The sequence below is a fragment of the Rhinolophus sinicus genome, chromosome 16 (assembly GCF_057876585.1).
Source record: "Rhinolophus sinicus isolate RSI-liver-muscle chromosome 16, RSI-T2T, whole genome shotgun sequence".
Classification (NCBI taxonomy): domain Eukaryota; kingdom Metazoa; phylum Chordata; class Mammalia; order Chiroptera; family Rhinolophidae; genus Rhinolophus; species Rhinolophus sinicus.
The window spans coordinates 179453937-179598115 of NC_142516.1; positions in this window are offsets into that span (position 1 = coordinate 179453937).

Genomic DNA, 144179 nt, shown 5'->3' on the forward strand with positions numbered 1-144179 from the left:
TTTCTTTGTGACTAATAGTATTTTGCACACACACATACAGATAACTGGTTGAATAAATGGTATTACATTATAAATTGAAAATATTATATTTGCATTAAAAAGAATGAATACACCTATAAAATGGATAATAGAATGACCCGCAAAGCATATTATTGAAAATAAACAAACAAGCAATGAAGATGAATGTGAGGGTGTGCCACAGGTGTTAAAATGAAAGAGCAGAGGATATGTATATTTTCTCTATGCACGGGCACTGACTGTCTCTACAATGAAAATTGGGAGACTGATTACAGTGTCTGCCTTTTTAGGGGGAGGATGGGGCCAGAGTGTGAAGAAGGAGAACGATTTTTCTTTATATAGTCTTTGTGCTGTTTGAATGTTTTAACCGTGTACATATATTAAGAAAATAACATGCAGGTCATCAGTGCTTGCGATCCTTATAAACGAATGCTCCTCTGTGCGATATCAGGGTTTATCAACGTTTCCAAATGTCTTCTGATACTATAAGCCAATTGAAAATGCTAAAGATCAAGTCATACTTTTTTTTTTTCACAAAATACTATAGTCTTTATTTTTATAACATTTTTGTTCGAACAATCCTTGTAACTGAACAGCCACTTCCACATACATTACTGTAGTAATATAAATATAACCTTAAAAGTATAGCCTATAAGAACCATATTAATTTTGCCAAAATTTCTTGTCAGTGATTGATTTTTTTTCCATTCACTTTCAAGACAGATTTCTCTTAGGATTCAATATAGGAATTTGGATTCCAGTCCTATTTTGGACATCAGTCAGAAAGAAGGGAGATGATGAAAGAAAGAAGAAAAATGTAATAATGAATTTGAAAACTTAACTTGATTTTATTTTGATAATGTTTTCATTATCTTATTTATTACCTTTTGATTTTATTTTTATAATGTGTTCATTATCTTAATTTTTTATTACTAGCTGGTTCTTAAGGAATAATGATATGTTCTAAGAGGTAAATATACTTTTCAATGATGGACTTATTGAAAAACAAAGCCTAGTAATCCCTGTGTAACCTGTTACAAGCATTCTCCCGTATGCTGTTTTTAGGGAAGGAAAAAAGCACTTCTGAATTTGCGATTACTCCTGAGAGAAACTCATAGTCTCCGTGGCTGAGTCATGTTTGATCTCATTAGCCCTGTTGAAGTAGTTGCATTAGTTTCCAAGTGTTGTTGTACTAAATTACCACAAATATAGTGACTTAACACAAATTTATTTTCTTACCATTCTGGAGGTCAGACGTATAAAGTCAGTCTCACGACATGAAAGGCAAAGCTGCCACAGGGCTGGTCCCTTTTGGAGGCCCTGGAGGGGGATTCCTTTCCTTGCCTGTTTTTCTGCTTCTGCAAGTCAGAGGCATCCCTTAGCCTGATTTCTCACGTCACTTCAAACTCTCGGTTCAGTCCTCTTATCTGCTACTTTCTCTGACTTCTCCTGAAACCCTCTTATAAGAACTCTTGTGATTACATTGGGCCTGCTGGAATAATACAGAATAATGTGCATCTCAAAATCTTTAATTTAGTCACATCTACAAAGTTCTTTAGCCATAGAAGTTAACATTCACAGGTTCCAGGGATTAGGAAGTGGACATCTTTGGGGTGCCGCTGCTCCCTCCAGCACAGCAGCCTGAGTATAGGGTCTTGGAAAATGCCTGTACATAGGTGGGTACTTAGTATCTCTTCTCCTTGGATAGGAGACATGAGAAACTACAGCCCCCAATTTATTTTTAAAATGTAAGTTAATTCTGCTATTAGCTCATTATGCAATTCTGTCTTTCATCTTACCGTCTTAGAGAATTTATATCTTGAGAAGGCCGTAAAGGGTAAGAAACTGCCTAATTACCTTCTTAAGTCACAAGCACCATTTTTATGGTAATTTAAATCTCATAATGTATTTCTTTATAAATTCCATTGAATTTTCAACAAGATCCAAGTTGAATGCTTCCTATAGCTGCCAATTATACTAAATAAAGAACCTTGAAACAATGTAGCCATGTGGTCTTCTCAGCCCATGTTATGTCCAAGTGACTCCCGTCATGAGCAAGAACTAATTGTCACCCATTCTACATTATCAGAATGCTCAGAATTAGAAGGAAGAATTCAGATTATTTATTATCTCCCAATTATAAAGGAGGTTTTTCTGTAGCATGTGTTCATATGTTCCCAAATGTTGTGAAATATTAAAAAGCAATAACAATTTCTTACCTTGAAATAAAATTTGCAGATTAAAGAACTTTCATTTTATTATATAGATTAATTCAAAAAGATCCACGAAATAAGGGAGACCTTTTCATGTTTCTTAGAGATGCATATTTGTATGTTGATTTGGGACTAATTTGAAAGAGTGTTTTTAATGAATAAATTTTTTCCTGTGTATGCTTATGATTGAAACAAATATATTGTGTTTAAATTTGTCATCATTTTTTACAAATTTTAATAATACATTGATGTTTCCTTTGTTATCTATATATCTTATATGATCTCTGTCCTGTTTTATTATATCTTTGTTTTATGTTGTTTTGAATTTGGATTGTTACTATTTTTCTAGTCCATAGCAATATATGTATACATGATATGCAGTTATTATTTTTTTCTATTAGTGTTACAAGTAATCTCAAATATAATATTAAAGATATACTTAAAACTAATTTCCTCCAATTTAATGACAACTTTTAACATGTATATATGTGTATATATAGAGACACAAGTAAGTATACATGTATGTATTAAGATGTATATTTATTAAATTATTACTAAAACCAAAGGACACAGTAAGTTTTAAAAAATTGAAAACTATTAAAGAAATTTCATATAGAAATTTTGCTAAATGTAAAGCACTGTTAACTAAACTTTTTATATACATAATAAAGAAAGGAGAAAGATTAACTAATAATTACATAACTGTTACCATAAAATGGAAGTTATATCTAACCTACTCTATATTTTACCTTTAATACAATGAGTTTTTCTATAATTATGAAAGTTCAGTTTTAATAACTCCAATGACCATTGACTTGTAATCTTGAAAATATGAATGTATGTAAGAAGGAATTACTCATTAGAATGTTTGTTGAGTAAACCATTCTTCATTTAAATGTGTAAACTATGCTTAGGATTAACCTGCTGACTGTAGACACACTGGTTTAGTTCTGAAAACAGAACACAGATAATTGTAGAAAGAAATATATCTGAAATTGTTACTCTTTGCAAAATCCATTTTGGAATTAAAATAAACTTTATAACACAATGCAAAAATATCTTTCTTCTACACTACTGTAATTCTGTAATGATAATGAAAGAATTCTCACACTTGCTTTTTGTTCAAACTCCATCCCCGAGTCCCTGTTTCTCATATCCTCCATCCATCTCTCTGTTTATAGAAATGTAATTGTTAATATTAGTTGTGTGCTTTATTATTTTTACTGTGAGTATGTGACAGTGAAGAATGTACTATGACTACTAGTCCATTTTGGTGTCACTGACTTGACTGGTGCTAAGGTACCAACAGTTTTACCCATCGTTGATTTTATACCATCTGTGCAAATGTCTACATGATGAAAACAACAAATGTCTTGGTGTTTTTATGAAAATACTTTTAATACATGCCAATCGCCTCTCACCTCCAAAAGCGTCTTGAAGCTTCCCAGAAGACGATGGGCCGCACTTAGCACACTCAGTTTAAACTAAAGAGTATCCGATCCAAGTAAGATAAGTAGCCTAACCAATATATTATTTGGATTATATTTCTCTAAGTAGAATGTTTTTCTCCATCCATCTTCTGCAGAATTTCTCTTTGTTCAACTCTTAGAAGGTCGAACTCAAGTGGGTTTTGTATTCTGTAAATTTCTCTTTTTCCATAACGAGTTAATTCTAGGGACTAAATTTTGCAAACGGTAATAAAACTTTAGAATTGTTTTTAAACAAATGATTAGGCAGTGGTTTTAAAACTCAGAACACAGAGAAAATTCAGCTGCAGTTCTTTTGAGATCTTCCATTACCAAAGGAGTATCCTCATTACAACCTGTTTAACATGCTTACAGGAAGGTGGTTAGGTTATTGTGACAGATGGCATCTCAGAGATTCAGGAGCTATGTGGTGTTTTCTCCTTTGAGCCTGGCATTAAATTACACAGACTACCACTTTAAAGAACAAACTTTTATCTCACGGCATGCTTTGTCAAGGGTACAATTGGATGGTAAGGCTTAAACATCCACTTTGGTTGAAGAGTTATAGCTCAGCGTAATCCTTTAGAATGAAGCATCCATGTATATCCCATGAAGTTATTTTCTGATATGTAGTGCTCAAATACCCAGTCCTTTAGAAAGTATTTCAAAAAAGATTTTATTGTACTATGAGGTATAAAGACTAATGTATCATCTCCAGCCACTATTACTGTTTTTTGGCTTTTATGAATTTCTTCACAAATTTTTGATGTGGGTAATGTAGATAACTTTTAAAGTATTAGTTTTAATGTCAAAATACAGGAGGAGTCCATTTCTAATTGGAATTAATCAACTCAATTCAATAGCTATTGCCCACAGTCTATTGTGAAGAGAATAGATTCTATAGTTGAAATGGATGTTTTGCACTATGTCACATACATCTAATAAATACAACATCTGAAAAATTTAAATTGTGTGATTTAAAGTAGTGTAAATTATTTTCAACATTGTAAGAAAAAAATAATCTTTTATTAACAGAATCCCTGATGCCTCATTAGGAAAAAAAATAATTTAGAAAAAAATGTGGTTTTTATTTACAAAATTTTGAATGGATAGAGAAAATGTAACCTCTCCAGGCAATTCAAATTTATACTTCTATATGTTACAGATATGTGTATTTTGTAAAATAAATAAAAGTGTAATTAACTTATAAGCTTTAGATATACATAGTATCTCTACCTTAAATTGTGCTTGCTTTGGTAGAGCTCCTTAAACCCATTAACTTTAAATTTCTTTGCTTCCCAGACTGTCAAGCTGCTTAATGTTTGCTCACAAATATATTTTGAACACTTAACTATATTTAAGACTTTGTGCTAAGTAATCTCAGGTTACAAACCTGTATAAAAGCTGAAGTCTCCCCATTGTAGGAAGGTAAAGGAAATAGCATCATATATTACACCTTCACAGACTGTGCAAGGATTAAGAGGTTTTAGATTGTCTCCGTTATGGTATCCATGGTTGGACCTGATTTGTCTAGAAGTCAGAGTAAATTTAACTTTTTTCCCATGATAACTGATTCCAGGAACCCAGACCCAAGTCAGTCAGTAAATGGCAGTAATCAGTAAATGATTCCCAAGGGCATCAGGGTGGTTCAGTGCAGGTGTAACCCAGGATACGGTTTGATGGTAGGGAGAGGAAACACCCTAATCCCTCTGTGATATGAATGATGATGAATGCACTTGTGGTGGCTTGATGCTTGTGGCTATTTGTGAAGCCAGCGTAGCACTGCAGCTGACACACATGAAAGGCAGATCCTCCAAAATCCTAGAGTTAGAACCAAAGGATGAAAACAATGTATGAGCCTCGCATAGTATTGAATAATCAGAAACAAGTCAATGGATTCTTATTTTGTTTGTAGATTTTGTTTTCTAGTTGCACTAAAATGTAAAAAGACAAAAATACTTTGAGAGAATGAATTCAGGCAGAAGAAATGTAGTGGAAAAAGAGATCAAATGAGAGTTCTTATTTTCTAAGTCAGGGCTGCAAATTCAAATGCTTCAGGGCCAACTCAGGAAGTTAATGAAGCAAATCAGGCATAAGATGAAGCATTGTGGATGGTAATAATTTTTTGTTTCATTTTCACTTTTTATTTACTGTTGACATGTGTTAATGTAAATCCATTACTATTAGATGTTTGTACTTTCGAAATTTTAGAAGATTAAATAAGATATTGTGTGGAGGGTGCTTCTCACAGTGCCTTACAGACAAAACAATAAATAAGTGGTAACTGTTATTATTTATGAGAATAATGACAAGGTGTGCGGCATTCAGTAAATTTTAGCTTACCTCTTTTATTCTCAGTTTGTCGGAAATTATGACAAGAGGACAGGTGGATAAGGACTAGAAAACAGGGGAGTTACAGGTGCGTTAAAGGTGACTTTAGGAGACTAGGGACAGGTGAGGGTCCAGAATTGGAGTGACTGATACGGACATATGAATACAAAAATAGTAGCGAGAGAAAAGGAAGAGTGAAGTTAACAGTAAAACAAAAGAAAAAAAATACTGGTGGCCAAATATAGAACATTATTTGTTGGCCAATTATAGTAGTAATTAAAATCTATGTCTTCGAATGTAGACAGTTTAAATACAACCTCTATCATGTAATACCTGCACTACCTTAGCGAGTTAATTAACCTGTTTCAAATTTTTTATCTGCAATATTGAAATATTAATCTCAACTTTTTCATAGAGTTTGTATGAGATTGAAAGGAGTGCATATAAAACATGTAGTTTAGTGTCTGGCAGAAACTGGGTTCTCAATAAATATTACTAAATTTATTGTTATTTATTTAGTGAGGTGTAAGAAAACGACCAGTAAAGACACATGAGCAGAAACAAAGGAGGTGTATTTAAAAGAAAATCAAGACAACAGAATTCCAAAATGAAAGAAGGTGTTGATTTTTCAGAGGAAGAGAAAATTGATGGTTGCAGAAAATGTAAAGGATATAGAATACAGAGGGCAAATATTGTGTTTAATACGTCATCAGAAAGTTACAGGACATTTTCACTGAAGGTTCAATTCTCAGTTTGGAGGTGAAGGAAAAAGCACCTAGTAAGGGATTGAGTAATGTGGTGGTAGTAAATTTATATCCATAGAATGCAAACAATTATTGGAATTTAGTAGCAAAAACAAAGGGAAAATATATCAGATGAGCTTAATAAGGAAATGTTTTATTTTATTTTATTTTATTTTTAATATAAGGACACCAGAACATATTCTAACGTAGATAGGAGAGGTTTCAGTAGAGTTTCTGGAAAGAGAAAATGAATAATGATGTAAGTTCCAAAATGTGCAATGGCAGCAAAAGAAATATAGAGGTTACTCTTCATTAGGAATGAGAAAAACACCTCTTCCTTTAAAATAGAAATAATGGGAGAGGGAAAACATTTTAAAGAGATCAGAGCGTTTGGTGACAGCTATAAGCTGAGACTGTGGAGCTCGTATTTCATGAGACTAGTCTTAGTAAATTAGAACATTTGGCCTGTTTTTCAGCATAAGGGATGTGGTACATTTAAAGAATATAGGAAAAGTCTTGGAAGAGCTGCTTTGAAAATAAACAGTGCTGTTACCAAGAGAGATGAATAAAAGGATACAACACTGACAGCCCAACGGAAGTGTTGTGAATGACATTGACTCTATGTAGTCATGTTTAAGATTCTGCTCTAGAACTCACTGTTTCTGAAGTAGGTGTAGGAGACCAAGTGTTGGAAGTTCCCTAGTAGTTAGTACTGGTTTGGGGAAAATAGTGGAGTTTCAGACAAAATGATGTTCTTGAGGCTTCACAGTTGGCTGTGCTGAAATGATTGAATGCAGGATCCCTACAAACTAGAGCAGCACATGAACGCTAAGTACCTAGAAAGATAAGGAAGGGGTGTGCAAAAGAATTGGAAAATGGAAAAAGACCAACTGGCAGTTTAATGGTTGTGAGAAATACATAGAAATAACACATATTGGAAGACCTATGTTGCATTTTTCATTTAGTATTTATGGTAGAATGTTTGCAAAATGGCCCCAGTCTTCCATCACTGTTGCAATGTGACTTTACTTCTCAGTAAAAAGTTGAGTCTTGCCCTAGTCTTTGTATTTGAGCTGGCCTTGCTATTTGCATTAACCAGTTGGATGTAGTAAAAATGAAATAATGCCAGTTCTAAGATTATGTCTGAAGTAGCCATGGCTTCTTTCACTTTAGCTCTTGCTCCTGTGCCTTCACCATGATAACATGGCTTGACTGGCCTCTCTAAAGATGAGACATGTGGAACAGGATGGTCAGCCCAGTTGATCTAGTTGAGGCATAAGATATAGGACAAATGCCAGCCAAGATGAGCAAAGCTTCCCTGTCAACCCACAGCTGAACAAAGACACATGAATAGACCTTATAAAGACAATCTCAGGGCAGCAGAACCATCCAGCCTACCCGTAGATTCGGGACCAAAATAATGTTCATTTCAGTAGGTCTCTAGGTATTGTGGGTGCGTATTAAACAATATAATGTTGGTAATACATGGTGCAGTAGTTTTCTTTGATAGCTTAAATGTGGAGTATTTTTGCAGTGTATTTCATATGAAATACTTGCTTTCCTTTTCCTGCTAACACTATGGTGTGTCAGACTCCTTCTTAAGGTATGTCTCTTGGAATCTGGATAAGATATGATACAACCAGTTCAGGGTATAATGGAATCATCTCTTTCAGTGAATATAATACTATTGAGACTTCATTAGCCATTTGGCAGAAATTTCCTGCTATTGGGATTTTCATAGGGAAAAGGATAGGCTGACCTGAATCTCTCAGGTATGAACTGCTGTTCTTTAATTTCAGCTTTAACTAAAGAAACACATAAACATTAAGTTGAAAGTCTTCCCATGAGCTTTTAAATCAGTTATTGTATTTAGTCAGAAAGACCTGAGAAAAGTTTCAGTTCTAACACATACTCTTTGTAAAACCTTAGTCAAGTTAATTTATTTTTGAGCATCAGTTTTCTCAACTACAAAATTATTAAAGTATAGCTAGCCCAGTATCACACACAAAGTAAGCACTCAATATATGGTAAGTATAATTTTGTTAATGATACACCTCATAATTTTCAGTGATTTTGATATTACATTCCTAATTTAATTTTTCCAACACACACACATACATGCACACGCGCACACAATCAGCCTTTAAATATGTTTTAAAAGTTCAATGTTTACTGCTCTTTTTAAAATTTAGAATAAACCTATATTTGTTGTTTATTTATATTATTGTTATTGATTTATGTTCTTTATTATTCCAGAGAAGCAAGATTAAGAAGTTTCATAAAATAGCAAAAATCAGCAAAATAACAAAATAGAAACATGTTGCAAAGAGGCCACCAGGGTAGAGACACAAATAGATCTAGAAATGAGGCTAGGTCACAAAAAGTTTGATCACAGTTTGACTGTAACCTCTTCAATAGAAAATTAGAAGAGGAGATAGGATGAGATTTGTAAGGTATGTAATATAAAAGCAAACAATTTTTTTTTACCAAGTACCCCTTAAAGAGGACACTCTAACCTAATGAAAAAAATTCTCGGCTTCATCTTCTTCTGGTCAACACAGCTTTGAATTGCATAGTGCTGTTTCTTAAAGTGTCACTCAATATAGAACTAATGGACTTATACCAAGTCACAATTTAGTCACACTAGCTCCATGGGGCACGAATACAATAGACTTCAGGTAGACAGCTATCTGAGAGCTGATCAAAGGCATAGGTGTCCGCGTATGTAAATGAGTAGACTATATAACCTTCTGTCAGTCCTTCTTAAATATGATTTTATAAGCCAACTTTTGATATTGGGCAGTAGTGAGTTTAATATTATATGCCCTGACAAAATTCTAGAGTGCAGGCCATCTATATTGGCAGTTAAATATTATATGGTGAGCTTGTCATTAAGCCAAAATTGACATGGTATAACCCAAACTGGGGAAGCCACCAAAGACCTTCTAATTCCCAAAGCCTCCCCAATACTCTCAGGGTCAAATGGAGGGAGAACCTGCTGACCATAAGATTCTCCTTAGTCATTAGTTTTGGCTCCACATAATTCTTAAGTCGATAATAAATGAATTTTTACAGGTGCTCCTTGCCTTTGTCAGTTGTTTACAGAAAATAAAGACTGTAATCCTTCAGAATCATTTGAATATTAGTTCATAAAACAGAAAAAAAAGGTATATTTCTTATGCCCATGATCTTACTAATAAGTAATATTTTTTCCTTTCTCTCTTTTTTTATTACTTTTAGAGTCTTCTTTACCCCCATTTTCTCCATTGCTCTTTATTTAATCAAAGGGCCTTCTTACTGTGTTTCCCCGAAAATAAGACCTAGCTGGACCATAAGCTCTAATGCGTCTTTTGGAGCAAAAATTAATGTAAGACCCAGTATTATTTTACTATAATGTAAGACAGGGTATAATATATAATAATATGATATGATATGATATGATATGATATGATATGATATGATATGATATGATAATATAATACCGTCTTATATTACTTTTTGCTCCAGTAGATGCATTACAGCTGATGGTCCAGCTAAGTCTTATTTTGAGGGAAACACGGTATATTAAATGTCCGTGTGTATGTGGCCCCTCCAAGCTCTGCAGAACCAGTCCTTGCCTCTTAGAGCTTGTGTTGTCACACAGTGATGCTGGTAATAGATACAAATAAGGCGTACCGGCTACAGAAGGCAAATGTTAAACACCGCAGTGCTTTCAAGGACAGGCAAGCGGTCCTTCCTGCGTTACTGTTCTCTCTGAAATACACAACTTTTCTTCCTTTTACGTATCTGAGGTTTTGCATTCCCAGTGAAGATTGCTGAATTTCTCCATAACCTGTGCTTTGCATGAGATGTCTCCTAGACTTTTTAAAATCAGTTTAATCAATGCATTTTATGAGCTGGATTATTTTTACAGAATATTTATACATTTGTAACCCCTTAGTTCTGCTAGATCTAGGGCATAAGCAAAGGTTGCCGCTGCTGCTTCAGGCACAGCCCCATCACCCGAGCCGGATGGTTCATTCTTCTTGTGTTGAGTGGGAAAATCTTATTTAATAGTCCTTGGGGGTCGAAGAAATTGAGGCAATTTCATAACAAAAATCCTGGATGTGCGGTAGTTCAGGCTGTAAAATAGATTCCTGTGTACGATCTTTGGGAACTGCAGCTGCTCAGCTGCTTTTTGCACACACACTGATCCATCAGCAATTTTATAATGGCTATTCATTTGCGAAACATGACAACCAAATCCTCAAGTATTTAACAAGACAGGAGTTGTGGATGTACAGTAAACACATGTAAAATTAAAAAAAAACAAAAAGCAAATAAACAGCAGTTTATTTTTCCGTATTGAGAGCCTAATGCTCATAACATGTGAGTAGATCAAATCACTTGTCTGGTAGTCAGTCAGCTCATAGTTTATAAGGAAATATTGAATTGGTCATCACTGTTCTTAGGTGTATGAAGGTCACTGCTTAGAAATATAACAATACTACTCTTCCTATTTACCTAATGGGGTAATTAATATACATGAGGGCAAAATGCAAATAAAGTATGCTTAAGTTTTATTTTAGTTAAAGCATCATGAACATAAATTAGAGCAAAGTTTATTATTTTTACATTGTCATTCTGCTCTTCTCCCAAAGGCAGTGTCACATTACATTAAAATAAAGTCCATGTGGTAAAATATTCATTTTTCCATAATATATGGTCATCTTATAAATAGAATTTATCAGTTGCAAGTGACAAAAATCCATTGCAAACTGGTTGGAGAAAATCTATCTGTATCTATCTACCTATCTCCATGTATCTATCTATCTATCTATCTATCTATCTATCTATCTATCTATCTATCTATCCATCCATCCATCCATCTATCTATCATTATATTCTATCATCTGTTTATCATCTATGTATCTATTGTTACAAAACTGAACAGCTTCGCTTCTGGGACCTTAGCCTAGCCCCAGATTGCATTTACTGAGGATGGAATCAGAGCTGTTGTCAGAAGAATGGGGATATAGAAGCTAGACATATAAACAAGTGTCCACTGCATTGATGAAATTTGAAAAACTGAATAAAGTATTCCCACTGGTCTGTAGTGGCATAGAATCAAGTGTAGCGTAACAGCAACTAGCTGGACAGACTGCAGATTGGTGTTCATGGGCTAACACATATTTATTTTTATTGTCTCTAATCCCAGAAGAGAATTATGTTCTCGAAGGACCCTCAAGTATCTAGAGAATCCCTGTATTTGACTCTAATTAAAATTTAACCTTTTAGATAAGTTCTGTTAAAACGCAAATTTATTCTATAATCTCTAGAGATGTAGCATGTACAGTATATTATTAATGAGAGTAAACGAAATTTATGAAAAATGTCTGAATAATCAGGCAAGACTTCAATGTAAATGTATGCAAATTTGCTAAACACTGATGTAAAATCTGAGAAGTATCCTCAGGAATTTTCCTTTGTATTATGTTAATGGTCAAGATCAATGGAAACATGAAATGTATGCAGATTTATGGACTTTAATGTAAGTGCTGTCAATTTTTCAAGGCAAAATAACCTAATCCAAGCCATGCAGATTTGGATTTAATGTGTAGAAGTTGGGAGAAATTTGGGTATACTGAGTCTTTTTTAAGGGATGTGCTTATCAAGAAATACCATAAACTAAACTGAGTTATGGGAGATTTTAGGCTTTGAGTATAATTAGGGTGACACCATTCAAGTTTGCCCAAGATGGACCCAGCTTATACTCATTGTTCTGGTACTATATCTTGTCTGTTTCAAACTGTCCCAGAGTTGTTTTGTTTTGCAATTACATTTTAATAATAGTTGCATTAAATTAAGCATAAGATTGGTTTCTTTGACCCTGGTTTTACTTACTGTTTCTGCCATGGATTCTACTAATACTGTGGGAGATGCTTGTGAAATTAACAGCATTTCTAGTTTCAAATCTGAAACACACTCAGTGACACCTGACATTTCCTTTGCAGATAGAACATGGTTAACACCTCCCAATCACAGCAAGCTTGCAAGGTGCTGTCTATGAAAAGCCAGTGTCTCTCCACACAGGAAGATAGGAACACCTCACTCTTCCCTGTCTTCTGCTTTACTGCCTCTGGTGGCCACTTGGTCCAACAGCTTGTTGTACCTTGACCCATGCAGAGGGCTGCTGAGTGCATGAAGTCTCCAGGTCCCATTTAACAGGATAGGGATTAACCCTTGGAAATATGCTGGGTATACAGGGGGTGCCAAAAAAATGTATACGAGTAGACACTTTGATCAGTGTTGCTCAAATAGTAGTTCGCCATAATCAGAAGTGTCTGGACACTGATGGTAACCAATTTGAGCACCTCTTGTAATTGCAGAAGTCAAATGTGACTTGTATTGATCGTTTGTTATCGGTATATCTTGAATATTATGGTTTTAATAGTTTTTCCTTTTTTAAAACGTGTGCATTGTTTTTTGTCACCCTCTGTATATGTGGGAAATAGAAACTGAATAGTTTTGCTATAGAGAATATAAACAGCAGTATGAATGCTCTTACTAGAGTGAATTTTTAAATGAGTAGTGTGTATCTAAAGCTATTTATTTATTGTTTTTCAGAATTTTGCAATGTACTTTTTTGACAGAAATGGGCTCACAGAAGCAAAGTATATATTTAATAAAAAAATTAATGCCTTCCCTGTTGTCTATCTCATTCTGAAAGGAAATTTGAAGATGAATATATAACTTGAAAAACGTATTTGTCAACAGTTGCTATCCACTCTGGAGCCCCTAATCACACGAAAACCAGGAAATACAAATCTACTGCAGCAAGGTCATCATCTAGTTCAAAAGTTTGTAGTTATTTTAGGAAGCCTGTGCTCACTGATGGCTTAATACATAAAGGTGTAAAAGGTCTATTGGCATAGTCTAAAGCATGACTTTTTATTTGCATCCAATGACTTCTAAATGAATTCGCTTATTTTTATGTTAGAGCATTATTTACATAAAATAAAATTCACTCAGAAGCTGAACTTCCAAATTTACTAATTTTTATATCCTCAATTTTTTTTATGAACATAGAAAAAGTGCAGTGATAACTCTTAATGGATTGGCTACGTTAGCACATGAAAACCTTCATGACAGTTAGATGATGCCTAGTTTCGTGTGTGTCATCAGAAACCTTAAAGAACAAAGTAAATTAATTCTGGTAATGACACATTTTTCCCCCTTCCAGCTCTTGGAATGAAGGTAAAACTTTTGGTTGTTCCTTTTGTTTCAAGTGAAATAGCTGACATTACTATTAATGCTTTAAAAAAAATTATTTAAAAAGTTCGTCACTGAAAATAAATGTATGCGTTTATGTGATGAAAATACAAATACCAAGTCTGGTAAAATATAGCATAGGGTATAAATTGTCTTACTAACTTAAGAAGCCTCTGAGATATAAATGTTCTTAGAATTGCCTTTGATGCAAGAATTCAAAAAATTGTGATATGCCACGAATCAAATAAAAAGCTGTTAAAATTTACAATATTTTATATTTTAGTTGTATTTTTAAAATAAAATTTATTCAAAATATTCAACACATGAAGAACTAGAACCTTCAATTTAGAAACTTTAGTGAATTGCAGTTACTGAAATATCTTGCAAACTGGAAGACACTCAATCTTATTCCTATAAAAGCTGAAGTGGAAAAAATGCATTAAATTTTGCTAGTGCTGGTGGGGTGTAAAACTTAATTCTGAAAGTTTACATTATTATTTGTAATATCTTGACTTGTGGGAGAAATCTTTTGATGGAGCTTATATTTTTTAATTGTATATCTTTATATTCCTTGCTTAACGTGAAACAAAACTGATGAAGTCTATGAGTTGCATTATTTAAATTTAGAGAACATAAAGTTATCATAAATAGAAATAACTTATTTTATGTGCATTTTCTTATAATCAAATAAAAATATTTTGCATGGAGGCAGAGTAAATTATTTCAAAAAATTTTGGGCGAAGTATTTATACATTTCAATAGGAAAATATAAATAATTGAGAATATCCTTTTTACAGAATGATTTGATCTTACTAGATACCTCAGCACTTGTAGAGAGAATATTTACTTCATTAAAAATATTTTAAATATATGATCTAGACAGAAGAATCAGTTGAAGATGGAGGCAATTACAGATTTATTAATATAAAATACATCTTTGAGGGTGACTTATGAAAAAGGTTTAAAAATCATATTGAAGACAAATTATTCACAAAATACACTTAACATTTTAATACGAGGTCTGACAAATATGTTTGTGAACTCATCCTAGAAAAAGTGCTACATATCTCACTGCTGAATATCACTACGGTCACCTTCAAAGTACTCCCCTTGGGAAGCTATGCACTGATGCCAGCGCCTAGTCCACCCTTCAAAGCAATTTTGGAACTCTTTCTGGAATGGCCATCAGAGCTGTTGTATTATCCCTGATGTCCTGAATGTCATCAAAATGTCTTCCTTTGAATATTTCCATTATCTTCGGGTGAAGAAAAAGTCATTGGGGGCCAGATCAGGTGACTAGGGAGGGTGTTCCAATACAGTTGTTTATTGGCTAACAACTCCGTCACAGACAGTGCTGTGTGACCTGGTGCATTGTCATGATTCAAGAGCCATGAATTGTTGGCGAAAAGTTCAGGTCATTTTCATCTAACTTTTTCACGCAGCCTTTTTAGCCCTTCCAAATAGTAAACTTGGTTAACTGTTTGTCCAATTGGTACAATGTCATAATGAATAATCCCTCTCATATCAAAAAAGGTTAGCAACACCGTTACAACAAGCTCGCACACTTAATTGTCAGACCTCGTGGAGACAGACACATTACCACTATAACTTAAATTTCTATAAAACATAAATATGTACAAAAATTATTCTGCTAATATAATTTTTAAAATTCAAGAAAAACCACAGATTTTTTTTTGCTTAAAATACATGGATATATTTTATTTTTTAGAAATAAGTTTCTCTTTGAGAATAAAATAAAACAGTTTTATAGATCCACCAATATTCTTAAAAATCCATGAATGACTATTAACAAATTTATGGAGTTTTTTGTTTTGTTTTTTAAATGTATCTCTTGTGCTTACAGGTATTCTGGTTTGTTCTGCCAAAAAGCAACTTACAAAAAACGGTGTTTTCTATTGATTTATATAACACATACCAGTGCACATAGAGATTTCTACTCTGGCTTTATCTAGGATTAGATTTCAGAACGACTAGGTAAATGTCTATCAGACAGTTATCCAAAAAAAAAGCCTTCCCTCAATACATATATCATACTTTGTGGCTAATACCTGGAATAAAACTAGTCATGCTGCCAATTAAAAGAGAAATAGTTGATTAGGGAGAGGTGAACATCTTGAGAGAATTGATGAGGAAAATACAGATAGATTTCTGAAGAGCGTGCTTCAGTCTATTAGAGAGAGAACAGATAACGCAGAATGTTTGTGTGTGTGTGTGTGTGTGTGTGTTTGGTTGATGCAAAAAAGATTGCGGTTTAAAAGATTAAAAATAATTGCAATTACTTTTGCACCAACCTAATATATATATATATATATATATATATATATATATATATATATATATATAATTTTTTTCTAATTTGCAAGCTGGGCCTGAAGATACTTGAAGTATTGAGATCAGAGAATTAAAAAACCCAAGTTTAACTTGAACAAATATCTATCTTTGCATTGCACCTAATTTCCTAGAGGAGTCCTCCAAGTGACTTACTGACTCAGAGCTACCCGTGAAAATGTGAAAATGTCCCAGCCTAATTTTTGAAGCTAGTTATCAGGTCGAGCACTCATTTTCAAAATGTCATGGTTGAGCTGGATTTCCCACTCAGTTTCAGTTATATTTCTTCTTGTATATGTTTCCCCTTCAGGTGTCAGAACTTAATAGGCTTGAGAGAGATGTTTAAACAGGAAAGTGTTATGATGATGCTGGGGTATTAATACCGTTCTCCATAATGTATTGCAGTTTATTTCTGATTGTGGAAGAAGCTAAACAATTTTAAAGAAAAATACTTTTCATAACTTACCCTGAAATTCATTAAGTTTTTACTGATTTTTTAGTGTGTTTGTATCTCTATAGTATGAAGAGACCATATAATATCTGCAGGTATTGGTACTCATTTTTTCTGTCCATACTAATTATGAAATGAATCTCACTGAGGTGACAGCTGCACTATTTAGTTTTGAGTTACTAATTTAGTATTGGTAATTTGCATAATTTCTTTAGAAGAGTCTGGCAAAGCGATTTGTGTTCTGAAGATACAGTGTGTGAGCAGAACTTGCCCATTGAGTAGAAGGTTGATCATAGATGAAATGATTTGAGTCTTGCAAAGATTCCACTGCTAGAAACCCTTGACTTTGGATTCTAAAAGCATTTTAGCATTGATGATATTCTTTTTATGATGAGATTGGAAAGACCCAAAGCTGCAGGTGGGCTGGTGTTTTACCCTTTGGATCTCTTTGTCAGCTTATCAATGATGAGTACCTGATGGGGGAGACTTTTTTTTTTTTCACTGGGGAACAGTGTGTACTTCCAGGACTTTTTTGCAAGTCAAGTTGTTGTCTTTTCAATCTTAGTCGTGGGGGTGCCGTTCAGCTTCAAGTTGTCCTTTTAGTCTTCGATGTGGAGGGTGAAGCTCAGCTCCAGGTCTAGTTGCCGTTGTTAGTTGCAGGGAGCGCAGCCCACCATCCCTTGCGGGAGTCAAATCGGCAACCTTGTGGTTGAGAGCCCGCGCTCCAACCAACTGAGCCATCTGGGAGGCAGCTCAGCTCAAGGTGCTCTGTTCAATCTTAGTTGCAGGGGTCAGAGCCCACCATCCCTTGCGGGACTAGAGGAGTTCAACCAGCATCCTTGTGGTTGAGAGCCCACTGGCCCATGTGGGAATCGAACCAGCAGTCTTCGGAGTTAGGAGCACGAAACTCCAACTACCTGAGCCACCGGGCCGGCCCGGGGGAGACTTTTTTTTAAAGGTAATTCTGAACCTGAAAATTGTCCTCTTCCTGCGGAAGTCATTCTGTATAATTGCTTATCCTGGGAGAATGAATAGCAAAAAAGAGAATCCGTTTCCTGATATTTCTCAGGAGTAATGCATATTTTGAAGGGTACACATTAGCAGAGAATACCATTCTTAAAATGGAGTATTTTGTGTGATTATGCACAAACAGGAAAAAATGCATACCTTATGGCTTTAGAAACAATGGTGGCTATAAATTTAAAGTCTTACATGTAAGCTATTATCAACACTCTTCAGATGTTAGTTAATGGTGATTACGGGAAAATGAGTAAATAACATGAAAATAAAAGGATTAATAGGTAGGAACAGATAAAATCAGAACCAGGGTAAAAATATTTCTGAATAGAGACACTTCCTTTAGTCTCATTAGGCATAGTAAGTACGGTAATACTAGAATCATATTTTATTTGATCTCTATTGTGATATACATATGAATGTAGGTGTAAGACTATCTATCTATCTATCTATCTATCTATCTATCTATCTATCTATCTATTATAAACCTGAGGTATAATTTCTGTTCACACTTAAAGTGTACAATTTAAAGAGTTTTGGCAAATGCATACCCTACAGTATCATTTCTTCAATGAAACAACAAAATATATTCATCATCCTAAGATGTCCTCTAACTGTGGCATCAGGCAAATGGTGATTTCTTTTTTGACACTATTGATTAATTTGCACTTTCTGGGTTATATATTTATATTTCTGTGTGTGTGTGTATGTGTGTGTGTGGCTATCTATCATCTATTTACATACATAGAATAGATGGAATCATACAGTATATTCTCTTTGGGTATGGCTTCTCTCACTCTGAATGATTTGAAATTCATTTATTTTGTTGTACATATCAGTAGTTTCTGGACGTTGTCTAGTATTCATTGCCTGGATATATCTTACATATTATTTATCCATTCACCTATTGCTGTGTATTTGGGTTGTTTACCAATTTTTGGCTATTATGAATAAAACAGCTGTGAACATTGATGTACAAGTCTTAGGGTGGACATATGACAAATAACCCAATAAAAATGAGCAAAAGGTTTGAGTGGACACTTCACAAAAGATATATGAACGGCCAATAAGAACAGAAAAAATGCTCAATATAATTTGTCACTAGGAGAATGCAAGTAAAAACCTCAGGCAGATTCCTATATATACCAATAAGAGTGGCTAAAATTTTAAATAACTGAAAATACCAAGTTCTGGCAAATGTGATGGTGCTGGAATACTTAATCAGCTGCTGGTAAGAATGTAAAATTGTGTAACCACTTGGAAAATCATGTGAGAGTCTAAAATAATTGAAAATACATCTATCACACAACTCAGCTATATCTCACCTAGGTATTTTCTCAAGAGAAATAGAATTTTACTTTAAAAGCAGTATATTGAGCAAAAATCTGAGCTGTGCTATTCTGTGAATTTGGGCAGGTTGCTTAAGCATCTGAGTCTTAATTTTCTCACTGTTAAAAAATTAGAAATAATATATTTATAAAAGTTTTGTGTAACACCTAGAATATACCAATATTCAATAAATACTAGTTACTTTCCTCCATGTGTTAATTGTTTAGTTGGCTCTAAAACATTCCACCTGCAGTATAGATTAATTATTTCTAAATAATTTTATCCACTTGTCTAAAATTCAAACCTCTAAAAGAATTACTGAGCAGAAAAAATCTGAGCCAGGCAAATCTAACCATGGGTGATAGTACAGATTCTGTCGGATCAGATGAAGTGTTGATCATGCAGAATGTTGTCCAGCTCCTGTCCCATGGAAATGAGACACAGTAGGCCCAGGGAGATGGCAAAGCCACCAGCAGGCAAGTTCCGAGGCACCTACCAGGGCTAACCTCTGTCTCTAAGTTTTATGCTGTGCTTCGAAGCCAAGCATAATTCTTGGCTTTTGATTCTTCCTGGTTGACTCTCGTGACCTTTGTTAAGTACAAATTTGGAGACAGAATACATGCTCCGCTTTATTTATATTATCCATATTGAAAAATTCATATAACTCTCTTCATACTTGGTGGTAAATATATCAGCAATTGTTTATTTGACCACTGTATATGTATTGAGTAAACAATGGAGTAGCAAGGGAGTTTATTGAGTAACAAGAGAAAACAAGGGAGTACTTGTAAGAGGACCTCACGGGAACCTCAAGGAAACAGGTCAGGAGCATGTCAAACACATTACGCACTAAGCAGAGTGCTACAGAAGTTGAGTTAAAAGAATCTCTCCCTGGGGAAGGTATCGCTGATGAGGAGGTGTACAGAGAAGCAGCTAGGCATTTCAGACATGTGTTTGAGAGTGGTTTTACTAGCACGGGTAGGAGGTGGTAAAGCTTTAAGTCAAGCTAAGAGAGAAGATCTCAGCCTGGCTGAAGTGGAAACTTTACCTAATTGAGGAGTGTTAAAGTGTGGCAAGAGAAGCAGTGGCCAGGGGTGAAGCGGATGGCATTTATACCTCAGTGATAAGGAACTGTTGAACATTTTACTTGCGGCTGCAGCGTGATCAAAGATGTGTTTCAGAAAGACTAAATCTATAGGCAGGTTAAGACAGATGGAGCATCTGAGTAGCACAGACACCAGGAGAATATTTAGGTGACTTTTGTGATAATCTAGGATCACTGCTAATCTTTTAACTCAATACTTTTCACTCTATTCCTGTTCTGTGCCCTTTAGTAGTCCTAGCTTTGGAATAATCCTTATTCCCCTGATTTTACAATGAAACCTGGCTTACTGTGCAAAAGCTGACTTACCAAGAATGTGAGTTCAGACCTGTTCTACTTACAGAAACATCAGAAAATTAAGGACATGTTGTGTGTTTTAGAAAGAAGAAAATGTGTAAATACAGAGAATTACCAGCAGCTGTCATTTTAGAAGGAAGATGTTCCTCTGTGTTGTGTTGTGTCCCCTGAGGAGCAGTTGAAGGTCATGTTATTAAAAGTGCTGATGTATTATAATATTTGTGTCAGCTAATTAAAACTGTCATATCAAACATTTTCTATTTTGCCTGGTTACTTCTGATCTAGGAGAAAAGATTAGTTAATTTTATTTTCTATTTTGTAAACTTCTTCATTAGCCAAATTTTGTGCAGTGAGCAATTACTAATAATACTGTAAATAAAATACCTTAATTTTAAATGAAACCATAAATGTGGCATGCATAGTACACAATCTCACACATAGTAGTATTCAAAAAACATCAAATCCCTTTCCTACTCAGAGTATCAAATAGATGAATAAAGATATATCTTGTTATCAGTAAAAACATATTTGAATTGTCTAGAAAGCAGTTGTACTTAAATAGCTTACAGCCTTGGCTTCGAAGCACAGCATAAAACTTAGAGACAGAGGTTAGCCCTGGGCATGAAAAGCCTTCACAGAAGAAAGTTAAAATGACTCATTGATGCACTGGAGTCTAATTAAGCAAGTGAAGCATGAGGGTGATATCATCAAAAATTGTTCCAACGGTAGGGAAGCGATTATGGAAACTACTGCAATGGTCAAGTTCACTCATAATGAACACATGAATAGGAAACTGTGCATTAGCCACTGAAAGCAGAGTTTTATCTGGACCATATTTTTTTCAATGATAACAAGCAATCAGTGCTTACTCCAATTTGCTTTTTGGAGAAAAAGTGTAAGGTCAAGGTCTTAAATGACCATAAAACAAAACAAAACAACAACAACAACAAAAATCTGTCGGCAAATGCTTAGTCAAGGCCACACAGACGAATTGAAAGTATAAAAAAAAAAAAAAAATAGGTAATAACTTTGGCTTCACCTAGAACACATAGATAAACATAATGTAATTCAAGCAAAGTCATTATGGCATATTTGTCTTTAACTCTCACACACCTCTGACCTTTATGGCTTTCCTATTTTCTGTTTTGTCCTGGCCTGTCTCACTAATACACTAATGAAAAGCAATGTCTTTAGGAAAATATTGCTCCATTTATTCATGACTTTGTTATTCATTAACATATATTTATTGAGTTTTCTTTCAAAAAGTTTTTTGGAGTGCCTAATAACTGCCAGTTAGTGTTCTAATTGATAGAAATATCGTAAGTAATTAAGCTAGAAAAGTTTCCACACTCCTGAAACTGACATTCTAAAAGGGGAAACAGACAATAAGTAACACAATTGGGGTGGAGGATGCTCCTGCACAGTTGAGTCCCACTCTGAGAGGGATGTCAGGAAAATGCACTGCTGCTCCTGCTGGAACTCTGCTGCTGCTGTTAGGTGTGTTCCTTGGCTTTAGGCAAGGCTTCTGGGTAATCATGTCATTTTTTTCTCAGCTGCCTTAGTCTCCCCTCATTGCTCACTGGCTGTGGACTGCAAGCCTCCCTCCCTCTTCTCTGTCTCACTCAGAGACCTGGGGGGTTTTCCCAGCCTCTGCTGTGGACCAATCTCATCCTTCCATGTAGAGCCTCCAACAGACTGCCAGTCTCACCTAGGTGAGTGTTTCATACAGGTGCTGAGAGTGGCCCAATCAAACTAAGCCTTAGGGCCTTCCTCATCAGGCTAGACTGTCAAGTTTATTTTGCTATGTCGTAGGTTGGATGTAGAGACTGAAGTAGAGAATGTAAAGAGACCTTAGCTATCCTCTTGCTGTTTGAAAACCAGGAGGCTCAACATAATAAAGATGAAAATTTTTTCTAAGATAGTGTGGGGACAGAGCCAGGAGTGCAGTTTCCAGGCTCTCGGCCTCACATGGAAAGGTGCTGGCTCAGGTAGTAAATGGCCATCAACTGTGATTGGATGGCCATCAGCTGTAACCAGTGAGCCATTGGCCACTAATATAACTTCTGTGGCTACGCCAGCAGCAAATGGGGGCTAGCAAGAAGGTGGTGGCTGAGCCTGCAAGTGGTGCAGTGAGCGTTGCGAATAGTGTGGCTCCTGCTTCCTGTGTCTCCAACCCAGCCGCCAACAAGACTATAGTGGTATGACTCCCCTACTTATGGCTCCGTGGGTGTTCCTTTTTGGCCTCACCATGTCCTGTGTTCTTATGTGGGGAGCGGGAGCTGAGACCCAGCAGGCCGCCCCGTGTGACAGATAATCAGTACATTTAAAGGGATCTCAAATAAAAACAAGAGATTTCTAACTACAAAATCTGAGTGGAAACTTAGTAAGGAGAAATAAGCAAGAGTATCCATAAAATTTCTGAAAATGAAGAATAATGGTGAAAGATGTACTCTATATTATAACACATTATAAAATTATAATGCTTTTTAAAATCCTGCTATGTTGATGCATGGGTTAAGATTTCTGTAGAGATGATAAAATATATAAATATGTCCAAATACATTTAGAAATTAGTGAAAGATAAAAGTGGAGTTTCATTTTTGTAATAAATGCTATTTCAACGATTTTCTAGACACAGAAAACAAATAAATTTGAACTTTATTTCACTTTTGCTCCAGGAAGAATTCCATATGGGTCAAATATTTAAATATAAAGATAAAAATCACAAAAATCCTGGAAGAAGCCATGAAAGAATAATTTTTTAAAAAAAATCTCAAAATGGAGAAGGGTTTTCTTTGGCATGGTACAAAACTTGGAAATTATAAAAGAAAAATAAATAAAACAAAGACATATTTTTAAATATCCACAGCAAAATCAACATAAACATAGTCAAAAGACAAACATTAATTTGAAAAGTATTTGCAGCTCACATCACTTAGGACTAATATTCTAACACATGAAAAGCTTTTTTAACTAATGGAGAATAAATACTTGGCAAATAATAGCATATTATGAACCAACATGGACAAATGTCTTCACATAAAATTAATTATAAATGTTTACTCCTATAAAAGATGTACAAAATCAATTTTTAAAAAGCTATGCACATTAAAACTACAATTAGTTTTCACCTATTTTATTGGTATAAAAATACTGACCAGGATATAGAGAATTAGAAACTGTCATATATTGCACAAAACTTAGCCAATTAAGTTGTATAAATTCTCTTAAATACTTCTGCTTAGTCCTGGCACACTGTCCTAAATGACTCACACAGTTTTCTTACATATTTGAGTCTCCTGTTGGCCTTCCTAACCACTCTCCTTTATATTAAATCACTCCTTCCTCTGAACTCTTTATGAAACTTGAATACTGTAGTCTATTTTTAATTACATATGATATTCTCAAACTATACTGTAAGCATCATGAAGTTTGAGCCATATCTCATTATTTTAGGAAAGCCAGTGCCTCCACTTTCTATTTGTTAATAATAAAAGTATATGTAATGTGATTAGACTCTGCAGTTTTCACAGATTTCAAATGTTTTCTCATTTGGTACCATAATAGCCCCCAGGGCTGAGTATTACTATTGACTCTGTTCTACTGATAAATAATTGAATCAGGTTATGATCACATAGTGACCAGGCAGAGCCTATAGCATAAGGGCTTTGTGGTCAGAGGACCTAGATGAATGGATGGATGGATGGATGGGTGGATGGATGGATGGTTGGATGGATGGATGGTTGGATGGGTGGGTGGGTGGGTGGATGGATGGATGGATGGATGGATGGATGGATGGGTGGGTGGTTGGATGGATGGATGGATGGATGGATGGGTGGATGGGTGGATGGATAGATAGATGATAGATATCCTGGCTGTTCCATGTATTGGCCATGTGAGATTTAGTAATTTAGTTAATGTCTTTAAATTGATTTTCTTATCTATCAATGGAAATAACAATAATACTTCTCTCAGGGTTTCTGGGTAGAATAAAGAAGAAAATGAAAATAAAGCATTTGGCATGTAACCAGTCCTATAAATGTGCTTGGGCACTATGACTATTACTATTTTTCCCATAACATGACATTTCTTAACTACAGATTTATTTTTCTTTATAATGTTTCATTCTGATTCAGCCCCCTTGTAGGTAACAGATTCTGGTGGTGGATCATTTTTGGTGATAGACTGATGGCACATTCAATAACTGAAGTGTACTTAGTGCCAATACACTTTTTTCCATATATCCTTCCATTAAAGAACCAGTAACAATCAGATAAAATGGGAGTTGGCATTGAATGACTTTATTATTCATTATTACTCTAACATCAGCCCTTCACATCTGTTCTTTGTTGCATTGCATACAGTGCATGAATGATACTTTGTTTGATTAGTGTCTATTCTTTTTTTTCTAAGGCTTCATCAAAACATTTGTCTGATAGCAGTCTGAATTTCTCTCTCTTTTTGTTTTTGTATAAAATTTAATCTTGCTCATTCACACAGTTTAATTTTCTGAATTACCAGATCTTCTTGTCAAAAGTCTTAAACCCAGTGCAATAATAGATCATCAATTCCTATTGTGAAGAGACTGGATATATAAAGTCGCTTTAATTTAGATTTTTGTCGCTTTCTGTTGGTGTGAAAGAGAAAATTTATTTATCTTTTTTAGCTACTGAGTTATGGTTGATATATACACAAATGCTGGCAATAAAAATATTAAATGTGGAAATTTGCAGGCAAGGGATTATTTTATTTCACTAATATTTTCCCTTTTAATTATGAATAATGAAAACTAAAATTATACTCTGAACACAATAGTGTTAGCAATAATTTAGTTATAATTTAATATATAATGATAGTAATAATGTTTCTTTTTTTCAGAATGATTTTTCTCTTTATCTGGAAATGAAAATTAATAATTTCATATTCACAATGACTTATAAATTAGGTAGCTATAAACTCCCATAAGGGAAGAAAAGTTAATAAATGCATTTTGTTTTTGAATAACATACATATTGATATTTAACTAAGAGATAAGTTTTGCATCTTTCTTCAATCACAGATTAATAATTGAAATTCAGTCAGACCATTAGAAAGTGGATATCTCTAATGAAGGCATTTAAATTAAAATATATCTTCATACAAACAACTCTTCTGGGCCCAAAGGCAAACTTCTGAATGTCTGAGGCACCATGATAGAACCTGGTTCTAAGTTGTTGTTGTCACAGGACAGTAAATTGTATGCTTAAATTGAATTATATGAATACATTCATTCCTTCAACAGTTCTTTTCTGAGTATTTGCTCTAGAGCACTGCCCTAGGAGTACAGCACACTGTGGTGAAATGAAGTCTAGTTTAGTTAAAAACATCTATTTAGATTAAGAAAAAAAAAAACTGCCAACGTATTTCATGTATACTTTGTAGCTGTATCTTCTTAGCTATACTAGCTAAACTGATTCCCTGCTTGGTATAATTTAGCACTGAATTGAGTACATTACTTATATGAAAACTCCTCACAGCCCTCAGGTGGGCAGGATTGCTTTATGATTTAAATGAAAAACATGAAGTTTGGAGAGATTAGATAATATCGTCTATTTTACGTATTTAATTAGAAAAAAAAACTTGCAATTTGAATCCCAAGTCATTTCCCTGTGAAATTTTACAAATGCCTCCTTTTGCAATAGTTAGGATATAGCTAGGTAAAGGGGATTGTTATTTATTTGTTGTTTTCTGATGAGATATGAACAGGTTAGCAGGATCCATGCTTGAGTACCCTCTTCAGACTTGTATACAGAGCTGAATCTCCCTCACCTGGACGTCGCGGATTCTAACCCCGTCGTCCTCTCACTGCCCTTGCTGTGCCTCCCTTTTTGTTCTCGTGGCTCTCACTCCACTCTTCCTACTTTTTCTCCCAAAGATATGTCTTGAAGGATGTAATTTCCATCTTTGAAAGGTTGTTAGGCAAGTTGTAGAAGCTGTTTCCAGGCAACTTCCTTCTCTGATCTGTGAAGTAGAGCAGGCCAGTCCTGTTTGACTTTCAGAAAAACAACAAATCCTTTTTTTTTTTTTTTAAATATAAGTATATCCCATGAATTATAGTAAAAGAAAATGTATCTGAAATCTAAATTTCATTGGGCATATGGTATGTTATTTGAGAAGTATAGTTCTGTGGAATGTATGTACAAAAGTAGACAAACCTGTCGGGTAGGTTGTCAGATGGACATCAGCTTGTAGGAGGTTTCTGCTTGGTATCAAACCCTTACTGAAGTGGTAGCCTGTGGCCCTTCTGATGACCCCTGGAGAACTACCCTGGGCTTGTTCTGCGTGGCCCCATACAGAATGTCCCCTATTAAATCACATGTGTTAGTCAAATTGATCTTAAGAATGTGTGGAAATATTACTAACAAAGAAACCAGCAAGAAGACTGCATTGTGAGGTGACTTAACAAAGGTTTGTGGGGACAGAACTTAGGTACCCAGAAAGTAAGTTTGCATAAGTTGACAAGGACAGGCCCAGGCTGCTGGTTTATATTGCAGGACTGAAAATTATCCCACCTGTATTGTTACAACCTAGGTCACGACAACTTGGAGCCATTGCCTGAGGATGCCAGATGTGGATTATTAATTAGAAATAATAAGCAATGAACCTGTGGCTTTTAATCAAATGTAGTAAGCAACAAATAATAAGCAATGCATCTGTGACTGTTGATCAGACATACTGAGCAAGAAAATTCCATTCCTAATAGTGTCAGAGAGGGGCTAATTAGCACAGACGCCAGTTACAAATTTCTATTTCTCTCGTTCCTCTCCCCCCCGCGCCCCCCCAAGCAACTATCAGGGGATTCTCAAACATAATAAAAATGTCCAAGTCACATACTCTTGCTTATTCCTCAGTTTTGGGAAAACAGTTTTAATTTTCACTTGTGATCAGTGATACAAGTTGAAATATTTTTTGCCCTAAGCACCCTGGAATTGTACCCAAGTTGTAAGATACTGGGCAAAGACAGGTAGACAAGTTAGGCCTGGTTCTAACTTGTTTGTTACATAAGAGACAAAGGACTTAGGTCTTCAGGATGAGACCCACATGTGCGCTTCCTCACTTTTAATTTCTCTTTATCTCCTCTCTTAAAGCAATTCTTTCCCTTTAAGGACCTGCCCGTCTAGAGTTCTTGCTTCCAGTTCCAAGCATCAATTCTGTAGAGTCTCAAAATCCTTGTACATTCTTTTGGCCAGAAAATTTTACAAATGTTACAATGCTTTCTCCTCTGCATAGTTTTTGCAGCTCTAGTCTTGATGTGGAAAGGTGAGCTCCCTCTCTGAGGATAGTATCAGAGAGAAATATTGGTGAGAAAAGCATCAATAATATCTCTAACAGCCTCAGCAAACATCTGATTTGTCTCTTTTCTTTGAACATGAATGCTCTTTATACTCTGGTTTCATCTCTGAATAAGAGAAGTTTCTGTCAACAAACACAGTATTTCTTAATCAGGTTTCATATGAAACAGATTTTCTGAGAGGTGCAAATCCTGTAGATTCTGTTCTGTGCAAGCTGTTCACTAGCAGAGAAGGAAAGACAAAGAAGTCAGTTAATTTCCTTCAACGTGTTGCCTCTTTCTATTGCTGAGAGCCAGGGGAAATAGAAACACATTTTAGCTCTAATCATTTCATTTTGTTGTAATTGAAAAATGTTTTATTCTTTTTCACAAGGCAAGTGTGTAACACACTATTGATTCAAATTATGTGTTAACATGTGGGGACACTCTGGGGTTGGAATAGAGATAGTGGTAAGTTTGAATAATTTCTTGAGTAGGGGCAAAAATCTGAAGAGATGGGAAATTAAAAATAAAAGTCCAAGCTGTATAGCCACGATAATACATTTTTTGGTGCACAAGCTTTATAGTTTTCAGATTTTACTGACAACAAATAAAGTTGACTTAAAAATATTGTGACAAGATATCATTTTATTTATTTTATAGTAATCACTGTAATGTTAATACTATATGTTTACATTTGTAGTATGTAATAATTATAGAACTAGTTTTGCATCAGTAAATTCATGCTGAATGTTTACTATGTGAAGTGAAGTGAACGCTTTGACCATGTGTTCAGAAAAAAATAAAAATACCAGATTTATTATAGATTTTGAAATATCAGATTTATTATAGATTTTGAAATAAAAATATCAAGTTTATTATAGATTTTGAAATTAACTGATCACAGCACTTTATATCCTTGGCTGATGGCTTCCCTTCCCAGTAACCTTAAGTAAAGGAAGAACATATTAGATAAGATTCTTCAAGCGGCACCGATAGAACACGAGGCAGTACAGCCAAGCGATTACACATTTGGAAGCTGGTGTTAGAAGAGGGTTCAAGTCTCTGCTCTGTCATTATCTGTCTGAATCTTCCATATGTTACTGAACCTTTCTAAGCCTTTGTTTCTGCATATATAAAATGGAACGATACTAGGATTTCACAATGAATTAATACTGTATCATAGGATTGCAAGTGAGCGTTAAATAAAATAGTGTATTAAATGCTTCTATAATAGCCCAAATGTTATAAACACTGACTAAATATTAATTAAGTTTACTATTACAGATCTAAATTTATCTGGTGCGATTGCATATATGAAAATGCTTTTTCATCTTTAGTTTTACCTCATTCCAAGTAGTTTAAAAGTGTGCATTCTAAAGATTTACTTTGTAAGCATCAGTCTGGCTCCCTCATTGGGGGACTCCTGGATTCCCTCAAACCCCAATTTTCAGTCAGTTTTAAAGGCCCATCAACCTGTTCTTTTAAATAATTTCTGCGTTCAAATTAGTTCTTTTCTGTCACAAACTCATCATTGTTTGTCCATGTTTTTTGTTTATGTCTCAAACTGGGACTATCCATTACAACTCCCTGTGATGATGGAAAGTGCTGGATCTATATTGTCCAATATGCGAGCCACTACCCCCTATAGCTATTCAAATTTAAGTTAATTACATTCAATAAAATAAAATAAAAAGGCATTTCCTCAGTTATGCTAGCCACATTTTAAATACTCAATAATCACATGCATTATCTACCAAGTTGAATGGCACAGTGATAACTGGTACAACTGTCTCCAGTTTCTTTGTAATCAAATCCATTCCACAGAGTAGTCCTACTTTAATATTAACAATGAATAACTTTTGATCATACTGTTCTCATGCTCAAAATGTCTTTGGTAAAAAGCATACAATTAAAAATATATAATTACATGAAATAATGTTCACATTAGATAGTCAGTAGAAAATATCACTTTAGAATTAACAGTCTAAGTTCGAAAAGTGGTGGCCTGTGTCTTGTTTATATATTTGTATGTGTGTACAAAAATGCTGCTCATGTTAAGAATGATTATATTTGATTAAAAACTGATTTGCATTTATTCTCTGCATTTTCGGCCTTTCTAGGTTTTTCAAATATTTGAAAATAATTTTTATTTTTTGCTAGTGGTCATTTCATCTTCAGATTGTTTGTAGTTTTTATTAGCCGTTGGTGTAGTTTTCACGCGCCTCACTGATGTAGAGAATGTCTTTTAAAATGATGGCGTCTAGTAGCGAGCATGGTCCTACTGAGGTGAACTGGACAATACAAAACACCATTGATTTTTTTTTTTTCCTCAGAGATCCCCCTTGAAAGAACACTTCATGTATTTGGAAGACATATTTTGATAAGTAATATGAGATGGTGGTGCTGAGTGGTGCATATTTAAGTTAAAATGAGAGTGGCTAAACAGCTTTTAAAGGAGAGTAGTTCCTTCTAAATAAACAACTAGGATGTGGGTTGTAATGACGAGCAGGGGAAAGGAAGGAGAAGGGACATACGCTAAAATGGGGCTAATTAATTAATTTATTTAATATCTAATGAATTTATTTAGCAATATGTAAAAGACAAAGGCAATTGATAGAATATGTTAATGTTAGAAAGTAAAGGTGGTTAAGACTAAACTATATACATTGATAACAATGTCATGTCAAAGGAGTACACACACACATAAGTTTAAGAGATTCCCAACATATGTTTACTATTAATCAAAAATCACTTGGCTAAAGACACAAATAACATCAGTAAGAAGTATCCAAAAGCAGTAATAAGCTTTATAAGATAGTAACTATTACAGTAGATGCCAAAAGCTCACCAAACCAGGGTGGGGAACGGCACTGGAAAGGTCATAAATGAATACCTTGCCACATGTGTAGCTGAGAGAAACTCAGGTGTCTCCCACACCGCTGCTTGTTAGTTCCCAAGATTGCTGCTGCTGCTGCCGTTGTTGTTGTTGCTATAAGCTGCAAGATGCATACAAGTTTTCAAGGTGTAAACGATCTAAAGAATGTTATTGCTGTTTTGGTTGTTGTTGTTAGAAGTTAGGACGTCTTCTGATGTTGTAAGCTGCAAGCTGTATACAAGTTTTTAAGATGCTAACAAGTTCTCAAGAAGTCTAACCACGCACGGGGAACAACACTGGAGAGGCTGAGAACCAGCCAGACCTCACCAGGTTCACAGCTGGAAGTCAGGACGTCCCCTCGTGTTGTAAGCTGCATGTTGCTGGAAGTCCTCAAAATGTTAGAATGATGAGAAATTACCAATGACAAATGACCAAATAACGAAAAAATAATAATTACACTGCCAACTGAGATCTGTCTTATATATTTTCTCAAATGTACCTTAGAGCCAAGTTTCTTGTTCCTGCCTCCCCCTCCAGGAATGGCCAGTCCCGGGAGGGTCCGGCAGTTACTGATATAAATGTTGTCCATCTGGCCAAAGGGACAATTCATCCAGATAAACAACTAGGCCTGACAATGTGCCTGTCACGTCTTTCAGATATAACTTAGTTACTTAACTTCATCTGTTGATGTGGGCGAAACAGACAGAACAAAGAGGGAATTCTCTCAACCCTGACCAAGAATTTCTTTAACCCTAAGTTAACCATCACCTCACAGCACAGACAAAAGAGCAACATCATCTCCTATCTTCCCTGCTCGGGAGAATGAGACCAAAGGGGGAATTTACCCAACCCCTGATCACCACACAGAAATCACCTCACATGCAGGAACAGATAAAAGCTATTAGACAAAAGCTCACATCAACCAAGAAGACACATTTTTCTCAACATCTACCCTACATGCGTAAGTAATATTGAGGTAGAAGCTGTGGACACTACTGAAGGAACTTTGAATAGTCATAGGAGAAGACATTTAAAAAGGGGAGAGTACAGGGGTTATATAATTGAGAAGGGCAATTGTGAAATGATAACGATAGTAATGACAATAGTAATGAATGAGTTGGGTTTATTTATTATGCCTCATAAAGTGAGTTTTTAATTATCAGAAAATTTATTTATATTTTTTGACACTTCCCTTTCCCTCCAAAACATTAATTCTTTATACAATCATCAACCACTTCTGTAATGCTTATTTAGTATTTCATTAAGTGGCTTTTGGGGAATGAATCTCACAAATATGTTCACTGAACACAAAGTGAAAACAAAAACAGTTAATTAGTTATCGACACCTCACAATTAGACACTGCCTTTGTGAACAGAGCATAGAACTAAATTATTTGGGAACTAATTTATACATATATATAAGTTAGTATATATATATATATATATATATATATGTGATGTTATATATCATATATAGTATATATATCATATATATGATATATATATGATATATATATATATATATATATATATATATATATATATATATGTATGTATTATAGTACATCTTTGGATGTCAGACATCCAGTTTTCCTTCTGTGTGGTACACACTGATTTTGTTTGGATGCCTCCACTTCCTCAGAAAAACTTAAGGTAGGGTGACACCATCTCCAGCTCCAGGCACAAATCATAAGTGGTCTAAGATAATTATGGTCTAGTTCTACTTGTTTGTTGAGTAGGATGGGCTTTTGAGCTGATTCTGATCTACTTTGGTCTTCAGAGAAAGGATTCCTCTCCCTTGAGGAGACATTAAATATGTTTGTTTCTTTGTATAACTAAAAAATGCCTAGAACATCGTAAAGCTATGCCTGAAATTCCTCCTGTCAGTTTACCTGAGAACAGGTAGGGCAAAGGTCAAATGCTAAGGTTGCAGGACAAAGAAAAGAGATAGAAAGGACCTGAGACCTTGGGAACAACATTGAGCCATTCATCACAACAAGCCTGGTCTTGCCGACTCACAGATTTCATTCTAGTTTAAGCCAGGTTGAGTTGTGTTTTCAAGTGCATGTAACTGAAGATTTCTCCACTTTCCACTACTTGAAGTTACAGTCGCCTAAAACTGCTATCATTTAATTTATTTTGCCTGTTATAAAATCATAGTTCTATAACATTGTGTTGGTGACATCAGTTTTTGAATACAAATACATAAAGCACATAATTTAAAACATATTTGAGCCTAGTGTACTGAAATATTTTTCTGAATTTTGGCTCTTCCATTTAACGCATTAAATCATTTTAATTAGTTTTTTTTATTTAAAATTTTAAACATTTTGTTCAATTTCTGAAAAGGATCAGTTGGGAAAATATTAGTAAAAAACATGAAGACCTTTCATTATTATGTATCTATCAAATAGCATTCTAATATATTGCCTTCCAACTAATGTTTTCCCATATTATTCCAAGGAGATCAGTGAAAGAACTTCACTGAGGACAAGCATAGCTTTGCTGAAACCAACAAAGTTTGCCTATAAAATTCATCTAATTTGCCAGCCTAGCAACTCTGTCAAAAAGAAGTTATTCTTTGTGAGCCCACGCTGGCTCCTAATGATCATTGCTTTTTCTCCTAAATGTTCTAAAAACATATGTTTAATAACTTCTAGAATTTCACTAAGTATTTTCAGGTCATGCCAAGGGGTTTAGATTTTATCCTATGTACAAGGGTCTGTATTTTTATAGTTATTTTTATGAGTCTAATTGGCTCATTAAAATAAGTATCTTAAACATAAGGGTTATGCTTATTTATATGTCAATCTAAGTAGAAATGCATAAATCATATACTCAATACATATTAGGTAAATGAATGAAACAAACAAATGAAAGTAAAGTAAATATTTTGAGTAGGTAAATTAAATAATTAAGTATTTAATTAAGCATTAAACATTATTTCGACTGCACGAGAGATACAGGATAAAAAAGGCATGAATGCTATATTCAGGGAGTGTCCATTGAAATGTTTAGGTAAGAAAAGATGGAAACCTGAATTAAATGATGGTGGGGATCTAAAGGGAAAAATGGGAGGGGTAGAAGATAGATAGATGTGTGTGTATGTACGCACGTGCACGTGTGCCTGTATCTACATGACTGATTAGATCAGAGCAATGCAGAGATCTATAATGACATCCCAGTTCGGGCTTAGCTATCTTTATTTTTTAAGGTATTCAAATTTATAAAGCCCCTTAAATGACTAATGGTATAAGTAAATAGAGGGTATTCCTTTCTCATAAAATGGAATTGTGTGCGGCAGCTCTCTGGAGCACAGTCATTGAGGTCCCTATACGGACAGATATTTTCCTAATTTCTAATTTATAGCCATCAAGTTTGTCTCTAGGTTCCTTCCAGCTTGTGGGGGGGAGAAAAGAAAAGGAAAACAATAGGATGAAGGATCATGGTACTGAGCCATCTGTGTTAAGTAGAACATAATTCCTCTCCTATTACATCTGGTGGAACTCAGATAAGAGCAACAGATGTCATAGGAGAGGGCCGCAGCTAAGAGCAAGGGTGGCTGAAACATGCATTTTTAACTGTGTTCTAATAATGAGGAGAAGGGTATGAATTTAGGTGAGTACCTTCATTAACATGACCATAAGAATGGAAGGGGGATTTATCCAAGAAGGGGTAATGGGGCTATGAATTCATTTTGGAACCAAAACTTGAGATACTACTTAAATATTCACATATATCCACTAAGGGGACAGAAGTACAATGCCTGAGCTGATTGGAGTTGCAGATTTAGAAATCATTGGTTCATAGGTGCTTGAAGTTCTGACTAACAGGAGCTCTACCAAGAGGATATAAACTGAAATTAGACCCGACGAAAAGAGAAAAACAGAGGGAAGACGAAAAAGCTAATGGTTAAAACAGGTTAAATTAAAAAAAAAAAAAAAAAAAAAAAAAGTATATATATATATATATATATATATATATATATATATATAATTTTATTTTATTTATAATCATATATATATACCTGTATAGTCAGAAAAGAACTCTGAAAAGGAAAGGAAAATCCAGGAAAATGATATCATGACAGTCAGGAAACACAGGTGATAGATAACAGTGCTACAAATGAGAGTGGGCTTCCATCTCAAGGGCCATAGAGAGATTAGGTCAGATTGGCATCAAAATGTTTGGCAATGATGAGATATTTATGCACTTTAACAAGTCAGTTCCAATCATGTTATAAGGAAAAGTCAGATTAAAACCTTAATTATTAGACAAAGGTGATAGATTGCAGTCAAAAGGATGCGAGAAGGGACAAACACTTTTGTTTTTGATGTATTTAAAAACAATGCATCCTAAGCAATTTTTCATATTGAAAAATAAAAGGAATTACTAGAGATGAAAATAATTTAGACACAGATCGCAGGGTATGGAATTTCAAGGATGAGTAGAAGGGTTTTTCTTATGTAGGAAAAGAGGCCTCTCTGTAAGTAGTAGGAAGAATTAGTACTCTGAGATGTAACTTGTTGATTTTTTAAAGTTGGATTGACTTAAAATAGCTTGACTTGCGTTTTAAAATGAGTTAGAATTAGATATGATAGGTATACTAGTTATCTATGTCATTCATTCTTTTGTCAATAATCTCAGCCAATAGTCATGTATTCAGTGCTGACATGTTAGTAATGAGTTAAGTATTTTCAAATAAGGTCAAAAGAAATTTAAAAAGAAATTGCATAAGATATTTCAATTAACAATATATAGAGTTAGAGTTACAGTTGTGAGAGATATACATTAAACAGTGATGTAGAGATTAAGTGATGGGGATGTTGATATTAAGGTGGGTTTGATTATTATAGTTTCCTTAATATTTTTATTATTTTTAACAAGGTATATATTTACAATGTTTGCATTGGATTCAGGTTATTGAAAGTTTCAGCCACCCCAGATAAAGTCTGCTTTTATATTTATCCACTTCATTCAAATCCAATTATACTCACAGTAGTAAAGATAGAAAACTAGCTAATTGTTGGGTTTGAAATTTAGAAATTCCCACTCTTTATGGTTACCTGGAATAAACAACATAATGAGCTTGATTCTCTCCACCCCAGGGTGCATGGACTTAAACTTGGGGAGAAGAAAGAACTTTTAGAATCATAATAGGTTAGATATTTTTATAATCATCTTTTTAAGCCATATTTCCCAAAAGTTTGGTGGTTAGTGAAAGGAACAGGCAGAATGGCTTCCCGGGCACAGAGGGACTTTGGAAATGGTTCTTTCTCTCTGCCCCCTGCTAAAATCTGATTGAGAAGAGAATTGGGCTCCAGAAAAAGCCAATCTCAAAAATGGCTTTCTAAAATTAAAACAATGTTCAACTGGCATGGGGCACATGATGAAGATCATTATTAAATTGTATCATTATTTATGTTTCCAGCTTCCTATCTTTTTTCTACTGTCCCCACATATGCTGCACTTCACTTTCTATGCACATATATTAAAGAACATTGCAGTCATATGGACTCATAGATGCTGGAGCTCCTATGATTTAACTTCTCACCCCAAATGAAAATTGTATCTATAACATCCTTGTAACAGATGGCCATTCAACCTGAACGATGGCCAATCAAGTTTCTTCATTTACCTGCATAGCCTCAAAATAACATGGCGAAGGACTTGTACGTATAACTAGGAAATACCTCTGAGAAAGGAAAGAGGATTTAACTTTCTCCAAATTGTTTTAAAAGCAAACACAAACAGAACACAGTATTTCTAAGGAACACATATCCACTTGAGAGTTATGATTACTAAAGGAGCCTAGAGTTATAGTCTCCTAGTAAATTTACTGCCCAAGTAAATTTTGATTTCAGGATTGGTAGATTTCTAATATCCTAATTATGAAAATGATCCAAAATTGCAGTTTCAATTTACCAAATCAGGCAATCCTTTAGTATGCAGCTGTGAACTGAAATGTAATGGCAGGTAAGCCAGTGCAAAGATGGGCTCCCAGCACGGGCAGCAGAGAGCTCTTCCCTGTGACAGAAACCCACACTCATGACAACACAACATATATTTTAATTAGGCTAAAGTGATTCCAAACCTCTATCCAAAGACTTGGATTACACAATTTGAAGAATTCACAAAAACATTAATTTCTGGTTATTCTGAGAAAAAAAGTTACCAAAATGTGGTTCAATTTTATACAATATCAATATTTTAACCGACTGTTAAATATTAAACTTTTATTTGTTACAAATAAAACACGTAACCTGTGAACAAATTGCAAAACCTTATAGCTTAATGTGTTTTCATCACTTATGACTGATACTAAAATAAGAAGAAAATATAAAATATACAAGCAAAACTATGCATATGGTCTCATCAGATGCTTAGATATTTTATTTATAATCATTGATTTATATTCACAGTTAAAATATAACATGCATAAAATATTTACTTACATAGTTATATATTTATGGGATGAAATGAAAATAAGTTTGCAGTGTCTACTAAAATATCTTCTCTAATGATTATGGAACACATTACAATGGAAAAATTTAATGCAAAACTTATAACATAAAGCACAAAACTTTTTACCCCCATGTTTACTTGCATAAAAAAGAAACATTTTAGTCATAATAGGAAAGTGATAGAGACATTATTTTACTTATTAGTAGTTAATATTTCAAGGAAATAAAACTGCTTAAAAATGAATATGAAAACTAGGACAATTTGAAAGGGAAAATAGTTTTTCTTCTTAGTTGATAACAATCAGTGTGTTAATATATTCACTAAATAGATGCATAGAAATATATATGTGTGTATAATATATATTTATATATTAAAATATATGTAAATATGTGTCTTTGTGTATATCTACAGATAGAGACACACATACACACATATATATCTTAAAATTTTTTATAATTTCCAGGATATTTCTCCCTTTTACTAGACTCTTATAATATCTATATTCCTTAAAGCTTCTGTTCTATTCCATTTCCCCTTAACCCTCATTCTCTCCTCTACTTCTTCAAGGCCCCACCCCACCCCCACACTCCCTGCTAAAACACTGAATCTCTGGAGGGGTCGGTGCTACTTTGGGTTATCTTACATAATCAGAAAATCCTCTCTAAATATAGCTCCTCATTCATAACTTAGCTTTAAAATGACACTTTTTATGCTTGTAGAAATCAACTACCAGAAGACAAAATTAAAAGGTTATGAAATGATAAAAGGCTCTGTAAAGAAGTTGTGAAGAGAAACATACAGCCAACATAGAATATGAGACAGGACCAGATTGGAGAAAATGTGCTAAGAAGCTGAAGCTTCAAGGCCATTGAGTTTTGTACGGCATTCCAAAGGAAGAACAAATATATAATAAATTTAAGGGATGTTTAAATGGTATTCAAAAAAAGAAAGGAGAGAAAAGTACGCTTCCTGGAGCTATGATTGAATGTTGATAAGTGACAAAGAGAAGGTAAAAACACTCAAGTCTATTTTACTTGTCTTCTCTGTCATTATGACTGATCTAGGAACTAAAAGGATAAAATGAATGTTGTTGAGAGGGATTTAAGTTCAAAGTGGGTGAAAAGATTTTAATAGTCTCTCTCAATAAGTTCAGCTCTTCTGACTCAAATAAAATACCTCCCAGAACAATGAAGGAGTTGGTCCATGAGACAGACCACTGCAACTGATATTTGGAATGTTAAAGAGCTGAAAAAGGGCTAAAATACCAGTGAATATTTCTCCCACTAATAATAGTAATAATAATCATCACCATCATCGTCATAAAATAAGAGGAGGAGAGGAAGAAAAATAGACTGCTTTATAATCAGTTAGCTTAATATTGATCTCACCAAACCCAGAACCAATTTTTAAAGAATGGCTAATGAAAATAACAACTATTCAAAACCATCATAGAGTCACTGAGAATAAAATACGGCAAAATGACTTTTGCAATCTCCTTTCAGGGCAATGAGTAAGTCTTGATTGAGTGTACCTGGCAAAAATGAGGTGTTTTTCTTGTTTAATTTCTCCCTCTGGCAACCTAGTAAGCTTAAAGATCAGGGCAAATTTATGAATACAGTGTACCTAAACTTCAGATAAGTTCTTTTTTTTTTTTTTTTTTTTTTTTTTTCCCCATGTATTTTCATGATATCCTGGAATAAAGAATAACACATAAATTGTGTATGATGTGGGAAGTTAATCATTCTACGTAACAGATAATAAAAAGGGATTTGGACACAGCTACACTTAGCCATGCCAGGCTATGGTTAGTCTCAAGGCATTCCGAACAGTTAGAGTTGGGAGGAAGACGAGTCCCAACCTGAATGAAAAGGAGCAGGGCAGAGTCTAGAGAAGCAGAGACCAAGTGTCCACAGCACAGCTAATGCTCCATCTCAGAGTGAGACTCAGACACAGCACCTGCCGAAAGAGCATAATCTGGTGTCTTTTTGTTTCTTTGTTTTTAGTTGAATTCTCACATGTTTTTGATGAGGTAGAGAAGTGTCTTAAAGGTCTGGGTTTCTAAGAACCCATGACTTCAAAGAAAATTCAGATAGTCAGGTCACATGCCATGGTGTCCAAAGACTGGCAGCCTGTCATAATACAGGAAACTGTCAAAAAATGCTCTCAGTCAGTGAGGCTTCCAGAACTGGTATTGGGGATTGCAAATAATGGTAGATTTTGGGAATTCAAAAAGCCGCAAAGTGTCTTTAATTTGCCTAGGAAAGTAGCTATTTGGTTGGAAACATAGGTGTCTATTATATAAGGAAAGAGAGAATGGCAAGAACCGAAGGGAATTTTCTACTCACAGTAGTAGTAGAAACAATGGAAATAGGAGTAGGAGTGGCCGCAGCTTCCCAGTCTCACTACCCACAGGAACCTGGACTTCTTTCTAGTCAGGACTTTATACTCAGGGAAGAATATTTAGAATACTAATGAAAGTAACTACTAAAGGGGTGATTCAGGCCAGAGACCTAGTCGTTTGGACTGGACCAACGTGATGAAAAAGAAAAGTGCAATAGAATTTATTAGTTCATAAATTTGCAGCCATGCAGGAATCCAGCTCCCATCCTGATGTACAGGAGGGACACACAGGGATGGTATTATGGACCAAGCAGGTAAGAATTGGGCTGTGCTCTCTTGGCATATAGGTTTGCTTAATGTTACAGTCAGTTAGATGAGAAAGAATGGCAGGAGACATAGTTATGTATATTGTTTCTATTATGTTGTTTCAAATACTGGGAGCACCTGAAACCACAGGTGAAGAGCATCAGTGATTCTAACAGCAATGACTCTGGGAAAGTTCAGGCAGGTGTAGAAAGGATGGCTTTCAGCTCTACCACTTAGTAACTGTGTGACTTGAAGCAAGTTGACACTATTTTCAGCTACGTATACATCCTTAAATGTAAAAAAGGGAACAACAGTATTTATTTAACTTTAATGATAAAGTAAGGTCACATCACCTAGCACAGAGCTATCATTCCTTCAGATGGCAAGCTGCATGAAGCACAAAGACCGAATGCTTTTTTCCCCCAGTGTTACACAGTGTCTAGCACATTCTGAATAGGAATTGACATATTTGTCAAATTATGGAGCTCTCTGCTTTTCAAACTTGCTGATCAAATATTTACCTGAGATTGGAGAATGCATACTTAAATGTGCAGGTGACACATATTTGGCCCAAACACTAGGGTTTTGGAGAGGCAGCATTGTACAGCGGGAAGAACAGTCTTTGAGGTGTAAACAAACAGAAAACTGAGTGCTACTGTGTGTCTCCACCAAGAACTCGTCCTGTGAACTTGGAAGTTTGCTAAAATACTTGGAGCTTCAACTTTTTACTCTTTGGTAGTGAATTGTTCAGTGGGTTGGTGATTTAATTATGTAATTTTAAGTTATTTTCAAACCTGAGATTTTATGTTCCAAATTTTGTGTTTTCCTAGTTTTGACAAAAAAGAGAAAATTTGATTTTAACGAATTGCAATAATTCTAAAAAGGAAGGAATTTCTTCTCAGTGATAGGAACATGGCTCATAAGTATATGAAACTATATACATCACTAGCTAGATACATGCTGATGTGTATTTATTAGGCAGGCGTTGAAAATTTTGCTGGGAGGTATAATCTTACCACATCCCTTGGTTTTGTTACCTTTATATATATATTTATATTTAAGAACCTTAGAAGCCATTCAAATGTGAAATATTTGTATATGTTGTTAATATAACTGGGAATTTTGGAGAAACAAAATACAGTATAAGCTTTCTTATAAAAATAAATTGAAAATCTGATGCTGATTCATAGAAATCATGATAAGTTAAACACTTCTATATTCCTCTTCCTATGAAGTTGTCTAGTTGTTTTGAGGGTTTTTATCTATATTATGTCTGCATGCCTCAATATCTTACCTTTAAGACTGGTATCAGTTCCTCCATTGATTTACAACATTTTTTTCTGGCAAAAGAAGAGTCTTTGTTTACATAAAATTAAGTGGATCACATCAAAGTTATTGGAAACACTGAGAAAATTCTTGAGGAGCACAAAATTTTCTTAATCAGGTAAATCTAAAATATTGATTGGAAAATGCTTTGTTAAGTATGTACATTGACTATATTAAATAATAATAATTTTAAAAATCCCAGAAGCATTAAAACTACATTAACGACATGGCTTGAACTGACAAAGCTAGGTAATTTTAAGCTGACATGGAAATCAATTATTTATAGCAGTTCCTAACCATGAAGAACTAACTCCCTTTGAAATCCTGGTGACATTTTTTTGCTTTAAGCACTGTAGAATGCAGACGGTCAACAAGTTCTAGCAGTGCGTACAATCTACAAAGGGGACGGGTGTTTTATGTGTGTGGCCACAGTGGATTAATTAAAAGATGATGTTTCGTTATGAATTCAGAATTCCTCAAGCATTGATACTTTTACAAGGCATTGTTGACATTTGTATTAGAGAGAAATGCACATTTAAAAGTGGAGTCCTTTACACACTTTCTGTCTTCAGTCTCTTCCAGTTTGTCCAGCTGCCACTGTGAACATATCACTTCCCTGCTTCAGCCACTTGAAGGATCCTGATAGAGTCAAGGTTTCAGTGACTCTTCGTAAAATTGCGTTAATCAATTTTGAGCATCTGATCACAAAAATAGTCATAACAATTATAAATAATTACTCTTGAGAAATTATTTATTATTTTAATAATAACTATTAAAAGATAACTATTAATTTTGGTAGGCAAAATCACTATAAACATCAATAGCTAGCTTCTATGGAGTGATTGCTTTGTGCCAAGCATGTGGTTGAGTGGTTTACAGTCTTTCATTATATGAGGGATCCCATGTCAAATGGAAACCATCATGACTCACTAGAAACTTTCTTTTGCTGCATATTAAATTAATATAAGTTTTTAAAACACATGCATGGCTAATTAATCAGGTGTATAGTAAGTGCCTTTTATAGTTTAAAAGATTTACTAGATATTATATAAATGAGTTTACAATCTAATTGGTAAGAATAGACAAGCTAATGGAATAATTAAAAAATACTATGTATGTTAAAATGTACTTGACAATGTTTCTTTATTAAATGGAAAAAAAAAAGGTTATGTCTAAGAGTTTAGAGCCATAAACCTGAGATGTGACCAGTAGGCTGACAATATGCAGAGCTATCCCCTTATGCTGGTTTATGCCTGAAACAAGTAGTTTGGTTGGGAGAAACTTGATGTGTTTCTATTGCATTTGAAGACCTGAGTAAAAACAAACAAGCAAACAAACAAACAAATGAAATGCTTACAAACATTTCTTCATATCTTCAGCTGATCATTTTATTCATATTCAAGAATACTAATTTTTCAGAACTCTGGTTTATGATGACGAAGCACTGGTCTCTGGCAGGAGATAGTTGGAAGCCATGAAGACTAGGGAAACAGATTCGTTATCAGACTTGGCAATCTATCAAATTATTTACATTGGTATATATGTGGAAAGAAGAAACATCATTATTCTCTCCTCGTCTGTTACACATGCAGATACACACATAGTTACACACATGCCTACATAGAGAAATACCATGTTGGAGGAATAGTTAACTCATTCTTAGGAGTAAGTAAAAGGTAAGAGAACTTTAAATTATATTATGACTTAGCATGGCTATATAGCACTCTGAAGTTCATATAACATATTAAGTAAGCTTGAGATTTCAACATAGTATGCTTTCATAAACATTAACACGACTTGCCAGAGCAGAGCTATGTGAAAAGAGCAATGGACACTGTTATGGACGGAATGTTTAGTGTCCCCCTAAAATTTGTATGTTGAAGCCCTAAACCCCAATGTCATCTCATTTGGGATTCAGCCTTTGGGAGGAAATTAGGTTTAGATAATGTCATGAGGGTGGGGTTCTCATGATGGGATCAGTTCCCTTATAAAATGAGACAGCAGAGAGCTTGCTTCCTTTCCGCCATGTGAGGACACTGAGAAGACAGCTCTGTGCGAGGCAGGAAGAGAACGCTCACCCGAACTCCGGTATTCTGGTACCCTGATCTCAGACTGTCAGCTTCCAGAACTGTAAGAAAATGCATTTCTGGTGTTGGGGTCACCAGTCTGTGGTATTTTCTTCTGGCAGCCTGAGATAACTACTATCTTATTCAAAAGAAAGAAATAATAAGAGACAAACATGTAAGAACATTTATGACTTATTTTATATACATTGTAGACAAAAAAAGAGGCTGTGTGTAAAGTAAATCACATAAATTCCTAACTGGCCAGGTCATGATGGATAGTCATGCCCAGGCATGTAACTTTTTTGCAAAAGGTTTTATCTTTGCACTTAAGCCTTCCTTGTATATTGTTCTTGTGTAGCTACCGTGTTTCCCCGAAAATAAGACCTAGCGGGACAGTCAGCTCTAATGCGTCTTTTGGAGCAAAAATTAATATAAGACCTGGTCTTATTTTACTATAATATAAGACTGGGTATAATATAATATAATATAATATAATACAATATAATATAATATAATACCGGGTCTTATATAAATTTTTGTTCTAAAAGACACATTTGAGCTGATTGTCCCTCTAGGTCTTATTTTCGGGGAAACACGGTAGGTTAACACACCTATGAAATAATAGAAGTAATACTCTTCAAAGTGGGTGTTAACCCTCAAGAGGACACATAAACTTAGCTATCCTGTAACCCAATCCGCACCTTGCTTTTTTCCACCTCCATGTAATGTTCCTTACTTTCCCTCCTTAATTTCAAATGCATAAATGAAGCTGCAGATTGTTACTCACTGCGGCCTTTCAGGTCTTGCTCCCACTATGTCATCAGTTTGGCTCCCAAGTAAACTCTTAACAAAAACTCTCTATAGGTTTAGACGTTTCTCACATTGACAACATGCTCAATGAAGTAGAAAGTCTGTGAGTAAAGCTAAAAATAAGGAAAGTACGCATAATTAATATCATTGTGGGTTATTACTCTGCTAAAATCTTGCTATTAGAAAATTCAATGTAAACAAAAAATATATTTTGAAAGAATAATTCTGATATATATTTAAATCAAATGGCAATTGTGGGTAAAAATTCATGAGAAATTTCCAAATTAACACAAAGCCATCTGTATGGAAATATTGTAGGACATAAAGTCAGAACACTTATTAGAAATCTAGTTCTAGTAAACGGATGGCATCTAATAATTTTGTTATTTACCTTATTGACAATTTTATCTTACATGGGAAATCAAATGGGCAATTATTGGATTTCATTCAGATGAGGGAAGAAAATTGGTTGGGAACGTGAGTGTGATGGAAAGCTTTCAATTAAAGTGGTTGTGCCTATTTAGAAGTTAGAATGGTGAAGAACAGAATTGCTCAGGAGATTCAAAGACATACTCTTGACTTTAGGAAAGCTTAAAAAGGTAAATGTGAACCCATGATCTCATCTGTAACGCTAAAGTGTGCATGTGTCGAGAGTGTTGAAAGGTTCTGAAATAAATTCTGATGATACATGTCTGCATTATAGTAATACTGAAGAAAAGTAGGAGATAGCAAATGAATGCTGAATGATGGTTTGGGGAAATCTGCAGCAAGTTAAAAAATACAAGCATTTTCCAAAGATAAAAGAAAGGTCATGAAACCTGCCAAAAGGCAAAGGAAACCAATATTTTCTAAGAACAGAATCAAGGTACTTAAATTCAGACATCAGTTGAGTTAATGAGAAAAGTGCTAGAATCAGAGTAGAAGTTAAGAAGGTAATTGTTAACTCTTAGAGAAAGGTATGCTATTCATGGGTGGCAGAATGAAGGCTAAGTGCTCAATTCCCAAATGCTTGTCTTGTTCTGTAAAAGAGTTGGTTTTTACCAATTCTCTCCTAATAATCTTTTTCACACACCAATAATTTGAGATAGAAGTTAGTTGTCTGTGATTAGATTTCCCTAAGTTGTTAGAAACAAACATTGCAATGAGTACTCATATATAAAAATGATTTTTAAAGGAATCTTCCCAGTGGAGAGCGGAGGGAACAGAAAAGTGGTGCAGAAAAGGTGTTTCTAATTTTCTAGGGCTGCTATAACAAAGTACCACCAACAGGGGGGCTTAAACAGAAAAGTATTGTCTTCTAGTTTTGGAGAGTAGACATCTGAGATCAAGGTATTAGCAGGGTTATCTCTTGTTATCTTCTGACAACTGTGAGTGAGAATCTCCTGGGCTTTCTCCTAGCTCTTTGTGGTTTACTGGCAATCTTTGACTTCCCTTGGCTTGTAAAGGAATCACCTCATCTCTGCCTTCATCTTTAAATGGCATTGTCCCTCTGTGTGTGTGTGTGTGTCCAAATTCCCTCTTCTTGTAAGAGCACCAGTCATATTGGATTAAGGTCTGTACTAATTACCTCATTTTAACTGGCTTACCTCTGTAAAGAACCTATTTCAAAATAAGGTCACATTCTGAGGTAAAGCGGCTCAGAATGGTAGGCAGTAGGTAGGCATGAGCAACAGGAGGGGTGTGTGATAATGTAACCAGCGCTTTGCACCGCCCAGGTCCACTCCCCAAGGACTGCCCAGGCTTAACCTGGAGACTGATTTTGTGGTTAGAACATCCCAATAAGAGGAAAGTAAAATCCAACCAGAATTATCTGTGTTTTTGATGCCTGTGCAGAATATTAAAGCTTGCCCTTGGCCTAGCCTTAGCCTCATTATAATGTGGTTACAATAAATTAGCATTGTGGTATTAACCCTGTCCCCCCCCCCGCCCCCCCCCCACTTGCTTTCTGTGTGCATTATGGGTAAGGGCATTCACAGAAAGGAATGGGTTATATAACCTACACCTGTCAATCAGGTGACCCAAGTCTGTACATAGCAGGCAGGGCTGGCCCAGAGCCAACAATATAAAACTCAAACCCCAAACCCTTGGGGCCATTGTCTCTCTTGACCTTGACCTGTTTTAACTTCCCTTAGAAATTATCCTAGCAAACTTTCCTTACTCTATACCTTCCTGTTTGCTGCTCTGTAATTCTTTACTGCATCAGCAAAAGGACCAAGCTGCTTGTTTTTTGTTTTGTTTTTGTTTTTGAGGGACACAGTTCAACTCATAACAGGATAGGAGGCCAAGCAAGGAAATTATATCAATAAAATTAGAAATAGTATTTGTTAAAAAACAAAGTTCAACCAAGTAAATTTGAAGATCTAATTAAGTGATTCATGAATCGGGCAGTCTCCCATCTAGCAACTTGAGGGCACTCTGAAGAGCTGCACAAAATGGATGGTGCATATTGGCAGGAAGAGGGTGGGATGGAGAAATTAAGAGTGAAGTTTTTCAGGTAAGATCACCTCCCTTAGAAGAAGACAGGAGGTCTTATCAGGAAGGCTTTTTATAGGATGCAAGGTGGGGTAAGGAAGTTATTAGGGAAAGAAAAGAAAGGATTATTTTTGATCCAGGACACCTTTTCTTTTGGGGGAAGAAAACAGGAAGGGTTTTTATCATGCAGAAGGTCCAAGTGATAGATTACCTTTCTGGTCCTTGGCCAGAAAATTCCAGACTCCTTAATTATGTTTCTGTGAGAGGCTGAAACTGCAATTAGATCAGGTATTAAATCTATGTTTGGTATCATGGGTTTTCAGCATGAACAAAGCTATTTAGAGCCTGTGTTTTTCTGTTTAACATATTCTTGTACTTGTCTACATTAATCTATACAGGGTACAGTCTACCACTGTTAAGGACCTTACAAATAAAGGCAGTTGTTTAACCAGGAGGTTCACTCATAGAAGTAAATTAATTCAAATAAAATTAGAGAAAGGGTCCAGTTCTGGAATATTAATATAAAATGGCAAGAGTCACCACATTATTTCCATGTGCATTTCAGTTTTGATAAAATCTATTTATAAAACATACGTTGAGTTCATGTACTTAGAATAACGTTAGTAGTTAACGTTATCTTGAAGACATCACACATCACAGCGCATCCTCAGTATGTCGTTCTTCACTCTTACTGGGAAAAAAAACATAGAAGAGTAAAGAAATCTTTTTAACAAATGGTGGTAGAACAAATAGATATTCACATACAGAAAACAAAGAAAAAAGAAGAAAAAAAAAAAAAGACTCTAGACACAGACTTTACAGCCTTAGCAAAAATTAACTCAAAATGATCATCAATCTAAATGTAAATCACAAAACTATACAACTCCTAGAAGAAAACGTTGAAGACCTTGGGTATAATAATGACTTCATAGATAAAACACCAAAGGCATGATTTCTGAAAGAAATAATAAATAATAAGATGAACAATACAATTTAAAATTTCTGCCCTGCAAAAGACAATGTCAAGAGAATGAGGAGAGAGCCACAGAGTGGGAGAAAATAGTTGCAAAAGTCATATCTGATAAAGGACTGTTATTCAAAACATGGGGGGGGAGGAACTCTTAAAACTTAGCAATAAGAAAATAATCAACCTAATTTAAAAAATGTGCCAAAGGCATAAACATGCAGCTCAGCAAAGAAAATATGCTGATGACAAATAAGCACATGAAAAGATGCTCCGTATCATACATCATCAGGGAAACGCAAATGAAAACAATGAGAAACCGCTACATACCTGTTAGAACGGTCAAAATCTAAAACACTGACACCAGCAAATGCTGACAAGTACATGGAGCTACAGCAGTTCTCATACATTGCAGATGGAAGCACAAAATGGTGCAGCAATTTTGGAAGACAGTCTGGCAGTTTCTTACAAAACAAAACACACCCTTACCATATAATTCAGCAGTTGCTCCTTGTTATTTACCCAAAGGAGTTAAAAACTTATATCCACACCAAAATTTGTACACAGATATGTTTAGCAGCTTCATTCACAATTGCCCAAACTTGGAAGCAACCAAAATGCCCTTCAGTCTGTGTGTAGACAAACTGTGGCCCATCCCTGCAATGGAACATTATTCAGTGCTAAAAAGAAAGGAGCTATCAAACAATGAAAAGACATCAACGAAACTTAAATGTGTGTTACTAAGTGAAAGAAGCCAATCTGAAAAGGCTACATACTGTATAATTCTAAATACATGACAGTCTGGAAAAGGCAAAACTACAGTAAAAAGATAAGTGGTTGTCAGGGATGGGCTGGGACTATAAATAAGTGGAGCTCAGAGGATTTTTAGGGCAGTGGAAATTCTCTATGATACTGTAATGGGAGATACATGTCGTTACACATTTGTGCAAACAAACTGATGTATAAACTTTAGTGTAAAGTATGGACTTTGGCTGATTATGACGAGTCAGTGTAGGTTCATTAGTTGTGACAAACGTCCACTGTGGTGAGGCATATGGACAATGATAGTGGGGGAGACTGCATGTGGTGGGAGGCAGGGGTGTATGGGAATCTCTGCATCTTACCCTGAATTTTGCTGTGAACCTAAAGCGCTCTAAAAAAGTAAACTCTTAATAAGCAAACAAACTGCCCAGACTTTACACTTTAGGAACTAGGTGGCATAAAGACTCAACAGCTATTATTTGAAATTTGCTACATAATTAATATTTCTGTTGTTTGTTACTAGGAAGAACGACTGCATATGAGTGTATCCTTCCTATGTAAAAAGGACACGACTGGACGTGTATTTTATTATAACTTTAACTTTTTGCTTTCAGTAGTCTGTGAAATCTCAGTGATCTATACTGAAGTCTGCTAAGAGTAGAAGCTAAAAAGAGCATAAGGAATTAATTTTTTTAATTGTATTACGCACACTGAAGTCCATGGGGACCATTTTTAATGTCCCAGCACATGGCTCTCCAGAATTCCACTGTGAATGTCTGACTTTTCTCGTCACATCAGTCTCTCGCCTTTGAAGTCTGCTGTGTCTCATACTATTTGTTCTTTCAGCACGCCTTTAATGTAGTCTGTTTTATCTTCCACAATAACAACCATTGTGTTTTAGTTGTATAAATAGTCGATCTTTGAAATTATCCAGAATAAGTTTCTGCCTATCCCTTCCCCCACACCCTGCTTCTTTTGAATATTTTAAACCAATCACAGTGGATGCCGCAACCTTCCACTCAGAACCTTTTCAAAGCCTACATGTACTCTTACACTCCGACTTCTGGGCACAGTAACTGCAGTAGCTCAACAGTACTGCCCCTCACTGAGAATTGTCCTCGGCCACCGGGACCCCCATGCCCAGAGCTGCTCAGGCCCATGACGGGTTGATGCAGAGAAACAAAGATCCAGCCTCCATGCCTCACATTGGTACAAGTACAAAAATTATCTCAGATCCAAGCTCTGAATGATAACGACTAAGTTTTCAGTTGCAACTGCAGTGAAAGTCAACTTCTGCTGCTTCTCAGTCCAGCGATCCTCCTTTCCTGAGAGTTGCATCTCACACCCGCATTCCTCAGTGAATCTGCATGTGATTTTGTCGTCATTCTTACCTGGGACTATTCAGGCCTTCATGGAATTTCATGAACAAGTGATCGGCACATGGCTGCTCCTCACTGGCTTATTTAAAGCAGTACTTTTAAATGTTCCATTATATATCTGAACTGCTTTTTCTTTAAAAAAGTAATGGAATTACTTTATTAAAAATAAATAGATATGCATACTATTATATTATAGGCATCTGAGTGGGTCCGTAAATAAGAAAGTGATGAATGACGAGTGGTGCAGAGAACACAATTTATTTTAGAATTTGGGGTAGTGAACTAGGTTATAATTTCTCATTTTCTTAATGATATCATTAGTTAAAATGTTCATGTCTAGACACAGTATGACATCTGTAAGAGAGTGCGAAAAGGTGAGCAACTTGTGCAGTGCACGTTAGATAGAAATGTTAAGTGTTCGAGACCACCATTATTGTTACCAAATTTCAGAGGCATTTAGTGTGCCATGGATGTATATTCGGATTCCTGAGATTTAAGACTACCAAAGCTGTAATCATGCAATTTGCAAGCCTAAGAGTCCTGAATTCCTCTACAAAATCATTTAGCTATGAGCAAAATATATAAAATACTAGCATACTTGTTACAAAGACATTTTAGGTGTAATTAGTGTCATTAAATTTGAAGTGTTACCAAATCCTGTGTGACAGCTACTGGGGAGTTACTAGATACCAGTTCAGAAAAAACTACAGGTTGCCTTCAGGCACATAATTCCAGGCTCTGCAAAACCATAGTTGTAGCAAGAGATGAAACCTGGGTATTTTAAGGATAAAAGTTGTAATATTAAGGTTTTATGTGTTTTTTTCCCAATTGATTTAAGACTGATATATTTACTTTATAAGATAACTATCTGCTAAGTATTAATACCGCATTTTAGACCAGGAACCGTCCTTTGACAAAGCAACGTTTGTGGTTTTATAACTATCAGATTAAATTGTTAGAAGTCCGTGGCAATTGGACCTATAATGGCAACGTTAACACTGTTTTTTTTTGTGTGTGTGTGTTTTTTTTTTTCCAATAATGATGTGTGAGGGTAAGTCCACAGCAGGCAACCTGAGGAAAATAATATGAAGAATCATATTCATTTCCAAAAGCGTCTGAATGCCCTGCTGCTATCTATAAATCTGATTCTCTTTGTCAATAATGTAACTGATGGTAGTAAGCCCACACTGTGACTGAGGGTTTCAATCCACAGCTGACTTTAATTTGCTGGCTGATTAATTGGTTTGGGTGAAGTTAGGAAATTCAATCTCTTCTACCTTTATTAAATTGCAGGAGCACAGGGACCATGTCTAGTGTCGAGAGCAACCGTAGCACTGGGCCGAACTTGGGGAAACTGGGTCGTAGTCTTTCTCTGCTTTTGACTTGGTCCAACTGCCTGAAGGGTAAAAGAAAAAAGAAAACAAAAGTTTTTCTTCATTGAAATTCCTTTTAAAACCTGGAACTGGGCAAACTGAGCTAACTTTTCAGCACTGACGCTATATTTTTCTTTTGTACAGGCACAGAATGGTAAGAGGGTATTATTCAGGATGAAATAGCTGAGATGTTTAAAAGTTGAAATAGATTCTAATTGCTAAAAAACAAAAGAAACTTTATTGGGCAGCAATATCTCAAGTATATTAAGTAATTCCATATAGCAATTATATTAAAATGAGGGTAAGAAAGACATTTCTAATATCAGAGCAGACTGACCTTAATTGGTGGAGAAATTGTGTTCAATGAGATTCCCACCTGGGGAATGGAGTTGGGACTCACAGAGACCAGCCATTTTGTGTTGGTAACTGTGTGTAAATTCAGGAAATCAAGCAGTGATTCCATGTTGTCTATATCTGTACCATGGATATAGAAATCAGGGCAAGCCTACCAAAAGAGTGACGGGGTGAGATTATTGCACAGGAGGGACAGAAAGAACCTGGCTGCTGACTCCTTCCGCACTGCTGCTTCAGGCCTTAGAAGAACAGAAACAATTCCTGCCCTAGTATTCATTGATATCTTTGCATCATTCCAATAAATTACCACCCCCTTCTAGAGAATACTAAAGTAGCTCAAATGGGTTTCATTTACTTTCATTTCAGTTAAAGTTTTTATGGAACTGGGTCCGAGGGCAAATGGCATAATAGTCAAAGAAAAGGCTTGATGAACACCATCTTTATGGTACAAATAATGAGAAGTTTGAAAAGGACACCGTGTTAGGTGATCATAGAGGCAGAAGGAAAGTTAAGTGGGTGGGGAGGTCATGGAAGCTCTGGCAGTGCACTCTCCCCACCCCAATTTCTCCAGTGTCCCCAATTTATTTTTGATATAGAAATTTACTTTTCAATGCATGGGGGATTGTTACACAAATTCAGCTACAATGCATATCTCCTAGCAGTATTTTCACCACCAAATTTCTGACCTTAAGCCCCCTTAATAGAGAAACCTTTCAGATCATTATAGAGAAATGAAGGCAAAGAGTGCTTTTGCTTTGAAAGACAGCAAGTGATAACACTGTCAAATATTGTTGAAAGATCAGTAAACAAGGTTCTTGACAGCATTTCTTCAATTTAGCATCATGGGCGTGAGAGTAGTTTATACTGAGTGTCTCGGGATGTAGAGTCCTAGCTCAGGTTTGAAAAATTATGGATGAAAAAGTAAATGATCAGCGATTGGGAGGGGACAACACAACAACTTTGTAAAGGAGAGAGGTAGAAAGGGCAATAGATAAGAAGAAAATTTAGGAAGAATTATTATTATTATTTTATTTAGAAGAGAGTAGAGCAAGTCGAACTAAACTGTAAAGAAGCCAGTAGAGGAGAAAAGTTAAAGGTACCAAGGAGGGTGAGCATATCATAGAGAAAGGAAAGTTCCGAGATGGTCAGAAAGAATGGGGTTCAGCCACTATTGGGGGTTTCATGACTGTACCAGTTCTCTAATTCAGAGTGATAGATCAAAATCCAAGTTGGCTGTCTTTAAATTAATTGCTTTTCACCCTACTTAATTCCCATTTGGGGAAAGTTTACTTGATATCTCAACTTCCAGGCACCTCTTCTGGCATCACTTTTGTTATGAAAGCCCCCTTTGTATTCCCCTGTATTATGTCTGCCATGAGCCATAAAACAGCTAAGCTGATGAACGTTGTTATTAATAATTATTTTTAAATTATAATTTTATAGAAATTAAATATTTATCGATTACTTAAATGTTGCCACGTTTTAGTGTCCTATCTATGCAGTCCTTTAATGTTAGAGATACGTTTTGAAGTATACCAAGGCCATTGGGGGTGAAGCTGTTTGTGTCTAAGTGCAGGGTAAATCCTTGGCTTAGTTTCTTCAGAGATCTTAAGGTTGTCATTTATTTCTAGAGTTTACTTATATAATTCTGAGATAGAACTTGAGAGACTATCTTATGGTATTTAAACTACTACATGGAAATGAATTTATAACTAATACACATCTTCCTAGCTTTTTTTAAAACCAGGGTGTCACCAAATACATTATTATTCATTCGAAAAGAGTAAAAATTGTATTTCTGTATCAAGTAGGGTAGGATAAATTATGCTGCATTAACACGATATGCACAAATCTTAGTGACATATTATAATGAAAATGTTTCTTGCTCAATTGACGTGTTCATCGCAGTTCAACTCAGAGTTCTGCTCCACGTCTCTTCAATCCATGACCTAGGCTTGACCTAGCATGCCGCATCCAAAAAATGTGGCTTCATCTTGAAACTTATTAGTTTCCTAAGCAGAGGGAAAGAAAGCTCTGGGTGGTTTCTCACCAGCTATTATGTGCTCTGCCTCCTCACAGTTAACTTGCTGAAATGATCCTGTGCACCCTCTTCCCCTCTCGTTGCTCCCTGCAATCCAACCTGAAGGGACAAGGAAGTGCCTTGTGCCCAGACCTTGTGTCTGCAAAATGCAGAGCTGGAAATACTTGGCAAAAACACTAATGCTGAGTTTAGCAGATTGTTTTAACAATGAAAACACTGTTATTAAAATAGAAACTCAACCATTTTGAAATATCTCATGTCCCAAAAGGTAAATATATACATATAAACATGTATATATTTTTTGTATTTATGTGTATCTTAAATATACTCATATGTCATTAAGCATTTTCTTACATTAGGGGGCATATTTTGATATGGTCTGTTCTGTAATATTTCTTAACGTTTTCAAATTTATTTCTGTTCTTATTTATAACTTTTACAAATCTCATATTTGCTTTGATAAAATATTAAACTATTAAACCTGATTATTTTTAAAGATCTATAACTGAGTATGTTTATAAATACTAAGAATTATTAAGTGTATAGCGTGATTTTCTGTACCAGTTTGTTGATTGAACTAGTATGAGAGAATAGGTTGTGATTAGATGTTGGTGTCTTATTAACATGTATGATTGTTTCCTTTTCTTTTTTTTCCTTTAATTTATCTATGTATCTGGTGGTGAACCTGTGTCATGTTTAAGCTCTTTTTCTTTGTTTTATAATTGCTAGATACAATTGTTTTCCTTCTTGTTTTATCCTGTCCTATGAGTCACAATATAGGCTTTGGAGTATATTTAAAGAAATTTTAATACAATGTTCTATTGAGTTTTTAAGGAGATGAGTGAGTTGAAATATCTAAGTAAGGAAACCACGAATATACAGCCCTCACAGTGTTTATCAAGTCTAATCTGAATGTTCAAGTTATCTGAGGCAATACCTTTCTAACACCCAAATATATGTGTGCATATGTACAGACACAGGCGCGTGCACACACACAAACACACACACACACACACACACACACACTTCTAATTTCATGTTCAATGAATTGAAATATTTGATGAATTCAATAATATAGAATAGCATGTACATCTTTTCTGTGGGTATTTAAGAGCACTCTGTAATATGTGAAACAATTATGTTAACATATGCATTAGTATGTTTAGAGTAATTAGATGCTGTAGAAAAGAAAGGAGAGCTTCTCAGGTATGTTCATTCATTAGCTTTGCATTGATATATGATTAAAATCCCATTTTCTTCTATCTTTTAGCACTAATATATGTGGTTTATATACATTTAAGGAAAGTGTTTTAAAACGGAATTTGATATATATCGTCTGTAGAATGCTTTTGTGCAAAACTAGGGTACGTTATCAAGTAGTTTATACTGTTTGTATTTTAGTTAGTGTCTGCAAGAGGGATATTTGGTATGTGATATGATTATATATATTTTTATAACTATTTGGATTACTCCCAAAAGTATGTGTAGTGAATTTCCTTAAATTACCATTTATTCCAAAACTGCAGTAACAAATACAGAGGGTGCCAAATAATGTATATACATTTTAAGAAAGGAAAACTGTATTAAAATTGTAATAATATATACAGATAACAAAAGATGAATATGAGTCAGGTTTGACTTCTGCAATTACAAGAGGTGCTCAAAGTAGTTACCATCAGCATCCAGACACTTCTGATTACGGCGAACTACTGCTTGAGCAACATTGACCAAAGTATCCACTTGTATACAGTTTTTTTTGGTACCTCGGGTATATAAGATTATTGTTTTGTTTCATGATTATTAGTTAAGAGTTCCAAGGTCAGACATACCTAGAATTTAGCCCAGTCAAGTTGACAGGAAATTACTTAACCATTTTGAGGGCCACTTTCTATTCAAACATTTTTATTCAAACGTTTTACACAAAATTTCTTTAAATATATTCCAAAGCTTATATTGTGACTCACAGGACAGAATAAAACATTTGGGGAAGAGGGATAACAGAGTTGTTGGGAGGATCCAGTGTCATTATTGAGACAAAGTCTGTAAGCACAACGTCTGGTCTATAATAGGCTAACGTAAACATTAGCTCCCATTTTTACTACAAGAGAGAAATGACAAACAGCCTGATACAAAATACTTATTACAAATTTCTAAAAATGTCTAGAATTCTATACAAGTCACATTTGTATTCATAATGATTAGCCTGAAACTATGGAATATAGGAAAGTACTTTTTGAATCAACTGTCAGATAAATCTATATTCAGTATACTTCGTGTCCTCTTGTATTTTTCTATGTTGTAATTCTCAGTAAATATGTAACAATTGATTCCAATCCATGGCACACATACTAGAGTGGCTCCTGTGATTTAGTCAAAATAACAACAAAATCAGTGATGCTCAGCAAATGACTTAACATCTCCAATTTTTTTTCCTGAAAAATGAAGAAAATAATACATGCTGCATTAGGCAGGATTTATTTTAGGTACAAAAGACAGAATCCTAACTCCAAAGTAGCTTAAGTGAAGTGTTCTAGTAAAGATTTTGGGTAGCTGAACAAATCAGAAGGAAAAGTTGTTGGAACCAAGGGTTATCTACCACCCCAAAGGAAAGACACCACAGACACAAGACCATTTAAACTCTCTCCATTCATTCATTTCGTTATTACTTCTCTCTCTTTGGTTTATGCAGTTTCCTTCAAAGCAGGAGAAGACAATGGGCAACACAAATCTTGCATAGTCAGCCCCAAGTAAGGTCATACCGTATTTCCTGAAAATAAAGCCTAACTGGAAATTAAGCCCTAACATGATTTTTCAGGATGCTCGTAACATAAGTGATAACCCAAAAATAAGCCCCAGTTAAGATATTCAGCCAGACGGACGCATATAGTATGTCTGTTGCAGCACACGATGGATGTATTGAATTATAAAATAATATTAATATATAATTAAATATAAAGAAATGATACTATTAACATTAATCCTTAAAATAAATGATAATATAAAGTATAATTAAGTATTTGTAAATACACAAGCGGGAGACTTTGGACGAGAGATAAACACCTATGTAGACAGATAAACTCGAGACTTATTGCCAAATGACCAATCGGAGTACAGACACAACGCAGGAATAACGTGAGCACTTGGTAACAAACAGACGTGGTTGTGTCTCATAGGAATCTTCATAATTCAATATGTCGTGTGTGTGGTAATGGATGTACTTAATTCACTCGTATGAAATAAAGAAATGTTTTCTCAATTTTGGTGCTTGCAATTTTCCATCACTTTTGTGTGAACCATCATTCTTAGCTGTCATCATTTTTTTGCCACTCCTGTCTCATAAGTCTTCAATTAACACTTGATTTAATGGTAGTTTTAAAGGGAATAATATTTTGATCCCCGACAAGATAAGTGCAAAATGAAAGATCTATTCCGTCGAGTACAAGAAAGGAATGTGGAGGAGTCCTGGGGCAAGAATCTTACGGCTTTCTGCAAAGAGAAAAAGTTGGATCTCCGAATGATCCAAAAATGGCGAGCAGAGATAATCTCAGTCAACAGGTGGATGGGGGAAATGCTAAGAAGCGCAAGTGTGGATCCAGTCGGCAACCATTATTTCCTGAGCTGGAAGACATCATCTGTGAATGGATTGCTGACAGGAGAGCAAAGGCTTTGGCTGTGCGCAGGGCTTGTATTCAAGCATTTGCCCTTGCAATGGCACCATAGTTAGAAATCTCCCCAGAAGAATTCAAAGCATCACAACACTGGCTGAATGGCTTCCTTCGGTGATATGGACTGTCTCTAAGATCGACAATACTGTTCAAGTCGGAAGATACCAAGGTTATTAAACGTGCACTTGCATTCAAGTCCTTTGTTGATGGCATCGACTTTTCTAAATACCAGCTCTCCAACATGATTGCTATGGATGAAACTGCAGCGTTTATGGGCCAAGGATCTCAAATGACAATTGATCAGAGAGGTGCCTCGTCAATCTGCATTCCCTCCACTGGTTACAAAAGTGCACATGTTACCTGTAGTTTGGCAATTCGTCTGGATGGAAAGAAAGCCCAACCTCTAATCATCACTAAGGGCAAGAAAGATAAGGTTGAACGTGTTTCAGGCATTTATGTTCTTGAAACCGAAAAAACCTGGTGCACACAAGCTGTTACAAGGAAGTGGGTCAATTTAATGCTGCCACTTGTTTTGCAAGGTGGCCAAAGAGGTCTGCTAGTCTGGGTTTCAGCCAGCACTCAACGGTGCTAAAGAAATGAAGAACTTCCTTGTAGAAAGAAGAATAGATCAAATAATGATTCCCACAGGAATGACTGCTAATCTCCAGACTCTTGATATTACAGTAAAGAAGCCATTCAGGGACCATTTGCGCATGGAAATCAATGACTACATTGAAAATAGAATGGATTGAAATCAGCGTGGAAGCTTTGTGAAACCTAGCCTGCAAGAGGTTGTGATTTGAGTGAAGAATTCATGGGACAAAATCACTGAGAGCTGTGTTGCCAGTGCACTACGAGCAGGCTGCATGGATAAGACGTGCACATTTAAGGAGAGCTCTATTGCTGGACATGAGCGATTGGGGCCAATGGTTCTACAGGAGTAAATGGAGTCACAAGAAATTCAAGCTGGGTTTGGAGAGTAATAACGATGTTCCAGAAGAAGATGACATGATTGTATTTGAATAAATGTAGATTGTTGTACCTGAGTAAATGTAGAATGTTGTACATGAAAAAATAAGACATTCCCTGAAAATAAGCCCTAATGCGTCTTTGGGAGCAAAAATTAATATAAGACCCGGTCTTATTTTGGGGGAAATATGGTAATTGAGATTTCTCCCTATAAAGTGACAATGACATTCTCAGGGAATGATTCAGCCTGATTTGGGTTACTTGCCCACTGCTGGGCCAAATGCTATACAGTAGTACCTTGGTTTTCGAACTTCTCCGTTGACGAACCCTTCGGTTTACGAATGCTGTAAACCTGGAAGTAAATACTTCGGTTTTCAAACACGACTCAAAAGTTGAACATGTCACATGGCTTCTGCTGAGTGCAAGATCCTGAGGCCTAGCTGTCAGCTGTTTTCGAACGTTTCAGAACTCGAACGGTCTTCTGGAATGGATTACGTTAGAAAACTGAGGTACTGCTGTATTTATAAAGTGTTTACAATGGCACCTTGGTCCACCCAATATGACCCATACAGGTCATGGATCTTACCAACACTACCAACCCCCAAAGAAGCTCCATACCGTGAGACGTGGGATCTGGTTTCCCCAGCAGCTGTTCCAAGGGGCCAGGTAATCCAGAACTGTTTTAAGTTGGATAACGCCACCAACGCCACTGCTGATACTGGGAAGAGGTGGGAATCTTTGCCTAATGAGAAATAGAAAACGGCAGGTGGGAACCTGAAGATAGACACTTTCCCTTCCCTTCTTGTCTCTAAGTGACTACTAGGTTTTTAGTTAGTTAGTTTGTTTGTTTTTAATCCCTGTCTAGACCTATTCCTCATAGCCAAATGACCTTGACTGAAGCACTGGCCTGCTCGGTAACATATCACCTCCCACTTACTCCCATCCTCCTCTGACACACTAAACTTTGCCTTCACTCTTGCTGCTCTTAGCAATGAGGAATTATTTTTTATTCTTTGACACAGATTCTGTTTTCAATGGATCGCAAACTAAGACAAACACAGTAGATACTATATTATTTACTTATTTATTTTATTGTTTTTAATGCAAACTGCATGAGATCAAGTGGTTGTTGTTGTTTTGATGTTTTATTCACAATTGTATCTCTAGTGTTAAAACTTCCTGACATGTATCAGCTCCTCAACAAGTAGTTAAGTAATTAAATTCAAAATTAACAGACTTCATTAAGGTTACATGACCTCATGAGGGCTACTAGAAAAAGAAGTGCAAAAGGAAACTCTTCTTGGGGTGCGGTATAATGATGGCAGATAGGAAGCAGGTGCTGAATAATTTCCCACTAATAGTGGAAAAATAAGATTGAATCTGTATTGAATGTTAGCCATTAATTGAGCACCTACTTATGCCCGACAATGCAAGTTGCTGAAGTTTCGTGATAGCAAGACAGAATTTTTGCCTTCAAAAACATGTCCAGTGTGGGAAAGCATCACTTCATATTTGCCTTAAGATTTCCCAGAAAAAAGGAATGGATTATAATTACTTCATTTTTCATGAGCAAAACAAAATCCAAAATTTTGCTATTTATGTAGGTGATTTCCATGCTACTAATGCTCGGTTTCTAAGAGACAGCTGGTCACCAGAGATAGGAAGTCTACTCCAAAATAAACCACGTTACGTAGATCACTTTGTATGTTGAAATGTTGCAGCAAGCTAAGGTGGAGTGGAAACACAATCAGCAGCTTTCTTTTCTGTCCTAGTATTTATTTCTCCTTTTCCATCTGGCAGCAAGACAAAATAAACAAAGACAACAGCATCTGTTGCTCCTGCTGCTTTGAATTAAGCTGACTTAGTTTAATCAATTTGTCCCCTCACCCCACAAATTCATTGCTGTACCTTTCCAGTTACAAGTTTTACCTTTAGTTTGATAGTCTTGTTGGTTAAGTTTACTAGATTATTTTTTAAGGGCATAAAACAGAGAGATTGCAATTAAAAACTCAACAACGTTTAATAGCCTTTGCTTCTGTTGTATATATGCATAAAAGCATAAGTTTTTTAAAATACAAATTTTCATATTTGTATCTATATGTAAAGCACAAGTAATCAGCCTATGATATTAAGGACAAAATTTGTTTTAAAGATAGGCTTTTGAAGCTTTAGTGATGGTCGTGGGGTGTTTCTCCTTGATAAGGAGATGGGATGTAAGAGAGATTACCAAATGATTTTGAGTTTAGGAAATGCACTGGTTTTTATTGCAGGTCTTGATATGCTTGAGCACACAAATACATCTCATAAATCCTTCGAAGTTCCCCCGGAACTCAAGGGTAATGCATTTCTTCCTGAATTCCTGTACTGATCAGCAAAACACACACACACACACACACACACACACACACACACACACACACACACTTCCTAAAATGCAGCACTAACACAAAGAAAGCGGTATAATTCCTAATACATCAATCCAAAGAAGTGAGAATTAGAGCGATTTTTTCTCATAAAATTGTCTTCGGGTACTTGAAATCTGTTCATATGATTGTAATACAACAGTATAGCTGTCAAATGTTTAGAAAGTTTGCCCTCTCTTTTGAAGTACTTAATTAGAAGTGAATTTGATAAGAAAGGTGTCACGCAATTAAACTTGCTGACATATTAACATTTAAATGAGAACAAGCAACATTAAGATATTTAGAATAAGAAGTTTAAGAGCAAGGCTCTGACAAAGAAAGGACATTCATGATCTATACTTACAAAGTTCACATGCTAATTCTCAGTTTTGCTTATAAAAATATAGTCAATAAACATTTGCCCCCCCCCCCCCCATTCCTGGCCCAATCTTCTAAATCTTAACACTCATTTGCAGGAACTTCAAATTCAAACAAGTATGTTTCAATTGTTAATGAACATAAACTTTTCCAAGTCAAAGGTTAAAACATACTACTGTTATAACTACCCATTTTCAATAAACAAGCAGTTTTTTTTTTTAAACCAACATTCTGTTACTTGCTAATTGTTTTTTGTGTGTTTTTTTTCTTGTTTTATAGCAAGGAACAGTTGTGTTTTGCTTAAACAACAGTTGTGAAATGTCTTGTACTGATACTTGGTAAAGATGGAAATATCCACATTGTTTATGTAGGATGTTCAAGCCATAAATCAGTTAAAGGTATTGAGTTCTGCAGTCTCCCTATTAAGTAGGAAGGAGCTTTTCTGATTGGAGGGGCGGGGGACATTTTGCTTGACATTATCCAATCAAAGGCACTAGTACCCATTTCAAAGGAAAATGGAATGAAATGTTCATTGTTTTTCTCAAATACCAAACAAATAATCCTTGTAAGAATAAAGCACTTTGCTGCTCTCCAAACTGTCCAACATGGAAGAGTGCATTGACCACAAGCCATTAAAGTAATTTTGTTAAGAGTAAGTTTTTATGTGTTAGTGATTTTTTAGAATTTTTTTTTTATTAGGAATGTGAAGTATTTTACTCTTCAATCTGAAACTCACTTGGTTATAAACAGAAGTCACTGAATATTTTTTTTTAATTAACTTGCCTTCTGAATTCTTTCGTGGATTCTGAATGTCTTCCGTTTTACAGACTTATGGAATGGGAAAGAACTAAAATTCGTTGAGTGCCTACTATCTGAAAAACATTTCACATATGTTGTCTCGTGTAATCCTTCTAACAATGATGCTAAGTTGTTATCTCTTTTTTAATAAATGAGGAGATTGCGTGCAAGTGAGGTAAAAGAACTGCAAATGCTGCGTGACCTGCTTGCTCCCTGATTCTGCATGAGTAGGAAGCTGAGCCTGTACATTATATATTTTTGTCTTGCCAGGAACAAACACTAGTTCTGTCACTTAGAAATGAGGTGCCTGGTGGTGGCTGCAGACTCAGACTCATATAGGCTTGTGAGGGAAGAGTGATTCCAGACCATGTAGGTTTTGTCTACTCAGGTAACCACTTTCCACCTCCATAAAATGGGGATAGAAAGTCCATCCTCCGGGATTGTTGTAAGGTACGCATATTTTGCGTATGTCCGCCACTAATTAAACCTGCCACGGAGAGTATTTGTTATTTTTACGGTACTGCATATTTATTTGTTGAACTCTTTACTGAGGAAGATAAGAAAATACTTCCAATGCCCACAGATTGAAACAAATAACAATTTCTTGAATGATTCTTAAACGAATACTTTTTTAGATTCTAGGTTAGTGAAATTTTGTGCTAGAGTTGATTACTGAAGATTTTTATGAAACTGGAGGGAAAGCTTCAGAAGTAGGTAGCCTGTTTTTGTCAGTTTGAGGATATTCATTTCCATTTTGAGTACAGGTTCAGGTTGTATAAAAAAAGAAACACAACAGATGAACACGTTCATTTACCCTCATGATTGCATAGGATGGACTAGAAATTCCCTGATTTCTTCAAATAGAAAATTTTAAATTGGTGTGCTTGAGTATGTTTGAATAATTTACCAGAAATAAAGGCAAATCTGACAAAAATGGGATTGTCTTTCTATACAAGTAAAGTGTATATGAGTAAAGGTGTATTTATAAGAAATTGTTTCTGGTGTGCTTCTGGATTTGAGAATTAATTACTAGACTTTTACTTTATAGACCAGGAATCATATTTTAGTCTTATTACCTACTTAATAATTAATTACATTTGCTGTGCGCTTCCTTAATTCCTTGAAAATAAATCAAAGTTTAATATATTTTGTTCACCTAGATCATATACTTTCCTCTTTATTGAAAAGTCAATATATCATTGTTTGGAAAATAAAATATATTCCAAAAAATTATTTTAAATACAATTATAAATTTTGCCTAGTGTTTCTTTATATATTAGAAAGATATATGGGCTATATTTTTAGAGCATGTAAGATAGAAATGTGAATAACAGTTTAATAATGTTAACACATGCAGTAGAAGATAATGGTAAGAATGCTAGAAATACTCTTTACATAGATAATGGAATATATATATTTTGAGCGGTAGAATTTCTTTCATAAATTCTCTTTTGGAATCTTTCTGCTCTCTACTTTATTTGGAAGATGGACTGGTTAGTATACAAAGTGATTATCAAATTATATTTGAATGGATGTGACATTTATATCATAATTAATGCATATGTAGTCCCAATATCTTCCATAACCACAGTAATGTGCAAGGGTATCTGTGACAATATGGAAACCCTGAGGCAATGTAAGTATCATGCTTAAGGGTGTTTTTGTTGCTGTTCAAACTTTTCAAAGTTGCTTATGACTTGTATTGAAAAAAATCCCAGAATATCTAATTCACATCTATATTTTATTTCACAAACCATTCTGAATGAATAAACAGGGATTTGATCTAGTCTGAATAGGTTTCTGTATTTTCTTTTGGGGAAAAGAATGGGATAATCTCCATAAAACGGGCTCATCAAATTCCTATGGAGCCACTTCAATGCTCACTTTGCAGCCTTTTTAAAATATAGATGGCTCACGCAGCTTTCAGAGAAATCCCCGATTTGGTCTATTTCTGCGCTCTGAGGAACAGGGAGTGACAGAGTTAGGAAGACCAAATAACAATGAAGTGTAGAATAGTAGAAAAGCCAGTTTAATTGAAAGGAAAAAGGAATGATATTTAATTTTTAGGATATGTTGATTTTCTCTTTTTAAAATAATTACTGTACAAAATACCAACACACCCAAGAGTGTAATGAACCCCCTAGATCCATCACATACATGAAACGACTATCAGTTTTTGTCATTCCGTCCTTGTCTCATCTATAACTGAGTAATTTGCTTCAGTTATTTGTAGGAATCTCTAGTTTCTGTGTTTAACTCTGCTTTTTCATGGTGTCATTTAGCTTTTTTCTTTGCATTTCCTATAGAGACGGTAGCCATAAAGACTTGAGTAGATTCAGTTTCAACTCTTTTTACCTAACAATATTTATTGGTGATGCTGAATATTTCATGTTACAGCAGGCAGCATATTTCATTGTCCCACTTTTAGTGATGCTAAGTATGAACAGGAGGCCGGACTATTACATCCTGAACCCTCATTGTGAAGTTCCCCAGCAGTCTTCTATCTATGATTCTATTCATTAATGGACTTTGCCTGAAACAGTTATTTCACATTTATTAGCTGAAAATTTTCTTTCTATAAAGAATAACGTTTCATATTCAGGTTCATCTATTTGATTATTCTGAAATACAGTTTGGACAGAAAATGTAGGAAAAATGCTGATTTCTTTGTCTTATATGGCTATTATTTTGAAGTTAGGATTTTTTTTTTTTTTGTATTTTAGTATTTGTTAATCCATTGTAGTTATTATTTTATCCAATGGTCAAATTGTTCTGTATCTGGCCAATGGAAGATTCTTGAATCATTTTCGTTTTTAAAAATTTTTTTTTCCTAGCTTTATTGAGGTATAGTTGACGTTTAGCAAACTGAACATATTTAAAGTATACGATCTGATAAGTTTCAACACATGTATATATCCTTGAAAGTATCGTCACAATCAAGAGAATGAACATAATCATCACTTCCAAAAGTTTCCTTTTTCTCATATAACCTCTCTTTCCAGAATCTCACCGCCAGCCCACCACATACACACCCAATTCCCTTTGCCATGTGACTACTAATCTTTTTTTTGTCTCTATAGTTTTATCTTTTAGAGAATTACATCTAAGTGGAATCATACAGTACATAGTCTTTTGTGTTTTACTTCTTCTACTTAGTATGATGGTTTTGAAATTGATCCATGTTGTGTTTGTTGATATTTCATATTGCTGAGTAGTATTCTATAGCAAGAATATGTCATCACATTTCTTTATCCATTCACCAAGGGGTCTTTGGAATAGATTCTCACCAGTGAGACTGAGGACTCAACTGGTAACATAAATGTAATTTGATACCAGCCATTTAGGTTGTTTTGAGTTTATGACTACTACAGATAAAGCTGCTGATGCAACCTGTGTACATTTCGTTTGGCCACTTGCTTTCATTTCTTTTGAGTAAATATCCAGGGGTGGAATTGCTAGATTATATGGTAGGTATGTTGAACTTTCTCAAACTGCCAAACTGTTTTCCAGAGTAATAGTATAATTTTACATTGCCACCATCAGTGTAGGAGAGTTACAGTTCCTAAACATTCTTGCAAACACTTGGTATAGTCAGTTGGTTTAATTTTAGGCATTCTAACAGATATGCATTATGTTATTGTGATTTTAATTTGCATTTTCATAATCACTAGTGCTTTTGAGCATTTTTCATGGGCTTATTTGCCATCTGTATATCTTCTTTGATGATGTGTCTGTTCAAATCTTTAGCTCATTTTTTATTGTCTTGATAGTTTTCTCATTATTGTGTTTTGAGAAGTCTTTAAATTTTATATACAAGACATATGTCACATATGTTCATTGCAAATATTTTCTCCTAATATGTTGCTAGTCTTTTCATTCTCTTGAAAATGTCCTTCTAAGACTAGATTTTTTTTTTTCATTTTGATGAATTCCAATTTATTAATTTGTTCTCTTATGGATCATGCTATTGGTATTATATCTAAGAAATATTTCCTAATTCAAGATGAAAACATTTTCTCCCATGTTTTATTCTAGAAGTTTTATAATTTTAAATTTTATAACATGTTTATTACCCATTCTGAATTAATGTCTTGTACATGGTGCATATTATGGATTAAGATTCTTTCTTTCTTTGGTATATGAATTTCTACTCTCCAGTATCGTTTCTTAAAAAAAAAAAAAATCCCCTTTCTTTACTGATATGCCTTTATATTTGTTGAAAATCAATTATCAATATGTGTGGATCTGTTTTGTTCCATTTATCTACCTGTTTTTACACTAATATCTCAATGTCTTGATTACAGTAGCTTTATTGTAAGTATTGAAATCAGGCAGTGTTAATTTTCCAACTTTCTTCTTCTTTTTCAATATTGTTTTGGCTATTCTGGCCTATGTATGTATATATGTACATATGTATGTATGTATGTGTGTTTATATGTATGTATCTGTATATACACATACACACACATAATAGAATCAGTTTGTCACTTTTTATTTTAAAAAGAGCCTGCTGAGATCTTGATTGAGATTGCATCAAGTCTACAAATTTATTTTAATGAATCTTCCTACCCATGAACATGGTCTATTTTGTCATTTATTTAGGGCTTCTTTAAATTATCTCAGCAATGTTTTGTAGATATCAGTGCACAGAACTTTTACATCTTTTATCAGATTTAACTTTAAGTATTTCTTATTTTGGATGTAGTTTTCAAAAGCATTTTTATTTCAATTTCTGATCATTTGTGCTAGTATATAAAAATACAATTTATTTCAGTATATTGAGTTTGTATCCTATAAAATTGCTAAACTCACTTATTACTTTTGGTAGCTTTTATAGATTCCCCAGGTTTTTACATAGTTTTACTTTTTTCTTTCCATTCTGGATGTCTTTTTTGTCCCCTTTTCTTTCCTTATTGCAATGACTTGAGCTTTAAATATAATATTGAATAGAGTGGTCAGATTAGACTTCCTTGTTCCTGATCTTTTGAAGAATGTATTATTCAGTCTTTCACCATTAAGTATGATGTTAGCACTAAGTTTTTTGTAGATATGGTTTATCAGGTTTAATAGGGTCTCTTATATTTCTAGTTTGCTGAGAGTTTTTATTAGGAATAGATGTAAAATATTGTCAAGTGCTTTTTCTGTAATTTTGTTTATATTTACAAATAAAACAAATGTGTATATGTGTAAATATAATTTTTTGCATACTATTCCGTACTACCTTGCTCTTTTCACTTAACTTTAGATCCCCATGACTGAAAGAAATCTCATTCTTTTCCAGAAGCATATTGACCACATAGTGGGCAATATGCTTCTGGAAAAGAATGAGAATAGATTATAGAATGTTTCTAATTTTTGCTATTACTAACAATGTCATTATGAATAACATTTTGCATAATCATTTTATATATTTTGTCAGGGTATGTTTGGAAGACATTCTGACATGTGAGACGGTTGACTCAACTGGTATGTAAACATAATTTTAAAAAATATTTCATTTTCACTCATAATGGGATACATATTACAAATATGTTCCCCAGCTTAATATTCTTATTTCTGTTTTACTTAGATTATGGTGTCTTTTGCGCGTTCTTTCTCTTTTTTTTTCTTTCATTGCCTTTATGTTCTGAATGATATGTAATAGAAATATTTTCCTTTATCTAGGTTAAAACTTGCATTCTTATTTTCTTCAGAGGCCCTTATATTGTTACTATTACTATGACTGTTGTTATTATTTTTATATTTACGCTTCCCATTTCTTTTTCAATTTGCCCTTGTGTATATATAATGTATCTTTAGCTGCTGCTTTTATTGGTCACTTGGGATTTTCAAGAAGACTCCTGAGGGTCTGTGTTAGTAGAAGCTTATATATAACTCCCATGAAATGACCAGCCTATAATATGGATTTACACTTCAGTCCTATTTCAATACTCATAAAGGAAAAATATAGTTGTTTGGAATGATCTTTAAAACATTGAAAGCAAAACAAAACAAAATACCTCCTCAGTGTCATTTGATAATTTTGTAGGCAAAATATATTTGGGGTCCTTTGGTAGCTATATAACACCTGTAGAAGGTTCAAGAAGCATGTTTTTCCCCCACCAGATCTTATAGCTATTCAAGAAATCTGAGGCCAACTTGAATTCCCCTAATATTTAAAATAAATCTTGCCAACGTAAGAAGAGGTAGAGTTATAATTGATCAATGTTATTTTGAACTTCTGATTAGAATGGTTATACTGAACTTATTGTGGATCCTTTAAAATAAAAGTCTGTAATTGTGGTTCTTCTGGTAACCTAGCAAACCAGGTAACCTGGTGAGCTGGTAAAATATGAATTTCTTTAGGCTATCACAATGGTACAAGATTTTAAAAAACAAAATATCAAGCCCTCCATTTTGCTTTATCACTTCTTAAAAGCATTTCTGGCCTCCTTTGTAATGTCAATTATCAATAGATTAATTAAAACATAGTCACGCATCCTGTTTCCCAATGCTTATATATTACAGAGGTCAACAAAATGGCACAAAGACTTGTTGAATTTATTTTTTTAATTTCTGAGAAACAATGATACCGTACTCTCCATTCTATCGAAGCCATTTAGCAATTCTCTAAGTAGCACTCAAGCAGGGAGGGAGAGGGGTGGTATCTTTTCTGGGAAGTGTTTCTGTTCTGTCTCAAATCCTATTGAATTATCCTCTGTGGAACTTACTTGAAGACAGCAATTAAAAAAAAAAAAAATGTTAGCAGTAGAATGGATGTGCCCCTCAGACTCTTCGCTTCTTTCAAAATTAAGTGGTTTTGTGGAAATGATATTACTGACATGTTGTCTGATAGAATAAACTAAAGGTGAAGTAAAATAAAATATGAAAAGGGGCCAAGTTATCTACAAAAGAAGTACATTTGATGTTAGTTTATTCTATTTGAGCCCTATCATTGATGATTTTGTAGAAACTACTTATGTACTAATATTTGTATAAAGGGAAATTGTCTTGGGTTTTTTGTTAATACTTGCAAAAGCTTCAGAGTGCTTGCATATTTAAAAAAATATATATTTATAAGCTTTGAGACATTTTGAAGTTATCTTTAAGTAAAATTTAAAGCATAGATTAGTGTGTAATTTTCTATGTGCCCCAAACTAAACTTAAGTTGCAATTTGTTCTTCTGTCAGACGGTATCTGTTTAACAACCTACTGTTCATATAATCTTACTTGTGAAAAAATGTGAAAGAAAAACTTGACCTCTTACTTTCTGAAACATAGCATATAATCAATGCCGAGGCCCTCCTAATTATCACTGGATTCAATTTGTGGACTACTTTACTTAGGTATTTGTAATTTCTTACTCGGACTCTCGAGATTCATATCCAGATAACCCTTACGTAAAGCACCGTCTATGAAAGGATCACTACCATTAACCTATTTTTTCCAACTTTATTGTGCAATAATTGAAATATATATTTGTGTATAATTAAAGTGTGTGCCATGATGATTTGATATAAATATATGTTGTGGAATAATTAATAAGATTGAGGTAATTAATATGCATCACATCACATAGTTAAGCCTTCTTTTTTGTCTGTGATGAGAAAGCTTAAGATCTCTTCTCAGCAACTTGCAAGTTTACAGTGTTGTATTATTAATTATAGTCACCATACTATACCTTAGATCCTCAGAATGTATTCTTCTTAAAACTGAATGTTTTTATCCTTATATCTAAATCTCTACATTTCCTCCATCCCCACCCCCTGGCAACCACCACTCTGCTATCTTTTTCTATTAAATTTGCTTTTTTTCCCCCTTTTTCTTTAAAATTTAACATAAGTGATACCACTCTATATTTGTCTTTGTCTTGCTTTTTTCAATTAGCAGAATGCCTTCCAGTTTCTTCAATGTTGTCACAAATGGCAGAATGTCCTTATTTTTTAATGACTCAAATTTTATTTTATATATATATATATATATATATATATATATATATATCAATATCAATATATATATATATATATATATATATATATATATATATATATATTCATTGGCATATAATTGTTCATAGTCATCTTTTAAAATCCTTTGTATTTGTGTGGCATCAGTTGTAGTGTCTCCTGTCATTTATAATTGTATTAATTTGAGTCATTTATCTCTTTTTCTTAGACTAAAATTTATCAGTTTTATGTCTTTTCAAAAATAAACCTGTAGTTTTGTTGATCTTGATTTTTTTTAGTCTTTATATCATTAATTTCTGCTCTAATCTCTATTATTTACTTTCTTCTACTAACTTTGGGTTTACTTTATTCTTCTTTTTCTAGTTCTTAAGGGGTAAGATTAGGCTATTTGAGATCTTTTTTTGCACAATTTGCTTATTGTAGGTGTTTATCACTATACACTTTCCTATTAATAACTTTTTTTGTGTGTCCCATACATTTTGGGTGTTGTCTTTCCATTTTTACTATTGTCAAGATTTTTTTAAATTTCTTTTTTATTTCTTCTTTAACACACTGATTGTTCAGAAGTGTTTTATTTACTTTCTACATATTTGTTAATTTTCCAGCTTTCCTCCTGTTATTGACTTCTAGTTTTTTACCACTGTGATTGGAGAAGATACTTATACATTGATATGATTTCAGTCTTCTTAAATTTGCTAAGACTTATTTTGTGACCTAACATATGATCTATTTTGGAGAATGTTCTGTATACCGTGTTTCCCCGAAAATAAGACTTAGCTGGACAATCAGCTCTAATGCGTCTTTTGGAGCAAAAACTAATATAAGACCTCATTTTATATTATATAAGACCCGGTCTTACATTACATTATATAAGATTTGGTATTATATTATATTATACCCAGTCTTACATTATAGAAAATATTAATTTTGTATTAAATTTTGCTCCAAAAGACGCATTAGAGCTGATTGTCTGGCTAGGTCTTATTTTTGGGGAAACACGATATACTTGAGAAACATGTGTATTCTGTTGCTTTTAAATGGAATGTTCTGCATGCATCTCTTAGAGACATGTGGCCTATAGTGTAGTTTAAGTCCTCCATTTCCTTATTGATTTTCCGTCTGGATGGTCTATCCATCATTGAAAGTGGGGTGTTGAAGTACTCTACTGTTACTACATTCTTGTCTATTTCTGACTTCAGATCTGTTAAATATTGTTTAATATATTTAGGTGTTCAAATATCAGGGAAGTATATATTCACAATTGTTTTATCTTCTTGATGAAATGATCCCTTTATCATAAAAAAAGAAGGTCCTTAACATAAGGACCATCTTTTTCCTGTTACAGCTTTTGCTTAAAGTTTATTTCGTCTGATAGAACTATTGCTACCCCTGCTATATAGGCAGCATCTCTAATTCCGTCTTTTTTCTTTCTATCTTTTGTTTTTTTTTCAATGTGGCCACTCTATGTCTTTAATTTGGTAATTTAGATCATTTATATTTCGAGTAATTGTTGATAGGTACTATCACCATTTTATTAATTGAGTTCTGATTGAATTTTTAGTTTTAAACTTTTTTCTTCCCCTTGATGTTTTTCTTTGTAAATTGCTGATTTTTTTTTCTTATGGTATGTTTTGATTCTTTTGTCTTTCTCATTTGTGTATCTATGTTTTTGCTTTGTGATTACCATGAGACTTTCATAAAACGTCTAAGGATATACCAATCTCTGTTATGCTGATAACAGTTTAACTTAGTTGTATAAAAATGTCCTATTTACCTGTCCACCCCTAGATTTTATGTTAATGTTACAGCTTTTTATATTGTGTATACATTAAAAAATATTGTAGCTATAGTTATTTTTAAAACTTTTTTGTCTTTAACATATATTTATGTGCTGGAGTTCAAAGTTCAAATGTGTTACATATATCTATGTATCCATTTTCTCACTTTACTGCAACCATATTTAGTGACACTCACAGAATTCTGCATGCCAAAATTAAACTATTTCTCTAAAATGAAACTGAGAACCTGGCAAATGCTTATTATGTCTCTTGAATCCCCTAGATTTATTTAAGGTTTCTATCCAAATTCCTAGTGATTCATTAGTTTTTTAATATTGGTTCTGTTCAATCAAGTATTCTCTCTCTCTCTCTCCCTTATCCCTGTTTGTTATTATCTCCTTTGGTTCTGATTGGGCAAGGGAAAACTAATAACTTTGTTACACATTTTCTCTACAATATGACTCATGAGTCCTTTAGACTTAAATTTTGATATGTGCAACTAAGCTTTTAGCATTCACAAAATCTTTTTCTTTCTCAAGTCTTTGATTCTCAAAATTGGGAACACAGCTTTCAAATTGCTCTTTGCTACAAATTTGTTTTATGTCTTATGCAAAATTGACATTCCCTGAAATTTTTTTCATTAAGATGAGCAATAATCTGTCAATTACCCAATCCTGTGCATATGGTTAGTCCTTATTTTATTTGACCTCCCGGCCTGTGGCACTGCTAATGACTGTACTTTAAATCTATTCCTCCCAGAATGTCTGTGTGAATGTTCATTTCCAATTCTCCCCTTATCTGCACGGACCATTTATTATAGCTTTCCTTCTCATCTGCACACTCCATATTGGTGTCCAAACGGGATCTGTCCTCTGTCCTTTCCACTTCTAGCTTAGATATCCTTCCCATGATTTCAACTGCCACTTGATATGCTGCAAATACTGATATATATATATTTTAGTTAAAATTTATTGGGGTGACAATGGTTAGTAAAATTACATAGGTTTCAAGTGTACAGTTCTGTAATACATGATCTATATATTATGTTGTGTGTTCACCACCCAGAGTCAGTTCTTCCATCACCGTGTATTTGACCCTGTTTATACTCCTCTACCATCCTCCTCCCCCCTTACCCTCTGGTAATGACTGAAATGCTGGTATTTGGATTTCTAGCACAGACCCTTTGAATTCCTATGTGGAGACACAATCAGTGGCTATTGCTTTCTTTTGGTTGCTTGTCTCACTCAGACATCAACAACATGGTGTCTAATATGATCTGGCTCTGCTCAGTCCAGCCTCACACCCTGCCATTTTTCCTTTCTTCATTATCATTCAACAACAGCACACTAGTGCTTTGCAAATGCCATGCTCCCTTGCTCTTCTTACATGTTTTTACACAAATTGTTTCCTTTTTGAAATGCATTTCTTCCCACCACTTACACTGGGCATAATAAGTGTTTATTTTGTAATACTTAATTCTGGTGCTCCCTCCTACCTGAAGCCTCCCCAGACTTCCTCAGTCAGTTAAGTACTTCTCTCCGTAAGATGCTTTTCTGTACCTTTCATGTAACATTTGGTATAGCAACTATTATTTTGTCATGCAATTGTTTTCTTATTTGTCTTTGTAACAGATTCTGAGCCACACATTTTATTTTATTTTGATATTTCTGAGATCAAGCACTGTGAACTAAATAGGCTAGATAATAGATACTGGCTAAAAGAATGAATGCTATTTAGTTCATCAAGTCTTCTTTTAAATATTAGATGAAGCGGGCATCAGCGTCTTCCTATGTGTTGTACTTTCACACTATGTGTCATTTCTTAGGAGGAGCGACTTTATCTTTTCAGTTTGTTTGAAGACCCACACTGAGTAATGTATTGTCTCTAGTCAGTCGTTGATTATGGGTAGATGATGAGTTATTTGTTGAAAGATTTTTTGTTGGTGGTGGTAACAGGTCTTCCAGGCATTATTTCAGATTAGTGCTATAACCTCCTCACTTTCAAGAAGGTAATAAGCAAAAGCAATACAGTCTTACTTGATCTTCTCCTAATCTGATCTCTGCACATGTTAGCAAAATTGAAGATAAAAAAAAAAAAAAATTACAAATGAGATATATTGACAATTTTAATTCTTAAAGCTCTCTGTCATTTGTTTTTTATAAAATAGATATGATTAGTAAAACTTTAGTTTTCAGGAATTTGTCTTCTATTTACAAGAAGGCATGCGTCTCTTCTAAAGTAACTGATTTAGAAAAAAATTATGTATAGCTTACCATTTGGAAATACCAATGATTGTCAAGTAATAAAAAAAATAAAGCTATATTAGTGTATATGTTAGATATATTTTGGAAATATATCTAACTCAAGCTCGTACATCTATAATAAGTATGCACCATACAGTTAATATTTTATAAATATCAATATAGAAATAGAAATATGCTGGTGGAAATGGAAAGGTCTCCTTACTTCGGGACCCACTTTGGACTCCTAAATATCCTAGTAGTGCCCTGGTTAGCAGGGTTCACAATTGACTGTTTCTGTCCATTGTTTATATAAAGAAAGCAAAGAATTCACGTTTTAAAAAATAGATCTTTGGTTTGTACTAGTACTGCTAATTTTTCTTCTCTTTACTTTTATCTTTACCTCACTTTGCATCCCTATAGGAAATACTAATGGAACTAAAAAAGATTTCTGAAATATTATTAAAGTGGAGTCACATATACCGTGTTTCCCTGAAAATAAGACCTAGCTGGACCATCAGCTCTAATGCGTCTTTTAGAGCAAAAATGAGACCTGGTCTTATTTTACTATATGAGACCTGGTCTTATTTTACTATAATATAAGACTGGGTCTTATCTAACATAATATAATACAAGACCGGGTACTATATTAAATTTTGCTCCAAAAGAAGCATTTGAGTTGATTGTCTGGCTAGGTTTATTTTCGGAGAAACATGGTAGGTCATGTGAATTACATATGCTACTGCACAGAGAGATACTGTCTGTTAAAAAAAAGTAGTTTGGTGATCATAAAATAATGCTTTTAGCGTATAACATCAGAACATAATAGTTTGTTACTTACATATAAGAATTTCACTGTATTTTAGTTACACTTTAGGAAATTGGTCCAGTATTTAGGTTCGATGTGTAATTATGTTATAATTTTTCCTATTAATAAAATTGGGAAACCGTCAATTAAATCGTTTAACTTTTCAGGATGACATTAGAAATGGATTACTGATACTTAGTAAGGAAATGCTTAATCTCTGTATTTTCTTACAATAAATATTTTTCATAGTCTTAGAAACAGTGGGCTTGCAAATTACAAGATGACAGTTGCAAGTTGGTAAGACCTATGCATAGATTTGCATATTTCAGAGTGGGAGTTGAATTGAGATAAATGTGACACAAGTGTATCCTAAATTGAGTTCTGCATCTCTGAAGCAAGGTTGAGAAAAACTTGAATAACAGTTTAGTAATTTTTTTCCTAATGACATTGGGCCAGAAGAGCCCACTAGAGGCAACATTTTCTAATTCCCTGACTCCAGTAAGAATGAACCTAAATAATTTCAAACAGATAGTTATTTCCGCTCCTAAAATATAGCCAGGAAATGAGATTGTACCCTTCGGTAACCAGTTCCACTATCTCACAGTCATTATGCCAACATGTACTATTAAGAGGCCTAAATGCACACATTACTGACACAATGGGCTATAATTGCACTTTTGAAACTGCTACACAAAATCCAATCTATGATTATTTAGGGAGTTTACATCCACCATTATTGATGCAACAGCCCTTAATAGCACCTCTGTTGTCAGAGGGGGTTGTGTTGCTTAATATCCCCAGCACTGTTTGAAACAAATTGGTAGAACACCACAAACAGTGGCAAGATTTCAGATATTTATGTGCAAGTATTCTCGTCTGCACTTAAAATTGAATTTATATGGTACGTAGTTAGATGAAGACTTCATTATTTTGGAATATTTTTGAAGACTATTCCTATTCAACAGAAAGATTCAATTTAACCAGGGCATAAAATAAACATTGATGCCGCAATCTGAGGAACCATGGTTAATTCGGATATTTTTAAACTTATCAAGCATTTAAGAAACAGTAAAACAAAGAAAATTACGTATTTAATTTTTTATAATTCCTAAACTTTTTATGGACATGAAATTGACATATAACATTGTATAAGCTTAAAGTGTACCATGTACTATCCAAAATATATAAAGACTCAATCAACTTACAACAACAACAAAAACAATCTGATTTAAATAATGGGTAAAATAACTAAATAGACATTTTTTTTTCGAAAGAGGACATCAGAATGGCTAATAGACATAGGAAAAAGATGCTCAACGTCACTAATCATCAGCGAAATTCAAATGAAAACTCAATAAGATATCACTTCACAGCTGTTAGAATGACTGTCGTCAAGAAGATAAGAGACAATAGGTGCTGGTGAAGATGTGGTAAAAAAGGATCCCTTATACATTGCTGGTGGAAATGCAAATTAATCCAGCCACTAAGGAAAACAATATGGAGGTTCCTTACAAAAACTAAAGTAGTTCTATCATATGATCCAATAATTCTACTTCTGGGTATACAACCAAAGGAAATGAAAACAGGAATTCAGCACAATATATGTATTCCCATGTTTATCACAGCACTATTCACAATAGCCAAGATACAGATAACAACCCAAATGACCATCAACAAACGAATGGATAAAAAGATGTGGCATATCTTTACACGATGGGATATTATTCAGCCAAGTGAAAGAAGGGTATCCTTACATTTGTGACAACATGGATGGGGCTTGAGCACATTATGCTAAGCAAAGTAAGTCAGACAGAGAAAGATAAGTACCCTATGATATCATTTATATGTGGAAACTAATAAAGTTAAACCTGTGAAAAAAACAGAATACAATGATTGTCACCAGGGGATGAGGGGGCATAGAGTAATGGTGTTTAAGGGTACAAACTTTTAACAAGTAGTAAATAAGCCATAGAGATCTAAGGCACAGTATATAGAATATAGAAAATGATACCGCACTATACTTACATAATGTGATAAATACTGCTACATTGGCAATCATATTGCAATATATAAATGTGTACAAGTAGCATGCTATATACCTTAAACTTATACAATATGACATGTCAAAGTTATTCATTAAAAATAAAGTATACAATGTGCTGATTGGATACATATTCCCTATATTCTTTAGGTAACAAAATTTAGCTAGAGAAAACATGTTTGTGTCAGTTTTTTACCCTATTTCACCAAGATCAAAATAGGGTGAAAAATTAGGTGTGAAAATTTGGTAAAATCTTAGCTATAATATATTGTTTTCTATGTAGAAAGTTAGCAGACTCATGAAGCAAAGACAGTTGATAGTAGATATTCCAGAACACATGTTAAGAAAATTCTATTTTTCCCTTGAACATCATATTTGATTCATACATATATATATATATACACACACACATATATACATACATGTGTATATATATGTTCTTTTCTGAAAGTTTATTTTCTGGGCACAAACTGGTCACTGATACATTTTGATATGGCATGCAAATATCTAGAAGATAGCCTTAACTGACATGTACTGATAAAGGACAGAAAGTCTTACCAAAAGAAGGAAAACAATACAAAAAGAAAGGAAGAGAGAGAGGGACAGAAAGAGAGAAAAAGAGAGAGGGAAGAAAGGAGGGAGAGAGGGAGGGAGGGAGGGGGGGGAGAGAGAGAGAGAGAGAGAGAGAGAGAGAGAGAGAGAGAGAGGCACAAGAAAAACTAATTTGATTTGGTAATTTGGTAAAGGTGTTTAGAAATAAAAACTATAATTAAAGTTCTATTTATAGTTGCTTAATTTCTTAGGGAATCTGAGACGTATTGACAACACATGAAACTTTTATCTGAGTGAATCACAAAGGTAAATTTAAGGCATATATAGATGTAGATATAGATATTGATACAGATATATCCACACATACATACCAGGGTGTCAAAAAAATGTATACAAGTGGACACTTTGGTCAACATTGCTTAAGCAGTAGTTCTCCATAATCAGAAGTGTCTGGACACGGATGGTAACCACTCTGAGCACCTCTTGTAATTGCAGAAGTCAAACGTGACTTGTGTTCATCTTTTGTTATCGGTATATATTATTATAATTTTAATACAGTTTTTTCCTTTCTTAAAATATGTATACTTTTTTCCCCCTTAGGTACATTTTTTATAGCTTAGTCAAAATTTCACCTCAAATTTTTGTCTAGGTTTTCAAGATTTTTTTTGGTTTGTTTTTAGAGGCCCCAGTTTAATTGGCTTCTTCTCTTCTTTCTTCCTAAAATCTTCCACAGTTCAGAGGCATGTAAAACCACGTAGCAAGCTACTATGCAGTAAATGGAATAATCAATGCAACACATTAAAATTAATTTTAATTTTTATTTCTCAGCACTTCTTACTGGGGAATGGAAAGCTTGAAGTTTCAGAGGTTGAAATGCTTCAATTCCACTTATTTTGAATATGTTATAAAACGTTTTTGTAAACTGGAGCCTTTGCAAGTTTAAGTCACAACTCTCCATTAAAAATGATTCTTTAAAGTATTTTTAAGGTGAGTTGTAAGTAAGCTTTCACATCCAAGACAATAGCATAGATGTACTTGTCAATAGTCTTCCTGCTAAGTATGACCAAAACCCCTGACATTTTTGAAACAAACAAGAGAAGACTCTGAAAGGTGTAGAGAAGAAAGACTAGCTAGGGAATTTGGGAACCAAGGAACAAAATGGTGGTGACTTCCCTGGGTTTTATTTTTGCCTCATATATCTCAGGCTTGGAGATAGAGAAACCAGCAATCCAGAAGTGCCAACAGATACAAAAAAAAACAAACAAACAAACAAACAAAAAAATGACGAAAGTCTCTTCTCTCTCTCTAGTCAAAGAACAAAGAAACGATAGCCTATCAAGATAGGAATGTTTAGATAGTAACTTCTTTGTCTAAACACCATAGGAAACACAGCAGCCCCTTCTCCCCATGCCAGCCAAGGCATGTGGAGAGCGTAGACTCCTGCCTTCTCATGTTGTAACGAGGTGCTCCAAGTCCCCCACTGGGGTCATGTCAGAGAAAGCTAAGTAGGGAGCTGGGACTTTCAACCTCGTGACGGGGGTAAGTCCCACATCCATCTCGCTGCCCCACTTTCCCTTGGTATTTGTGGAGACCATGTGTGCACGCTGGACTTTTACCCCGATGACAGAAAAGAGTCGCCTCCCTTATCCCCACTGGGGTGGTGTCAGAGAAGACCTAGTGGAGACTCAGGACTTTTCGTACTTGCCCCTGCCCCCCCCACACACACAGTGTTATGGAGCCCACGTGAGGAAAGTGATGAGAAACTTCTGCTCCTCCCCACCCTCTTTGGAGGTAGCACTGGAGACCTAATGAGAAGCCAGAAGTCCCGCCCGTGCCCAGCAGTTAGGAGAAGCCCCCACACTGTGGTGCCAGTGGAGACCTGTTGGGATACTCGGACTTCTAGCCCTGTCTGGGAGTAACAAGGCACAAACCCTCTTCTTTTTCTGCATGAGTGGTGTCAAAGGAAGCCAGCTGGACCAGAAGGTTTAAATAAGACCCAGAGTTGAGGGATAGGATACACAAAATGTCCAGGTTTCAACGGAAGATCTCTTGTCATAAAAATAACCATAAAGATCTCAAAGTGAATAAGAAAGGAAAATCAATAGATGTCAGCTCTGAGATGATGATACAGAAGTTAGGATTATCTGACAAAGACTTTAAACATTAAAAAAAAAAGAAGCTTGAATGAGCAATAGCAAGCACACTTAAATGAAAAACTAAAAAGTCTCAACAAAAAAACGGGAAGTCTCAGGAAAGAAAGAAGGTACAAGACAAACCAACTGGAAATTTTAGAACTGGAAAATACAATTACTGAAATTGAAAAAAAAAAAAGTCAAAGTCTGGGCTAAGCGCATAATGAAAGAGGGAGAGGAAAGGATCTTCTGAACTGACAGATAGAAAAGTGAAAATTACATAATTTGAATATAGAGAAAACAGAGTGAATGAAAATTGACAGAGATTTAGGGACTTGTGGTACTATAACCAAAAATCTACGATTCATGTCTTTAGAGTTTAGGAAAAGAAGAGGAAGAAGGTACTCTTAATAACTTTTTGTGATCTGTAATTGTAGATTATAAAACCATCTTTGTTGGAAATCAGTTTATGCATTTTGAGAGTAAGTCCCTACAAAACTTTTTCATTTGATTCTATCAGGTACCCCAGAAAAATCTCAGAAAATTTAATATAAAAAAAAATTATTTTTGTTTCAAATTTAGCAATAGTATACTCTAAATTCTCATGAGACATAGCCAGTGCAATTTACTTGCCACCACCCCCTAACCGGAGCTCAAATAAATTTTCTAGTCAGTTCCTGGTGCAAGTATATGGAATCCTTCACTCAATTAATATTTCTTGAAGGGACCATGAATGAATGAATGAATGAATAAATGGATAAATAAACATTTAGAAACATGAGATAATACGATAATATAATGCAATTCTAATTACAATCCTAGTATGTTTGAGAATCTAATTTAAAACGCTATTTACTAATAAAAGAAAATACTTGTAGAAATAACCAATTTTGAAAATATTTTTTTTAAATAATGAAGACGTATTTGGCTTGTCATATACTTTAGCTTATTATAGTAAAGGCATTATACAATGGCACAAGAACAGTGAAATCAATGAAATAAAAGTGAAACTGAACCAGCAATCCCATGACATTTAATAATTATTAACATAAGATGAGAATGGCAGTTCAAATAAGCAGATACAGAGTTGATTAATCAATGAATGTAGTTAAGGCATATGTATTATAACATAAAATTGAAACATCTAAATGATTTAAGACAAATGAATAAGTGATAGAAGTTATTCAATAAAAATTTAAAAAACAGTAACTTTACTATGTGTTCTTACAAATAAAATGATAATCGGAAACAATATAATGTGTCAAGCATCCAAAATAAACAAGTATCCAAAACTTAACAGGTGATATAATTGGAAACTGTCATTTATTTTTATGATAAAAGAAATGCACACTTAGACCACAGTGTAATGTAATTTTTAAACATTTAGTTTTGAAAAAAAATTTCAGTAAGACAATAGTCTGTGTTTTCAGGGTTTATGGAAGCAAATACTAGCTGACAATCATGGTGGGAGTATAAATTGGTACCAGTTTTGGAGATAAAATAATACCTATAAAAAACTTTAAATTATACTGTTGTATTTCTAGGAATATCTCTGCACATGATAATTATGAGATTATGTAAAAGTTTAGTTAAGATTATTTTTTACCCCAGGGTTGTTTTATTAGCAAATGTTGGGTAAAGGTCAAATATTCAGCCAAATGAGGTTGACTAAACATATCATGACGTAGCTACACAAGAAAATAAAAATGGAGGCTATACATCAACATTCCTAATAGTGGTTATATGAATACTAAAATTATGGGTGATTTTAATTATCTTCCTTTTTTGCTTATTACTATTTTCTGAATTTTATGTATGTTTCAGTTTTAATGAGATAAAAACACAATGGCTAATTAAACTTACTTTTAATAAATCAAAACCTTTCTTTAATTTCTATTGCTTCATCTGTGCCACAAAATATTGCAATGACAAGATTTATGCTGCTAAATTGAAATTTTCATAAAAATCTGGCTTCATATGAATGATGAAAAGTTCTTGCCATGTAAATATAAGCATATATACCTGTGTGTGTGTGTGTGTGTGTGTGTGTGTGTGTGTGTGTGTGTATTTTTTTAATGGAACATTGTCTCTTTTGGTGAGACTAGGGACATATCTGTGTGCAATCAGAACTGCCTTTTGGATTGTGTGATGATCGAGTCGTACATGAATCTATGCACTGATTTAAAGATATTTTGCTGTTGAGTTGAAAAAAATCTATGTACATAATCTTCTGGCTATTAATTATGTTGGAGGCTAACCCACTCTGAGAAATGACTCACTTGTCTTAGAAATCCATATTGCAATAATAATCAATGTCTGTAGCAGGCACTTCACTGGGAGGTGGCAAAATCATAAAAATAAGCTTCTATCCTCTTCTGTTTCCTATTCATCTTATGAGTCCCTGTATTCCCGCTCTCATTTTCCTCCCTCATGCTCGTGCTACAAATGTTATCTGTAATCAGGAGTGAAGGGATGATGCACACCGCAGGCTGTCACCTGAGTGATTGCACCATTTAGACGGGATGATAATGGCTGGAAGTATTCAGGGTAAAAGAAACAGCCCCAAATGTTTTGCTTTCAAAATACATACATAATATTAAAAATCAGTAATGCATGAATTTTTCTTCACCTTTAGTCAAAATGTCCATTTCTAAGGTCATCTGAGGTGAGCTGTTTAATTCAGCCAATTTTTCAACCTTCCATCTCTAGTAGACCATTAGGCGATGCAATTCTCAAGACTGTCATGTTCGCCAATTGGACTGGACAGAGCCGTATTAGAGAAGGGCTTTTCCCTGATTAATCACAATCAGTCCCCATGTTCTGAAGAGCACTGGAAATCTGTGGGACTCATTTTCAGAGACACTCAGTCAGATGTTCTTATAAGAAGTGGTACTTTTTATACCCACAAATTTAGAACCTGAAATTCGTATTATTTTCCCATGAAACCAAGTTCTTGTACTATAAATTTAAAAGTCCATAAAACATAGAAAGCCTTTATTTATATTTGCATTCTAAATAAAATACTCTGTACCTTTAATTGTATAGAGTTTATGCCTCCATAGTTTACACACAACTGAGCTAGACTTTTTTTTTTTAAACAAAACAATTACTTCTTTGGATAATAAAATTATACATTTTAAGATAAACTATTTTACTGAAACTGAATATAATTTAGAATTATTTAGGAAACCGCGATAGCATTGACTTTTTGACACCAGAGTTTTAAATTTTGATGAATTTATAATATAAATTTGATACAATGTCAGTCCAATCAGTACAATGGCTACTCAGTTTCATTCTGAAACACCACTCAGTGTCAGTTGCAATGTAAGTCTTTACACATGATAATGAATTGGACAACTTACAATCACACTGAGTTCTATAACACAATTGTTGATGCAACTTAAAGTAGTGTTTATAACACCCACACATGGAAGACAGAAAGTATTCAAAGTGGTGATGTCACTGTCTCCTACTGGCCAAATAATAATAATGATGATAATAATAATAATAATAAATAACACTTAACAAGAGGTATTTTTTGGTTAATTATTTTGTCCGTGTATGTATTTTCACATTAATCGTTTTATTAGGTTATACAAACATATGGTTCAAATGTCTGAAATTATAAATAGACACATAAGTGAAAGTTTCCTCTTCCAGTCTTGTCTCCATATACTTTGTATCTGCCTTTCCCAAATTTAACCATTGTAGTTGGCTTATTGTAGGTTCTTCGAGAGTTCATATATGAGCCAATGTGTATCAGAATATTCTCTTCTCTTTTACTCAGTAATAAAGGACTTCAAACACCCTTCTATACTTTTAGCCCTTTTCTTGCTCACTGAACAATATATTTGGGCATTTTCCACACATGAAAAGCTTTGTCAATTTTTATGACTACTATGTAATATTATGTTATATTGATAGACAGATGCGTGTGTGTATAAAATTCATGTTCTGTTTTTGGATTTCTAGATTTTTTTTTCAATTCTTTAGTTTCAACAAACATTGCTACCACAAGTAAAATTGTATATATATGATTTCATTTGTGCATAAGTACATCTGTAGGATAAATACCTAGAAATAAAATTGCTGGTTCAATATATATATTTAGAATGCAAATATTAGAATGTAAATATAATATATTAGGATGCAAATATTATAAATATGTTTGCATTCTATATAAAATACTCTGTGCTTGGTACTTTTTCATATATATGTATATATCTATATATATATAGATATATACACACACACATATACATGTAGGTGCATATATATATGACATTTTGGTCAGTGTTGTCAACATTGCATTACAGTTAGTACCAATATACACTCCCACTAAGAGTATATGGGAGTTATTATTTTTCTTCAGTGTCTCTCACTAAATGTACGACCAAACTTTCAAATCTCCCTAATCACAGAGAAATTCTGATGAAAATAAGATCAGATCGTAGATATACATGGTAAGTATCAGAGTTCCTTTGTTTAAACATTATGTAGATTTTAATCTCTAAACTTGGTTTGTCTTGCTGGAAATGTGGTATTGTCTGGGGGGTTTATAACTTGAACCAAGCAGAGGCAGCAAATCTAACAGTCAGTGCTCTGAAGTAAGCTGTTTCCTCAGGCAGCGCGCTTACTTTTCTCTTCCCTAATGTATCCCAGGGATATGACCCTCTCCCGTTAGTAACAGTGGTTTACTAACAGCAACTATTCTTAAGTAAGGGAGCCAAGACACATCAGCCAGGGACTGGATCAGGATCTTGGTGAAAGGAGGTTGCAAAGCATGCGATTAGAATATTCTCCAAGGTGAAGTTACCGATCTCTGTGTTATAAAGTGTTCATAATGATGCTAGAAATGAAACTTCATCCTCTAGTCTTCTGAGGTCCCAAGTTTAAGAATCACAGAAAGATCTTATAGTATCAATTTCCAGACTAAGTAAATTTGTCAGGACACTTCAAATGGAGGATAAGCAGGCCAAACATCTCCATCCATAACATATTAATACAATCAGATAAAAATTAACAATATGGACACTCTTTTATTTGCAAAATAACTGATTGAATTTATTATTCCTCAGAAAGGTTGTCATGGCAAAGGCATCCCTTCTTTGGTAATGCAAACTTAATGGGCCTAGTCCAAGCTTCCCCAAGGTTTTCTCTATGTTTAACCTTCTGAAGTCTCCTTAACTGTTTTCAAACATTGTAAATAAGTATCTGGTATGCTCACACCCAGGAGTATTTTGACTGAGGTTTACTTCAAGATACAATCTTGGTTTTCCTAAATGTACTGAGATGGCTTTACAAAACTTTATCTTATCTTTTAAGTAAATACCATGCATTTTTAGCCTTATTCCCAATCTCCTAAAACTAAAGAAATTAAATATCAAAATTATATTTAACTAACATTAAGGCTTCAATACATATCAGCCAATGGTAGCAAATTTATTGAACGGGCTTAGCTCTTATTTTTTTAAATCACTTTGAAAGATACGAACATGTCACATCAGATTTTTATTTTTCCTGAACTTTATACACTTGGTATTATTTAGAAATTTTTGTGACATCCTGTATTTTCTCTCTGAAATTCTATATGAGGCATTCAATGAAGTTGTATGGAAATTGGTAGGAAGGCATTTAAAAAATAACATAAAAAGTTGGCTGAGAAAATAAAATATACCTGAAATAAAGCCAAGTACCTATAATAAATAGGTATGTGTACGTGAGAAATATATTTAATACATTTAATAATATATTTAAGTACATATATTTAATAAAATATATCTGAAATAAAACCAAGTACTTATGATAAATAGGTGTGTGTGTACCTGAGAAACCAGAGTAGCAAGAAGCAGGCTTAGAGTTGCTTTCCTCTTTATTTCAAGATGCCTCTACTTTAAGGTACCAAGACAGCGATACTGTATTTATCATTATGCTGGCATTCAAATTATCTCAAATATGTGAAAGAATATAAAGAAACTCCGATGTTTTGTGTGCTCTTCTTGGTACACAGAAAAGCAGAATTTTTCTTAAAACTTTTTAAATGAGGATTTTCTGGATGTATACATGGTAAAAATGCACAAGTCTTCCCATGGTCCATGTTCTCTATTTGAGGTTCTCAATGCCTTCAGAGCCCATCTCTAATTTTAAGTCAGTTATGTATATCACTAGTGGATCAATCAATTAAAACAAACAAACAAAAAGTTTCTGCTGCTGTGTTCCTGGCTGTCTTCTCAAAGCCACCCCCCCTCCCCTTTTGTTGTAGTCCCTCTTCGTATGTACTTTGTCAAATTAACTCCAAATAGAAAAAAAGTGATATAGAGATCAAAGGAAAATGTTTAGCTATAAATTACCTGCACATCTCTTGGAAAAAGATCACCTCCTTTTAGATTAAGTGTGGAAGAGTTTTTTTCCTTATACCCATTTTGAATTCCCTCACTAACTTTCATAGCATATAAAGATACTATGGAAAAATACAGTCAGGAGGCTGTCTTCTGGTTGCTGATTTTCTCTGCGTAGTAGTTGTCAGATGCATGAGATAATTTGGGATATGGCAAAAAATATATAATGTCTATAGCATAGAATGGATAACAAATTTGTAGGATATCGTGTGATCATACCTTACTTTCCTTTTGATGAAATTAATTGATGTAGTCCAAAGTTTTGCAGACCGGGGAGCATTTTGAAATTATGTTTCAGGATACATTTATTAACGACAATTTTTGTGTTGCTCTTATTTCCATGCAAAAGGTGTTAATGATGTTGGTACTTTTCTTCTCCAGCTTAGATGCTTGTATTTCCAATCTACCGCTACGATTGACACTAATTGCTAAGTGTCACTCACAGCTAGGGGACGAATGACCCCTGGATTCAGAAACTAAACAATGTGTTAAATACGGGTTAGGGTTAGAGCACATTGAGTTGGGATTTATATGGCCACTGCATATGCTTCTACTAAATTTCAAGCAAGGAGGATTGAGACTTCCTAGGCTGATGGTTGAATATTATTGATAGGCATTATATTCTAAATATAAACTTATCAATTTGGTGCCTTCTTTATGTAACTAACAAAACTAACAGTGTCAAGATTTAGCACAAGTGAGTATTGAAAAATAGGAACTGGGGACCGATTGTAGGTGGCCCATTGACAATGAGACAGGTTTTATATGGAAATTGTCCTATAATATTTTAGAATGCATATAGATGAAAAATTCTTGATGTGGTTGATTTGTTTCAAAACTATGGAACCTTGTCCTTCATCCATATACCTACACAATTTTTGATCACTTGTATTTTTCATTAAAAAAAGACTTTCCCAAAGCATATCTATTAATTTATTTATTAATTGCATATTTTCACTACTACTGTTTCAATGTATTATGTGCATTATAAATTGTAAAAAGATAGTAACTAAAGATGTATGAGAAAGATACTACTTATAGAAATTTTAATAATTTCCTCAACTAACCCAGAGTATACCAATTGTATGAGTGTATATATCCCAAACTGGATAGTAATCATTTGGTGATGGAGTTTTACATTGTTTGTTTGCTGTCTGTATGATGGCCCTAAATTCCAAAAATTCTTAATCTGATTAAAATAAAATAACTGAGCAGTTCATGCCTCTGCTTAAAATATATACGTGATTATTCAAGAAATATGCCAAAAATATATGGTATCAGTGATTTCGTATTTTTATAAAAGTCACTACCAAGTTAAATATGCTTTTACCATATGATCCAGCCATCTTACCCCTTGGTAACCATTCAAAGTAATTAGAAACTAATGTCCACACAAAAATCTGCACATGTATGTTTATAGCAACTTTAGTCGTAATTACCAAAACTTGGAATCAAACAAGATGTCCTTCAGTAGGTGAATACATAAAATGTGGTCCATCCAGACAGTGGACTATTACTCAGCACTAAAAACAAATGAGCTATCAAGCCATAATAAAACAAGGAGGAAACTTAAATGCACGTCAAATGAAAGAAGCTCATCTGAAAAGACTATATACTGTATGATTCCACCTTTATGACATTCTGGGAAAGGAAAAACCATGAGGACAGTAAAAAGACCAATGGTTGCCACAGGTTCATGGTGAGGGATGAATTAGCAGAACACACAGGATTTTTAAGGCAATGAAAATACTCTGCATGATACTATGATGGTGGATACATGTCATTATACATTTGTCCAAACTCATAGAATGTGCAACACCAAGGATGAACCCGAATGTAAACTACAGACTTCGGATGATACTGATATATCAGTGAAGGTTCATCAAATGTAACAAATGTAACCACTCTGGTGTAGGGTGGTGACAGTAGGGAAGGGGGTGAACATATGGGGAGCATGAAGTATATGGGAAATCTCTGTACTTTCCATTCCATTTTACTGTGAACTTAAAACTTCTCTGAAAAGTAAAGTGTATTTTTTAAAAGGTCAGTAAAGAGGGAATCGTACTCCATGTATTCTTTCTTGGGATCCAGATTAATAGGTAATTTGAGAGAATAAGAAATTTGTAGAGTAGAACTGGAGGCAAGAGATGACAATGATTTCTTTATTTTACATATTTTTTCTTGTGCTGTTCTCCTTCCTGCTTCAAGCCAAATTTAAATGGACACTAGATTTTTAAATGTGATGTAACATAACTTATTCTACTGTCTTAGACAGGAAAATGGTGAAACTTTTACAGTGAAAAATAGTACCTTATCAGAGACACTGCTTAGTTTTAGAAATGAAGAAAAGTCTCAGGCATTGTTAATTTTTATAATTCTTTTGTACTATATCACTACAATGATATTTATTGAGAACCAAGATTGCAGGCACAATCTAGAAGATAATCTGTAACAAGATCTTCACAATATGAGCATACAGTTTAAATTATACTATAAATGGTTGGATCTAAAAGAAATGAAAGTATGTGCTAGGCAAAGGGATTATTAATTTAAAAAGAAGAAAAAACGATTTAGTGTAGTACGACCTCAGAAATCTCCACTTTCAATTATCTTCCATTTTTAAATGAATTTTAGAAGTCAAACAACGTGGTATACCTCTGTGTGTGAATGTTCACATTAATTACACAGAATTGGTATATTATTACTCGAAACCATACATCAGCACATAATTCTGACCTGAGCACTTGGAAGGTGTTTAATAAATGAACACAGAACTTTTGCCGAGTGTTGGTTTTGTCCTGGGAGCTACCCTCCAGGAGCTTATACTATGGTTGGCAAATTGAGACACTAATGAGCAATGATACATAAACTTATTATCTAGTACAGGACATTTGAAAAGCTTGTATAACTTTATAAAAATGAGTAGTAATTTAGAGAGAATCATGGAAAATTACAATGTTAGTACTGGGGCAACACTGGCTAAATCATGAATGAAAAGAGAAAAAGTTAAGAATGTTATTAGTCTTCCTGTGTATCAGACTTATTCATAACTACATCGGTTTATCCCCCAAATCTTTGCTTACTAATTCCTGGAAAAACTGGTCCATCCCATCAAATTCATAATTATTGATTAATTCAGCTTCTACTATTTGTCACATAATCAATTAAATATTTTATAATACAAATTATATCTTATATCCAAAAATTGGGTCAAGTTTGCATTGGTTGGGAAGCTCTTCTTCCAAAAGAATGGTTATTCTACGAAATTTAATACAATTAGAAACCAATTCGGGAGGTCAGGGAGAGGACACAGGCTTTTAGAAATAAGCTCGCTTTCGCGAAATAAAAATTCTCATGAGGTTGTCTGAGGTTTCTGGGTTCTGTATTCCTGACTGTACTCTGAAGCCTGCTTTGTTTCAAATCTCAAAGTTATTCTTATTTTTTTCTGATTGTCCCATTGGGTCTACTTTTTGCTTCAGGAGGAGATCCTCTACTAGGCACTAATCTTTCTTTTAACATCCATTCAGTTCAAGAAACTATCTTTGAGGGAAAAAAATATACTCGAGGGAGACAGTTCTTGGATTAGTAACTTGCAGATGGAGCATGAGAAAGGAAGTAAGAAAAAGTAATAAAGTTAAGAGTTTTTTGAGTGCATGGTTGGAATCAGTACCACATTCACTGGCTGCTTCTCTTTTTCTTTATGTATTTATCAAAAGCTGTTCAGACATACATGGCCTAAAGTTTTAATTAACTACATCTTAAGTTTTTAAAGTGATGATTAGATATCTCCTTGAAATTCCCATCTTATAAAGTGACTCTGTTAGCTGATGACATGCTAACAATGCCAGCAATACTTAACTTTTGTGTATAATGATATTAATATTATACACAGTATTATACAGAATATTGATATTTTGTGTATAAGGATATTCTTAGTTATGGGACTTTACAGTTTAGAAAGCACATTAATTGTTTCATTTGATGTTCACAGTAATGAATAATTCTGTTGTAGATAAAAAATCTGCATCAGAGATTGTCACAGAATCTAGATAGTTTTACAATTAGGTTCAGAGATCAGGGGTTTTGGCTGAATATTGTAGGTTTCCATATATTATACAGTAGAACGTAAGTCACCTCCATGGAGCTAACGTTAAGACATCACTTCAGTCCTTCTCATGAGCAAACCTGATTCCTCTAGACTATGTCCACTCCCACTCTCTGACTTGCAAGGTTCTCTTTAAAGCGCAAACAACCCTGTCTCATTGTTTGGAGGAAATTTTTGTGGTGAAGCTTAAGTTAGAATTTAAATTTTACTTTTTGGTTTGGAGACAGTCTTAAGAACCGGATAATGAGACTTTATGCCACTCAGTTGACTTTGAGTGGCAAATGTGGTGGAAACTGGATTGGTTGACTCTTGCCATTGCATCCTGGATTTCCTGGATTCAGTGGGGGAGACCCTAGTCCAACTCATAGAGTAAACCCAAAGTGATATAGCCAATCAACGTATTCCATAATCCACTTACTACCCTTGGGCCTAAGTCAGACATGTTAAGACAAATGTGATTCAGTTCCTCATTTTTAAGTGAGTTATTGTTGAGGTAGAATCTTTAATCTTTCAGTAGGATTTGAATTTAGAAACATGTTGCCATGGAAGAACTTCTCAGTTATATGATCTAATGATTTTCGTTATTGTTTAAAGTATATTGGGCATTTTTTTACATTGTAACCGAGAGCACCCTATTTGATACAGCAGAGTATAGCAAAAGCATTTGGTCAGCTTCTCTTAAAGCCAAAAGAAGTCCCCATGTCTTGGCAGAGCAGTAACTTCTACCATCTCTTCCAAAGCCCTTCATTATATCATAATGATTCAACTAACTGCCATTATTACTCACATCTATTGACTTTCATCTTGCTGAGTAAAAGAAGTGGAAAGCTAATGCAGTAAACTTTTCATCTTTTCTTTTAAGAAAGTGATTACTGATAAAATTATATTTCTCAAAGAAGAAGCATTCATAGATTCTTTTGGATTATACTATATCTCTTTTTCAGTATTACTGTTTTATCAATATGCTCTCACCATTATGCAATACATTGCTTTCGTTTTTCTTTAATTGGTTTAGCCTACTAGTTAGAAAACATTGGCGTTTTTGTTTGAAGTGGATGTAAAATCATTGCATTTGCCTGACATGTGTAATTTCTATACTCTAACAATTAGTTCTGAAAAACTTATAGTGAACCTGTCATATCTGGATTAAAACTTCTCTCATCTATTAATGCTACAGTAATCATTTTCTAATGTTTTAGATATTTTTTCTCACTAGAATAAGCTTTAGGGCAAAGTTATTTATTTGAGAATATACTCATATTTGAATATGCAAATGTAGGCAGCATAATGCAAGAAAAAGTGTACTGTTTTGAGCGTCGGAAACCTATATATGGGAACTGAAACTTGGGTGATAACTCCATTGGTTCAATTTAAAAGTAGTCAACTGATCCTCTTATCTGTATTCTTAGATGTCATACTAGTTTCCTAAAAGGAGATTCTGCTGTGTTTGGCATTACTTTGACTGGCGGTGTAGTTTAAAAGACAGACGCTGTATTTCATAAACTGGGCTATAAAGCATAATATTGAAATATCAAGGGGGGTGATTGTTCAACCAATCACTGGGAATCCAGGAATATGTGCAGAAATTGAGAGATGGTAGGAAGCCTTTCCAGGAGAGTTCTGAGCAGACTGTGCGGAGTCACATCACAGTTGACCTGTATGATGCTGCAGAATTTTCTGGAACCTCAGCCAGCAACAAGCAAAGTGGTGTTGTTATGCTCTCTGTACCCTAGAACGTCTCCCACCTTAAAAAAAGGCACAATTCTGGTTTATTACACAATTCTGGCTCTCCAGGACAATGTGTGTGTTTGGGTCTCTGTGTCTGCGTTCATGAATATGTGTGTGTGTGTGTGTGTGTGTGTGTTTTCTTATTGCATGTAAGGTTATGTATCCTATTTTATTCTACTTACAGTTATATAGAATTCATTTTTGTATTTATTTATATAGAACAAAATTTACTTAAATGCCCTATGAATGTAATGAAATTTACCTCCTTTTTTTTTCTTTCCTATGGATACAAACTGTTTACTAAAAGAATATCCTCTTATTAATATTTAGGCAGTTTTGAATTTTACCATATCATAAATAATGCTTTAATGATATCTAGATCATAATGAATGCCTATACACTTGTTTGCACATTCCTACTTAGTTCCACAGAATAAGTTTTGAGAAATTATGTCTTGATAAAAGGTATGACCGTTTTTACAGCTCTAGATATAAATTGTCAAATAGCCTCCAAAGAGTTTGAAGTAATTCTTTCTCATAGCAGTTGCATCGTAGAGTGTCTGTTTATTTTGCCTTTGGAAGCAACGACTTTCAGTTAACAAACATTTTCTAATTAGTATAAAAATGAATCCCTATTGATTAGTTGTTGGGTTGAACATTTCTAATTTTTAAGTGAATTTATTATTCTTAAGCCGTTCCTCCAAAACTAGAGTAAATGTTCCCTTCCGCTACACCATTGCCCATTGCAATGTCAAGGTACTTGCCATCTATTTTTTAGGGGAAAGCTTAGGAATGTCATGGGGATGTTTCACAAGAGAGGGCTCTAATTGATCAATACATGGTTTCTAAGTGTGGAATGGACCTCCATGGTGCGTTATCTATGGGAGAATTGAAAGGTGATATTGGAGGATAGCCTGGGACAAACAGTGAGCTTGACCTTGGCACGACAGCATCTGCAGGTCTTCCTTTACTGGCAATCATGACCCACTAACTTGGGCCCCACTTTCGTGTCATTATGGCACCGGCTCCTATGGTGCTCACTGGTCTTCTGATTCGATCCTACTTGTCTCCACATAGATCCCCAGGTCACCTTCTCCTGTGTCCCACTGTCAGATCTTCGCTAAGGTTATATGTTCACATGCCTCTCCCCCAGCACAGGTGACCTTTCTCTATTAGGAGTGGGTACTTTAACCTTTCATTATTCCCTTTGCAATTAAAACAAACAGATGTAACTCTGTACCTTGTACCCTCAGATCCATTTTGTATGGAAAACAAGAGACTATGTAGACTTTTTTCTCTTTCTATTTTCACTACAATAGTCCTGAAAATAAACTGTCTCTGACTAACCAGGAAAAAAGAAAAATCTCAAAGAAGGAAATGAATAAAAGAGAATCACATAAGTATATTTGCTGGATATCTCATAATAATTTCATTTATGATTTATGCATCTTCTTTTGAGAAGTGTCTCTTTTATCTCTCTTGTACTTTTTTAAAGAATGTTTTGGAAAGAACTAAGCCAGTTTTAAAGAGTCATTATTAGATTTTGCCTTAGATCCCTCAATTTTTTTCTTTTTCTTGGCCAGATAACCTACTCTCCAAAGAACAGAAATTTTTGCAGTAAGTTCATAAGCTCCTTTTGTTTAGGGCTGTCCCACAGCTTCTTATTCATTACTGCTGTTGTCTGCTAAGACCAGATCATCAACAGAATCCCTCTAGGGATTCTTACACCATCATTCACTTATTCAGAGACATTTCAAATACAAATGTAACCCCCCCACACACACAAAAAAACAACAACAAAAAACAACTTGGTAAATGCGTTTTTTTCCTGTCAGTACAGTATAGCTTCTGAAGTGATCCCAGGCTTTAAGTTACATTTTACTATGTAAACCTGAAATTCTACATTTCTATAGAAATAGTAGATCCTTTAGATTGTCTTTGGCATTACAAAAATGCAAATGCTTCAAAGTTCCTTTAGAAGCATTTGAAAGGCATCTCAGACCCAGGGTTTATTTTCACTTAAGAGGACTTAAGGTTTCTCATCTGGAAAAGGGATAGGAAATAGCTGAGGTAGAAATCATAATTTCTTTGTTATGCAGGTAATTTATAAATGGATTTGCACTATGGTGTGCTAATTTCCTCACTAATGGGGAACAAAGAGAGATACAAAACCTTATAAATGAAATTCTCAATATAAAAAGATAGTCACAGCACACACAAAAAAACAAAGATAGATTTGTATTGAATTTGTGACACTGGTCCATCTCCCAATCAATAAAAAAAACTTAAGGTAATAATATAGCAGAAAAATAGTCTCCATGGATAAAATTGATTGGATTAGTTGATTGTTTTAATTATTCAAAAATTTTCTAGGCAAAGTTAGAAGAGTCCAATATCCAGTGATGGCTTGGGATCATTATAACAACTCATTTAAGTTGATTACATGTTTTTACTTTGCATTCACATGTTTGCAAGGCTATTGACAAAACTTCTGATTTGCCTAGAAAATATGAGAAGGGCATCCACAGAGTATTCTGGGAAAGTTATAAGAAAACAAATAAAATGTGTATTATGATTATCATTTTTACACATGGTTTCCCTTTGTTCCCATTGTGCATTGTTCCTTGAATTCATAAGAAAAGAGAGATGAAAGGAAGCTCATCATGGTTTTGTCTCCTTTGACAGAATATACTCTGATGAAGTTCAGCGACAGTATCTCATTGCATAGTGTAGTATTTGTTAATAGCTTTGCTTTGAATATATAACAGATGCTAAATAAATTTGTATTGTTGGATAAGTCACCCATGCATTTTTTGGTCAACCAGTTTAGGGAAAAAGAGTCAGTTCAGTTTGACTAGATTAATATTTTAATTTGATCAAATATTTGTACAAGTAATTCATGCACACAAAATATTCAAAACCATAATCATATTTTAAAATATTTTACTAATAGTTTTGCAATTAATATTTTAATTAATTTTAGACATAGAATAACTTTATCCCTCCAAAAGATAGTACGTTTCATATTTGATAATTCTTATAACACGTTTTCTTAATACCCACAGAGAATCACCCTAATCCATTTTCCCCCCAAAATTTTCCATCTGACTGCATTTTGACTAGCTTCCCATCACTAGGCCTGTCCTTTCACAGGCGTCAAAGCCGTGTGTGCCTTGCTGTTTAGCGGCACTGGACTGATCATGTTATGAGAATAGATGGCACGAATATGACTGCAGTTACCTTATGGAAATCCAAAGAAGGCAAATCGTGCACTAGATACACAGAAGAAATATTTCCAAGACACACCAAGAGAGCGATTTCAAGAGTGTTAATACTAATGTCAATACTGGTGAAGGTACTGCAGCCATATAATACTTTCATTTATTTTGAGCAGCTACGTCATCTTACTGACTGGGATTCAAGGCATGGACTGCTACTACTAAATGCACGCTTAGCAAGAAGCAACTGCTATCATTACTCAACATTATGTATGATTTTAAAAAATGATTTACTGTTAGTAATGATGGACTTTTAATCCCTAAAAGTAAAAAATTAAGGTATAGATGTGGATTAATGTAATACATATGAAAGAAAACATTAGCTAAGAATTCAGTCTTTTTATTATTGTTAATATCAACGTTTTCCAAACATGTATTGAGCATCTAATGACATATGACTTAAAACATGCAAAAATAAATACATAATAGAGGGATAAAGTCCCACTGTGTAAAATTTATGATAGTGTCATTTAGCATGTGTGGTGAGAATACTTAACGTGAGATCTGCCTACTTAATACTGTTTGAAGTGCACAGCGCCATATTCTTGGTGGTAAGCGCTGTGTTGTAAGTAGATCTCCAGAACTTACTCATCTAGCATCTTGCATATCTGAAACTTCATACTCACTGAATAACAATTCCCCATTGTTCCCCAGTGATAGTATCACAGGTGTTTTCATATGACCAATTTCCTCAAGTTATGTACATTAAATATGTGCAGTTTTTTGTGTTTCAATTACACCTACGTAAAGCTGTTGAAATGTATATATATATATATATATATATATATATATATATATATATATATATATTGAGTTTAATAGTTTACATGTACTATAAATGTAAATTTATGTAGATAGATGCAATTGTGCTTCTTATCTAGTTAATTCAATATTAAGTGAAGAAAATGTCAAGAGTGGGAAGTCTAGAAAAATATAGTGTCCATTTTACAATGCGAGAGATTTGTTTTATTTTGTTTTAATAGGGTGATTGGGTCTTACCTGAATAATGGCAATGCTGAAAGCAGAAGAATAGGGGAAAATTCAGAGAGCCAGAGATAAGGTTAGCGATGGGAAACAATGGAATGAATGGGGCAGGTTAGACTTTCTGAGTGGCATGAAGGGAATGGGAAAAGGAACTGAATAACTCCTAGCGTTGGTAGGGGCTGTGTGTGTGTGTGTGTGTGTGGGGAGGGGGGGCGGGGGGGTTGGTAGGTCCCTCAAGGTACCTTTCCAGCAGAATCAGCTAGTGCATCTCACCACAGTCATTCCTGATGAGTCTTTTCAGTTTCGTGTTATAGGACATTGTCTGTGCCATGACCTCAGCCAGCAGCGCCCTGTACTCTTTCATTAGTAATCTAAATTCTTCTCAACCATCAGGGCAACTTCATAGATAACTTTTTTTCTGGTCTCCTCAGGCAAAATGAATGCATCATTTTGTTTCTTGTATTTAAGGCTTCTGTAATTCTATATGACATTTGAGTTAGTTTTGTTTGGTTTCTTCCATTAAATGTTAAACTTCTTAAGACAAAGACAGATTTTTAACAGATTTTTCTTTTTATTCTTGTAATGCCAAGAACAGTGAATCACACAAAGTAGATATCAAAGTGTTCACTAAAATAGAAGACCGTAAATTGAACTAAAACAGGACAATATGGGGAAGGAATTTATAACGGAGAATAAGGATGTCGATTCATAACATAATGGTAACTATCTAGAAAATAAAAAATAAAGATTCATGCAACTATGTGAATCAATCTCATAAGCATAATATTAAGCAAAACATCCTGGACACAATAGCAGCACAAACTATATGATCCCGTTTATATGAATTAGACCAATATCCAGAAGTTATCGCTAGTTAAAATGTTTGATATTAGCACCTCTTGGGGAGGTTGTGACTAAAATAAAGCAACAGGGGGCTTCTGGTGAGCTTAGAATATGCTGCTGCTTTATTTGATGCTGATTAAACAAAGGTGTTCTAACTGAAATTCATTGAGCAGTAGACTTTGATTTGTGTGCTTTACTGTGTGCATGTTATGCTTTGATAAAAAGTTCTCCATCAAAGAGTAGGTTAGTCCAAAGCATGGGTGGGAAATCATACATGAAAGCAGTGATGAAAGTGCTATGACACAGTTCTGAGAAGAATCTTGATGAAAACCTCAATTCAAGATGTAACAGCTCTAGAGGTGGTGAAAGATATAAAATGGGAAATTCATCTTTTTCTTTTTCTTTTTTCTGGTGTAGGCATAGGAAGAGTTTGGTAATGTTATATACTGGTGAATTTCTCAAGCCTTATAAGAGGTTCCCTTCACCCTCTTTTGCAATTAATACAATGGACAGTCTTTGAACAACATCCCCAAATAACAGACTCCAGGTGGTCAACACACAATGGTCAACTTTCTTTTTATGATTTGAAATAAACTTGAAGTTTGTTATAATTGCATAGGTAGAAATTAAAAATAAAGCAAACACACAATAAAAATGAAAGAGAGTTTATCATAAAGCATTGGATTTCTGTGGTTCCATGTAGACAAGGGCTGTGAGTCATCAGTAACGTTTGTCACGTTCAGTGCTTCAGACCAGATAGTACACCACATGGGAGCTGCACACAGTATTTCAACTTGTTTGTAATATCCTAGGGATTCGATTTTATTTTCTCCATCTGTTGTTATTTTTTTATTTCTGATTCACTGTTTAAGACTAAACTAAATGCCCTTGAATGTGTTTTCTGCACAACCAGTATAAGAATGTATGTTAAAATCCCCATGTTTGTCACAGAAAAGAATTAGTCCAATTGCCTTGATTTGACCTTTTCCTCCATTCAAATAAAGAAAACAGCAACAACAAACCATTCGGTGAGCTTTATATGTTGCACTCTAAACTCACCACTCATCCCTGCCTGCTTATGCTTGAAGTGAAATGGTATTTTTTTAACAATTGAATACTTCTCTAGCTAAGTCCCCAGTGCATAGTTATTCTACTTCTATTTTTTCTGAAATGAGGAGCTACTATTGTGTAATGCATCTGGAGGTCATTAAAATGAAAGTTGGTCATTTCTGAGCATGGTGCTGGTAATAAGATTAACTTTGTTTTGTGGATAAGTTTTTATATAATTGCCTAGTTATTTTAGACGAATTTTCTAAAAACTGAGTGTAAATGTTGGCCTTTGATAGCCACCCTAATGTTAATTTACAGAACAGAGATATGGGCATGCTTAATAGCATCGCCTCTGAAAAGTCTGTAAATAAGCGAAGTAGTGAAGTTTTATCCACAAATCATTCAGAGATACTGTGGACTTTCGAAGATTATCTTAGTTACATTTGATTCGTGTAAAAATGCTTACTTCCTGGCACCCAGTCCTGACTGCTTATCAGAACTTTTAATGATACTCAGGGATTGGTAGATGGGACCAACTAATGATTATGATTTTCTAATCTAAATTTTTGATGTCTCATTGGGATATAGCTTCACATATTTTGGTATAAAAATGATGGAGAAGGTAATTGTTTCAGTTATGTGATAATACAGAGTGGAAGAGTTGAAGAACACCTTTAAGGAATTTTCCAGTTGTCTTTACATCTAGTTCATGATAATACTCCAGGGGCTTGCAAACTTTTCTGTAAAGAACCAGACAGTGAGTATTTTGGATTTTACAGGCCTTGTCATCTCTGTCACAACTACACACCTCTGCTGTAGTGGTACAAACGCAGCCATAAACAATTCGTGAACAAATGAGCTTGGCTGTGTTCCAAGAGAACTTTATTAAAACAGGTGGTGGGCTGGATTTGTCCTACATGCAATAGTTTGCACACCCCGGTACTAGACAAACGAAACAATTAGTCTGAGAGATATTGATTTGTTTTCTGTCCTTTGGCTTAGCTATCCACCTCTGGTACTTTCCTTCTTTTTCATCCAAACTCTCTCTTAAAAAAAAAGTGTTTCATATGCAAGGCTGTTTCCTAATGGGTATGTTATCTGTGTCTTCACACAGGACTCTACACTGACAAGTATCCCACACTTGGTTTAATGCTCTGCTGCTGCTGTCTTGATATTTTTAATATTTTTGAACAAGGGATCCAGCCTTTTCATCCTCTGCTGGGCCTCATAAATGATATAGCTGGTGCTGACATGTCTCACTTCACATTTACTCTGTACTCTTTGTCAACCGTTAGGGTTCTTATGAAACTCTTCCCTGGACAGTCAGATCATGATGTTATCTGGACCTCCATGTTGCTCATCTACCATGGAGATTTGGGTGCCTTCCACCTACTCTCAGCTTTTGATTTCTGTGCAGATCACTGCCTTTTCCTTCCTACTAATGCTGATTCTTTGTGTTTTTTATTTGTTTGTTTGTTTTTTCAAATCAATAAATCTCTTCAAAGATGGACAGTTAAGTTACATGGTTCATAATATATTAGTTAGGGTTGTGTGTGGAAAGTTGAAGCCATTTAAGTGTTTTTATAACAGAGAGGATTTAATACATAAAATGGGTCACACGGGTTATGGAAGGTCAGGACAGCAAAAGGACTATTAGAACCTGCAGGAACCAGCTACCACCTCTAGGGCGTGGGGCACAAAATGCAAGGTAATAGCAGACATGGAACAGCGGATTTGTGCTGTGCGCTGGTGCAGGGTGCAGGTGTCTCGGACGTGGCGCAGCCTCACATTGGGGATCCCGTGCCCGGGAGGAGGGCATGGCGGGAATGCAGAAGTAAGACTGCAGCCGGGGCTGCACCTGTCGTCTTCTCCTGGAAGGAAAAGGCAGGGACTAGAGACAGGAGAGAAATCCCCTTCTTCCTTGTCGCCTTCCAAACTCGCTCTGGGCTTCCAAAGAGTCTGGGAAATGCAGTTTGTAGATTATTAGTCCCAGTTGTCACAGAGCAGAACACAGAAGGTTAAACTTAGGGTTGAAAGGCAATAAGCAACTAAAGTCAATAAAATAGAATAAAAATAACCTAGTTGCTCAAAAGGAAAGCCAAGAAAATATGTCTCTCTGTGTTCTCTGTACTATAATGCATGATATACTTACTAACATCTGTATAGTAAATATACTTTTGCATTGTACATTTTCTTATAACATTCCATGATTTAGGATGGTAGCATTTGACTGAAAGCGCGCCAGTGAATTTTTTGTATAGGAAGCAAATACAGTGTAGCTACCTAAACCCTGAGAGATTTTTGAATATTCGTAGCAAAGGTTATTAACCATTTTGTGTCACTCTCTTCCTTTATAATTGATTCATAACTATAGACTCCCCAGAAAAACACACCTACATATGAGATCTGAGAATTAGGATCACAAACTTGTTGCAACGATGTTGATAATCTTTTTTGATATCAGAGGGATTATTCATTATAAATTTGTGCCAACTGGACAAACAGTTAACCAAGTTGACTATTTGGAAGTGCTGAAAAGGCTGCATGAAAAAGTAAGACGATCTGAACTTTTCGCCAACAATTTGTGGCTCTTGCATCACGACAATGCACCAGCTCACACAGCACTGTCTGTGAGGGCGTTTTTAGTCAGTAAACAAGTAGCTGTATTGGAACACCCTCCATGCTCATCTGGTCTCATGCCCACTGACTTCTTTCTTTACTTGAAGATAAAGGAAATATTAAAAGGGAGACATTTTAATGACATGCAGGACATCAAGGGTAATACGACGACAGCTCTGATGGCCATTCCAGAAAAAGAGTTCCAAAATTGCTTTGACGGGTGGGCTAGGCACTGGCATCGGTGCATAGCTTCCCAAGGGGAGGACTTGGAAGGTGACCATATTGATATTCAACAATGAGGTATGTAGCACTTTTTCTAGGATGAGTTCTCGAACTTAATTGTCTGACCTCATATACTCATTCACAGATTTGCATTTGTTTTAGTGGGCTGATTCGTCCTCTGCAGTTCATTAATGGTCCCATTTTAAGAACACCTAGATAGAGAGAAATAGGTGCCTTTATTTGAAAGACTCTTCAACAGAGTTTCGGATAAACATCAAGTGGCCTTCCATTCAAGCTTGTACTCCGTGATCTGCAATTAGACTTTGTTGCAAGTCATATGGCATTAACTCCTTTTCAAAATCTGCTCAGCTACAAAAAAGAACCCAAACAGAAATCTTAAGTAAGTTAATAAATTACTTTTTAGAACCCTTTAAAGAATCAAAGTGGTGTTTGAAGTAGATAATTGGAAAATCACTATAATATATCCACCTGGAAAGAAAGCCTGCATGTGACACTCGATATCAGTGTTTTACAGGTATAAGCAAGTATGGTGACATTTATAAGATGCTATTATATTGTGTTAAATAAATGATGGATGTGGTCTATGAATGTAGAGCAGAGCATTCATGATACCACTCAAGTCCCTAATCAAAACAAATAACTCTTTTGATGGCAAAAAACAAAATCAATAATTAGAAAAGAAAGCTTCCTTTGAAAACATTATGGCAGTGGCTTTAAAAGTAATATTTAGACTTGTGCAGACAGCCCCAGGAGTGGAGGACCAGAGTTCATATCCATGCATTTCAAAGGATGTTATAGATTTGGGTGAGTGAAAAGTTGAATCTTTGCTTTCAATTCTCTTCTACTATTGGCTTAGCTGTTAATCTCTACAAGTTTTAGGAGTAGCTATTTTTCATGTTCAGCTCTTTTAATGGAAAGAAGAGATGCTTTGCAGTTGTTTTCTTACAACAGCCAGGAAGAAATGTCTACTGTTAGGAGCTGTAGCTGCAGTAGATCAGTGTCTTTCAGTCTTCGATGTACATTAGAATTATCTGTACAACGTTCAAAACACCAAGATCTGAGCTCCATTCCCAGAAATTCTTATTTAGTTGGCCTGGGGTGTGGCGCATGCATCAACAGGTTTGATCTGCTTTCCAGCTGGTTCTGAAGTGAGGCGAAGTTTGACCAATCACTGCAATTAGTTCCTTCCCAAGGGCCCTTTCAGGGAATCCACGATCTCAGGAGTCCTCCCTGTTGCTTCATACCAACATCCACTGTACCTCTAGAAAATCTGCTCTTAGAATTGTTAGGTTATGTTTATTCTCTAGTCTGTTCCATCTATCATTTTCCCCCTTTTTTATCTTCCTATTCCTATTCTCTTACAGCAGCAGCACGTGACAGATTGAATTTTAAGAGGAGAACGTGAGGCTGGCTGGGGACTGTAAGGAACCCGTGAACTACTGTGGAACCAGGGATCTGAAAGTCCTTGCTTTAGCAATATGGTTCCGGGAGATCATGGTCCACGTGAGGAGCCCAAGTACCTATATGCATTGTTACAGCGTCACGTGATCACCTGCACACCTGCCAGCTCCTCTGTGCAGACAGGTGGTGATTTCCTCCCTCAGGGAGACTTGCCAGACCATACTAACTTGTTTCTCCTTTTAACTTGTCTGTTCCTCTAAACTTGGTCCCGACACTCATTTAAAAATGCCTTGCCCTTTGCTTTCTACTATTTCTGTAAGGGAGAATTCAAATTTCTGACCACCATCCTTATTTTTCAGACCTGTGCTTTTAAACCTGAGATGATTAACCATTTTCACTGTTCCCTTATAACACTTTACAGAAGGAGAATATTTTCCCTTTTTGGAAAGTGAATAAAATGAGGTGCAGATGATCCAAGAATTGTTTGGTGTTATTTACTAGTCAGTGGCAGAGCCAAGGACTGAGATTCTAGGTTTTCTGGCTCCTGGTGTATTACACTATACACCAGGCTTTTGCTGCCTCTCTCCAGGAAGAGAACACTGAAATCAGACATCTGTTAAATATTGTATGTGACAAATTTTCATGTAAGTACTCTCTGGCTTAGCAGGAACATTTTTAATACTAACATATTTCAATATGCAATGTGAAAGTAATACAATCAAATATATATTTTTATGATATAAATTTTCAATTAATTTTTTATCATTTTCACTTGCCTGTAAAGCATGGAGAACATGGTCCATACTGAGACAGAGGAAATAACACTAGATGTTGATTAACTCCTATTAAACTAACGCTTTTATGAAGTTGAGATTTATATATATCAGGTCCAACAATTATGTTCATTCATCCTAGAAAAAGTGCTACAAACCTCATTGCTGAATATCATCACTGTCACCTTCAAAGTACTCTCCTTGGGAAGCTATGCACCGACAGCAGTGCCTAGTCCACCCTTCAAAGCAATTTTGGAACTCTTTTTCTGGAATAGCCATCAGAGCTGTCATTGGACTACCCTTGATGTCCTGAATGTCATCAAAATGTCTTCCTTTCAATATTTATTTTCTCTTTGGGTAAGAAAAAAGTCATTGGGAGCCAGATCAGGTGAATAGGGAGGGTGTTCCAATACAGTTATTTGTTTACTGGCTAAAACTCCCTCACAGACAGTGCTGTGTGAGCTGGTGCATTGTCGCGATGCAAGAACCATGAATTGTTGGGGTAAAGTTCAGGTAGCTTTTGTATAACTTTTTCACGCTGCCTTTTCAGCACTTCCAAATAGTAAACTTGGCTAACTGTTTGTCTAGTTGGCACAAATCCATAATGAATAATCCCTCAGATATCAAAAATGTTTAGCAACATTAGTTTGACTCTTGATTTGGACTGATGGAACAGTTTTGGTCGTAGACAATTGCCTTACTTCCATTGTGCACTTTGATGCCTTGTTTCAGGGTCATATTGGTACACCCATATTTCATCACCAGTGATAATATGGCCCAAAACATCATCCTGTTTCTCCAAAAAGTCTTGGCAAACTTCAACTCTCCTTTGCTTTTTTTCATCGGTGAGCTCCTTCGGGACCATTTTTGCACACACCTTTCTCATGCCAAGATTTTCAATTAAGATTTTCCTAAATGTTTCTCTATCGATGTTTACTTGGTCTGCTATGCTTCTCACAGTCAGCCAATGATTTTGACACAACAATTCGACAAATTTTTGCAATGTTTTTATCAGTTTTGCTTGTTACTGACCACCCTGACCTCTTCATCAGTGACACGTTCTCTCCCCTCAGAAAAACATTTAATCCATTTGTACACTGCTGTTTTCTTCATGTCATTAATCCCATAAACTTGGACTAACATGTCCCGGATTTAAGTTCCACTCTTGCCAAGCTTAACAAGAAATTTACAGTTTATTCATTGCTTTAATTCAAGCTCAGACATTCTGGCGATGACACTCAAATACATGTGACAACAATAATGAACACCCTCAATAGGACACCTCCATGCGTTGACACAAACACAGCTCTACGACACTGATAAACCAAGTTTATGACTTACCGGACTATGTGTACAGTGCTGCCACTGTAAGCTCATGGTGTCAAGTTAACGAACCTAATGGTCAGACCTCGTGTGTGTGTGTGTGTGTGTGTGTGTGTGTGTGTGTGTGTGTGTATGCATGCTATATATACACATACATACATACCTACATACATACATACATGCACCTAACTTGCTATTTTGTAAGGCAATCTTAACTGGTTTTGTGAGTCAGAAGGCTGCAATTTATGGAGAAAGACTTCTACTTGTTAGGAAGAACCCCTTGGGAATTTCCATTCATCGGTATTGCATTCTAGAGCCCATTTTAGAGCCTACACGATATATTCCAGACTTGACTTCCAATAGGCATCTAAGTCCATGAGAGTAACAGTGGCCAATGGCAACCGTATATACTCTGTGAAGAAATGATTTGAGGTGTCCTGAGTCCTTCACTTTTCTTCTACAATAACCATCACAACAAAGGCTCCAGTTGAATGAATGGAGGTTATTGTGCAAAACCATCACTTGTTTTTGAGGCCAGCATATTGCTGCAGGAAACTAATCTCTGCTTTTTGAAAATAGGTGAACCCAGCAATGGCATGGTATTTTTATAGAGTTGGCTTTTCTTAGCTCCTTCCTAGAATATCTTAGGACCAGTTACGTGATTAGTTTTCAAATAGTATTAAAAAAAATAAAATCAAATAAGAAAGAAAGTGTACAGAAAAGGGAGCACATTTTATTAATCATGCAATTTCTTAAGAAAAAACAAGCCCTTGGTAGAAGTTGTTTCTCTTTTCTTAATCTCTTGGCAATTTTATTTTATCTTTTGAGAACAGCTGTTCCCCAGTCCCATGGGCCTTCATTTCTTCCCATAGAGCTGGAAACACGACTCCAGTTACCACAGTAAAGCAACTCAGAGATACAGCCAAAGAGTCATCTTCAAGACATTAGCTGGAACAATCTGAGGCAAATGTACTCTTCATTCCAGGATTCCCCCATCAGGCCTCTGTGAATTTGGAGCTTTCACTGGCCATGGTTACCATTTCTGGGAATGAAGATAGCAAAGGAGAACTAGAGATAAGAGGGATGGATAAAAAAATATCGCTTGACTAATGTATAGTCTACAAACACAATTCCATGGATATTATGAGTATTTTCTTGAGTCAGCATGCTAATTTTATTATTTTGAGGGGTTTCAGATATAGAAAAGTAAATCCATGTAACTAAGTGGCTGGATCTTACTAGATCTAGGGTTGATAATACTAATATCCTTGGGACAATAACTATACTGGAACATACATTGATCATTCTGTCTAATTTCATTTCTTAGACTACAAAAATACCTCGGCATACCAAGCTACTTTCTTATGTTGGGACATGGATTTGACTTAGAAAGGTTTTTGGAGAAAGCACCCCAAAATAATGGCCAGAAACAGGAACTGAGTGAACCATATGGTTCAATAACTATGATTTTTTTTTATTGATTAGTATCAAAAAGGAAGGCAAGATAGAGTAGTTTACACCTATATACTGCTTCCCCTCTTGCACATTGTTTAGATAGAATATGCTCTATTAATGCAGTATATAATATTTAATTATGTTTCTCTGCATATCTGTTTCACTTCAAAATAATTTAAAAATATTCAGGGCTACCGTGCATTTATTGATCTGATAGACACTAGACATAGAACAGAAAGACAAAACAGACCCTTACCCCTAGTCTAAGAAGAAAGACAGACATTAATCAAATAATCCTGTACTATATGAACATAAACTGGACGGGAACCAAGGAGGAGGTGCTGTAATCGATCTCCTGTAGGTGGAGTTTACATTTTAACTGGGGTTGGGCAAGTGGCAGAGAGAGACCTGTGATGTAATTCTTGGGAATTTTTATCTTTTGGAATATGAATCCTAGTTTTCCTTTTTCCTTGTTTAACTTTGCTTAGGCCATGAGGCCTCATTATCTACAACTATGAATAACTGACAGCAGTTATGTAAAGCTATAAGTAGGGGAAAAAAAGGATTCTGCTTTTTCTATATGCCATGGTTTTAAGAGCTGGGTATTAGCACACTTTAGTTCAAACACAATACCATTCCGTTATTATAGAGACAAAAACACTGGAATTTTATATTTTGTTTAAGTAATAGCATAAAATTTATGTACTCATCAACTATGTGAAGATATTAAATAAAGAAGTCAAAAATAATCAAGTGATTTTTAAAAATATTCAAATTTAAATACAAATAAGCTTACAAACTTGAGAATAATCGAACATCTTTAAACATATTGCCAGCTGTATTTTTTTTTTAGCTGAAAATTATTTAGCCTATTTTCCTTGTGGGAGAGGAGAGTTCTAAGAGCAAAGCAAGCATGACTTTTACAAAAGCCTTCCAGGTATGGCAAAGTTTTACTAGAATCCAGGGGTCCTAAAATGTTTAGTATCTTTTCTATTAATGCATGCTATCTCGTAAGTTAGAGTTATACGAAATTGGAAATCCATTTGATTTCTTTGAATATACATGGCTGAAAATTAAAAAGGCAAGTTTTGTTTACATTTGGGGCTAATGATCACAAAAAAAAGTGGTATGTTTTAAAAGGAGTTTCACCTTTATCAGTCATTTTGTAATGATTAATACTTCCAAATTTGCTGCAGATGATTTGGTTAGATTTATGCCTTTATATAAAATATGATTTTATATCTAGCCCAGAAAATAGAAATTGAGTCAATTTCAGAAATAGTAGAGCTTGGTATGAAAGAGATAATTCTGTTTTAGCTACATTTTCACCTTTCCATGTCTGTTCCAAATATGCTATAGAGCCCCCTACAATATGGATGCATTGATTTTATGAAACACTTGCTTAATTGGAAGATGGCAGTCACATTCTGAATCACATAATTAATGCCAAGTGTGTGTCACTCTTCTATAAAGCAGTTTTATTTGTGAGAATATCAATAGCAAATTTTCCTTCTATTCATTTTGTGTCTGTTCTTTCAGTCTTTTGCTAGAAGTTAATTTACTTTATTATTATTTTTTGTTAAGATGACTTCTGTCATCAAAAACAAATACAAAGCATTTTTTCTTTTTCCTGAGAAAATGAGTTGCCTCTCTGTTTCGGGTTTATGAATGACTTCTCTTCCTTTTCATACAGAATTAAATATTTTGTTTATTTATGTAGGCCTTTGTGGATGAAGCAGGATGGCATTGTGGTAAGAACATGGGTCTTGGGGTCCCATCTGCTGGGGGTGTCACTGATCTTTTGTCCTGGCATGGAACAGCCTTTGGAATCATGCCCACCTTGCCTGATTGCCATGGAGCCATTTGCCTTCACGTGGCAGTTCCTAGCATGGTGACAGAGATGTGCTCAACAAAGCAGGCTTCATTAAATCTTCATACCAATCACTTCTGAACATCGCAAAAATCTCTGTAAGCTTTTATATTGTCAAGTAGTTTAAAGGATCAAAGAGTGAGGATTTATTTTAAAAGATTATAAAAACAATTAACAATGGACCCAGTGTCACACACGTCAAATGATGCACATTAAATGTTGCATCAATAAAATACTTTAATATTTGTTATCTTTAAAGATCTTGTTCTGTTAAAAAGAGTAATTGAATGACTTTAATAACCAGACAACACACAAAAATTGTTCAGGTATAAGTTGGCCTCTTTAAGGATACTCTTGATGGTCTACATATTTATATATTAATTTTTACATCTGTCAATCTGTAAAAATACACTTTGCTACCCATAGGATGAGAAAAAGTAATATGGGGCCAATTCCGATGATTTTTACAATAGCTGTTTAAAAAGATTTCTAGAAGAAAATCGGTCATATTTTAATTTACTTAAAAAGTAATTTTGCCTGTTGCCCTAAGGATTTCATAATGTGTTATAAATAGTCCTATTTACATACCACACAGTTATAGAATTTTCTAGACAAATGGAAGGAAATTAAGCAGGTGTATTCGCTCTTTCTGGGTCAAATATGCACTACTGCCCTGCAAGGGTGAATGGAATGTTGAGTTCCTGCCAGTGAGGAAATTAAGCACTTGGAGACTCTTCATGTAATGATCTCATGAATCCTCATAATATTCCTTATGCGGTAGATGACAAGTTGGTTTAGCCCCATTTATACTACAAGAAAAATGAGTCCGGAAGTTGTTACAGAATTTCAGTATGTAGATTGAGCAATGTGTTTCCACCACAGGATGGTCTGTAGTATTATATCATTATATCATCACATATGTGTTATAATTGCTTTGTGCTTGTAGGATTACATGTGGGGCCTCTTCAAATTGAATTTATATCCTTTTGCTTTGTGTTTTATATCTTTTTATATATCAGTGAGTGCCATGTCCCCAAAGCCTTTTCCGAGACTCGCGTTTTGCATTTGTCTGAGTGTAGAGGCTTTCCCATTTGTAGAAATGGCTATGTTAAAATCTCCCAGGAGACAGCCTAATCCTTATAAGAAGAGCAAATATTTTTGTCCTGAGCAATGCTCAGCCCTCCTTAACAACATCAATATTGCAAGGCTAATGGAACCACCAAAGCAGTTCTGCAAGTGGTAGTACTATCACTTAGAGACTGTTGTGAGACGACATTTCTTTAGCTCTCCAGAAACAAGGATGACAAAGAGTCTTGACTAGGAAAGATTGCTTATGTAGCTCTATTTAGCAAAGCACTAAAAAATGGGTAAAGAATACTGTGATTAAATGGGAAAAATATTGAACAGAAACAATTTCATTTCGAACAGCCATGACATTTGCTTTGCGATAATGATGCAATCCCTTTACTCTTTTTATTCTTCTTTCTGAAGGTAAATGTTCTTTCTAGTGAAGCCTCTCTTAGATCATGGCGAGGTAATATAAAATAGTAGGCCTTACCAGATTTTAATGACATAGCCACATCTTCGCCATTTTTGAGAAAATAGTTGGGAGGAACAAAATTGTTTGAACTTGATTTTTCCAGTTGCCATTATTTATTATAGTGGGTTATATAATGCAATTTTTATGACTTTGATGTTTTCTGCATCCATACATTTCTAAGAAGAGATGAGCAGTTTATTGAAAATTTTGGAACGTAGAGTATTGCTGAAGTAAGGGGGGTGGGGGGTGGGAGATGAGGGTAAGGGGGATCAAATATATGGTGATGGAAGGAGAACTGACTCTGGGTGGTGAACACACAATGGGATTTATAGATGATATAATACAGAATTGTACACCTGAAATCTATGTAATTTTACTAACAATTGTCACCCCAATAAATTAAAAAAAAAAAAGAAATACATTTAATTTACCTTGTTCAAATGGATAATTAGTATCTTCCCATCATCTCCACTGAGACTACCATTAGTTTAAAAAGATGCTGCAAGTACACTACCTAGTGTGACATATTATTGCTTCTGATCACATTTAAAGAGAGAGCTCTTTAGTTTCTGTAAGAGATAGTCCCTTCAAAAGCTAAGAAAGTAAAGAGTAGCCATGGAAATAATTAGCAATGGACCCAATGTCATACACAGTGAGGACTTCAGAAGAAAGAACAGAATACTTATATTCTGTAACATATATGTAAAATACCTAAATTAATGTGAAGTATTACATAATAGTAATTACCTCTGGGGAGAGCTGAAAGAGATGTGAGATGATGATTAAGGAGATGTCAACTTATTTGCTGATACATAATTTGCTTAGAATAAAACTGGAAGCCAATACAGATAGTTAGTAGTGGTTAATTCTGTTTTCAACTAATCAAGTGCTTATTTAAGTATAGTTGGTATACAATATGGTATTAGCTATATTAGTTTTAGATGTACAATATAGTGATTTGACAGTTTTAGTCTTTACAATGTGATCGCCCCACTAATTCTAGTAATCATCTGTCACTATGCAAACTTATCACACCACATTGAAACCAGAATGCAGCAACTCTGTAAGAAAGGGGCAACTTATATGCCTCTTAACCTTTTTCACCCATTCCCCCAACCCCCTCTCCTCTGGCAATGATCCCTTTAGTCTCTGCTTCTATGAGTCTGTTTTTGTTTTGTTTGTTGTTTTAGATTCCACGTGTAAGTGAAGCCATACAGCATTGTCTTTCTCTGACTTATTTCACTTATGCCACATGTGGCATAATTTCATTATTTTTATTGCTGCATAATATTCCATTACACACACACACACACACACACACACACACACACACACTCACCACATCCCACATCTTTATCCATTCATATATCAGTGGACACCTAGGTAGTTTCCATATCTTGGATATTGTAAATAATGTTGCAGTGAACATAGAGGTGCATGTATCTTTCAAATTAATGTATTTGTTTTTGTTAGATAAATGTCCAGAAGTGAAATTGCTGAGGTGTAAGGTAGATCTATTTTCAGTTTTTTGAGGAACCTCCATACTGTTTTCCAATGTGGTAATATAAATGTGAGCTTTTGTTACACTAATATTTTGTGCTTTTTTATTTAAAAAAAAATTATCAAGTGAATTTTAAAAATAAGTTATTGGAAGGAAGTAGATAATAAAAAGTAAGAACATAGTTTGAATTATTATTTTAAATCCTGGTTAATACTTTTTCTCTCTGGGAATATTAGAAACTTCTTAATTTATTGTACCTCAGTTTACTTATCCATTAAGTGGTAAAAATAAATATCACTCGCCTTGTTGCAAGGATTCAATGAAAAAAATGTCCGCAAAGCATTTTTCACTATACCTGTCACTTAGTAAGCTCTCATTAAATGATTCATATTGTTACAAAGCAAGGGTACCACTTTTGAAAAAGTATCTAGAAATTATCTGTGTATTTAAAAATAAATCTTGTTACAGTGTGTATATCCAAGAAGATAGATACCTAATAATTCTCAAGTGCTATTTATGTTAAATTCAATGGACTCTTATTGTATGTGAGCATTTGTGCTTGATGAGTTTATGTAATGTAATTTATAGATGCTTTAAGGCTGAATATGCAAAGATGATATAGAATACAAAAAATTCTTAGTAAGAAAAAGTTATTAATTTGAATCTTCAAGCATTTAAGGAAAAGATACAAATGTGCATTCACACAGAGCTAGAAAGTAATTTATTGAAAAAAACGGAGCAGGATGGAGAAAAAGACTCAATTTATTTGATATTTGTGGTCATGTACTCTAAAGAATAACTGCTCAAATTAGATTGGGAACTTTGGAATTTACGTGTTTTTTGTTTTTTGTTCCCTCTAAATTCTTTCTATTCACTGTTATTTTCCTTACTCCTTGGGTTTAATCATTTATTCTTTAGAGTATAAGTCTACTTATTTTCTATTATAAACATCTAGAGAAATGAGATAAGTGGTATATAGCAGACAATACAATTCTTGTCTTCCATTTATTTTTATTTATATTTTAAAATATCTGAAATAGAAAAAAAAATATCCTTCTCTGTTATAAGAAGTGTTGAGTTGGTTCTCAGTGACAAATCATCATAATAAATGAGAAGACTAGATTTTTTACAGAGTTGCTGCGTTCTGGTTTCAATATTGTTAGAGGATGTGTGTATCTTGTCATATGTGTTACTTCAGCTTATTAAGGAGGCCACAAGTATCTTCTAGAAAAATAAAATAGTACTTTAAAAAAATGTATGAATTCTGAGAGATATTTAATAAGTTGTGTCTACCCTTCATTATTTTTTATTTATTTATTTATTTATTTATTTATTTATTTATTAATAGAACCTCAATATACTCTATTCTTTTCTACCTTTTGGGGAAATTTCTTTGTGGTTTTTGTTTGTGTGTTTATGGTTTGTTTTTTATTTCCTTAAATTCATCAATTTTGCATCTATACCTTGTTTTTGTTCTTCTTCTTCCATCCTGTTATCAGTAGAAATAGTCTCTGGTCCAATTCTGTTTGTGGTGCTGTCTTAACAACCCTTGGATTCTTTCTGTCCCGTGTCACTACTTGGCCTTTTCAAAGATCCAATTCTGTAATAAGATCACCATAGTATATAATATGAAGGCAGGAATAATAAGACTCCCTGCTATTTGTTCTCTTTCTTATAACATGAAAAAACAATATCAAACATGACTTAAATTATCTTACTTGGTTACCTTGCATTTTAAAAATTATGAACAAGAAATGCGTTGATATTTTATGTCAGAATATTTCTCTATGTCTTTGATTGTCAGCCTTTCAGATACAACAATCTTTTTAATAACAAATATAAAAGTGAGCTTAAAACTCAGCAATAAAAATAATGGAGAATAAAATTTATTTATATTAATACATGTACTTTTATGAAATCAATGCAATGCCCTTAAATGTATAAAGGTGAAATGAAAAGAAATACATGTATAATAAAAAGGTACATATTTCAATATGACCTCACTACAATATATGATAAAACAGCCAGTTGTTTGCATCATATTTCTTAGAGCTACAAACGCAGACTGGTACAAGCAAAGTATTAATGACGCAAATACCACAAGTGGCATTGCTATTTGGGATGTGATTTTCTGAAATCATGAACAACTCTGGAAAAGTTTCAAACCAAGTATGTACAGTCCTTTCTGAATTCACACAGTTCTTACATGACTGGAAAATTCAGTGCATATAAACTTTATAAAACAAATATTTTTGGTTATGCATAAAGTAGTTAGAGTCTAGTTTCAGGTAATAATAAACAAGGTTTTAACCTAAATAAATATCAGGTGACATTAGAATGTTGTGTGGGATGTAGGAAAAGTCTTAATTGTATAGGAATGTCTCCCTCAGATTATTCTCTCCTAAGGGCAAGTAGTGTCCCCCAATCATCGTGATGCCAACAAAAAAATCTACTCAAATTACAGAACACTCAGGAACTAATTGAAAAACCATTCTCAAGGGAATACTTATGCTAAAGAATCGTCAGTGTTAAAATATCCTTGTATGTCTATTAAGAAAACATTTACACTTTTGGTGGGTATTTGTAGAATGCTATCATAATTCCATTAATTTCTTTTTCTCACATTTTTATTTTTGGTGGTAGGCTATATTTTGCACAAATGAATAGGGAAAACAGTAAAAACAATAATACCCCCCATGAAATTTACTTAATGACTTCTGAAAAATCAATACTTGTAATTCTTTTTTTCATTGTAACATAAAAGATGAGAGTGGAATTTCAACTGTCTACCTTTTCTTTTTAAATTATAGCTTCTTCTATCCTAGAAACACTATTTGTCTATATCTTTCCCATTTTTACAGGTACCTAGTGTGTCTGATTACATGCTCCTTTCAACTAGGCTGCATAGTTAAACATATTCTCACACTCATCATCACAAAGCATGGAGTACAGTTTGCTCTGTATTCCATTATCATTGCAAGTATGGTTTTAAAAAATAATTTGTGTTTCAGTCAAGAGGGGATTTATGAACACTCACAGAAAAATGGTAATACAGTGGCAGACACCAAGGGGATTGAAAATTTGACGGCATTTCTCAGAGTCTTTTCAGTAGACTGACAAAAAAGTGCAATCATGATGCAGACAGTTCTGAAGAAAATGGATGGTAAAGAAGTGGAGATAGTTTTAGATCTTACTCGTTGTTAGAGGAAAAGCTGAAGGTACAAACATGGTAAGGAAGCAGATAATAGCTTGCCAGATAACAGTTTTGATTTATGTAATTTATTTTTTTCTGAAAGCTACTCACTTTTATAGGTTAGCATTCTGTGCAGATGTTAAAAATTGCAGAATTTGATCGACTAAGGGCAAAAATAGGAAAGAAGATCAATAATTTAAAAATATCACATACTATGTTTATCTTTTATATATATTAATATTTTATCTCTGGAAAGATCAAGATTGAAAATCTAAGGTTGACTTTCAGTATCATGAAAAAGAAATTTTACTCAATCTTCCAAAGAGAAAAGAAAACATCAGAGTCTTCTTTATCCTAACAGTTTTTTAAAAAATAAAATATATCAATTTATAGAAAAATAATTCTCAGACAGCATAATTCATCTTTTCTCCTCGTACCTATGCACAGAGGCACAGCACTAATATATTTAGAACTTTTGATTGGAGTCCTAACATTTACACTGGCATAAAACCTTAATACTATCATCTAAGCAGGAAAATTCCAAATGAACAGAAACCAATACTGCTATTCAGACAACATGGGACTTACTATGAGAAATAGAAGCATTCTATAAAACATGGCTTAACAGGATATTAAGAATCTAGATTTAAGTTTTATTCTCCATCCACGATAAGACAAGGCATTAAAACATGTACAGTCTCTACTTTGAATGATATGCCTTCTTTCTATGAATTTAGTATTAATACCTGGTGATGGTTCCAGGCTTTGGATTCAGACTGCTTAGCTTCAAACCTGGCTCTGCTGAATGACACAGCGCAAGTCCCTCCAAATTTCTGTGCTTCAGTTTCCTCATCTTTAAATAGAATAATAATTTTGCTGCCCTCTTAGAGCTGATGTCCCTGGCACATGAGAAGCTTTCAGTCAATGTGAGCAATTTTTATTGTTTTTTTTTTAAAAACAATTTAATTGAAAAGCAAAAAATGATTAATGGTAATCTGCAAAAATACAAGAAAAAGTATTTGTATAGCTAGGAAACTACCTATCATACTAATGAATTAAAATATGACCATTGAATTAATAGTAAATAAATTAATCGAATATTTTTATTTTCTCCAAAATTGATAGGCAATGTTGTTTTGCTATAAGGAAACAGTATGTTTCTTTTCTTTTTACATTGCCACCTTTAGCAAATTTAATCAGCAACAACCTAACCAGATTTTTTTTTTGCACGCGAAATCATCCACCTTCAATTATATCTGTTATTTACATTCACTCTGCATATTTGAGAGCATTAGATGTTATATTTGCATTTTTTTCTATCACGTGCCCTCTTAGAAAACTAATGAATAGCCCAAATGCCTTTTCTCTCAAACTTAAGTTTCCAGTGATGAAATTAGTCCTGAGCCAGGCATCTAGTCCAAAGGAAGGGAAAGCACTAATGAAAATTAGCATTCCAAAAAAATCTTCTGCAGCTGTCATCATAAAAAGAAACTGATTAGTGGTTTGGACGGTGCTAACTCTGTAAATTATCAAACAAAATACTGCAGAAGCATCCATTTACGTATATGAAAATTACAACTTGAACATCGCACTTAGAGCACATTAATCAACTTCATTCTTTGTTTTTTATGGGCAATGAAGCTTTTGCAGAAAGGTAAACAGCCAGCTAAATAAAGTTGTGTTGGCAAAATGGATTAGATATATTCATACTTTTAAAAATAATCTGCTAAGAGGTGTTTAAATAAAGGTAACATTTCCCTGGTCACTTATTTCTGTTTAGTTTCTACTTGGACTTTCCCCTTTCTGACTTCTTAATTTTTTGTCTTCCATACATTTTAGTGTCTTTCAGCCTATCTGTAATGTCACATATGGAACTTTTCCGAAGCTGATTAATATATTCTACCACCCCTTATTTGATGTCTAACAATATAACCTTAATTGGAATATGTTGGTTCCAAAAAGCTACTCAGATCTTACATAATTTGTTGTAGGGCTATAGCAATGCATGTTTCCTGTGATGAAAATGGGATGATTTTTTTCTAATAACTTTTTCTGTCTCACTGGTAATAATTTACATGAAAGAAAACACTCTTCCTGAGAGTTACATTTCTAGGAAATGGAACCAGTGTTGAATATAGGTGAATTCACAGGTAGTTCTGATTATCTATGGGAAATAGATTAGGAAGACAAACAAACCGAACATTCACATAATAAAAGAAGCACTATTTCTCTAAATACTTATTGAGTACCTCATATGCACTAGGTATTGGAGATGGAGCAGTGGAAACGTTTAATGATGGACAAATGTTTTATTAAGTGGCACTTACTTGTCTTAACCAATGATGGAAAACCATTGGAGAACTGATAATCCAGCAAGCACTAGGTGTCAATGAACATGTCAGAAAAAAGAGGATTATATACCAAATATGAAAGCAATTTGTAGTATACGAATAACTTACCTGTTTTTGTCTTAGTAAACTTTCTTATTGGGCAACACTAAGCATTTCTTTGTCATGTGTCAATTGTGTATATTCCATTATGAAGATTACTTGAGAGTCCCACTCCACTTTTTTTTGGTCTATGTTTTCAAATTTGCCTCAGGCTTTATTATTATAGCTTCTTAATTAGTATTGTTACGTAAAAAATTATTTTAGATCAAATTTTGGCAACTCTTCAGTCTGTGATATTCAAATATTTTTGCTCTGGCACCACTTCAGAGAAAATCCAGAAAACCAAAAATTGACACATATATATTTCTTTTAAAACAATATTTTTCCAGTGTTTGCTTCCATATGAAATAATGGTTTTTTTCAACATAAAGTGTGTGAGAATACATGAGGAATATATTAAAATTAACAATTCTTGTAGTCCAAACAGGGAGATACTGAATTGCTTTGGGTTGGGTAAAGGAAAATTATATTTCGTAGGAGAAAAATAATCTTAATTTTTGGGGAAGTGTGCTGACGACAACTTATGGGTGACCAGGTACATTATTTGAAATTGTGGAACATATATTTCATACTCTTTATGCTTGATAATTTTTAGCTTAATATATAGAACAATTTCGATACGAGTCATACAAATTCATGCATTAACCATCACCACTATGGTCACAGACTCAGGGAAAAAAAGCAGGTTGGCAATTCTTATTTTGTCCTTTAACCCATAGCGTTTCTTATGTGCAAAATTGTTATCAGCCTCATTAACTGGTCTCTACATGCACAGGCACCGAGTAGAATAATAAACACGCACTTGAATCTTTTACATCATTTGACTAATGTATTTCCTTGGAAAGAAAATAGAAAACTTCTAAAACAAATCCCACTCACTGGTATTAACACCTGCAAATTTTTAATTTATTTTTTCGAAGAGCTTCTGTTTTCAAATCATTCTGTTAAAATGATTTGAAAATATTTTTGTCTGTTACACAATTAATCATTAATGATTTAGCTAGCAACTTATATCTTATGGACAGTATTCTAACTTGATTTTCTAAAATTATATCTTGTCATTTCAAAGTAAGCAGACGATACAGTGTTGGTCCCTTCCATGATCAACATTAGATGTAAATTTTCACATAGTGAAAAATGTTTTCATTATGTCATTTTCATTATGTAGTTCTACAAAAAATATCTTTCATGTCTCCCTGTATAACTTTGCTTAATAATTTCTTTATTCTATGTAATAGAATTTTGGCCAAAGCCAGACATTATCAAGTTCTGATGTTAATAGGTAACATAATGGTTCTAAAGGGAAAGAAAGTGAATGATCTGAACAATAATACAACTTACCACAGAGAAATTGAAAAGAAACAAAAATGAAAAATATAAAAATACATAATTGCCCAAGATCTGTGTGAGAGTAAGAACGTGTGGGATTTTTTTCTCAGATTTATTGAGGGATTTTTGACATATAACATTGTATAAGTTTAGAGTGTGCACCATAATGATTTGATTATATATAATTAACACAATAAGTTCAGTTAACACATATCACCTCACAAAGTTACTAACATTTTTCCTTGTGTTGAAATCTTTTAAAACCTACTCTCTTAGCAACTTTCAAATATACAGAAAAGTGTTGTTAGATATAGTCATTATGTTATACAGTGTATCCTCAGAAATTATTTCTTATGTAACAGGACGTTTGTTTTGATCGCCTTCTCCCAATCCGCTCATTCCCCTATCCCTCAATCCCACCTTTGGAAATCACATATCTGATCCCTGGTTCTATAAGTTTGGTTTTGTCAGACTCCACATATAAGTGAGAACACACAGTATATTTGCCTCTCTCATTCTGACTTATTTCACTTAGCGTAATGCCATCAAGGTTGCAGATGGCGGGATTTTCTTATGGTCGCAAATGACAGGATTTTTTAAAATTTTTATAGTTAAAAAAATATACCATTGCATATACATACCATATTTTCTTTATCCATTCATCAGTTTCTGGACACTTATGTCGTTTCCATTTCTTGGTTATTGTAAATAATGCTTCAGTGAACATTGGGGCACATATATCTTTTGGGGATAATGACTTTGTTTCCTTTGGATATATACCTAGAAGTGGAAGTGCTGGATCATATCGGTATTCTATTCTTAATCATTTGAGGAAGCTCCATACTATTTTCCATAGTAGCTATACCAATTTACATCCCCACCAACAGAACACAAAGGTTCCCTTTTCTTCACATTCTCACCAGCATTTATCTCTTGTTTTTTTGATGATAGCTATTCTAATGGATATGAAATGGTATCTCATTGTAGTTTTGATTTGCATTTCTCTGATGATTAGTGATGTTGAGCACCTTGTCATGTAACTGTTGGACATTTGAACAACCTTTTTGGCAAACTGTTTATTCAGGTCTTTTGCCCATTTTTAAATAAAGATATTTGCTGTTATTTTTTGTTGTTATTGTAGCTATTGTATGAATTTCTTCTATATTTTGGATATTAACCATTTATCAGAATATAGTTTGCAAATATTTCCTCCCATTTTGTAGGTTGCCTTTTCATTTTGATTGTTTCTTTTTCTCTGCAGAAGCTTTTTAGTTTGATGTAGTCCCATTTATTTATTTATTTATTTATTTATTTTATTTTTTATTTTGTTAACTTGTACTTTGGGTGTCATAAGTAAAATAATCATTGCCAAAATGCATGTCAAGAAGCTTTTCCCCTGCATTTTCTTATATGAATTTTATTGTTTCAGGTTTTACATTTAATTTTTTAATCCACTTTTAGTTAATTTTTGTGATGGAGTAAGAAAGGGATCTTGTTTCATTCTTTCATATGTGAATATTCAATTTTCCCACCACTATATATTGGAAAGATTATCTTTTCTCCATTGAGTGAATATTCTTTGCTCCTGTCTTAAATATTAGTATAAATATAAATAACATATTATTTATTATATTAAATATAAATAATAAAAATATTTATGCATTAATTTAATTTTGAACTCTCAATTCTGTTCCGCTGATCTATACGTCTATACGTCCATTGATCTATACGTCTGCTTTTTATACCAGTACCATATTGTTTTAATTACTGTAACTTTAGTTTGAAATAAAAATGTGTGGTGCCTCCAGCTTTGAACTTATTTCTCAGGATTGTTTTAGCTATCCAGGGTCTTTTGTGGTTCCATACAAATTTTGTGTTTTCTACACCTGTAAAAAAAATGCCGTTGGAATCTGTTGCCACGCAGCAGCCTACCCATCTGTCCCCTGGTACCTGCCCCTAAAGAAAGGAGAGGCTATGAGACGGATCCTTTCATGGACTTTCCTTCACCTTTGTGCTTATACCTTACGTCTCCTTGTTTGGCCCCGAAGGATGTCTGGTTAGTCAATGATAGGTAAGATTCCTCAAGAAAGGAACAACCTAAGCCAGGCAGAGTCACATGGGGGCCATCTGGAGAACTCAGGAAGTTGATAGAGGTGGGCATAGACCCCCATCTTCCCCCTGCTAAGGAGAGTTTCTGTCTCTGTGGCTGCATTCCTTCCCACATTCTGCTTGGGAAGAGATTCAATGATGTGATAACATCAGCTCTCCATCTATTCATATGCATAAAGGTTTTGTCCCTTTGAAAGGTACATACATCCTGAGACTTACCGTTCTGGCTGTCTGCAGGCCGGAAGGGTGCAGACAGGTGATTGGTTTGAATCAGTTTCCTAGCATAATGTGTGAGATTCACAGATCTTGAGATTAACAAGCTTTACTTCCTCATTTGTCAATCAATAAAAGCTATGCGTTGGCCCAGTTCAGGGCCCAGTCCTTGAGGCTGGAGTCCCTTGGCCCCGCTTGCACTCTTTTCTTGGCTACTGTAGTTCTTAACCCTGAGCCGCTCTCCTTGCTTCCCACAACTTTTGTCGCGCGTCACGCGACAGGAATCCTGATAATGGTTGCATTGAATATAGATGACTTTGAGTTGTTTGGAGATTTTAACAATATTAAATTTTTTATTCCTTAAACACGGGATGTCTTTCCATTTGTGTCTTCAATTTTTCATCAACACCTATAATTTTCAGTGTAGAGAACTTTCACCTCCTTGGTTAAATTCATTTCTATGTAATTTATTGTTTTGATGCTATTGTAAAAGGGATTTAAAATTTTTTTTCTCAAATAATTTATTGTTAATGTATAGAAATGCTACTGATTTTTGTTTATTTTGTATTATGTAACTTTATTGAATTTGTCGATTAAATCTAACAGTTTTTAAATGGAATCTTTAGGATTTTCTACATATAAAATTATAACATCCACAAATAGAGATAATTTTCCTTCTTTCTTTCCAATTTTAATGCCTTTTATTTCTTTTTCTTGACTAATTACTGTGGCTAAGACTTCCAGTATTATGTTTAATAGGAGTAGTGAGAGTGGACATCCTTGCCTTGTCCCTGATCATATGAGAAAAGCTTTCAACCCTTCACCATTGAGTATGATGTTAACTGAAAAGGTTGTCATGTGACTTTTATTATGTTGAGGTATGTTCCTTCTATACCCAGTTTTTGTTGTGAGTTTTTATCATAAATGGATGTTGAATTTTGTCAAATGCTTTTTCTGCATCTATTGAGATGTTCATATAATTTTTAATTTTCACTTAATCAATAGATATGAAATGGTATCTCATTGTGGTTTTGATTTGCATTTCTCTGATGATTAGTGATGTTGAGCACCTTTTCATGTAACTGTTGGCCATTTGAACAGCCTAGTTGGCAAACTGTTTATTCAGGTCCTTTGCCACATTGATTTATTTCTATACATTGAATCATCCTTCCATCCCAAGGATAAATTCCACTTAATCATTGTGTAGGATCCTTTTAACGTGCTGCTAAATTTGGTTTGCTGGTATTTTGTTGAGAATTAATGCATCTATATTAATCAGGGATATTGGCCTGTAATTTTCTTTTCTTATGGTAGCCTTTATATGACACCTTGTAAAATGAGTTTGGAAGTGTTCCCTCCTCTTTAACTTTTTTGGAAGAGTTTGAGAAGGTTGGTATTAATTCTTCTTTAAGCATTTGGCAAAATTCACCAATGACAACCTCTAGTCCTGGACTTTTTTGGAGGGGATGGGGAGGGGATTTGTGATTACAGGTTCAATGTCATTACTCATTATTAATGTATTCAGATTTTTAATTTCTTCCTGATTCAATCTTTGTAGTTCGTATATTTCCAAGAGTTTATCCATTTCTTTTAAATTGACCAGTTTGTTGCTATATAGTTTTTCATCATAGTCTTATGATCCTTTGTATTTGTGTAGTCTCAGTTGTAATGTCTCCTCTTTCATTTGTAATTTTATCTATCAATTTGGCCCTCTTTTGTTGTTGTTGTTGTTGTTTACGTTTTCTAGCAAAAGGTTTGTCTTTTTTTTTTTTAATCTTTTCAAAGAACCAACTCTTTTGCTCATCTTTTCTATTGATTTTCTGATCTCATTTCATTTTTTCCCCCGACCTATTCTTTATTATTTTCTTCCTTCTACTACTTTGAACACAGTTTGTTCTTGCTTTTTAGTTCCTTTAATTATAAAGTTAGGTTTTTTATTTCACATTTTCTTGATTATTGATATATGAGTTTATAGCTATAAACTTTTCTTTTAGAATACTTTTTACTGCATCCCATAAGTTTTGGAATGTTGTGTTCCCATTTTCATTTGTCTCAAGATATATAGATTTTTAAATTTTCCTTTTAATCAGTTTCTTTGTTTCATTTGTTGTTCAGAATTGTGTTGTTTAATTTACATATATTCAATAATTTTCCGTTTTTTCTCCTGTTATTGATTATTAGTTTTATACCATTTTATTTGGAAAAGATACTTGGTATGATTTCAGTGTTTTCAAATTTGTTAAAATTTGTTTTGTGGCCTAACTCTAGAAAAAATTTCATGAGAGCTTGAGAAGAATATGTATTCTGCTCTTGTTGGTCAAAATGTCTTATATATGTCTCGTAGGTCCACCAGGTTTATAGTGTTGTTTGAATCCACGGTTTCCTTATTGACTCTCTAGCTGGATGATCTATCAGTTGTTGGGAGTAGAGTATTAAATTCCCCAATAATGATTATATTGCTGCTTATTTCTCCTCTCTATCCTGTTAGTATTTGTTTTACATATTTAGGTGATCCAATTCATAAATATCTATAATTGTTGTATCTTCTTGATAAATTGACCTCTTTATGATTATATAATTATTTTTGTCTCTTTTGACCATTTTAGCTGAAAGTCTATTTTGTCTAATATAAATACATACAGCTACTCCTGTTTTCTTTTGTTAACCATTTGCTTGGAAAATCATTTTCCATCCCTTCACTTTCAGCCTATGTGTATCCTTAAAACTTAAGTGAAACATGTTATTGGATCTTATATTTTCTTATCCATTAACCCACATTATGACTTTTGATTGAAGAATTTAATCCATTTGCATTTAAAGTAATTATTGACATGTAGAAACTCACTATTGCCTTTTCATTCATTGTTCTCCGACTGTTTTGTACTCATTGTTCCTTGCTTCTTATCTTACTGTTTTCTTTTGTGATTTGATGACTTTTTGTAGCAGTATGTTTTGACTTCTTATCATAATCTTTTGTGTACCTACTATAGGTTTTTTGTTTTCTGTGGTTACCATGACACTTACATAAAATATTTTGTATTTTTAACACCCTATTTTAAGCTAATAACAACTTAATTTCAATAGTGTTTTTAAACTTTACACTTTTATTTCTCCCTCATTTTTTAGCTTATTGATGTTATATTTTACATGTTTTTATATTGTGTATCCAATAATAAATTGTTGCAGTTTGGTTATTTTTATTGGTTTGTTTTTTTAACTTTTAAACTATAGTTGTAAGTGAGTTATGCACCACTACATTTACAATATTAGAGAATCTGACTTTGATTAAATGTTTACCATTACCAGTGAATTCTACACCTGCATTCACCTATTTTCATGAGGTAACTAGCTTTCTTTTCTTTCCACCTGAGTAACCCCTTTAGCATTTCATATAAAGCAGATCCTGTGATGATGTACTCCCTCAACGTTTGTTTGTTGAGGAAATCTTTATCTCTTCTTCATCCCTAAAGGACTGTTTTGCCGGGTACTGTATTCTTGTTTGACCATTTTTCTTCCTCCCCTCTTTCTCTTCCTCCTCCTCCTCCTCCTTGTCCTCTTCTTCCTCCTCCTCCTTTTTCTTCTTCTTTAAAATTTTAAATATATTATCCCTTTCTTTTCTGGCCTAAAAAGTTTCTGTTGAGAAATCCACTCATAATCTTATGGTTCCCTTGCTTGTAATGTGTCTCTTTTCTCTTGCTGCTTCCTAAATTCTCTCTGCCTTTGACTTTTTAATTTATTATAATGTGTGTCAATGCACCCTTTTGGGGTTCAAACTTCTGGAATCCTTTGGGACTCCTGTATTTGGATATCCCTTTCTCACCCCATGTTGGGGAAGTTTTCAATCATTATTGATTTAATATACACCCCCCCTTCTTTTATTCTTCTTTTGGGATTCCCATAATGTGATTATTATGTTTTTTGTTTCTTTTGTTTGTTTGTTTGTTTTTGTTAGTTTTGGGTTTGTTTTTTTTGTGTGTTTTTAATTTGGTGCTTCTTAAGTCCTGTAGGCTTTCTTAACTCTTTATTTCTTCAGTCTTGTTTTATTTATTTATTCATTTATTATTATTATTATTATTATTATTATTATTATTTTCTTTTGGCTTCTCTGGCTGGATGATTTCAAATGTCCTATTACACTGATTTTTTAAATCCATTTCACTGATTCTTCTGCTTGGTTGGGTGTGCTAATAAAGCTCTCTATTGAATTCTTCTGTTTAGTCATTTTATTCTTCTGCTCTAGGATATATTTTACTTTTTGATGGTTTACATTTCTGTGTTGAACTTCTTATTTTATTCATGCATTGTTTTCCTAATTTGTTTAGTTTTCTGTCTTTGTGTTCCTGTAGTTACTAAACTACTTTAAGAGAACTATTCTGACTTCTTTGTCAGACTGTTTATGGATCTCTATTTCTTCAGGGTTAGTTATTGGGGCTTTCGTAGTTTATTATGGTGGTCTCATGTTTACCTGACTTTTGTAATCCTTGATTTCTAATATTGGCATCTGTACTTTTGCATTAGTAGTCTCTTCCAGATTTTTCATGTTCGCTTTGGCAGAGACAGTCCTTCACCAGTCAGATAAGCTTTGAGTTCTAGATGGGTTAGGTGATAGTATTGTGGGGCAAGTAGGGCTTGCTTTTGCAGTCTACTTTTTGGAGTCACTGCTCAATCTCTATGGTCGGGGGTGGGGCAGATGCTTCTGGTTGGGAATAGTGGGATAGAACTGTTCTCATGGTTCCCTGCCTACATGAAGCTGTAGGATGTGTTCCATGGTTGTCTTGACTCCCTGGTCAGTCTGCCTAGTTGGGTGAGACTGGGTACTATACTCAAGAGTAGGCAGGGCTATGATTTAGCTTTCCTGCTTGGGAAGGAACACAGAATAGGTCCCAAGGTCAGCATGGCTCTACATTTAGAAACACAAATCAAGCAAACTATGCACCAAATTCCCTGGCCAGATGAGGGCACCAGCTTTTTTATGCACATGGGCAGTCTATGGCTAAACTCAAGTGCCATTACATAGTGACTATATGATGGCCTACCCACCTTCCTGGATGCTCTGGTTAGGTTTCCTAGTCAGGTAGGACTGAAGATTTTATTCAGTATTAGGCAGGGATATAAATTAGCTCCTCTGTTGTGGCATGTCCCCAAGCCCTAAAATGCTCATTGTATTTGGAACAAATCAGGTTGAACTGCCCATCAAACTCTCTGGACAGATGGGGCTGTCAGTTTAGCTCTGTAGATGGGCAAAGCCATTGTCCTCACTCTGCTGGGATATCTAGTTTCCCAACTGCTCTGTCTTGATTTACTGTTTGAACCAGTTGTGGGCTCCACTCAGCAACAGGTGGGGCTATGAATTTTCTTCTTTGTCTGGATGGGGTGGTAAAACAGACCACCTGGTTAGACTCACTGTTGGGGATCACAAATTAGGTAGAACTATGCACCAAACTCCCTTCTAGCTAGGCTCTGCAGAGGAGCAAAGTCACCAGCCAGGCTTTCTGCTCATGAGCTACTGGGTTACACAACTTCCTGGGTGCTCTGGTCAGAATTCCTGGTTGGATAGGGCTGAGGATACACTTAGCAATAGGTGGCGCTATGAATTGGTTTCCCTGCCCTGGTCAGGTGGCAGAACAGACTCCAAGGCAAAAGACGTTCTTTGTTTGGGTTCTTGAATCAGGCAGAGCTGTGTCCTGAATTTCATAGCAAGCTGGAGCCACTGTCTTGGCTTGGCAGATGGGCATACCCACTGGTTGGGATTTCTTCTTGAGTCGCCTGCAAGTAGGAACTTTATCTGCCAAGATCCAAGCACTGGCTGTTGTAAGCCCCACTCACCTTCTCCATCACTATTTGATCTCCAGTTGTCAAGCCCCACAGATTTCTCCCTCAATCTCTGTGAGAAGAGAACCAAGTAGGTCACTCCTGGAGGAGCTGGATGTTCACCTTGGGCTATCTTTCACTCACTGAAAAAACCAGGGATTCCTCTCTATGCTGTGCTGTGCCCTCCTGGGGGAGGGGCATTGTGGTCAGTGTGTAGCTGCCCTTCTTACCCTTGTAATGTGGTCTTTCTTGGTCTGTTGAGTAGGGCATGCTTCAGCCTCACCTCCATGTTCTGGGATTTTCACAAAATGATGTCTCATCTATTTATAGTATAGTTGCTAGTTGATCTTCTTGTGAAGGGTACTGAAGTCAAGAATAACCTATGTCACCATCTTGATGATGTCACTTCAGAATTTGCAGAATTTTAATGGGATTGTACAAGTGTTAAATGCTGTCTCTGAGGTTCTTTTCCTAGATAGAAGGTGGCTCCATGGTTTCCTAGAGTTTTCAGCAGTAGTAACATTGCTGGGGTGAAGGAATTTAGATTTGTGTTTTATTGATCTCGATCTGTTGATTATATATGCCCTTATATACAGAGCATCATCTCATCTTGGAATGGTTTCAATAAGTGTCTTGGTCATTTATTTTACAAGGTGCAAAACATCTAACATTGTCTTCATGGATAGCCCTAACTCATTTATTTACTGAACTATGATTGATTCAATACATAGTCACTGCCAATTATTCAGAACTTATATCATTGGCTGTAAAGCTTGTTCCAGTGATATTTGTTAAAGTTCATGTTACACCTCTAAGCTAACTTTAACTCTCAGTGCTTATCAAGAATAGAGACTTACCCTTTTGGACTAGGGATTCTTTTCACTGCTCACAAGTTAAAGTCAACTAAAACAGCTCTCCTTACATCTTCCCTGCTAAAATATGCCTCTGCAGGTGGTCTCCTTTTGAGTTACAAGGCACCTGCTTCAAGGAACTTCTCCATGTCTATTGATATTGTCTCCAGGTTTAAGCCTGAACATAAGATGTGTTTGTTGTCATTGCCAGTTATCTGATTTTAACTAATTAACTCAGCAGGAAAGATAACTTTTTAAAGTTTAATGTTATTGCAAAGCACCTTGAGATACCACAGCATGACAAGATGACATAAAAGTGTGTGTGTGTACGCCTCCACCTTCTCTTAGAGTTAGGCACCCTGGTGGTTTAGACAAATGCATTGGTTGTTCAAATGGAAACTTGATACTAAAAGTCATGGAGAGAAAAAAGACTGAATTCTAATTCGATGTTTCCAGTCTGTTAGAAACATAAAGAAATGGGGGAATCATTTATAATTCCTGTGGGTCCTTGCAATCAGATAGAAACTACTGAGATGAAACTACTGAGAAACTACTGACAAGTGCTTATTGATATCAGTATTCCCAGTCCATACCATCCATTTTTATATAAACCATGGTGCACTGTTTTTAACTAACATTTGTCTAAGATGAAACTTTTTAAAACTTTTTACATAAATTATTTTTAAATTTTCTGTAACTGTTATATAATATTATCATCATTTCTACATTGTCAGTATTTGTCCTAAAGTTCAGGTATCCTTTTCAATCATGTTGCATGTATGGGTTATCTTAAGAAGTAAAATTGTGTAATTTTTATAACAAGTGACTAGTATTTGAAACAAATACTATGTCTATAAAAACTGCACTACTATGTGTCTTGGTTGAAATATTTTGGGGGACAGCTTAAAACATAAATAAAAATAAAGCAGATATGTATTACATGTTTCTCTGGTTTAAAAAAATGAATTAGAATACGTATCAAAGCCGTTGTAACATGCATGGAATACTGGTAGCAAATGGAACTTGTTTTTGCTTCATGGTATACTTAGTAGACACACAGGATTTCAAATATGAGTGTATAAGAACTTTGTTAAAATAAGATGCCCTGATAGGTCGTAGTACTGTTTGGGGGAAATATATTACAAATAAATATGTAATAAATCCTTTGCTTCCTGTGTGCATATAAAATCAAATGAAACAGGGCCCGTTTATTCACTTTTTCATTAAAAAAGTAAGTGTCTCAGAGCAGGTTGTATATTAAGTACTTGGTGATGGGACATTGTAAGCCATTCACCAATTAATTCATTTATTTGTTTATTCATCCACTTAACATACCTAATCTGTGTCTACTATGTTAACTGTATTGTCACAGGCTTTTTGATACACACAAGCCTCTGTCCTAACAAAATTTTGAATAAAACGTGGTAAATATTAAAGTTTTAATCAAATGAAGTTATCATTAAGTATACATCACAAAAATCTAGAGGAGGAGAAAGAAACAACAAACAAGCGAAAGACCTAGAGAATCAATGAAATAAGTTGTTTGATGTAGAGAGTAAGGTGTGGTGGTTCCTCAGGATAGACACAAGTATTCATGCCTAAAAGATGGCATTTAATTTGAACTCTGAAGATTGAGACGAGCCAGCCATATGAAGAAAAGGAGAGAAGGGCAGAGAAACCAGCAGCTGCAAAAGTCTAAGCATGAAAGAGTTTGGCATGAAAAAGAAACATAAAGAAAACCAGTGGGGTTGGGTGTAGTGAGTGAGAGAGAGATTGGCACAAGGTGAATCAACACATATAAGTAGGAAATCAGATTAAGTACAGAAGTCCAGACCACGGAAAGTATTTGGGATTTGATCATATGTTTAATGAAAAGACACTGAAGGGAAATTAAGAAGAGCTTAATGAATGAATGAAAGAATGAATGAACCAACCAACCAACCAACCAACCAATCAACTTCTATTGATAAAGAATGGATAATGTCTGAAAAGAACAGAAATGAGCCAGTCAAGAAATTTAGCATGAGGACCAGTTGAGGGATTATTATAATAGTCCTAGTAGATGGTAGCTTAAAAGAAGGCTGTGGATGTTTAAATATACAAAAGTGAACAGAGTTTACTTAGTCATTATCTTCAGGAAATGCGACATCTGAAAGAAGAAAGATAATCTTTTTTTTCTAATCTGTGTAATTTAAATTTGTAAATTTAAAACAGCTTCATGATGTAAGGGACAACCAGACCCAAGGAGGAATTTAGAAACTTTAAGAAAAACGGTAATTACAGTTTGAAATAGAGCATAATGTAAAATAAAATAATAGGACATAAAAAGTAGATAATTATAAGAGAGTATGCAGATCAAAGCAAGATATGAAAGCATAATGGGTAAATTGAATGGACTAGAAAATTGGAATATTTTCTTCATTTGTAGCCTGTATTGTAAATACAGAAACAGAAAGTTGTAATTTTGATATTGAAGAAGAAAACAACCCAGAGTACTCAAAACTCTGGGGCAGGAAGAAACACTAGGTAAAAATGTACACAGAAGCTAAGGTAGAACATATATGAAATCCATGAGAGTCTAGAGCTAATTGACAGTCTCTAGTTGGTATTTAACCTAACTGGAAGGTAATTTGAGAAAAGGAGGATGTTTGTAGTTAAAATGGAAATTTTAAACATGGTACGTAGGTTGGGAGTGAATATAACTAGAAACACATCTAAGATAACATTTTATGAGCAGTGCTAGGTTCAGAGAAAAAGGTACAGAGATTCCCCATATACCACATACCCCACCCATGCATCACCTCTCAGTATTGACATCTTCCTCTTCCCCCAGAGTGGTACATTTGTTTAAACTGATTTACCTACATTGACACATTATAATCACTCAAAGTTCCTAGTTTACATTAGGGTTCACTGTTGGTGTTATACATTCTATGGGACTGGATAAATGTATAATTATATACGTCCATCTTTATAGTATCATACAGAATATTCTTGCTACCCTAAAAATTCTATGGGCTCCACCTTTTCACACCCCACCCCCAACCCCTGGTAACCACTGACTTTTACTGTTTCCATAGCTTTTCTTTTTTTCAGAATGTCATATAGTTGGAATCATACAGCCTTTTCACACTGCCTTCTTTCACTTAGTGATATGAATTTAAGTTTCTTCCATGTCATTTCATGACTTAATAGCTCATTTATTTTTAGAGCTGAAGAACGTTCTATGGTCTGGATGTATAATATTATGAATTATTAATTTTTCACCTACTGAAGGACATTTTGGTTGCTTCCAAGTATTGACAATTATGAATAGAGCTGCTATAAACATCCACGTGTAGGTCATTGTGTGCATTTGAGTCTCTAAATCCTTTGGGTAAATACCAAGGAACACAGTTGCCAGATGGTATGGTAGGGGTGTATTTAGTTTTGTTCTAGGGTAGCATTTTGTGAATAACTAATGAAAGAGAACAATAGATCGCTAGATTAGTGAAAATCAAGATTTAAATGTCATATCCAAACCAAACTCAGGATGAGTGTGTGCTTTTCTAATTTGGGTCAGCAGGAATGTCTTTTGCTCCTTAATTTATATCTCTACAATTAAACATTCATGTTTTTAGAGATAACAAGAGTTTTACCTGGATAAACACATAAACGTGTTGTTCATGGAATTAAAACTTCATAAATACAATTACTTATCCAATAATTCTCTGAATAGCATGACTTTTATATGAACAAATTAGAATGTGCATTACAGTATATGTACGAGGTCTGACAATTAAGTTTGCAAACTTGTTGCAACGAAGTAGCTAACCTTTTTTTGATGTCAGAAGGATTATTCATTCTGACTTTGTACCAACTGGGCAGTTAACCAAGTTTACTATTTGGAAGTGCTGAAAACACTGCGTGAAAAAGTTAGACGACCTGAACTTTTCGCCAGTAATTCATGACTCTTGCATCACAACAATGCACCAGCTCACATTGCACTGTCTGTGAGAGTTTTTAGCCAGTAAAGAAATAACTGTATTGGAATACCCTCCCTACTCACCTTATCTGGCCCCCAATGACGTCTTTCTTTACCCAAAGATAAAGGAAATATTGAAAGGAAGACATTTTTATGACATTTGGGATATCAAGTGTTTCAGCTCTGATGGCCATTCTAGAAAAAGAGTTCCAAAATTGCTTTGAAGGGTGGACTAGGTGCTGGCATTGGTGCATAGCTTCCCAAGGGGAGTACTTCAAAGGTGACCGTTGTGATATTCAGCAGTGAGGTGTGTAACATTTTTTTCTAGGATGAGTTCTTGAATTTAATTGTCTGACCTCATATACATCAGATGCGTATTACATGTACTTTAAATATAATTATTTAAAAAGTAAGTATAGTTTATTAATTGTCAGACTTCAAAGTTACAGATAGTGTATTAAATATGTATAGTATTTTATGTGTATACTATATACAGTATATAATAGAATGTTATTCAGTAATAAAAAATTGAGAAATCCTGCAATTAGTGACAATATGGTTAAACCTTGGTGGCATTAAGCTAAATGAAATAAGTCAGAGACTGACTGTACTCTGAAGGTTACTTCAGAGTCACTTATATGTGGAATCTGAAAAAAGCCAAACTGATAGAAACAGTGTAGAAGATAAATTTCCAGGTGTAAGGTGAATAATTTCAGGGGACCTAATGTACAACATGGTGACTTTAGTTAACAAGACTGTTTTGTATAGTTGAAAGTTGCTAAGAGAGTAGATCTTAAATTTTGTTTTCATGTCATACACACCCAAAAGAGTAATTATGTGAATTGACGTATATGTCAGTTAACATTGTGACTATCAGTTCACAATATGTATATGTATAAAATCATCACATTATACACTTACTTTTACACGTTATATATGTCAATTATAGCTCAATATGGGCTAAGGACTTGAATATATGTTTCTCCAAATGGCAAACAGATACATGAAAATATGCTCAATGTCACTAATTGTTTGGGAAATGCAAATCAGAACTAAGTGAAATATCACCTGTCTTGATGGCTATCTTTTAAAGAATAAATAAGAATGACAACAAATGTTGGCAATGATATGAAGCAAAGGGAACCTTGTATATTGTTAGTGGGTATGTAAACTGGGTCAAAATATCTTGGATTAATAGGAAATAGAATGATTAATTATTTATTATTTTACACTCCAATTAATCATGTCAGGATCTAAGAAATTATTTTCTACTTTTTACCGTGATCCCTCTGCTTTTATTGAATTGTTCTATGCAAAACTTTGGTATCAGTAATTTTGAGTCAAGCCTCGAGTTTTCAAGTGAGTCTTTGCAATAGGATATCATCTCTAAAATAACAACTGTTTCATTGCTAAAATAGTTTATTGGCTTCTCACTTGGTATGCTTCTATAATTACAAGTGTTATCATATGAAACATTAATTGAGGTTAACTTTTATATATGTTTGTGAAAAACATGTATTGACAACAAGAAAATTGTGAAGGGACTTTCATTTGATCAAAAGCAATTTGAGCAAATAACAATGCAATGATAATAAACAAAATACGTATTCATTGAATTTTCTATAGATCTACATAAATATTATGGAATTGAAGGTCAAATCACGCCAGTTCGAGATCATCAGGAAAATGTCATATAATAATTAGGATTACAATTAAAACAGAAGTGTATTTGGCATGAACAAAGTAAAAGGCATTCCAAGAAGCAAAAATAGCAAACAACTATTCAGAACTTTAAGAGTTCAAATTACGGAGGTGTTTAAGAAGGCTGGGAAATTTGTTAGTTTTCTGGAATATTTACAAGTTCTCACTCCTTTCCTACCATGTAAAAATATGTATTTCTCTCTCGTATATGGATAAGAAAATTGAGAGATGTTGCCATGCTTGGTCCAGAATATTCCTTTATCCTACAAAATATCTGAGAAAAGAATCCTTTATTTCCACACTGTTGGAATACAGTTACTTTCACAATTTGATGTACAACATGTTTCACGATTGCTTTTTAACAGCATTGGGTTGTGATTGTAAAAGTCCTCAAACTGACGCTGTGTTTGGCATCTCACCGAAAGCCTTGCTTGACACAGTTACCTTGGTCTTCCCCAGGTTGGCCCACGTGACATGCCTTCCATTTCCATAATATAATATAGCCCACCATAAACATCAGAACATTGTATGTAAATTATAATATTTGTCTCTGAGCCCATTGCCCTACTTACTCTGAAGTAGAGTAGTTTATTCATTCATCTATTGAAAAACCTTTACTTTGTGACTACTAATGCCAGAGACTAGTTAGAAAAATAGCATAATTTACCTTTGACCTTTAATATTTAATATTTTCTGATTCAGAAGTCAGAAAACCCAAAGCAAAAACCTTAAAAGTACCCTTTAGAATAGTAGAAACTTGGGCAAGCTAATTCACGACTGAATCTTAATTTCTCTACCTATAATATAAGGTCATAACTTGTATGTCAAGATGTTTTGAGGATTAAACCAGTTACATAAAAAATAAATTGCAAAATGACAATAATTATATAAGTATTAGGGACTGTTATGAACTGAGTATTTGTTTCCCACCCCAAATCCATATGTGGGAGCCCTAACCTCCCAGTGTTATGGTATTGTAGGCGGGGCCCCTGGAGGCCATTAGGTGTAGATGAGGTCATGAGGCTGGAGTCCTCCTGGACGGGCTTAGTCCCCATATGAGGAAAGACCGAAAGCTGGTTCTATCCCTCCACACTGTGAGGACTCAGCAAGAAAATGGACTTCTGCAGAGCTACGAGAGTGTTCTCACCAGAACCTGAAGCAGACAGCATGCTGATCTTGGACTTGCAGCTTCCAGAGCTATGGGAATTAAACGTCTGTGGTATAAGCCACCCAGCTTTTGGTATTTTATTAAAGCAGCCAAAGACACTGCTGTTATCTGGCATACTCTTTGTGCTCCTCTGTGGTACCTTTGCACATTACACCATGCTGAGGTTGAAGTAGCTGTTTAATTGCTTTAGCTTTATTTCTTTGTTTATTCTTGCAACACTACTTTTGTTGTTTTGGTTTTTAATCTCTACTACCAAGAAAGGCCAATCTTACCTATATCTGTAAGAAGATCTACTTCTTAATATACCAGAATTTTCCCATCTTAATCTCATTAAGTTGCTTTAAAAGAGGGTGTCTTTCTTAAAGCATAAAGTAAATAGCAGTACATAGCATTTACCTTGAGCGATTTTCTTTCATTTAAAGCTCAGCTTTAGAAATATCCCATTACAAAATATGCAAAAAAACCCAACAAAAACCAAAAACCAAAAAAAACCCTGACAGGCAAAAATATACATTTTATTCAGAAAAAAACATTTTCCAGAGGCTCGATTTTATTATTATTATTATTATTATTTTACATTCTGTTATTGTCATTGCCTAGAAACCAATAATAGGGTCATGTTCAAGGGAGTACAATTTTATGTCTCCTTTTCCCCTTAATGCAGAAGGAAGACTGCACTGAATATCACTCAAAATTAACAGCAGCTCATTAGAGCTTCTGACACTTCCCTCTGGATGGCCCTACAGACAGAGCCACTGCTGGCTCTTTAAAGATGCAGACTCTTGTTAATTGGCCTGCAGGGGGTAGCTGATTTCCTGTCCCTTCTAAACCAAGAATGACCTTCTTATATCCCTCAGGCCCGGAGTCTCAGAAGTTCTGAGCACTGTAGACCTGGGAGTTATCCACTGTTTGATAGAATCACTTTACAGTTGCAAGCTATGTGTTGAACTGTTGCACATGATTTTAAAAATAGCATCTTTAGTAACAAAGAAAAATGATACAAGCATTGTGAGATCAGTGCAGTGAAAGGTGTACATCATTTCATTTATTCTTTTCTATATACCTGACTTCTTATCAAAGCAGGACTAAGGATACATTGCTCAGACAGCTCACAAGTCCAAATGTGCTATTTGTGAAGAGCTAAATAAACATAATAACATTGGTAACAGTTCTGTAGAGGATGCCCTATCGGGATTCATGTGAAGCACACGTCACCTGCCATTTAGTTCTATTGTGTTCAAGTACTTTTTCTTCCCATTTCAGATGGTACCAGAGGTGAAATTTAACCAGGCTTGAGCTTCCCCACCAAGGAAAAAACAATTTGTATTTGAAATTATCTGCCAGTGCTGAGGAACTAAAATGGTCCAGCCCTGATTTGCTAGTTAGGAAGGTGTGTTTCAAATCAAATGGGACTTGATAAAGCCATTTGATAGAGAGAGATTAGCATTTAGTCCAAATGTAAACAGCTTGGGCTAAGAGTAAGAGTGAGTGCGGGGGCAGAAGGAAGCTGATTAGTAATTCAGATTTTATCTTGGCTGAAAGGAGACTGATAGCTAGAGTCCTGGCAATCTTCACCTTTTGTTGACCATCTGTACTGTGAGTTCCCCAGCAGAGAGCCAGCTCATTTAGGGACAGGAGAGCAGAAGGGCATAGCTTCTCATATGAGAGAGAAACCAAACGCCACGCTAAACACCATCAATTAAAATGCATTAGTCCTGTAGGAGCTGCCCATCAGAGTGTTGAGTGTGCACAGATGCCCTGTTGCTAGCATGACACTAGTAATAGGGTATCACACATAGGAGGATTTCACACACTACTTAGCAAAACATGGCACTGTTTTTGCATAAACTCTTGCCCTAACTTTAATTGCAGTAGGTTCCACCAATATTGGTCAAAAGAAATGTTGCCATTTATAACAGACAGTACTTGCTGCTTTCTAATTAGGTTTAAGACACATAACAAAATAGATGAGATTACCAACTAGAAGGGGAAAAAAAGAGTACTATGCTATTATAAGTGCATTAGTTATGATAAATGTCTATACTTAGTCAAGAAAAATTAAAGCCCAATTTATTCTTATACATTTTCATGTTCTCTGTCATTGCTGACTGATGGCTTGTCTTTTGAGTGCATCTGTAATGCTTTAAAATAAATAAAACGGGACTTTAATCTGCATCTCAATTGCTGCAGTATATTTTCAGTAGTACTGTAACTTGTGTTAGAGGAATTTTCTTTTCCATTTAAGAAACTGTCGCTCTTTTTCTCATTCTTAGTATCTCTCTCTCAATTTCTCTCTTTCTCCCTCGAATATAGTATTCTTTTCACAAAAGTCAGAGGAAAAACAATAAAATGATGCTAACAGATCAGGATCTATGGAATATGGACCAGGCTACTTAGAATGAATTGGTTTCCTGTGGACTGTTGTCACTTTTCTAACTGAGAAGCATCATATATACAAAAGTATGTAAATGTATGGGTAAATGCATTTAGGTTTAGAAACATCAAATTATTGGGACACTGGCTATATTTCTAAAATAGTTTATTTGTTCTCCCTTTTGGTTTGATGTCTCGGGGAAAACGTAGAGTCCTCCCCCCGCCCCCCCAGGCCCTGAAACCAGGGCTCTGTAAATACAAATCTGCCAACCCCGAATGCCAACACGTCCCTGCACACCTCTCAGGGGAATGGGGCGTGCAGCATGTAGATGACTAGGAAAGGCAGATTAAACAAATCATTCAGGCATCCCTGATGCCTTCTGCCTGCTCCCCACATGGCTTATCTGTAAGAGCTCTGTGCATTACCCTCATTAGGAGAGTCTGTACAAGCCCCTAAAGCTCCCAGGAAGAGCATCACAGAAAGGAAACGGGAATCAATGGTGAAAGCTTCAAGAGGACAATCAGGCAGTCCCCAGGACAGTGAGGCGGCAAGGACAATAACAGCTTGTAAAGCTTGACAAGCTCCAGTCAGCTGCAGCTTCAGGACGCCTGTTGCCTGGCGTCTGCATCCTGAAATAAGAACATTGTTCTTAGGGGATGGCCGAGGCCCTGCTGTCTTCATTTCGGATGCATAAAGCTGCCCAAGGTAGAGGTCCAGAGTGATTTAGAGAGTGCATTTCACGTAGAAATAAGAACCGGAGCACTGGGAAGACTAAAAGTAAAATAAAATAAATAAAATACCTCAGAATCTGCGAGTGCGTGTGTGCATGTAGGTGTGAGTATGTGTCTATGTCTGTGTATTGGGAACCACGGATGAGATGTGTGTAATCAATTATCTAGCAGCCTTGCACAGAGCTGTTTAGCTACTAGCTCTGGAAGAGGAAAAGAAAGTGGGATACAGAGTCAAGGGATAGATAAGGTTGATTATTTCATTTTTGTTGTCTATTGTGTTCCTAAATAAAATAACATTTTAAAACAATAATTTAAATTTCTATGTATTTGGGGTCTATTTTCAGAAATTAAGGTATAAAGAAACTACCATATTGTCTAATAACTTTTCATATATATATATATATATATATATATATATATATATATATATACATGCATACATATATATCACTATTTGTAATACATATGTATATATAAAAATCTTAAAATATACTGCAAATATATCCTAGTAATTAGAGGTCCAATAAAAAACAATCACAGATGATGTTTCAGGGCTTTTTATTGCAATTTACGAGCACAGAATAGAAACTGAAGTTGCCATCTAATTGCTTTGACTACAAACATCATATTATTTCATTGGCTTGGTATTTGCATAAGATGATTAGTACTCTTACCAGCTGAAAGAAGCTACCAGCACTAAAGAAACAATTAAAAGTATTTCTGATCCTACGAGGCACAGGCTGGTAAAACTACTCCCTCTTGGGAGGAAAGTGCTTGTCCATGTGAGGTAAATTATTTCTCCAAGGGTGCCAAATGATAATGATTTTCAGAGGCCCAGTAATAATTCAGAGACGAGTAAAATTTTTCCATGGCAAGTATGAGTTCGGAGTATTTATAGATCCCCCCGAGCCTTTCCCATTAAAATATAGCAAGTGGTCCAATAATTTGATATTTCTAAACCTAAGTGTATTTACCCAACATGCAGCTGGTTATTAGAGATCATAGAAATATTTATGACATGCGCTTGCGGGCTCTGTAGGTGTGCACCACACTGCAGCTTGCTGACATCATTTAAAAGTTTAAAACAATATACTAGGATATGAAGTATTCAATATTGCATGCGACTGCGAACACACACATGCACATAACTAATTGCATTACATATATGTTCCAAACATCTATTCCCTCTCTAGGGCACAGCTAAAAAGTCCACCATCATTCAGTCAGAAATGTTTCTTTCCACCTGTCATAAAATATTTCCCTTTGTTTTCTATCATGGAGCTAACTACAGTGGATGCTGAGGTGATAATAGAAGTATATTTGTTTCCGGTGTTTTCACCAGCTTCTTTCTTAGGGGTATTTATTATTGGATCAATCTCATTTACAGGCTTTCTAAATAAATTTACAGATCTTGATAGGGTTGATGGGCAGTTACGTTTATGGGCAGTGGGGACGGTACCGCAAAGGGTGGCAAGCACTGAGTTTTCTCTGCCAGGGTATTTAGTTGTGGTGCAGTCAGTGAAAAAGAAAACATAGCTGAGTCTTCAATAAAACTTAAGACACAGTCTTCCTTCAAAATTACACTTTGATTGAAGTGCAAAGGTTCAAAGCCAAAACAGCTAAATATATGGGAGAGAAAATAGTCCACATTCTGAAGTAATGAAAAATATATCAATTTATCACATGCTGTATATTTTTCTAGTTTGACTTCCATTTTTTATAAAGCAGAAAAGAAATTGTAAATATCTATCAAGGCAACCTGAGAAACTATTGCAAACTCATTTCAGGCACTGGTCTTACATGTACAATGGAAGAGAACAAAAGGAATTGGATTTAAATAAATAGTAACCAGCAAAAGTATAAATTTTATATTTATAGAAATGGCATAACATCAGTATGAGTTATTGTGGAGTATTTCTTACTAGTTGATTTGTAATCAGTTAATTTCTTTCTAATTAACTCATTCCTTATGAACTACTTTTGCAGTTCCTTTGTATAGGAGGATGAAAATCTAGAAAAGTTACCTTCTCTACTGGCCAAACATTTAAAATCATAGCAGAAACTTGAATGCATTCTAGAATATTGAAAAGATTCTGAAATTTCTCCTCAATGTTTCTCAGCAGAACCTCCCACAATATCCCACTTGCTGGTTTCTCAATGCTTTACTATACTGTGCTTCCACCAATTTGGGAAATATAAACTCACTATCACATTCATCTTATTTTCTTTTTCTCTCTAAATAGCATTTTCTTGTTTCTCAGAAAATCCCCTTAAATAGGTCATTCACGCTAGTAATTCAAAATGTTCTTGAAGTAACCTCTTTCTTGATAAAAATGACACAATTGATCATCCATAAAAATAAGCTTGTAGTAATCACTGGAAAAATTCTGCAAGGGTGATAAAGATAGAAATATATTACCAAATACTTAAAAATTATTATAAAACTATGATCATTGAAAGAGCTCAGTCTTGGTATTGTAACATATGTAAATATAAAATTCATGTAGGTCAATGGAGCCATTTAAAGTTAACAGAGGCAATAGTGGCAACTTAATAAATGATACATAAGCGGTAGGTTAGCCATTTGGAAAAACATATTTGCTTCCTCACCTCACTTTGCATGGATTTATAAAAATGCATGTGATTGAGTGATATAGAGGTAAAATAAGGGCAAAAAATAACCTATAAAATTAGTAGAGGAAAACATGAAATACATATTATTAAGTGGGGAAAGAAAACAGGATCCAGAATGTATGTGAGAGTGTGTTTTCATTGCAGTGAATTATGTGCGTAAGTGTTTGAATGTTTCTGAAAAGGCGCAAGATGCTGTTGATATGGTTGACAGCACTGGGTGTCAGACAAAAAAAAGAGGGTGGGGGATAAAAGAAATAAGTTTAGAGAAATGCTTTAGTCTACACACTGCTTTAAAATTACTGAAATTCTTACCCTTAATGTGTAGAGTTTTATAATAAAACTTTGACTCTAGTTCATAAAACAAGAAGATCTCCGTCCCTACTTCAAGATCTCCCTCATGACATTTTTCTTTTGCATATAAGTTTATGTACTCATTATATAATCACAATAATACTACTATTCTCATGCCTTTATTTACATGTACTGTACAACATCTTTTGTTCAGTGCATTCTTTGAAAATAGGCCAATTTTTATATATCTCGATACAATGAATTATGGTTTTTGAATATGCAATGTGTAGAAACTAAACTGTATCATGTTTCCTTAGATATTCAAAACTTATCAAGTTTGTCACTGGAGACCTCTTTGTAGCTCCTCAACTTCCCAGGTCACACCACCGAATACAAGCCTGTGTTTAATCCAAACTTCATTGTAATGACACCCTTCCTATAGGATCGAAAGAGAGCCAAGAATTCTGGATGTGAGACCCTCCTTTTCCCGTTCCTATTATTCGCTGGCAGATGTGAAATGAGGTTGTTGTCCATCTTCTTTCTCTTCTTCCTTACCGAATAATCTCATCACCATCATCTGCCATAAAACTTTTTCAGCCAATTATTGTGGTTTTTCCAACACCACCTCGCAATTCTCCAATTCTCAGTGGACAATGAATGGGTGTCCTGCATTATAACTCAATTCTGACAATATCTACCTGGACATACATCGGAACCCACAGGTTAAGGGCTCAGTCTCACAAGGCTGTCCCCCACCCCAACTTCAGATGTCTATCACAAGTCCAGGCTGTCCCCTGTGCTTATGACTGTAGAGAGGAGGTTCCCACAATCCCCTCCTTGGTTTGATTCATTTGCTAGAGCAGATCACAGACCTTAAAGAAACATTTAATTACATTTACTAGCTTATTATAAAACATGTTATAAAGGATAGAAATGAATGGCTAGATGATGAGATATACAGGGTGAATTCCAGAAGGATCTATCCCCATGGTACTGGGGCGTGCCACCCTACTGGCATGTAGATGTGTTCACCAACCTGGAAGTTCATCAAATCTTGTTGTTCGAGAGTTTTTGTAGAGCTTATTCTACACCCCCTTCCCCTTCCCACAGTGAGGTTGGTGGGTGGAGGGGGTCACTAGGTGCGGATGAAAGTTCCAGTCTTCTAATGATGTGGTCTTTCTGCTGACTCACCCCTTCCTGAGGCTCTCTAGGGGCACCACAGTAAGTCACCTCATTAGCATAAACTCAAAAGGGGCTCCTGATTAACGACAAGGGACACTCCTATCACTCAGTCAGTTCCAAGAATATCGGGAGCTTTGTGTCAGGAACAGGGGAAAAAAAGACTGAATATGCTCTTATTTTACCACAACCGTTGTCCAAGTTTTTTAATTGATTCCCACAAGAAGCCCTAACTCTCAGTTCAGTCTCTCAAGTCCATTTCAAGTGCACTGCTCCACCCCCCCGCAACATACACGCATACACATCCCTTCTTCCCATAAAACTTTCCGTTGCACCCTCTAGAGTTCACTGTGGAGTTCATTGCATACCCTACATTTTTGACCTCTTCTCTAAGAGTTCCTTTGCCATCTTGGTCTAATTGAAACCTAGTTGTTCTCTGAAGGCTCTGTTTCTTCTCTGTCCTTCTCGATTGGTGGAAATTCACTTTCCATAATTTGTACTAAGGACCTAACGAGTTACTTATAGCCTCATCCACATCCTCCGCTCTCTTTTCCCTAAAGTTCCCAACCTTTGAATTTTATATCATTAGACCATAAAGCCAATAACGCATTCTTGTAACAGACCCCAGGTTTTGCTACCCTCATTTTTCAAGTACTAATTTTTTGGTTCACGCTCCAACACTATTCCTGACTTATTCTTTGTAATTTCAAACTATCCCACCTGAATGCTAAGGTGTTCTCTCAGGTGGGAAAACAACCAGCCTACAACATGGTTAGGCAGCTCATATCCATGGTTGTACTTAGACTGAAAATTATCTTGTCCAAAACTCAAGTTTTCATACCTCCCTCTGTAAAATCAGCGTTCTTCATCTCAGTTGATGGCAACTCCACTTTCCAAGTGCTCAGGTCCACGTCCAGAATAAAGAGTTATTCTCAACCCTTTTCAAATCACCAATGCAACCATGCTAGTCTGAGACCATAATCTCTACTCTAACCTGGATTATCTCCAAGACTCCTTCTTCCCCAAACTTTGTGCTTTCTTATCTGTGCCTCTCATTCTGTGTTTTCAACTTAGTAACTGGAGTGATACTATTAAATATAGGTTAGGTTTCACGTTTCTTTTTAACTCCTCAAATGGTTCTAGTTGGAGTTCAAGACAAAGTCTTTATAAAAAGACTTATATAAAACCTTTCCCACTCTGGTTACCGTTCTAATCCCTTCTCTTACTATACTTCCTGCTTCTTGCTCCACTGGACTCCTTGTTTTCGTCACATCTACACCTGCCACAGGGCCTTTTTCTTGTTGCTTTTTCTACCTGAAAATTTGTTCTCCTGGATATTCACATGGCTTATTTGCTTATGTCCTTTCATTGTTTGCTGAAGTTACCACTGTCTTTCAGTGAGACCTTCCCTGGCAAAAATACCTAAAATTTTAAGACATCACCAAGTTAATAGCTCTTACTCCAGTTTTTTTTTTTTTTTTTTTTTCTCTTCAAATCACCGTATCTAATCTAGAACACATTTACTTATTTTTTTAACGTCTGTTCCACCTCCCAAAATATAAAGTAAGATGTATAAAAGTGAAGTAATTTTCACCTCTGTATCCCTCGTTGATGAGGTGAAGTCACTTCTTCTACAAGTATATTATTTTTTGTTATTTACTAGAAAGGAAGAAGCAAGTATCTACTAGTGGACTTTCAAGTAGTGAGGAGGCAAATTTGAGGGGAGTTGGCCTATGTTAGTGTGACTCCAAACTGTATGTTAATTTGTAAATTTAGCTATAGTTCCAATTATGGAACTTAGATGAGGTGTCAATCCTTTGTTCTCTAGAAAACATGAGCTGTCACACTCAAAGAAAATAATTATAATTTTATGAATTTGACACTAAACCCATCAATGTTTAAGACCGAATCTTCATAAATTTAAATGCAAACTATCTAACATATCTATTCAATCAATTAATAGCTTTCATGTATCCCCTTTAAATATACTGATGCCTAAAAATGCTAGAGTATTTCTCTGAAAGTCCACTGAGTCTATTTTTAAAAAGGAACAAAAGGTCTCATATATAAAAATTATGACACCTCAAATTCGCAATACATTCTAAAGATTGTTTCAACTGTATTAATCATTTTAAATTATTTTCCATTCTTGGTTTTTAAAATTACTTGTGCTTTTACCCAAATACTTACATGTTATTTATTACAATGTCTCAAATGACAACTCCTTCACTGAAAAGAGTCAACTGTTCTGAGTTTGTAATTCATGTTATTTAATCATCTCTTTAATTAATTTTGATTTTATTAATTTCCTGTTCTTTCAAATAAATGTCTGAAATCCCATTTAAAGTAAGCTTCCAAATGATAATGTATTTGTCAAATAATCTCAAGCAATTTGTAAAATCTGTATACAGATGCCCCTTTTTTATATCCATAGAAGTTTAAGAATTTTATAAATACAATAGCTGAGTTTAGACAATGTGAGAAAACTGGCCTATTTTTAGCCAACACAATGACTTAATTAAATCACTAGATAGTCGATGCAATTGATTGACTTGCTGTAGAACATAAAAGGTTGAAGTGTAATAAACAGACACACTGGGGCCAAAATAAATATAGGGATGTGTGGGTGTGCCTGCATGAGCCTGTGTTTGCATGTGTGTGTACAGCCTGCATAGACACAATTCTGTGAAGACTTTCATGAAAGTTTATATGTACCTGTGTTGATTTATCTCAAGATTCTACCTTATGATTAGTCAGATATTCTCTCAGTGATTCACGATGTGATGAATGATTGATATTTATTCTCTCAGTATTTTTCAGATACGTTAAATACTAATATAAAGTGGATTGTCACTTATCAGGTGAGGTTTGAATATCACCTCACCTGCTCCTGGCTGAAAACATGACTTAAAATCCCACTATTCATGATTCATTATTTGAGTTAATGCTTTTCCTTTGTTGAAGTAACACCCCTTATGGAAGAGAAACATATTATACGGTATTCAGCTATTAATAAAATTAGTAAAAAGATACCTTGTATTTATGTATAATATCTCAATTTAATAAAGGATAGTTATCAATATTCTGAACTTAAGGCAAATCTTAATAGAGAACAGTATTTGTAGTTTTTGTAAAAGAGAGGCTAGAAAGTCACAGAACTGGGTCCCTATCTATGAAAAATTGATTTCTACATGGATGGAGCATGGCAGCAAAAGGGTGAGAGTGCTCAGAGGCATGTGTCAGGGGACAGAGGGTCAGGGATGGTGAGTGTACAGTACAGGCAGCTAGAAAGGCAGGTTATAAAGGTGGAAGAGAGAAGGCCAAAAACCACTGTGGAATATTTAATTATTGAATCTAGTGCTATCTCTGCATGATTGCATACTATGACACTTATGGTAGTAATAAACATAATTATTAATATTATTTATGTTCCACTACTCTCTGAAAAATTGGTAGGTTTGCAAATGTCTTCTAGCAGGAAAACATAACGATTAGAAAAGCTAATTAAAATCTGGGATTTTTATTTGGCTTGAAACCTTCACAGGTGTCAATCTTTCTTAATTAAGAATACAGTGAAAAAAACATCCATATTACTCAAAGCCATTTTGTAGCACTGTGAAATTGCTTTTGCCTCTCAAGAAAATGTGAAGTCATTTCTTGTTCATAACACATATTCCAGACATTTTAAATGGAGATTTCCTCAAAGAGCTGCAAAATTCACAAAGGATTTTCTTGAAGTATTTTCACTTTTGTAAACAAGAAAACAAAAAAGGCAAATTTGTATATGGGTACGTAAATGTGTGTGTGAGGAAAAAAATTAAATGTACACATATACAAATTTAATATACATGCACATAAAAATAGAATCTATATGAATATATCTAATATATGCATATTATGTGCATATTAATTTTTACCATTGAAATAGTCTTTATTAGTGCTGCTTT